Consider the following 144,179-nt stretch of genomic DNA (forward strand, 5'->3'; position numbering starts at 1 on the left):
CCTGAATCATGGAGCATTCGTAAACTCTCGAAAGTCTTTTGCACTTCGTACTGAATGGCTCGCAAAGCCAAACAGTTAAAAGCATCACATGGAGTTTTTGCTTCTCTAATAGCATCATCAGGAAAAACTTTACCTGTAGCAACTGTGGGGAAAGTACAGAAGTTTTATGAAGATGATATAAGTAGCAAGATCATGCCTAATGTAAAAGATACGGTCAGAGTGTATGATATTGATGGGAAAAAAAGAAAGGAGCAAAAAAGATTATTGCTCAATGACATTAAGAACTTGCATGTTCTATTCAAGGAACAGTTTCCTGAACATCCGATCGGATTAACAAAATTTGCAGAACTAAGACCAAAATGGTGTGTGCTAGCAGGATCCGCCGGTACGCACATTGTGTGCGTGTGCACGATTCACGAGAATTTCAAAGCAATGATTGATGCAGTTAATTTGGGAAAACTGTCAAACAATACCCTCAAAGATTATAAGGATTGTCTAAATTAGTTAAAACGTTCTATGCAGAAATCCCAAATCACAGTGTTATTTGAATGAGTGTAAATCATGCCCAAAAATTACAAAGTTTTCAGATTATATCGAGGAACTTTTATATGAGCACAACATTCATCAAGTTATTTTCAGCACGTAGCAATCTACGGACAGATGCATTTTAATAAAAGAGTGTCTGTCTTCATAAGATTTTACTGATGCTTTATGCTCTAAACTGCGTCAATTAATACCTCACCACTTCATCTCTAAAGAGCAAACAAAATTTATTTCTGAAATGAAAAATAACATTTCAAACAATGAGGTTTTAGTCCAATTAGATTTCGCTGAGAACTATGCTTTTGTAGCTGAAAACGCTGCACAAGCATTTCATTTCAATAATGATCAAAGCACAATTTTTCCGGCTGTTGTTTATTATAAGTCTGGTCATGAAATAAAACATTTCAGTACGTTAACAATGTCCGACTGTACCACTCATGATGCTACTGCGGTGTATATAATGCAACAAAAACTAATTCCTGAAATCCGCAAAGTTTGTTCTGAATTGAAAAAGGTAAACTATGTTAGTGATGGTGCTAAACAACATTTTAAAAATCGTTTCCAAATGTGTAATTTAATGCACCACAAGAAAGATTTTGGCGTATATGCTGACTGGCATTTCTTTGCAACAGCTCACGGAAAGGGTAGTTGTAATGGAGTTGGAGCGATCGTAAAAAGAGAAGCTGCAAGAGCTAGTTTACAAGCTTCAGTCAATGAAGCTATCTTAAATGTTGAAGCTCTATTTTCATGGGCTACTAGTAAGCGAAACTTTGACATACAATTTTTCTTGTATACTAAAGATGATCATAAACGAGCCCACCAATTTCTTTCAAAAAGATTTAATGATTGTCCACGTGTAACACAAATTCAAATGGGACATGCATTTATCCCACAATCAAATGAAACATTAACTGTCAAGCGATACTAAACGCTTCGAAACCATTGAGTGAAGTGTGCTATGAACTCAATGCCACTCATTCATCACCACTGAAAATACCGCGAACAAGAAGTCAAAAGTTATAAAGCTGTAAAAATGATTATTAGCATCAAAACATCGATGGCGAATTTTTTGGACATGGATTAGGTTTTTACCTCAAAGGAGGGAAAGTTGAGGAACATGTGTGCCATTTTGAATCCGCCATTTTGAATTTTGAAAATCCAATGGCAAATTTGTAATCAGACTTCTTAAGAACCCCCAAACTATTTCCTTTAAGTGATGTAAGTGATCTGTAATCGTTCTTTGCCGCAAAGAAAGATAGTTGAGGTTCCTCGTCCGCCATATTAGTTCCGCCATTTTAAATTTCAAAACTCCAATGGCAAATTTGTTATCAGAGATCCCCAAAACCCCAGGACCCTAACCTTCAAGTGACCTGAAATTGTTATGGTACTGTTATATGGGTTTTATGTTCACCATATTGGATCCGCCATTTCGAATTTCGTATTTTCGATGATAGATTCGTAATCAGCGGACCCAAAAACAGTCTAATATATACATTGGGGATATATTCCCTTATTTTTGAAACCTTTGTCAATGTTTTTTCCTAAATTAATCATAAAAAGTGAACTTTGTAGGCGCCATATTTGATCCGCCATATTGAATTTCTCAAAACGCCACTTTTCTTTTGAAAGCCTTTTAACAGACGAACATTTTGAGACCTTATACGTCTACATCGGTCAAATCAATTTTTGTGTAGGTAGGGTGATCGGTTTGATATGAAATGTCCTATATATATATATATACAGGGTGTCAATTAAGTCCCGGGACGGCTGAATATTTTCTCATGTAAGGTATTTTTGAAAAAGGTCAAGGTCATTTCTGAAGTAATTTTCAACGAGGAATTCAACGGTGACCTTCAATTTGACCTTGAGCTTGACCTTCAAGGTCATTTCAAGATTAGGTTAGGTTTTTTAAATAGAAACCCCCTTTTTTGACACCGGCAATCGAAAAAGCGGGAAATTTTACGTTTAGATATGTACTAAGTCATAGGTAGTGTTTGATCTTGAGGGTCACTCTAAGGTCATTTAAACTCGAGCAAGGTCTGGATATCTTTTGGAATAGATGGTTTTCAGTTTTTTTTTTAACGACCAAAACTAATAACTTTAACAAGGCGTATTTAGTAGTGACTTAGAGCATGGCATTGAAGATGACCTTCAAGGTTGTTTCAAGGTCAACTTTTTTTATTTGCTTTTAGCATTACCCAGGAATAACGACGTGGACGTAGTAAAATCTATTCCCTTTGGGGTGCTTAATTAGCGTGAGTCTCCTTGCGTCTCACGTCCGGGGTGCTTGATTAGCGTGAGTCCCCTTGCCTCTCACGTCCGGGGTGCTTAATTAGCGTGAGTCCCCTTGCCTCTCACGTCCGGGGTGCTTGATTAGCGTGTTTTTTTTCAAGATTCGAAGTTTAGCGCAGATGTTCAAACTGCAAACCTTGAGCTTCTTGACAAAAAGCTATGCGGCTGTAAAAATGAGATACAGCATTACGAATCATCACTCTATCAATTAAAGCGGCCTCTTGCATAATCCGATTCCGCAGTTCATCTAAGTTTTGTGGTTGAGTGGCGTATACTTTACTCTTTAAGTAACCCCAAAGAAAATAAACAAGAGGCGTCAGATCAGGGGATCTAGCAGGCTACTCAATTTCATCTCTTCTTCCAATCCACTTATGAGGAAACTGAGTATCTAAATACGCTCGAACGTTCCTACTGTAATGAGCGGCTGCTCCGTCCTGCTGAAAACATGTATCATCATAATTATTACCTGCTATTTCTCTTATTCTTGGCATAATTTGATTTCTGAGCAGCTGTTCATACATACCGGCATTGAGATTACCATCAATAAAAAAAGGGCCTATAAGTGTATCATTTAAGATGCCAGCCCAAACATTTAGCTTTTGTGGATATTGTGTGTGACTGTCCAACATCCAAGCAGGATTTGTTTCGGACCAGTATCTGCAATTGTGTCTATTCACTTCACCTTTTAAAGTGAAAGTAGCTTCATCTGAAAAAACTATATTGTACAAAAAAAGAGGATCTTCATCGATTCTGTTCATCATCGTTTCGCTAAATTCGATCCGACGATCAGGATTATCTTCATTAAGCTCCTGTACCAAATGAATCTTGTAAGGATGAAAATGTATGCTTTTCAAAACTTTACGTACTGTTTCATGAGAAGCGTCATGCTCATTACCGGCTCTACGTAGACTAAGATGCGGGTTTTCAACAAATGCTTGAGCAATTTCAATCTGTTTCTCCTCAGATGCTACAGATTTTGGCCGACCATTTCTCTCAAGGTCCTTGACAGTCCCATTATCCATAAAGCGCCGTACAGTCCTTTCGACTGTAGATTTTGAGACAGGACTTAACCCGTCTCCATTACGAAAAGTGCGATTAAATAGCACCCAAACTTTATTATAAGATCGCACTCGATCTCCCCAACCACGCATCATTAATAGAGATACCCTCTCTTGTTCCGAAAGTTTAGCATACGCCATAATGTTTAATGTCGTGTGTAAATCGTAAATCGTAGTTGAATGGTGGTAGATGACAATACACCAACAGTTATCGTACATACAAATACGTGTTATGACGAGTAAACTCGCCACTGTGCATACGGTGACAACTTCGTTTGGACGAGTTAACTCGGGATTTTGCCCAGGTTGTTTAACATAATGCTAACTCATTTTTTTATTGATTGGGAGCGTTTACGTCGTAAAGTAAAAGTTATTTGATTTAATTCTTATTTTTCTTTACAAATATTTCTTTTTATAGAAGTCGTTTGTCATTCTAAATGATAGGTTTCATTTTATTATTTGCGGATGAATCTCTGTCGCCATTTTTCTATCTTATACGAATTTACGAATCAAAACTAAATTTACGTAAATACATACATACGATTTACGTATTACCTTAATCTCAAGAAAACATTATGGCGTATGCTAAACTTTCGGAACAAGAGAGGGTATCTCTATTAGTGATACGTGGTTGGGGAGATCGAGTGCGATCTTATAATAAAGTTCGGGTGCTATTTAATCGCACTTTTCGTAATGGAGACGGGTTAAGTCCTGTCTCAAAATCTACAGTCGAAAGGACTGTACGGCGCTTTATGGATAATGGGACTGTCAAGGATTTTGAGAGAAGTGGTCGGCCAAAATCTGTAGCATCTGAGGAGAAACAGATTGAAATTGCTCAAGCATTTGTTGAAAACCCGCATCTTAGTCTACGTAGAGCCGGTAATAAGCATAACGCTTCTCATGAAACAGTACGTAAAGTTTTGAAAAGCATACATTTTCATCCTTACAAGATTCATTTGGTACAGGAGCTTAATGAAGATGATCCTGATCGTCGGATCAAATTTAGCGAAACGATGATGAACAGAATCGATGAAGATCCTCTTTTTTTGTACAATATAGTTTTTTCAGATGAAGCTACTTTCACTTTAAAAGGTGAAGTGAATAGACACAATTGCAGATACTGGTCCGAAACAAATCCTGCTTGGATGTTGGACAGTCACACACAATATCCACAAAAGCTAAATGTTTGGGCTGGCATCTTAAATGATACACTTATAGGCCCTTTTTTTATTGATGGTAATCTCAATGCCGGTATGTATGAACAGCTGCTCAGAAATCAAATTATGCCAAGAATAAGAGAAATAGCAGGTAATAATTATGATGATACATGTTTTCAGCAGGACGGAGCAGCCGCTCATTACAGTAGGGACGTTCGAGCGTATTTAGATACTCAGTTTCCTCATAAGTGGATTGGAAGAAGAGATGAAATTGAGTAGCCTGCTAGATCCCCTGATCTGACGCCTCTTGTTTATTTTCTTTGGGGTTACTTAAAGAGTAAAGTATACGCCACTCAACCACAAAACTTAGATGAACTGCGGAATCGGATTATGCAAGAGGCCGCTTTAATTGATAGAGTGATGATTCGTAATGCTGTATCTCATTTTTACAGCCGCATAGCTTTTTGTCAAGAAGCTCAAGGTTTGCAGTTTGAACATCTGCGCTAAACTTCAAATCTTGAAAAAAAACACGCTAATCAAGCACCCCGGACGTGAGAGGCAAGGGGACTCACGCTAATCAAGCACCCCGGACGTGAGAGGCGAGGGGACTCACGCTAATTAAGCACCCCGGACGTGAGAGGCAAGGGGACTCACGCTAATCAAGCACCCCGGACGTGAGACGCAAGGAGACTCACGCTAATTAAGCACCCCAAAGGGAATAGATTTTACTACGTCCACGTCGTTATTCCTGGGTAATGCTAAAAGCAAATAAAAAAAGTTGACCTTGAAACAACCTTGAACGTCATCTTCAATGCCATGCTCTAGGTCACTACTAAATACGCCTTGTTAAAGTTATTAGTTTTGGTCGTTAAAAAAAAAACTGAAAACCATCTATTCCAAAAAATATCCAGACCTTGCTCGAGTTTAAATAACCTTAGAGTGACCCTCAAGATTAAACACTACCTATGACTTAGTACATATCTAAACGTAAAATTTCTCGCTCTTTCGATTGCCGGTGTCAAAAAAGGGGGTTTCTATTTAAGAAACCTAATCTAACCTTGAAATAACCTTGAACCTTCAAGCTCAAGGTCAAATTGAAGGTCACCGTTGAATTCCTCGTTGAAAATTTCTTCAAAAATGACCTTGACTTTTTTCAAAAATACCTTACATAAGAAAATATTCAGCCGTCCCGGGACTTAATTGACACCCTGTATATACAACGTGTGTCAAAAGTTCCGGGACGGCTGGATAATTTGAAAAATACGCATCACAGAGGAAAATGACCTTGACAAAAGTTGTAGGATTTTTCTCGGGCAATCCGATGGTGACCTTAGATTTGGCCTTGCCCGTGACCTTCAAGGTCATTTCAAGGTTAAATCAAATTTTTTAAATAGAAATCCCTATTTTTGATTTCAAAATCTAATAGCTGGTGTCAAGAGCTTTTCAAAACACTATAATTAAGTTATTTTTTATTAAGTACTTTTCGAGTTATGAGGCTTGAAAGTTACAGCATTTTGACATAAAATACAAAATATCTTGTAAAACATTCAATTTTCGGAAATCTTACCTTAATACTTTTATGCACAAAATAATGAGACGAATCAATTGGTATAAAGAAAACACATTGGTTTTTTAAAAAAGTATGCAGTTGCATGTTGCAAATTACAGATTTTTTCTTGAAAGCAACTATGTGTTTTCTTTATACCAATTGATTTGTCTCATTATTTTATGCATAAAAGTATTAAGGTAAGATTTCAAAAAATTGAATGTTTTACAAGATATTTTGTATTTTATGTCAAAATGCTGTAACTTTCAAGCCTCATAACTCAAAAAGTACTTAATAAAAAATAACTTCATTATAGTGTTTTGAAAAGCTCTTGACACCAGCTATTAGATTTTGAAATTAAAATCATGGGTTTCTATTTAAAAAATTCAATTTGACCTTCAAATGACCTTGAAGGTCACGGGCAAGGCCAAATCTAAGGTCACCATCGGATTGCCCGAGAAAAATCCTACAACTTTTGTTGAGGTCATTTTCTTCTGTGATGCGTATTTTTCAAATTATCCAGCCGTCTCGGAACTTTTGACACACGCTGTATAAGAACCAAAATTTTCAATCGACCATAACCGACGGTAACAATTAAAAAGTGAACAACGTGTTATGATATTAGGCATTATATATTATTGATGTGTACAGAGTCGACCGCAAGACGTAAACGCGAGTGAGTAAACGCAAAACTTTGAAACAGACGGAAAAAGTGTGTTAAAATTTTTCGATAAATTTTGAACGGTCGAGAATTTATATAATTTAACTTTACTTTTATTTTTATTTTTATTTTTATTTTATTTATATATTTATTCTTTTTATTTTTGCAGAAGATTTGGAACAAAAAGTCGCTGCACAGCAGCAACAATTAAAGCAATTGATCTCCAATCAACAGCAGCTGCAGTATCAATTGTTATACTTGCAGTAGCAGCAGCAGCAATATTAAAATGGAAAAATATTTGAAGGACAACAAAATGAAAAAGGTATTTGTCTATTTGTACTAAAAATGTTTAAATTAGATTCATTGAAATTAATTTTTCTGTTCTATAATAATAATTTGAACAATAATTTATTGTGTAATAATAATCGGCAATATTTATTTAGCACTTTTCGGCAATACAATTTAGCACTTTTTAATTACTTATGTTTATTTTTCAGATACAAACAAAGAACAAGGCGAGATAATCACTGACCAGGGTGATCGAGGTGGCCAGGATAGCCGAAATGGCCGAGGGAGCCGAGGAGGCCGTGGTGGCCGTGGCGGCCGAGGGGGTCGAGGGGGTCAAGGGGGCCGTGGTGGCCGAGGTGGCCGAGGAAGCCGAGGGGGCCGAGGAAGCCGAGGTGGCCAAAAAAATATTGTGTATAAAAATATTGTGTATAAAAACTGTACGTTTTATTAAAAAATAAAAAATTATTTTTGCAAATTATGATTTTATTTATACAAAAACTTTCAAATTTTAGAAGCGCTTCCACCCAAGATTAAACTAATATCCCTATCATTTTTTCCCTACAAACCTTACAACTATTATTTGAAACATTTTTTTATTTAACGTGGTGTTTCTGAGGTGTCATTTAAAATGAGACACCTTGTATTTCTCATTACTTTTGATAGCATTACAGGCATAATAAATACAAAATATATTTTTCCCTTTCTATAAATACAAAATATATTTTGTATTCATAGAAAATTATAAAGTAAGTAATTTTCTCAACTCGCCAATATACGCGCAACGCGCAAAAGTACAAGTACAGTGAGTATACGAAGTACAGTAAGTATATAGATACAAAGATACAGTGTCAACTACTGTAAATTATTTTAACCTGTAAATAACAGGTGTAAAAAAGTGGTACAATAGGGCTCCAAACGACGATCCACTTAAAAAAAAATCGAACGCGCCATAAGTGGAACCTCAAAGGTGGTACGGAAGACCACTACTTATTAATAATACTAATAAAATTACTAATCTTACATTTATTTGATTGCATTTTTAATATGTTACTGTGTTCCTCCACTAATCTCCACAGTACATGTATATGTAGTTACTGCAGTAATTCTTGCTAATATGCAGTAGTTTAAAATAAATAATTAAAAGCTTTGCAGGTGTGTAATCTTTCATGTTGACAAATGTAAAATAGCAAGCATGGCTAAACGAGTAAGGCAAATGGCAAGAATATTAAAAATCTCGTGTTTAAAAACTGTGATTTTGTAACTTTTTTCCTTTTTCGATATTTGTTTTAAGTAAATTATTAGATAATGTTTTTAGCTAAAAAAAATTATTTTATCTTTATTAAAAATATTCGCATATATTAAATTAGCACTTTGTTGCAACATTGTAAAATAACTTTTCATTTTTCTATTGACAATAGCAGATCTGTATTATTTTTAAAATTGTTAGTTTAACATATGTGAATATTATTAATAAATAGAAAATATTATTTTTTTGGGCAAAAAAATATGTGATAATTTACTATGTTAGAAACAAATGCGGAAAAAAGAAAAGAAAGTTGCACGAAGCAGGTCTCGAACAGGTGATCTCTAATATTCCAGCCACTCGCTTCAGAATTTCTTTTCTAAATCAGAAACGCTTGCTTTTAACATGCAAGTAGCATGCATTTATCGTCTGTTGTGTCGGCTCGGTCACCGAGCCTCGGTAGAAGGGAGACGTTCGCTCTTTTCCATTAGTTGAACGGCCGAACTCACACGGATACATGACATAGCGCTTCTGTGAGGTTGTGTGAGGCAGCGGAACCAGGACCGCGGTGGGAAATGTCGCATCACTGCCGCTTGCATTATTTCAATTCAGTTCAGTGCAGTGTGAACTCAGTGCAGCAATAAAGAACAAACCTAATATTACAATATCGCTGTATATTACTGCGATATTGTAATATTGCTGTAATATTGCTGCAATATTACATGCTGTGTGGGATATTATAGACATTCAATATTTGTATATCCGTTTTTGTATATCTTATGTCTACACGTTTTTGGAGCTACTACGAATATCCATTACGTATGTACATAGGATGACTATAGATATTTAATATTTGTATGTCCGTTTTCGTATATTGTATGTAGGTGCGTTTTTGGATTTTTTACGTATTTCCATATGTGTATGTACATAAGGCATATTACGGATGCCCACTATTTGTATATTCGATTTTGTATATCCTATGTATATACGTTTCTGGAAGTACTGCACATATCAAATGCGTATGTATATTAGATGTGCTATGGACATCCAATATGCGTATATTCATTTTTGTATATCTTACGTATATAAGTTTTTGAAACTTTTACGTATATTCATATGTGTATGTACATAAGATGTACTATGGACATCTAATTCACGTATATACGTTTCTGGACTATGTACTATGTATATACACAAGATTCAATAGACGTACTTTCAAGTACGGATGTCCTATATATAATAACATTTAGGGGATCTTCTGTGCTGACTGGAGTGTTTTCCGAAAAAGTGGATGGATCGAGGTGGCCCAATCAGTTGGCCGCCACAGTCGCTAGATCTTAATGTTCTCGACTTTTTTATATGGGGATTAATAATTTGGTTAAGCATCGGCGTGATGGTACAGAAAATGAAGTACATGGAGAAATTCTCACGACTTTCAATACTATTACGTCGGAAATGACGCAATATTATACGAAGGACAAAATTGTGCATTGTGAAGAACAAGGAAGCCACTTCGAACAGTTTCTGCATTAATTATGAGAGTAAATTAGGTCTACAGAAGAAATTACTTTTAAAAAAACGCACCATGCTATCTACCGCAAGGTAGTGTGGAAATAATAGCGCTACATTTCCTTTACACAAAATAATTTTATTAAAATTAATAAAAGAAACTTATAAAGAGAAAGAAAATAAAAAGACGCGAAAAAATTATCGATCGATTTTGATAGAAAGACGGAACAAATTCTTTAGCATCGTTCTAATATCAATAATAGAAGTCTACAGGAATATCAGTGATCAATTTGCTTTGTCAGTGCAATATCATTTATTTATTACATGTTGCATACAAGGAATTGATTCACGACGTAATATATGTGTCAGTTTTCCAAAATTCAATCTCCACTTATTCCAATCATTCATTGCAAAAAATATAAGCACAAAATTGTTTATATATTTGTTAAAAAAAATGGATGTAAAGTTATTAAAGAATATAATCTTTCCAAAGTTTGACAGATCTGTACATCGTATTGTATACGGTATATACAGTGTATACGGTATATACAATACCATATACATGCGTATACACACTTATATGAACGTGATAAATACCTACTAATTTACCTACTAATTTAGAACCATTAATTTAGAACATATTTGAAATATTATATCCAGATATTTGTACATGACGATTATTGGTCAATAATTCAAACCTATATTTGTATCGATTAAGTTATTTATTGTATAAAGCTATTACTGATTTGTATAAAGCTATTACTAATTTTTTATTCTATTCTACACTGAGAAAAAAATATACTAAAAAAAAGAAAATTTCCTTAATTTTAGTAAATCGTTAGTTTGCATACAACTGTGAACGCATTTTTTTTAAATAAGAAAATACATGTGCGGCTCACCGCCACACCGCTGCACTGAAGCGGCCTAGTACGCCGCGGCGCCGCTACGCGCCGCAGGGCCTCTGCCGAGTTATGAGCCTGCAGATACACCACCAGGTTGCGCAGGCGGTGTAAGGCTTTCTCGCGATCGAGGATCGATCAAAGCAGTATAAAAGAGCTTCGTCGCAAGCTTTTACTCACTCACTCGCTTCAAGGCGAGCTCTCTGCTAGGGCCCTTGACTTGAGTCTTAACTCTGTAATAGCAGAGCGTAACCAGAGGCAAATTTATCTCGCCGTTTTTCTCACAGTGCCTAGGAAGGCACGTAAAAGAAAAACAGAGTCCCAGCTTCGGCCGCACACTTCATCCAAGTGGCCCGCTGACTCACCAGCACCGCCGTCATCTCCACAGACTCTACAGTGGAAATTAATTCCCTTAGAGTTCTGTGTCCGGCTGACTCGGCCACCAAGGGATACTCTTGCTACTGAGGACATACGAATTCGGAGGCCTCTCTCTCCTCGGTACACAGAGCACTCTGTCGTACCAAGAGCCGATACGGTCACTTCACCAAGCACACCAGAGACTCGCTCCGTCGCTATACAGACCTCGCCGCCTAGGGCATGCTCAGAGAGCAGTTGTCAGAGGGCAGACCACTTTTCAAACGGAGTTCCTCCAACACCCGGGAAAGGATTGCAACGAGTATCTTCTTTCGAACCGTCCTATTTAGGACCCGTTCAATATACCAAGACGCGGCCGGTAATTTCTTACCGCACCCGTCAATTTTTCTTTTAATTTCTCGGTCTTACATTTTTACCAAGAAAGCGCCTCTGGCGCAATAAAATACTCAAACATAATTTGTAATTTATACACCTTTTCTGACGAAGAAAATAAATTATATATTTTCTAACAAATTGGTTCTCTCAATCTCTCACCAGATCGAACACATCCTTAAGGCATTACGCCCATAACATGTATTTATTTGAAGAACATAATTCCATTATAAAGGAAATTATTTATTAATTATAACAAGTATTTTGTATAATACAATCAATGATTATTGAAATATAATTTTTATTTTTTATTAATTAGTAATTTTCTAATCATATTTATTTATTTCAAGAAAATGCTTTTTTTATTAAGTAAAAAATCATTAATTGTAAAAATTATTTTGTACATTATAGTCAATATTTATTGAAATATAAATCTTACTTTTTATAAATTAGTGATTTTATAATAATATTGATGAAATTGTCTATCCCCACACTTTGGGCTCCCTACCAGTCAAGGCTTCCTCACTGTACCTAGATAATCTTAACATTGTCTCCTTCCTCGGGCCAAGCAGATTCAATCCCATTTCTGAAAACTTGTAGGCATCGAAAAACCAAGGAGCCGACCGGGTTTTGAACTCGGGATCCCTCGTACCACAACTTAGCACTTAGCTACCTGCTCCACGACAGCTCCACTGCTCTTCTATTCTTTCCGACCGCCTACCAAATATCTAAACAAGCCTTACTAGACTTTATACTCCTACATACAATATAGTTATTATGTACTAACTTATACCTTTTATTTTTTACTACTTACTGATTTTGAACATAAAAATGAAAAAATGTTAACTTAAATTTTGAACAGAAAAAGTAGTTCTATCTCTTAATAATTATTGTTTTTGATTTATTTGATTTGATATTGCTTTAATTGATTTATTTTCCTAAATCTATCAAAGATTTACAAGTATTTCAATCACAAGTAATAATGACTAACCGCTTATCGAGCTACTTTTTCTACTGAATGCAGTCATTAAAATTCTTGCGAAACAATATACAGAAAAACATTTAAACGAAAGAAAAGCAACTAGTAAAAAAATGCGTTTTAAAAATTTAAAAACTTATTTGTTCCAAATAAAATATTTTTTCTCTTGTTATTGAATATATTAACTTTATTCCAGCATATGTTTTCTCAAATGTAATAAATTGTACTAAGAAAATATTTTTTTTTATAAGTGCACTATTCATTATTTTTAAAAGTTTAAAAACATGAATTTAAACAAATATTTATTAAAACACAGTTTTTAAAACTAAAAAATTTGGATTCAGTATTTTAAAAATTCATTTACTACATTTCAACAACTATTGCACTGTAATATACTAAACCTGAATTTGATTTAAGTAAATTTTTCAACAAGAAATTATTTTCTAATTTTAATACATTATTTACTATAGTCTAATTGAGAAGTTTTATATTATAAACATTATTTATTTAAATTAATACATCTAATTTTAGTAAATATATTTACTAAAATTAAGAAAATTTTTTTTTTAGTGTATACTATATAAATATTTCTATTAATTTATATCAGTCGACAAATTCTAAAGTAATTAATTTTATTTGCTAACCTTGAGAAATTTATTTTTAAGAAAAAATTTTATAGTGCGACATGAACTAGCCTCGGAATCACGCCAGATCCGAGGGAGTACGCCCAATGAAAGTTGGTAGCCCGCGGTACTCCACGATCTTCAGGAGTTAGGTAACTTACGCGGTATCGGCAGTAAATGCTCGATTCGGTAACAGCGGTAACAGAGGTAACCCGACGAAATCGGTAACCGGAAATGGGCGCCAGGTGCGTGTAATCGCACCGCGGTATCGGTAACTTCAATAATTCTTTTGATATGTCCGGCCGCTCCCCGCTCAGTTTATGGCAGAGGGGCGCAGTTCTTTTATTTTACGTCAAAAATCTGGAGTGAGAGGCGAACACAAGGACAACTCAATAATTAGTATTGAACAATAATGTATATTTGATAATTCAGTGACAAGGTTAAAGATGAGTAGATCTGATTAGGCCTGAGCCGGTACGGCGCAGATAGTTCTAATACGGCGATAGCAAGGCAGTTCGCCCGCAAAATCGGTAACATAGAATAAATTTCGGTGAGTGTACGAAACTTCGAGACGCGATCATGAAAAACGGTAGCTGACTCGACGATACTCGGCGAAATAGAGATTACATATATTGACAACACGACAGGGCCGATGAAGGCCACAGTTTGAACGAACGGTAAGTTAACGGCCAGACAGGCTATGTCGCGGAGCGGCTATTTTCGCGGATTTTCCTCGTTTCTCGCGGAGACGCTAAAGTGGCAGTAACAGCCGTCTCGCGGAGAACGTTTCCGCGCAAAATCCGTCCGCAGACATCGAATCGCGATAATTTTCAGTATTGAGGTAACGCAAAAAAAAACGGTAGTAAAAGACGGTATCATAAAAATGATATCAAACAAACGGTACCCAAAAGAAGAGACGGTAACGGAAAGACGATACAGCAATTCGGTAACGAAACGGAACGGTAACGGAAACGGTAACGAACGAGAGAGAGAGACTGTTGGTGATTAATCCGCGCAAGATAGAGAGACTTTGACGCGATATCCGGAGCCGGCTGGATATGCAGTAACTGAGCGCCCAAGAATGCGCTCACGGTAACGAATTCGCGGGTTAGTCGTGTAAGAGACATTATACACAGATTTTTGGACTCACGCTACCAGCCATAACCGGACGGAACTCTACGGCTACCCGGGAAGTGGCTTACAGTAGTTCGAGGTCCTTGGCGACGTCGGGCTGAGTTCTGGAGCTGGTCCTCACACTTTTGCGGCACACCGAACAGTGTTCCTCAAAATTTTGGGCTGCAGATCCTTCGCGTCCCGCGCCGATTTTCCGTGCATCTTCCCGATTTCTTTGAGAGGGGTTTCCAAGAACCGCCCATGATACTCTCGGAGCGCCCCGGCTTCCTCTTGGTTCTGAGAACTTGCTGGTCCGCCGGTCGGTAACCGATCGGTAAGAACTGTTATCCGCGGACAGGGCTGGTTAGGCTGGCCGGGTCGTACTCCAGTCCCTCCGGTGGTATCTTAAGGATTCTCGGCGCTTTCTGCAGCAGGGCGAGATCCTCCGATGCGTGCCTTATTTGTTCTCTGGCGTTGCAGCTGGAAGCAAGATTACATTAGAAACGGGTTACTGTTATCTCATCGACAATTATTTTATCGACAATCGTTTCACTGACATGATTTCATCGACACGCGTTTTGCCGACAATATTTACTCACCGACACGTTTAGATCACCGACAATCATTTCATCGACAATTATTTCACCGATCATATTTATTTCTCATATTTATTTTTTTGTACAAAAAATAAAGATGCAAATAATATTGTAAACCATAAGTTGTATTCACAATTTCACTTTATTAATATTATTAATAACAAATTATAATAACAAATAAATGTATAACATATATTATGTAAGTTAATAGTACTGTAATCGTTACCTCCATTTATTTTTACTACATAAATTAGTATGTATAAATAATACTGCTCTTTATTAATGATTAACATCAGAAATTATAACAATATAGCATTTTATGTTATTAATACGCACTTAATGCATAACACAAATTATTACAAAAAAATTACATTAATATTACTTTAATAACAATATAAACAATATGACTTACTTTGTTATTACATAATTAATACACAACATAAATTATTACATAAATTAACTTAATATAATTTTAATGACAACGTAAACATAATTGAATTATTACATATGCAAGTTATGTGCTAATGCCTTCACAAAATTTATTTCTGTATATGTTTGACGATTTTCTAAGATCCTTTGTATTCTTTCCTCTTTGACTCTATCTTTTCTTCTCTTTTTTGCTGGTGGTTCACCATGTAATTTCCGCTTAAGTGTATTTTCTACTATAACTTGTTCTTTCTGTATGTCATTTATAATTTTAAATAATGAAACGTTATAGCGATTAACTATGCACTGTCAACGTCGATGCCATGATTCCATAGAGTTTTGGGTTCGCTGAAAACCGTTCAATTCGTTGTCATGCACTGACCACATATCGGGTGGAAAAAGTGGCTGCTGAATCACTAGTCTTCCATTAGTTCTATGTTTAATACTACTATTAACATAATATTTATCGAACCAAGTAAATATAGGTTTAGCTTCAGGGGGAAATAAAGTTTTTAAATTATTGAACGTATTCGGAATTTCTGTAGGTTGTAAGAATGCAAGACATGGAATACTTCGTATTAGTTCACTAAATGATTCATCTGTTCCATATTTATTTACCAATCCATTCTTTTGTATTTTCCTATATAGTTTGACACAGGTGAAAGAAACACCCTTTTATTGTAGTAGATGGGAAAATGGATTTGATTGCATTTATCACTGCAATTTCGAAATCTACGAGTATAAATTCAGAGCATAAAGTTATGTCCAATGTAGCAGCTAAAATTGAAATTTCGTCCAATAACAATTTATAGAACAATTTAAAATTAGTTATAGGCTCCAAAATTAACAATAATTAGGGATGAGAGGCGAAAAGAGCCGTTGCAAGGTGTTCGTGCATAAAATCAAATTATATTATAGATATAAAATCCATTCAAAATCAAACGTTTCTGCCTATGTTAGGCCTTCTTCAGTGACATTTACCATAAATTACAAAATAAATACAATGTCTTGATAGTCGGAACATTAAAAATTAAATAAATAAACGCTACGAGCTACGCATTGATTTCTTCCTATTAATTAGAATCCAATGTGAAGATATAATTGGAACTGTAAAAATTATTGCCCGTGTAAATTAACATATGGTATTCTTTTATAAATTGTACAATGGTAACATAAAAACTGATACATACTTCTAATGGAAGAGCCAGAGATAGATTTTGTCCCATGATTCGCCTTCAACACTCATAATAAATATTACGTTAAAACTTAAAAACTGAAGTGTCAAAATCATAGGAATAAATGTGTCAACTTAGTCAAATGGTTGAAAAGGTAATGAGAACGGCAAATTATCCGCACAGAATTGTGTGGAAACCCAAGGTGATGAAGTAAGGAGGGAGTTCAGATATTACCAAAAACAGAGAAAGATAGAGGAGAGGGGGGGGGGGGAGGAAAAAGAGGAAGGGAAAAAAGAAAGGAAAGGGGGGGGCAATAACCAAAGAGAGTAGGAGAGAGAGGAACAGAAATCAAATTGATGGGAATAAATTTAGTACTTGTAAATATGAACTAGGTAAAGATTCAGTGTCGCTCTGTCTGTTTAACCCCTCCTTCTGTCTTTTAATGTAGAGCATTTCTGAAGTGAGCCTTTTTGAATATGACGGTTCTTCATCTAATATGCGGACATTCTTCCAATCAAAATCATGGGTGGATTCTAATCTATGACGGGAAATGACAGAGGGAGAGCCACTTTTTTTGTTAATATCCGTTCTATGTTCCTTAATTCTTGTGATCAACTTTCTTTTTGTCTGACCTACGTAAGAAGCCTCACAATCCAAACAAGAGATCTTATAGATCACATCACAATGGGACAACAAATCTAAATTATCTTTCCCCGTTTTGATGAATTTTTTTAGGTTTTTAGGAATTGAAAAGGCCAAATTAAATTCCTTGTTTCTAACAATCGAGGTAAAATCATTAGCTACAGAATCTACAAAAGGTATCGTAAAGAAAGTTTTACCGGATTTAATCATAACTCGGGCTGACAGATAGAGCGACACTGAATCTTTACCTAGTTCATATTTACAAGTACTAAATTTATTCCCATCAATTTGATTTCTGTTCCTCTCTCTTCTACTCTCTTTGGTTATTGCCCCCCCCTTTCCTCTCTTTTTTCCCTTCCTCTTTTCCCTCCCCCCCCTCTCCTCTATCTTTCTCTGTTTTTGGTAATATCTGAACTCCCTCCTTACTTCATCACCTTGGGTTTCCACACAACTCTGTGCGGATAATTTGCCGTTCTCATTACCTTTTCAACCATTTGACTAAGTTGACACATTTATTCCTATGATTTTGACACTTCGGTTTTTAAGTTTTAACGTAATATTTATTATGAGTGTTGAAGGCGAATCATGGGACAAAATCTATCTCTGGCTCTTCCATTAGAAGTATGTATCAGTTTTTATGTTACCATTGTACAATTTATAAAAGAATACCATATGTTAATTTACACGGGCAATAATTTTTACAGTTCCAATTATATCTTCACATTGGATTCTAATTAATAGGAAGAAATCAATGCGTAGCTCGTAGCGTTTATTTATTTAATTTTTAATGTTCCGACTATCAAGACATTGTATTTATTTTGTAATTTATGGTAAATGTCACTGAAGAAGGCCTAACATAGGCAGAAACGTTTGATTTTGAATGGATTTTATATCTATAATATAATTTGATTTTATGCACGAACACCTTGCAACGGCTCTTTTCGCCTCTCATCCCTAATTATTGACAATTTATAGATTTCCTGTCTTTTAGATGACAATAAAGCATAAATTAAAGGCATAGATAAATTTTCCTTATCAATATGACCATGTATTGTGTATAATTGTTTAAAGAAATTAGGAACCATTTTAAAAGTTCCATCCATGAACCATGTCTTTATTTTTGCTAGAGTTTTAATATTGTCGTCTGTAGTTAATAATATTTTATTCTCTGCTTCTTTTTTTATTATTCTAACAAATGGTTTTCCATCTAAGGTTTTATACAGATCATCAGATAAATTAATTTCGTCTATACTTTGAGGCTCTTTAGGCTTATTAATCCTTCGTTTACGTAGGATTTGTTGCTTCAAGGCATTGAAAGCAAGATATGGCTGAATGGATTTTTGTGTTTCTACGATTACATTTCTAACTATTTTACATGGTTTTTTGTTTGTAAGTTTAGCTAACTCTTTTACTTTATTACTAACTTCTATTACTTGAGATCGCGATGCTTCCGGAGCATGATTGTGTTTTGAAATGTCGTGAGAACAAATAATGTGCACTCCATCAACAAGCTTTGTATTCGCTGTTCTTCTACAGTTACAACTATTACCTTTTTTGCCCTTTTTTTCGCACACTCAGTAGTATAAAGTATCCCTGTTTTTGGATTTATTATATACAAAGCCATTGTGCAAATTTTTGGTTTCCCGCGAATAGATGAAATAATTTGTACGTCTTGTTCCGCAGCATTATGACTCGGTCCAGAATTCATAGCGTTCAATATGTACGTACACGTCTGTACTATAGAATAAGGTGAATAATGATCGTCGTAGAAGTCGACATCATAAATGTAAATATTGTCGGTGAAACTCTCTCGGTGTCGATGAAAACATTGTCGATGAAAACATTGTCGCTTGTCGGTGAGTAAATATTGTCGGCGAAACGCGTGTCGGTGAAATAATTGTCGATGAAATGATTGTCGATGATCTAAACGTGTCGGTGAGTAAATATTGTCGGCAAAACGCGTGTCGATGAAATCGTGTCGGTGAAACGATTGTCGATGAGATAACAGTAACCCTTAGAAACGGGTTCAGATGGCGGGATCGACGTGATACTGGACCTTTTTTTCATCGGGGTCACTAGCATGTAACACCCGTTGATGATCCCCCGGCGTCCGGTCTTCCTGACGATGCGGACGTCTTCGTCCGGAAGCACAATACACGCGATACTGTCCATTCGGATTCTCGCCTTACAAACTAATTTAACGGTATCGACAAATAAAACATAAAACGGAAATGAAATATGAAATAATACAAGCTAAAGGGATGGAGTCTCGCGAATTGTTCTCTCAAAGCGAGGAGCAACTCCAGAACTCTTTGCTCCCTTGGCCGGGCTGTTGCCCTTGTAACGGCGCTCCAAAAACGTCACGTCACAATAGCTAAGAGAGTATTTCTTATATTAGTGTTAGATTAAAAAAATATTTATTATTAAAATTTCTGTCTATCAAGTTGTAATTATTAAACAGATATTAAATAAATTTTTCTATCACTATAAAAGTTGAAAATAAAAAAGTTTTCTAAAAAAGATAAAACTTCAAAATAATAATTATTAACATTATTATTAGTTTAAAATATGGCTTAAACAATAACATCTACACGGAGAAAATTTTATATCAAAAATTACTATGTACGGCAGTAACCACGGACCATAAAGTCGCGGACCAAAAATTTTTACTATATTTCACGTATGAAAAACATAGTAAAAATTTTTATAATTTCTTTATGGTCCGTGGCTACTGCCGTACATAGTAATTTTTCATATAAAATTTTCTCCGTGTATGTGTTACTTTTTGAATTTGTTTTCTCTTTTTTCATTAACAATTTTGCTTGTTTTACCTTATATTCTCTTTACATTTATCATTTATAATTTATTTAATTTTAATCTTTCACACATATCAAATGCTTATAAATGCCTAACCCTTAAAATTACGCAGTTTTGAATCATTATGCACAAATATCTGAATACAAAGTACGCATGGCCTTAATATATTATAAATTGATATAACTTTATGCAAGGTATTAATAACGCTATATATATTTAAAGCATTAATAATGCAATACATTCTTGATTTAAGATTTTTGTTTCAAATATAATTTTGAATTAATTAATAAACTTTTTAACCATGTAATAAGCTATTTGAATTAGCTCTAGATTAATTAGTTAACTGTCATTATCTGCGAGTATCTAAATATAATATGTTTAACTCTCGCAAATGCCTAGCCGGAATTATAGGGACTAAGGCCCTGTGCACAATAGAGAAAATATTAGGAATAGGAATAAATATTAAATATTATGAAAAAGAATTTGGAATTATTTTACTTCAAACATAGGAACGAAATGTATTAGTTATTCCTAATTCTCAATTTTTAATTCATGTTACGTTAATACATCCAATTTTCTTGTTCTGAAATGAAATAATTCTCATTTTCTATTCCTAATATCTAATACTTGTTCCTATTCCTAATATTTTCTCTATTTTGCGCAGGGCCTAATAATGCTGGATATTTTAAGAAGTAGCTTGCGCTGCATTTAGACGAACAGCGCGTGCGCGTAATCTTCTGAGAATTGCTAACCTTTTTTTATTTCTAGCGGCATTTACCCTTGCTTCGTGCGCAGCAGCGTTGGCATTGGCTGCTGCACGATTTGTATTTGTAAGGTCTTGCCGAGCATTTTGTAACTGGTTCAAAAGTTCGTCAACTCGTCTCTTAGCCGCTTCCAGCAATTCCTCTTTTTCTCGTAGCGATTGTTGCGCACCACTCGCAGCTGCCTGTGCGTTTGCCGCATTTGATTTGGCCGTATGCACTGCATTCGTCAATGTCTTCAACTGCATTTTCAAAAAAGCATGAATGCTTTAAGCTGCAGGATTGACACTTTAAATTCGAAAAAAGTTAATACTTTTTATAGACCTAGAAATTAAGAATACAATAGACCCTCGATTTTACAGACTAATAGATGGGAATAGTGATGTGAAAAACATTGTCCGAATTCTTTAATATAATTGGTGGCTATTGTATTATCGTATTATAGTGCTAAAATACCATGCCAATTAATTGTATAGCACGCCGTTTTATTTTTTAATAGCAAACATTTTAAGTATAAAACTAAAAATAAATTTTTCTTTTAAAATAAATAAAGAAATTATTTGGAAACATTATTATTATGTAGAGACACAAAAAAATTATTTAAAATCATATCGAATGTAAATATTTTCCTAAAAGCAAAGATAAAAGTTTTAGGGCATTATTATTATATGCTAATATAAATATAATTCATTTCTATTATGTCTTGACAAAATATTTTAATTTTTTAAATAAAAACTCTCATTTTTTATTGCATATTCTTATAGCTGACCTCAAGAGCTTTTCAAAACACTATAATAAAATATTTTTTTATTAAATACTTTTAGAGTAATTTTATACTTTTAAAAAAATTGTCGTATATATTAAACCTTTCAAAAAAACCTGTCATAGATATTAAAACCTTTAAAAAAAAATTTGTATATAGTAAAATTTTTAAAAAAGCTATTATATAAACTTTCTACAAAAAAATATGATATCAGGAAATGACACTAAGTGGGACTAAAGAACTATGAAAAAAGTTGTACACTATTTCTATAAAACTCTTCTATAAAACTCTTGTACATAAAGCTGTCGTATATATAATTAACTATATTATATACTATATATATTATAAAAAAATAAATACATAAATAAGAAAACAAAAAATTAAAATTAAAAAATTTTTTTTAAATATTTAAAAAATAAAAATATTTAATTAAAAAATGAAATAATATAAAAAATTTAATCAAAATAAAAAGATATTTATTAAAAAACGCAAAAAACTTGGCGCTGCTACACCACAAAGTATTATAAAGCAATGAAATTAACATGTAGTTTATTGTAGCAGCGCCAAGTTTTTTGCGTTTTTTAATAAATATCTTTTTATTTTGATTAAATTTTTTATATTATTTCATTTTTTAATTAAATATTTTTATTTTTTAAATATTTAGAAAAAATTTTTTAATTTTAATTTTTTGTTTTCTTATTTATGTATTTATTTTTTTATAATATATATAGTATATAATATAGTTAATTATATATACGACAGCTTTATGTACAAGAGTTTTATAGAAGAATTTTATAGAAATAGTGTACAACTTTTTTCATAGTTCTTTAGTCCCACTTGGTGCCATTTCCTGATATCATATTTTTTTGTAGAAGGTATATATAATAGCTTTTTTAAAAATTTTACTATATACAAGTTTTTTTTTAAAGGTTTTAATATCTATGACAGGTTTTTTTGAAAGGTTTAATATATACGACAATTTTTTTAAAAAATAAAACAATATGGTTTTGTTTTAGTTGTGACAAGAGCGTGTACTTGGCGCCTTTTTTTTACCATTTTTTAAAAAAGGTAATTTTTTGATAGATATTATTTCTTTTTTTGTAATATATATACGACAGCTTTTTTTGATTTAATATATAGGTACGACAATTTTTTGAAAGGTAAAACAATACTGTTTTGTTTTGATTCTGATAAAATTGACTGAAAATTATAAATGTTGAAACTAATTTAGGATCTGTCAAAAAAGCACAAGTTTCAGAAATTTTGTATAATTTGTCAAAAATAAATAAAATTAAATACCAAAGTTTAATATTTCTCATCTACGTATCCTAAATTAATTCCAACAATATTTATAATTTCCAGTCAATTTTAATCATTCAAGAAAGCACACGTTTCAAGATTTTAGTATGATTTATTTAAAATAAATAAAATTAAATGTCAAAGTTTAATATTTCTGTTCTATGTATCCTAAATTAGTTCCAACAATATTTATAATTTTCAGTCAATTTTATTTTGTGTATTACAAGATTTCTTGTCGAGTTTGTTTATAATCGAGTTTGTTTATAATTTTTGTTTTTTATTTTCTATGGACATAAAATTGACTGGAAATCATAAATATTAGAACTAATTTAGGATAACTACAAAAAGTATCTTATGCTATATTTTTTTATATATAAAATAAATTTTATATATAAAATATAAAATTGACTGGAAATTATAAATATTGTTGGAACTAATTTAAAATACATAGAACAGAAATATTAAACTTTGAGATATTTAATTTTATTTATTTTAGACAAATCATACACTAAAGTCTCGAATGGTGTGCTTTTTTGACAGAATGTATTGTAAAATTAATTTATACAATCATACCAATCATCACTACGTTTTATAAGACCATTGTTTAGAAACTTTAGTGTATGATTTGTCTAAAATAAATAAAATTAAATATCAAAGCTTAATATTTCTGTTTTATGTATCCTAAATTATTTCCAACAATATTTATAATTTCTGGTCAATTTTAATTTTGTGTATTACAAGATTTCTTGTCGAGTTTATGTTTATAATTTTTGTTTCCAATTTTCTATGGATATAAAATTGACTGGAAATTATAAATATTGGAACTAATTTAGGATAATCACAAAAAGTGACTTATGCTATATTTTTTTATATATAAAATTGACTAGAAATTATAAATGTAAGGAAATCAACCCACTTCATTAAGTATTACCGACCAAACGTTTCTAGTTATATGATATCACGCTAACGGCGCATGTAAAAACGTCGCGTATTAGAACTTCTTTATTTTTAGTCAGTCTGTGTTATGGTCTCGTGCAATAAAGGTGAAAGCATAGTTAGTGTGATCTTTTCTTTCCTGTCGAATAAAACCCAACAGGTTATGGGCCCAGGAAAGAAAGAAAAAAAAAAGAGAGACCTATAAGCAAAACTTTGTTTAAAAAAAAAAATTTGTCGTCATTGTGAAACTATCATGCATCCAGCCAGCAGCCACCACGTGGAAAAACTAACGGAAGGAAACTACGAATCCTGGCGATTGCAGATGAAGAGCATCCTAATTTTTAATGATTTATGGGGATACGTCGATGGCAATATAGTGAGACCCACTGATGAAAACGGACAGACACAGTGGAAGATAAAGGACGAAAAGGCTCTTGCACTTATCATACTAAGTGTCTCGAAAAATGAGTTAGGACATATTCGGCGTATGACGACATCGAAAGCAGCATGGGATGAATTGGTTCGAGTACACAGCTCTCAAGGTCCCGTAAAGAAAGCGATTTTGTACCGGCAGTTGTACAATTCAAAGAAGGATGAAAAACAAACAATGATGCAATACATCAATGATTTCCAAAACAAGGTAAATCTACTGGAAGATACGGGCATCGAAATTCCAGAGGAATTAAAGACAATTATGCTGCTCAACGGACTACCAGACACGTTTGAAAATTTTTGCATCGCCATTGAGTCGAGAGATCAAATTCCTGGAATTGATTTCATCAAGGGAAAATTAATCGAAGAAGAAGCAAGAAGGGGGAGCGGAGACGACAAACATGGCGGCAACAGCACGAACGCGCTAGTATCACGAGGTACGTGCGAGAACACTACTCGCAAATATAAAGGAGGAAGACCATCTATCAAAAATTACCATGGCAACAAGAATACTAGAGAAGGAAAGCCTACTCCTCAAAGATTTGATGGAAAGTGTTTTTATTGTGACAAATTTGGACATCGAGCGGTGGACTGTCGAAAGAAGAGGAAGGATGGCGGGAAGGCGAACCAAGTAAAGGAAGGAGAAAGCGAGACCACAGTGGCGCTATCTGCACTCACCTCATCAACCAGCACCACGGACCTAAAGGACGGAGTGTTACTTGAAAAAGGTGAAGCACGTGTTCAGCCATATTTATATGGGCCACTGGTACTGCCATCTCTTAGTATTTCACAATACTTTGCTTGAATAATACATAATAGAATGATAATTAAATAAATCTAAAAAAATATTTAATCAAAAAATTAACAAAAATAAACAAAATTTAATAAAATATGAATTATAGATATTTATAACACATTTAATAAATATACATAAATAAGTATACAAAAATAAACATAATTTACTGTCCTGCAAATAATATTAATTTATTAAAATATTGTCTTTTGTTTACATTATTATCAGTTTGTTTTGCAATATAAAAGTACCGTGTTTTTACGTATTTTATTATAACACTTTTAATTAAATTAATTCTATGACATATTAAGAAGTTTTGATCATTTGAATGTGTTAATAATTCTTTAAATATATTTATCATATTTAAATTTGAAAGTACAGTTTGTGTAATACAGTGAACGGAATATTTCGAATTTGAAGTTATATTATTTTCTTTTATGGTAAATCTGATAGCCTTTTCCGTTTCAAGGCATATTTTTATTACACTACTTGAAGGATATGTTAAACCACCACGATCATCAAATAGATAGCAGCACTAATGGCTCATATAAATATGGCTGAAGGTGGTTTAGAAGTCAAATCCCCCCCGCACCAGTGCTTCACTCCCCGCGTCCATAATATCCCATAATGCTCCGTCCTTCAAGTCCGTGACCAGCACTAACGAATGGTATCTCGACAGTGGTGCCACTGCTCATATGTGTGGTATACATAATTGTTTTGACAGTGTAAGTGAAATTCCTGCGCGTGATATTCGTACTGCGAGAAAAGAAACGGTAAAAGCTATAGGCACGGGAACAATTACATTAAATATTGAAATTGGCGGAAAATTAAAGACACTTAAGTTACTCGATGTATTATACGTACCCGATTTACAAGGAAATTTATTATCAGTTTCGGCTATAACAAATAAAGGTTTCAGAATTGAATTCAATACTAATAGCGCAAATGTTCTTAACGAAAAAGATTCGATTATATTAGAAGCGTTAAAAAGAGATAAAATGTATGTCGTGAGGGTTATCCAACCGTATGAAGCAAGAATCGCGAATGATCTAAAAGCAAACATCTGGCACAGGCGTTACGGGCATCTAAATTATAAAGATTTGAAATTGTTACGTGATAAAGATGCAGTCACAGGTTTAGATCTACCTAATAAATTTGATCCAATGTACTGTAAACAATGCGATAATGCGAAGGTACATTGCTTGCCATTTCCACAATCGAGCTCACGTGCGAAAAATATATTAGAGTTAGTTCATTCTGATATTTGTGGTCTTTTGCAAACTCATTCTCTTGGTGGTGCAAAGTATTTTGCAACGTTTATAAATGATAAAACAAGACATACAGATATTGCTTTCTTAAAATCTAGAAGTAAAATACTATCTGAATTTATAAAATATAAAATAAAAGTAGAAAGAGAAACGGGTAGAAAAATAATAAAATTACGAACTGATAATGCAAAAGAATATACTTCGCATAATTTTTCGCAATATTTAGAGAAGGAAGGAATAAACAGACAGTTATCTACCAAATATACTCCACAACAGAATGGAGTCGCAGAACGTGCAAATAGAACACTAGTGGAAATGGCAAGGACAATGTTACTAGAATCGAACTTACCAAAATCACTTTGGGCAGAAGCAGTGAACACTGCAGCGTTCTTAAGAAACCGGTGTCCCACAAAAATATTAGGCGGGGTAACACCCGAAGAACTGTGGTTAGGTAGGAAACCAGACATAAAATTTTTGCGAATTTTCGGCTCAGATGCTATAGTGTTAAATAAGGGTCCAGGTAAAAAATTAGATGCAAAAGGCATTGAAGCAATAGTAGTTGGTTACTCAAAAGAATCAAAAGCGTACAGACTTTGGAAGAAAGGCACGAAAACTGTTTTTAAAAGTAGAGATCTCAGAATAAACGAGGAAAACAATATTAAAGAAAAAGAATTCGCTAATATTCCACTTCAATTAAAAAAAAACACGAGTAATAAAAATTTAGAAAATAAGGATTTAGATAATAACAAAGTATTGGAAGAAATGCCTTTTGCAGATAATGAAAGGATAGAAACGGATTCGGAAGATGATGTACCGACTAACTTATTACCAGAACCGTTAACTGTAAGAACTCGTGGGCGCGGGAGACCCAAAATAATTCGCACGGGAAAACCAGGACGTCCCCAAAAAAGAGTACCATGAAGCTAGGATTGTTATGAGTCTATCCACTGAAAGTCCGACTTCATTAGAAGAAATAATGAATAGTAAAGAAAAAGAAAAATGGTTAAATGCAATGAATGATGAAATAAAATCTCTAAATGAATGCAAAACTTGGATTTTAGTCGATGAGACCCCTAACATGCATGTGATATCCTGTAAGTGGATATTTAATATAAAGCGACACCAAAATAGTGAAATTGATAAGTACAAGGTGAGATTAGTAGCTCGCGGTTTTGAGCAACGCAATGGAATTGATTATAGTGAAATCTATTCACCTGTTGCCAGAATGGAAACGATCAGATTAATACTCGCGTTAAGTGTAGAGGAAGACCTACACGTACACCAGATGGACGTAGTAACTGCCTATATTCAAGGTGATTTATCCGATGAACTTTATATGATACAACCTCCAATGTTTCAGGAAAAATCAGAAAATCAGAAAGTATGTAAACTTTTGCGCCCAATTTATGGTTTAAAACAATCCGGGCGTGAGTGGCATCGCAAACTACGTCGCAAATTGGACGAAATTGGCTTACAGAGTTCAGAATCAGAACCTTGTGTTTTTCATGGAGAACTAGATAGTGTAAAGGTAATCATTATAGTATATGTCGATGACCTACTAATATTCTCGAAGTCATTGGATACCATTACAAGAATAAAAACCGAATTGAATCAAAGTTTTAAAATAAAAAATCTGGGACCCGCAAATGAAATTTTAGGATTAAAAATTGAGAGAAATCTTTTTAATAATACAGTTAAAATTTCACAAGAAAGGTATGTGAGAGAAATCTTAGAGAGATTCTTTATGCTGAACTGTAAGGCAAGTTCGACACCCTTATCTCCTGGATTTAAACTCACATGCGGAAATAAAGAAATGTCAGATGATGAATTAGCACGCGTACCGTATCGTGAATTAGTGGGTAGCCTAATCTATTTAGCTAATACTTCTAGGCCAGACATAGCTTTCGCAGCTGGAACATTAAGTAGATTCAACGCAAATCCAAAAAAAGAACACTGGCAAGCTGCTAAACATGTATTACGTTACTCAAAACAAACTCAAAATTTCGGCATAGTTTTTTGTAAAACCAACGAAGATCTCAAAGCATTTGTAGATGCCGATTGGGCTGGCGACATTGATAGTCGAAGATCGCACTCGGAAAATACATTAATCCTTGCGGGAGGACCGATTATGTGGTTCTCAAAGCGTCAAAAATCAGTAGCTTTGTCTACCATGGAGGCAGAATATATGGCCTTATCCGACGTCACGAAAGAAATAGTATATATTAGAAAGCTAATTGAAGAAATAGGTTTTCCATTTTATGTAAAGAAAGCTACACCTATATTTTGTGACAACCAAAGTGCAATAGCCCTATGTAAAGAAAACATGACAAACCAAAGGAGCAAACACATCGACATCAGGTTCCATTTTTCCAGAGAAGCACAAGAACGAAAATTAATTAATACTCAATATGTTCCTACAGAGGAAAATGTTGCCGATGTGTTTACTAAACCTTTAACAAAGGATAAGCATATGAAATGTGTACAAATGTTAAAGTTAAATTATTCAGCAGTATGTACCAACTTATGTATTAGTTAGAACATTAAGTATATTTTTATAATCCGTACCCGAATTATTATATGTAACCATTTATTACTCATTTTTTTATTGAGTGTGTTGATAAGGGGAGTGTAAGGAAATCAACCCACTTCATTAAGTATTACCGACCAAACGTTTCTAGTTATATGATATCACGCTAACGGCGCATGTAAAAACGTCGCGTATTAGAATTTCTTTATTTTTAGTCAGTCTGTGTTATGGTCTCGTGCAATAAAGGTGAAAGCATAGTTAGTGTGATCTTTCCTTTCCCGTCGAATAAAACCCAACAATAAATATTGTTGGAACTAATTTAGGATACGTAGAATTGAAATATTAAACTTTGAGACATTTAATTTTATTTATTTTAGACAGATCATACACTAAAGCTTTTTGACAGAATGTATGGTAAAATTAAAACACAATACTTATAACCTATAAACATATACACTTATTTTACTTAATACATTTATGTTGAATTTGATCACTCGCACTACACTGCACTACACTACTCTGATGAACACGAATAAAAAACTGGTGAACATTAAGCAGCCTTGAGTGTGCACCAGTGCAATGTAGTGCGAGTGGCCGAATTCAATATTATTCTTTTGACACATCTTCTGTAAGGTTATTTGGTATGCGCGGCTATTTCCTATAGCGCCACCAACACAAACCCAACTACTAACATTACTATAGCCATCTAGTGTGAAAAATGTTGACTGTACATCTTAGAAATTGAGATAATATTTTTGACATTTTGACTTTGGACTTTTATATATTTATTTATAAAGCACGTAGAGCAAAAACAAGCATACTTTTATTATATATTTTGAGTATGCGCTATTGATTGAGACCATTATCAACTCGATCGGCCCAGGCATTATTGAGTTCCGATAATCTCGGCTCTCTGGGCTCTTCGGGCTCGCGTAAAGATACACGTTCCGTCTTGCGCTGCGCGTGAACTTGGCGCGAGACACTACCATGTCTCTTGATCTTAATTTGACATATTTTGATATAAAATCTAAAATATCTTATAAAATGTTTAGTTTTTGCTAATTTTATCATAATACTTTTATGTACAGAATAATGAGACAAATCAATTGGTGTAAAAAAACGCATTATTATTTTTAAAAAAAAGTATTATGTAATTTACTTATTTATAACAATTATACGTTTTTATTATACCACTTGATTCGTCTGATTATACTGAGCAACTTTTGTTTGAATCATTTTTGTCTTAAATTTGAAGATTTTGAGATATTATAGTGGATTAATTGATTAAAATGACAAAAATTTCTTATTTTGATTAAAATAAATTATTATAAACAATATAGCGGCCTTGTAATGAATAAAAAACAACGTAAAGATATACAATAAAAACAAGCATACTTTAATAATATAATTCGAATATGCCCTATCGATAGAGTCTATTTTTAAATCAATCGGCTCAGGCGTTATTGATGTCTGATTATTGTGGCTCGTCTTAGTTTTTGATCTCGTGTAAAGAGACACAGTCGGTCTTGCACTGCATTGCGCGTTACGCGTAAAGTTGGCGCAAAACATCTTCATTAGTATGTCAATAGATGTCGCAGAGCTTTTTCCAATTTTTAGAATCAAGATTTAACTAAAATAGTATATATAATAGTGTATATGCTGCAAGCTGCTCGAGATAATTTTTATTATATCTGTTGTGTGTCGTAACACAACGTGTCGCTATAAGGTTAATTAAGTTAAATACCAAAATAAAAATACTAAGAAAGAATTATTTAGCAAATAAAGAATAACGATGAGGCTGCAGAGAAACAACCTCGGATTCAAGGTGACACGAATCAGCAATCCGAGAAATATCAACAATAACATATCAATAATATTACAAAACTCTTGATTGCCGATTCGTATAAATACAGTCGCGCGCAAGCAGCGACGGATTCAGTTTACGATACGCGAATACACCGACTCGTTTCCCCGTGTCCGTACACGGCTCACGGAAATCTAACACCGTCCTGGCGGTTTGTGAGTGATTAAATAAATTGTTCGAGACAAGGTTTGCGTCCAGTTATTCCACACCTCTAAGCAGTGCGTCCTGTTCCCCAAGCGGATCTCGAACTTACGGTTGCGATCGGAAAGACTCGCAACATAAATTTGGTGGCAGCGGTGGGATCCGCAATTACCGAAGTTCATTCTGGACACCCGATGATCGGATATCGGCAGTGGTAACAGAGGGACCACTGAGAGAATCTATCACCTGGAGCTACAAAAGTGAGGTGAGAAGGCAGTGTGGAAAATCGCCTGGATTCACAAGGCGACGACAGTCCGGGCAACAAAGCGGCGGAAAGGTGCCTGGCGGAGCAACGACCAAGCTGAGTCAGCGTAACCCGAGAGGACGACGACAGGCAAGGATCGCGACCTACCTCAACAACGGATCAGCTAACCAGCAGCGTGCATCATGCGAGCGAGCGGCCTAATGTAAGTCAATAATAAGAAATAATATTAGGAAAAGCGAATGTCCGGGAAACGAGAGAAATTAGGCTTCCAATTTTGGTTGAACGACAACCGAAATCATAGTGAGGCGTTAGATAGTTCCGCGAACGGAGAGGAAAAGCGCGTAATCATAGAATCCCAACCAAACCAATCTCGGTTGATCCGCAACCAAGATCAACGAGCGTTGAGCGTAAGCGAACAACGTAGTAAGACGACAGGAAAGAAAACTGGAAATAAGAAGCAAAGTACCGGAGACGCGAACACAGATACCATTTCGAAAAAACCAACCGTTGAGCGCAATCGTACATTGCTAGGGCTCGACAGTGCTTTGAAAGCTACTCGCGAGGACAAAAAACCGCGACAAAGTAGGCATCTGCCAAGTAGAACTCCGAGTCACGTATCGGAATACAGTGAGTTCGCACTCACATCTTATGATAGTTGCGTTTTCGACCCAGACGAGTTCCGCACTGAAGTAAAAATGAATAATGATCAAGAATTACCGAAGACTACCGAGTCAGAAATCGACCGGGATATTGAGTTACTAAGAAAGGAAATGACGCAAAACGCAGGGGCAAAAACTGAAGACGCGACGCGAAACTCAGAGCTAACAGATACAATGATGGACTTTGTGCGCGAAATAAGACAACAGTTGACCGAAATGCAAGAGCAATTCCACGAACAAATAGAAAACGTACGGGGGCAACAGCAAGAGTGGCAGCAACGGCTCTTAGCTATACCGGGCCAACGAGAATTGAATGTACCACTGACTACTAGGCGCGTAACTGATAACGCGGATGTAGCATACGGACGGGGTATGTCGGATATACGAAATAGGCCGATAGCCATGCATGGGTATATGCAACTAAAAGAAGCGCGAAGCTTAATCCCAGAGATTGACGGAACGTCACAGGCTAAAATACAAGAGTTCCTCAGCGCGAGTACTTACGCGGTGGAAAGTATAGACCCTTTGGAAGAATTACAGTTGCTGAAGGCGATACTGTGTACTAAGTTAAAGGGAAAGGTCTTGCTCGATTTTCAAACAAGAGATATTCAAACGTTCGTGCAATTAAAACGAGAAATAGAAGCAGGATATACAACTCATAAGAGTATAACGCACTTGCAAATTGAATTTAACACGCTAAAGCAGAAGCATGGAGAGAACGCCCAAGCTTTCGGTACACGAGCAGATCAGCTCGCGATGAAACTTTACGAAGCGATGATCGATGGAAAAAGTCTCACGGTCATGGAGAAAAATACAATAAAGACCACTATACAAAACTTAGCGCTACAAAACTACCAAATCGGACTAAACGAAAGCATTAAAACTATAGTACGCGCACGCAATTACAAAACGCTACAAGAGGCGATTGCGATAGCGACGGCTGAAGAAAAATTGCAAAGTCCGTATTCCGAAAATAGGAATTATAACAAATTCAGTAATAATAACGGCGCAAGAGAAAAGATACTAAAATGTATCAAATGCGGCAAATTGGGTCATGAAGGGCGTGATTGCAGAATAGGACGCTTTCATAATTATAATAACCGGTATCAATTACCGAGAGCTAGCGGCCAGAAGGTCAACATGATGAACATGTTTTGTAAACATTGCAAAAGATCGGGGCACAATCAAGATACCTGTTGGTCATTGCATGGAAGGCCAGACAAGGACGACGCCCGAACGAGGAAAAACGCCAAGCAAGGCGAAGGAGAAGAGGCAAACATAAAAACAGCACGACCCGCAAAAACATTGCAGATAGCATCAGTAGGCGAATATGCACAGGCCGAACTTAATCTAGATTTAATAGCAGTACCTATGCAAGAAATTCGAGCAGCACGGGCAGTTATGCTCGTAGATACAGGAGCTGCAATAACTTTAATTAAATTGAAAACCTTAAAAGAAGAAACTTTAGTTTACGATGAAAAGATAATGATAATAGGCGCTACTGGACAGAAGGCCGAAACGTTGGGCACGATAATGGCTCACGTACTATTGAAAGGGCAAGTTATTACGCATAAAATGCATGTGGTGAAGGACAATTTTCCGATAAGTCATGAAGGAATATTAGGAGTTGATTTCCTTAAAAAGCACGTGATGAAATGGGACTACCCCACTAAGCGACTAACGATAGGGGACACCAAATTTAAACTATTTCCGTGCCGACCAGTCACATTGAAGTCACGAAGTGAGACCATAATATCCGCCACTACAAATAAAAATATGACAGGAATAGTGCATGCATTGGAAATGCAGCCGGGAATTATCATAGGAGGTTGCGTGACGACAGCTCAAGATTACGGTTGTGTCATAAGCGTAATCAACACTACCGATAAGCCGGTAGACATACAGACTCCACACGTAGAGTTAACACTGTTAGAAGCGGAAACAGGAATTCAAGTATTTAATACTGAAGTTAACAAGGCAACAGATAAGCCAATGTCTCGTTTGGAGAAAATAAGAGACGCATTAAGAATTGAACATTTGAACAAGGAAGAGCAAAAGGCAATAACAAAGATTTGTGAAGAGTACAGCGATATCTTTCATATAGAGGGAGAACCGCTGACTCATACCGTGGCGATGAAACACGAGATCGCGACGCGGCCGGGGACGGCGCCCGCCAACACGCGACCGTACCGGTTGCCGGAAAAGCATAAAAAAAAGGTAAAAGCTAAACGGTATTACGATAAACGGGCTAATCAAGTCATCTTCCAGGAAGGTGATAAAGTGTTATTATATGATGAAACGTTACGACGAGGACGTTCAAAGAAATTAGAAACGTTATGGTGCGGGCCATACGTAATAGTAAAAAGGAATTCGGAAGTAAACTACACTATTAAAAAGGGGAGGAAAGAGATGACGGTGCATGCGAACCGTTTAAAATTATTGGTCAACGTTTGAAAAAATTACAAGTGTAAACTCGTATGTTAAGAATGAGACTATATTTGTAACGTTGAAATTGCCACTTGTAACATATCCAAAATACAGGTTAATAAAAGCCATACCTTTACCTGTCCCTGACCAACGCGGGATATTTGTATTTACCGAGATTAACCAACAATTGTTTGCTGTAAATTTAGAATTATCCGTATATCTAGCGATAAGCGAAGAAAACTTAGAAAAATGTATTGAGATAGACAAGAAATATATATGTAAATCGGATAGTCCGATATATAATATTAACCCTCGAGCGTTATGTGAAGTACAATTGTATGTAGGTTTGACAAAAAGGGCAATTTGCGGAAATAAGTATGTAAGTTTTAACCAAACTATTTGGATAGCATTAACGAAGGAAAATTCTTGGTTATATTCGACTAACAGCGAACAAGACGTAATGATTACTTGTTTAAACCATAAGGAAATACAGACCAAAATCACACGAACAGGTAGAATAACTCTATTAAATAATTGTAAAATAATTGCGAAGGACATGACCCTGAACACAGGAACAATAATAGAAGGCCCGAACATTCAGGCATATATACCACGTTTTAATCTAACGGGAAAAATAGAAGGTATAACTAATGGTGAAACGAGCATGGAAATCAAACCGTTAAAATTGAAAAAGATGATACAAAATTCAAGGGAATTAATAGATTTGGGAGAAAAAATAAGAGAAGTAGACGACGAGTTAACAGAGGGAAAAATTATTCAACCCTTGACTTTGTATCCTGTGGTCACAAGTTCGCTTGCCATCGTGATTATTGTATTAGCACTAGGCATAGGAGCAATACTATTATTACGAAAAAGAAAGACTACTGCGGAATAATAGGTAGACGGTAGGACAAGAACTAACTGTAAAACTATACACTCGCACCGCCTACTCCGCACGGAAACTCCGTACCTACATTTCCTTCCATTCGCGGGGGAGGGATGTTGTGTGTCGTAACACAACGTGTCGCTATAAGGTTAATTAAGTTAAATACCAAAATAAAAATACTAAGAAAGAATTATTTAGCAAATAAAGAATAACGATGAGGCTGCAGAGAAACAACCTCGGATTCAAGGTGACACGAATCAGCAATCCGAGAAATATCAACAATAACATATCAATAATATTACAAAACTCTTGATTGCCGATTCGTATAAATACAGTCGCGCGCAAGCAGCGACGGATTCAGTTTACGATACGCGAATACACCGACTCGTTTCCCCGTGTCCGTACACGGCTCACGGAAATCTAACACCGTCCTGGCGGTTTGTGAGTGATTAAATAAATTGTTCGAGGCAAGGTTTGCGTCCAGTTATTCCACACCTCTAAGCAGTACGTCCCGTTCCCCAAGCGGATCTCGAACTTACGGTTGCGATCGGAAAGACTCGCAACATATCTCTTAGCGCTTCATTATTTTCTTTTTTTAACTCTTCTTCTCGTTTATATTTAAAAAGAATTCTACATTCTTTAAATTATTTTTCTCATTTCTAATTTATTAAGATATAGTTTTTTAAGGATATAGTTTTTCCGTTTAATTCCTTGTTTTTCTCGTTTGATTTATCGTTTTACTCGTTCAATTTACCATTTTCTTGTTCAATTTATCGTTCTCTCGTTTAATTTTTGTTCTTAATTAATTTTCTCATAAAACTATTGTTTTGTTAGCTAAGTTGTGTTGAGAGAGTCATCTCCACACTCTGCTAGTGAGATACGCAAACGTTCGCCTGCAATCAAACATCCTAATTTTTGTCTTTTATAAAAGTTTTTATAAATTTAAAATTATGACAAATTTTAAAACAAACGAGGATTTATTTACCCTTTTACGAGAAAATAATTTAGATATTTCCGATTATAAAAATGTAACGCATTTAATAACGGATAATCTAAAAATACATTTATCTCGAACTGCATTTGAAGAATTGCAGTATAAAGTATTCAACTTTATGAAACATTTAAAATTGAAATGGTTGCATAGTAATCGTGATAGTACAAAATTTATGAGAACTAATAAGGCGTGAATAAGAAATTTGAGATCCCAGATAGTAAATTAAATTTGATTTCTAATTCATCTCATGTACTTCCAAGTACTTCTAAATCTTTTGGAGAGTTAGGCGAAAGACAAAAACGTAGAAGAACTCAGGAAATACAAAATAATCCAGAAATTATTGATTTTGTCGTGGAAAAGCAATTAAAATCAGACGATGCAAAATTTATATATAATTTTATTCAAGAACATCCAGAACATGTGAAACAGGTGAAACAATTCTGTGAAGAAATAAAAAATAAAACTATACAAATTGATAAAACGACTGCACTAGCAACATTTGTCTCTGCAAAATTAACTCGATAACAAAATTTGGATTTATTGTATGGCCTAGTTATTTCCAAATTCAGAAAGCAAAAAAAGAGTGTCTTTCTGAATTGATTGAAATTTCTGATGATGGAGTAAAAGTATCTTTGTGGAGTTTTTTAAATCACACTGCTCTCAGATTTATGAAATTATTAAATTTTAATTCAAATTCCAAAAATTTAATAATGATATCTAAATGGGGCTGTGATGAAGCATCTGACCAAGCTCGTTATAAAATAAATTTTAGTAATCCATTGAAAAATGATTTTAGTATATTTATAAGTAGTCTTGTGCCAATAAAAATTTATAATAATGAAAATAAGGAAGTATTATGACAAAACAATTATTCTTCTTCTACCCGTTTTTACAGTCCAATCCAATTTAAACTTGTTAAAGAAGAAAGAAATGAAGTCAAATCTTGCATAGAAGACATTCAAAATCAGATATCTTTATTGACACCATCTATTTTGGATTAGGGTACTTTTATCACTCATAAACTATTGCTAACTATGGTTGATAACAAGATATGTAATATTTTAATAAATACGAGATCATCTATGAAATGTTATATATGTAACGCTTCTCCCAAACAGATGAATGATATCAATTCAGCAAAAACTAGAACAGCAAAAATAGAGCATTATTCTTTCGGATTGTCATCTTTACACTGCTGGATCAGATGCTTCGAATGTTTATTGCATATTTCATATAGACTAGATATCAAATGTTGGGCAATTAAAAATAAAAATAATAAAGAAAAATTTGATGAAAGAAAAAAAGATATACAATCTGCTTTTAGAATACAAATGGGTCTTTTAGTGGATATTGTGAAGCAAGGAAAAGGTACCTCCAACGATGACAACACAGCAAGAAAATTCTTTAGTAATCCACAACTATCAGCAGAAATCACAGGCTTAGATAAAAATTTGATAACTAGATTTTCAATTCTTTTGCAGGCAATTGCTAGTGGAAAAAAATTAATATATTCAAATTCACAGATTTCGCTTTTTAAACTACAGAGTTATATGTGTCTTGTGACGTGACACTTTTGGAGCGCCATCACAAGGGCGATAGCCCGGCCGAGGGAGCAAAGAGTTCTGGGGTTGCTCCTCGCTTTTGAGAAAGCAATCCGCGAGACTCCGCCATTCATCTTACGTTATCTTGTACTTTGTTCCGTTTTGTATTTCATTTGTTGTTACCGTTAGATGTAGTTTGAGTTTTATAAGGTAAGACCCCGAGCGGATGGCATTGCGTGCATTGTGTCTCAGGGCGAAGATTCCAGCATTACCAAGAAGACCGAACGCCGAGGGATCACCCGCGGGTGTCACATGCCTGTGACCCTGCCAAAGAAAAGATCACGTATCGCGCCCCCGTCGATCCCGCCATCTGAACCCGTTTCTAATAAAATCTTGCTTCCAGCTGCGACGCCGGAGAGCGAAATAAGGCAAGATCTATAGAGAGAAGGTTACCTCATGCGCAAAGAGAGACGAGGGGCAAGAGGGGCTAATGCTGTGCGGGGCGAGCGGCAAGAGGGGCAAATGCTGAGCAGGGCGAGCGGCAAGAGGGGCAAATGCTGAGCGGGGCGAGCGGCAAGAAGGGCAATGATGATCTCATCGTCAAACAGTAGCTGTCTCTCTCGCACGCTTTAGTGTTTTCTCTCTCGCTCCTTTAATATAGAAATGCTTTGAGTTTTTATCGAAAAAATACTTTTATTTTGTAAAATATTGATAGCACTGGAAATTGCGTAATAAAAATTGAAAAGTAAATTAGAAAGGCGCTATAAATTACATATATTGCAAATTATAGTGCTAGATATTTAACGTTTATAATGTTAAATATCGCTGCAACAAATGCATTTGTAATACAAATTGCTTTGTACTCGTATTTAGACTGTAATATCAATGAAAATAAAATATAATTTGGGGATATACACAAAAAACATCATTTGTAAAGTAGTAAAATAAAAGAAAAAATAGTACATATTTAAAAATTATTTTAAAAATAATATTTACTGTTTATATGCATTATTTACAAAAGAAATACTATAAAGAAATTTATTTTTTATATTTAATTGTGAAAACCTCAAAAATTGTCAAGAAATTGTAACTGAAATTCATGAATGTAAGTACAATTCTAGGATAATATAAAAAGCATCATACACAAATTTATTATGATACAAACTTAAATAATAAAATTGTAATATATGTTTCAACATTGCAAATGTGAATATTTATATGATAAAATTTACAAAGTGTTAACAATTTTTAAATATTTGCTAATAAAATATTATTGAAATGTTTCTGTTGAAATCTTAAAATAATTCTTTAAAACAAATATGATGGAGTATATATTAGGGATTATTAAATATGCGGCAACATTGTGATTATAAAATTTTATAAGTATCTATAATAAAAATTAAGTATAATAAGTATATAAGTATAATAATAAAATTTTTATAAGTATCTATAATAATAAAAATACATATATGTTGTATTAATCTGTTAATATAAAAAAATTATTAATTAATTTAACGCAAATAAATTTCTTTATATTAACAGATTAATACAACATATATGTATTTTTATTATTATAGATACTTATAAAAATTTTATTATTATACTTATATATTTATTATATTTATTATACTTAATTTTTATTATAGATACTTATAAAATTTTATAATCACAATGTTGCCGCATATTTAATGATCCCTAATATATACCCCATCATATTTGTTTTAAAGAATTATTTTGAAACCGTGTGAGCTTTCGGCGGACGCGGATTAGCTCGCCGGAATCCAGGTTCGGTCGGTTGGGGGTATGTCAAATAAACCAAATGCTCGTTTATAACAAAATAATGAAACAGCGTTTATTGAGAAAGATGTTGATTCGATTTGCCTCGAATGATCTGCTACAATGCTCGTGCATACATGCGAAGCGTGTGCAAGATGAATTTGAAATAGCATACAAATTAGCCAAATATCGGTGAAGTAATTAACAAGTGATAGCGAAATAGTTCTTTAAAGCGGCGTGAAATGAATACAGAGTAGCGTGAAGATAAATGCGGAGTATCGTTACTGGTAAAATAATTATTTGAGCAACGGTGGAATAATTATTTTAAAGCGGCGCAAAATAAAAGCGAAAGCAACGTGAAAATAAATGCAAGATATCGGCAAAGGCGAAATAATTATTTAAGCAATGGTGAAATAATTATTTTAAAGCGGCGCAAAATAGAAGCAAAAGCAACGTGAAAATAAATGCAAGATATCGGCAAAGGCGAAATAATTATTTAAGCAATGGTGAAATAATTATTTTAAAGCGGCGCAAAATAGAAGCGAAAGCAACGTGAAAATAAATGCAAGATATCGGCAAAATGAAATAATTATTCGAGCGGCGGTGAAATAATTATTTAAGGCGGCGTAAAATAAATGCGAAGTATACGTGAAAATCAATGCGAAGTATCGTAATAATGAAATAATTATTTGAGGCGACGGTGGAATAATTATTTAGTATGACGTGAGGCGTCCTGGTGCGGTCGGCGAGAGCGCAAGCGCGGGCGATCGTGTCGCAACGGTTGGTACAAGACGGAGCGCTTGTCGGTAAGTGCGTTCGTAGTATCGCGAGTCTGTTCGATCGTAGATCGATGCGGACTATTCGGCGGCGCGGATTGGTCGACGCGGTGTTGCTTGCCGGACGGATTACAATTATGAAATCCCGGCGAATAAACGCGGTATGCGGACTTAGGCTGCCGATTACGTTCGGCGGGAGTACGAGGATGCTCGTACGAAGACGGAATTTAGAATAGCGACCTGGCTAGGTATGCGGAAATGCCCGCAATACAGAGTTCGGTGGCCTAGAGGAACCAAGTACGCTTGGCGGGTATACGAATATATTCGTATCCTGGAATCAAAGAATACCGAGGACAATCGGCGGTACACGAGGATACTCGTGTGCTGGCACAGGTATAGAGTCCGAGTATGCTCGGTCGGGACTACGAGGACGCTCGTAGCAGGGTTGTTCGCTGTCGATCAGCGAACGGAGTCTGGTGAGAAGACGTTCAGCCGGGCCTCTTTTATACCCGGCTGGCGGCCGAATGATTTCGAATCGGCAAGCATCGGCGGTTTCGGCGGCGAGTCCCCCACAAAACGGAATTTCGGAACGGTCGGGTGTGGGGGATTTTCGGCGGTTGACCGCCGCTGTTTTTGATAGGAAATTTATCGGCGCGCGATGCGCCCTTGGTGGGCTACGGACGATGGACGGTCCGTAGCCGTAACGATGCAGCGGGCTGCATCGTTACAATTTTAAGATTTCAACAGAAACATTTCAATAATATTTTATTAGCAAATATTTGAAAATTGTTAACACTTTGTAAATTTTATCATATAAATATTCACATTTGCAATGTTGAAACATATATTACAATTTCATTATTTAAGTTTGTATCATAATAAATTTGTGTATGATGCTTTTTATATTATCCTAGAATTGTACTTACATTCATGAATTTCAGTTACAATTTCTTGACAATTTTTGAGGTTTTCACAATTAAATATAAAAAATAAATTTTTTTATAGTATTTCTTTTGTAAATAATGCATATAAAGTACAGTATACAGCATATACAGTAAATATTATTTTTTAAATAATTTTTAAATATGTACTATTTTTTCTTTTATTTTACTACTTTACAAATGATGTTTTTTGTGTATATCCCCAAATTATATTTTATTTTCATTAATATTACAGTCTAAATACGAGTACAAAGCAATTTGTATTACAAATGCATCTGTTGCAGCGATATTTAACATTATAAACGTTAAATATCTAGCGCTATAATTTGCAATATATGTAATTTATAGCGCCTTTCTAATTTACTTTTCAATTTTTATTACGCAATTTCCAGTGCTATCAATATTTTACAAAATAAAAGTATTTTTTCGATAAAAACTCAAAGCATTTCTATATTAAAGGAGCGAGAGAGAAAACACTAAAGCGTGCGAGAGAGACAGCTACTGTTTGACGATGAGATCATCATGCTCTCCCCTTCCTTCGTCGCCCCTCGCCAACAAGCTGTTTCTAGCTCCCCCCTTACTTCGTCACCCTCGCGGACAAGCTGTTTCTAACTCCCTCCTTACTTCGTCGCCCTTCGCCTATAAGCTGTTCTAGCTCCCCCCTTACTTCATCGTCCCTCGCCCACAACCGGTTTGCCTGAGGTAACCTTCTCTTTATAGATCTTGGAAATAAAGAACGTATCAGAGGACCTTGCCCTGCTGCAGAAGGTGCCGAGAGTCCTGGGGATACTGCCGGAAGGACTGGTATAAGGTCCGGCCAGCCTAACCAGCCCTACCCGAAAATACCAGCTCCTACCGATCGGATACCGACCGGCGGACCAAAAAGTTCCAAGAATCAAGAGGAAACAGGGGCGCTCCGAGAGAACCAGAGAGGGCGGTTCTTAAGCCTTGTGTCCACGATGCTAGAACTCAATCCGAGATCTCAGTCCGAGTCCTCGAACAATAATCAAGAGACACGGCAGTGTCTCGCGCCAAGTTCACGCGCAGCGCAAGACCGACCGTGTCTCTTTACGCGAGACCGAAAGTTGAGACGAGCCGAGATTATCGGATCTCAGTAATGCCTGAGCCGATCGATTTAAAAATAGGCTCAATCGATAGCGCATACCCAAAATATATAATAAAAGTATGCTTGTTTTTGCTCTATATGCTGTATAAATAAAGATATTAAAGTCTAAAGTCGAAATGTCATGAAAACTGAAAATTATTTCAGTCGTCTGGGATGTACTTTATAAATTCTTGCCGATAGATGGCTAGTATCTCAGATGTACACATATCGGCATGTATCGCCGGCAACGCATGCGCAAGTCATGTACATGCGAAGTGCGGAGCTCACATGTACAATGTGACTTGCGCATATATGCGGTAATCCTTCCATTCCTGCTGCTGCTGCTGTTTGTGTATCAAATCTGACCACACAGCGGTATACGTGTGTGAAGTAAAATATATGTAATACTCCTACATTGCTGATTGTGCTTGAGAGTTTCGAAAAATATTACGGTGCGGATGATATTTGTTTCTCACTCTAGAGCAGACTCTGTGCGTTGTGCGCAAGCGTTGTACCTATACATATATCCCGTACGCAGGCTACAGACGTCGCGCACGTGCAGAACGGCCAAATCGTGGTAATATAATGTAATATCTGCTAGTTTCTATTTTTCATTGTCCTTATTGTCAGTATAAATTGTGAACATGTTAAAAATAATTATATGTAGTATATTGTTTTTAAATACCCTAACAGCACACGATATCCTGCGTATCATCCCATTTTCATACTCATTCTACTGTGATTATCCTGAGTTAAATACTGAGATCAATCCTATAATATCTTTTGCAGTATTATTCGGTTTTCTTTCGCACACGTATAATCTCAGGTTTGACTCAAACGTACGGAAGTGATACGTACGCACTTCTTTTGCACACGTATAATCTCAGGTTTGACTCAAACGTACGGAAGTGATACGTAAGCACTTCTATCGCGCGCGTATAATCTCAGGTTTGACTAACCTGCGCCATTTACATACGTAATTCCTTTTCCCACTTGCCCGGCATCAAGTGACACCACGCAACACCACGTATCCGAGGTTTTACTGATATCGAAGGTAATCCTTTTTTCCTTTAAGTTTTATTTCACAAAATAGTGAATAAAGTGTAAGAGCTAGATAGTGTTTGTATATAATTTTTGTAATATTTTTGTTATTTTTTATGTACTTGTTAAATTATTTTGCTTAAAATATTTTAAGGTTATGTTCGTAAACTTGCATTATAATTGCCTCTCACATCTTTGGTTCTTGGTTAAATATACAATACATTTTCTTAATTATTTTTTAAACAATGTCTTAAAAAGATGATTTAACATAAAACTGTTTTCAGTTCGCAGTATCGTTCCTTTGAAGTTCTCTAGCTTAGGCTTCTAGAACTTTATTTTATATTGCAAGTTTTATGTAAATATTTTTACGCTTACGGTCGTAATTTTGAAATAAAAATATCAATTAATAAGAAATTAACTGATTAATTAACCTAATCTAAATTATCCTATACAATATATGAACGCGCGCGCGTTTCAGCGCTTGGCTGTGTAAATGTGTGCATGTATATGTGATCTACTGCAACATTCCCATTTTTATCCTATCTTGATACTGTCTTTAAACTATAGACCTTCCTGCGAAATTCTATGGAAGATGGTACCGCGGACATACGATGATTCCTAGAACGTACTACGTACATCGCAGTACATTTGAGAATGTTCTGAGAATATTACAATTATACTTTTGCGATATTCTCAGATTGTTCTCAGTATCTACATGTGCTGTTAGGGTAACTAATCAAATGAATAATACGTACTAACATATTTAATTAATTATCTAACTCATGTACTCAATGTATTTGAATATCGTTTTTGAATGCCACTTATAAATTGCAAATTTAATTTAACTATGTAATACGAGTTTGTAATTCTATTTATAACAACTATAATTAAATTATTTATTAAACTGAAAGAGATGATAATAGGTCAGGGCCTAATAGAGACTAAATGAAATAGATAATTATAAACGTTGTAATATATACAGGGTGTCCCATTTAACTTGAGACAACTAAATATTTCGAAAAATAAGCATTGTACGAAAAAATGTCCCAAATAAACTTTTAATATTATCAAGGGGGACGTCTGCCTGTGTAAAAATTAACCTGCCGCCATCGCCCCTTGGAGGTGGGGCGGGTGGCAACTTTGAAATTTCAAATGGGAACCCCTATTTTTTATTGCAGATTCGAATTCCTTGGAAAAAAATACGTAAGTTTTGTCCGAGACATTTTTTCGAATCGTGATAGATGGCGCTGTAATCAGTGAAAATTAGTTTTTGCCATTTTCTCTCACTATCGGGGTGCTTTATTTCGGTGAGTCCCCTCGCCTCTCACTATTCAATTGCAATAAATGCTCGAAATGATGACTTTCTATTTCGATGCATTTATTAACTCGAGCTTGGAATGCTTGTACACATGTAGAAAGTGTATCTGGCGTTATTTGTGCGCAAGCATATCTAATACGTTCCACCATGTTTTCTCGAGTATTTGGTATTTTTGTATACTCTTTTTCTTTAAGGTAACATAAAATTATTTCAACTTTTAAAATTATTTCAACTTTCTTCTCAAAAGATAAATAATCCATTATTTATTTGCTGAAATAAAGAACGCGTCCGTAAAAAAACAAGTAGCTAGCGTACCAAAACTATGAGGCATCTACATATGTAGTAAATTTCTGAAATACTGAAAATACTGAAAAGGAGAAACAAAATAAATGAAAGAAATTAAGTCAGAACAATTCTTCAATAACTGGATTCTTTAAATTTCAAGTCAAGTAAATTTCAGTAATACGTACGCTAGCTACTTGTTTTTTTACGGACGCGTTCTTTATGTCAGCAAATAAATAATGGATTATTTATCTTTAGAGAAGAAAGTTGAAATAATTTTAAAATAATTTTGAAAGTTGAAATAATTTTATGTTACCTTAAAGAAAAAGTGTATACAAAAATACCAAATACTCGAGAAAACATGGTGGAACGTATTAGATATGCTTGCGCACAAATAACGCCAGATACACTTTCTACATGTGTACAAGCATTCCAAGCTCGAGTTAATAAATGCATCAAAATGGAAAGTCATCATTTCGAGCATTTATTGTAATTGAATAGTGAGAGGCGAGGGGACTCACCGAAATAAAGCACCCCGATGGTGAGAGAAAATGGCAAAAACTAATTTTCACTGATTACAGCGCCATCTATCACGATTCGAAAAAATGTCTCGGACAAAACTTACGTATTTTTTTCCAAGGAATCCGAATCTGTAATAAAAAATGGAGGTTCCTATTTGAAATTTCAAAGTTGCCACCCGCCCCACCCCCAAGGGGCGGTGGGGGCGGGTTAATTTTTATACAGCCAGACGTCCCCCTTGATAATATTAAAAGTTTATTTGGGACATTTTTTACAATGCTTATTTTTCGAAATATTTAGTTGTCTCAAGTTAAATGGGACACCCTGCATAGAGAAGAAAATGGTTGGATTGAAGCTGATGATGCTTCAATTAGAAAAACACTATGGCCTAGAAACAATATGATACTTATAGAATTTTGTATTTTTGTAACTTAATTAATTAAAGAGGACCGTCGTATGCTGTATACTGAAAGTACGACTGGGGTGATAATGGGCCGTCTTTAGCAAAATCTAACTGATATTTCATTATTTTAGCTTTAAAAAACACTGTCGTATATATATCATTAAAAAAAAAATATCTATCAATTACCTTTTTTTAAAAAAAAGGTAAAATAAAGGTGCCAAGTACACGCTCTTGTCACAATCAAAACAAATTACTAAAAAAAAAGAAATAATATCTCAAAAAATAACCTTTTCAAAAAAAAAAGGTAAAGAAAAAGGCGCCAAGTACACGCTCTTGTCACAACCAAAACAAAACAGTATTGTTTTACATTTAAAAAAAATTGCCGTATATATTAAACCTATCAAAAAACCAGTCGTATATATTACCCTTTCAAAAAAAGCTGTCGTACATATTAAAACCTTTCAACAAGTAATGCTGTTGTGTATATTAAAACTATAAAAAAATATGATATCAGGAAATGACGCCAAGTGGGATTAAAGAACTATGAAAAAAGTTGTACACTATTTCTATAAAACTTTTGTACATAAAGCTGTCGTATATATTAAAAAAAAAATCTAAAAAAATGCTGTCGTACATATATTATTATATTGCATACTATATTTCACCATATTTTACATATACTATACTATATATATTATATATATTATTACATATACTATACGATATATATTATTTATAATATTACATATACTATATATATTATAAAAAATTAAACTCATAAATAAAAAAAATTAAAAAAATATAAAAAAAAAAAAAATATTTTACCAAAAAAAATTTTTAAATATTAAAAAAATTTAATTAAAATAAAAAAATATTTATTAAAAAACGCAAAAAAACTTGGCGTTGCTACACCTCAAAATATTATAAAGCAAAAAAATTAGTAATAATATAACAATTGACGATTAATTGACATAATATAATAAGTTGACATCATGTAAGTTAACATGTAGTTTACTGTAGCAACGCCAAGTTTTTTTGCGTTTTTTAATAAATATTTTTTTATTTTAATTAAATTTTTTTAATATTTAAAAATTTTTTTTGCTAAAATATTTTTATTTTTTAAATATTTTTTTTATTTTTTTTATTTATGAGTTTCATTTTTTATAATATATATAGTATATGTAATATTATAAATAATATATATCGTATAGTATATGTAATAATATATATAATATATATAGTATAGTATATGTAAAATATGGTGAAATATAGTATGCAATATAATAATATATGTACGACAGCATTTTTTTAGATTTTTTTTTTAATATATACGACAGCTTTATGTACAAAAGTTTTATAGAAATAGTGTACAACTTTTTTCATAGTTCTTTAATCCCACTTGGCGTCATTTCCTGATATCATATTTTTTTATAGTTTTAATATACACAACAGCATTACTTGTTGAAAGGTTTTAATATGTACGACAGCTTTTTTTGAAAGGGTAATATATACGACTGGTTTTTTGATAGGTTTAATATATACGGCAATTTTTTTTAAATGTAAAACAATACTGTTTTGTTTTGGTTGTGACAAGAGCGTGTACTTGGCGCCTTTTTCTTTACCTTTTTTTTTTGAAAAGGTTATTTTTTGAGATATTATTTCTTTTTTTTTAGTAATTTGTTTTGATTGTGACAAGAGCGTGTACTTGGCACCTTTATTTTATATTTATACTTGGTTGAATATAGTTAGCGTTGTAATCGAGTTACGATTCTTTATGATGATTTTCTGATCTATGTTATAGAAAACTCATATCTTCAAACAACCACCAAGTTGGTTTATAGATATCATCAAGTGATGCACCGCTTGAATTCGAATGTTTTATTTTATTTAGATGGTTTAGATATTGTGATCTTAAATTATTAATTTTTTTTTTTGCAATTTTAGTTGTTAGTGGTTGTCCTGTTAATTCTTTGTACTGATTACAGATTATCTGTAAAGCTTGATCTCGTTTCATACGATTATAATAATTAACATTTTTTATAACATATAAACAAGGATGTTGTTGATATAACATTAATAAAATTTTAACATTTTCCTTATTATATCCATTTTTTATTATAAAAGAAGTTTTTACTGAAAATCAATTTTATATATTATTATACTTTTCTTGAAAAATAATATGTATATATAGGTTATAATATATTTTTAATGTCTAATTTAATCTGCATTAAAACTAATAATAACTACTTATGTAAATCTTATTAATTATTAATTTTATTAATTTATTTTATTTAAGAATTATATTTCTCTTATTTTTTTAATTCTATAATTACTTACTAAAATATTATTTATATTGTTCACAGTATCTCGTATCACTATAAGTATCTTATATTTTGTCTTGACAGATAGTAAAAGAAACTAGTAAAATCTAATAACTCGCAATAACTCGTACCAAAAAATGGGACGCAATGCATTTTTTCGTTTGAGCTTCTTATTCGAGTTTTGCATCCAAATTCAGTGTGTACATGATCCGAGTTCTAGTAACTTTCCCTCAGTCCGAGATCTTGGACCGAGTTCTAGTATCGTGGACACAAGGCTTTAGAAGCCTCTCTCGAAGAAATCGGGAAGATGCGCGGAAAATCGGTGCGGGACGCGAAGGACCTGTAGCCCGAAATTCTGTGAAGCACTGTTTGGTGTCCCACGAAAGTGCGAGGACCAGCTCCGAAACTCACCCAGATGACGCTGAAGACATCGACCACTGTAAGCCGCCTCTCGGGTAGCCGTAGAGTTCCGTCCGGTTATGGCTGGTAGCGTGAGTCCAAGTATCTCTGTATAGTGTCTCTTACACGACTAACCCGCGAATTCGTTACCGTGAGCGCATTTTTGGCGCGCTCAGTTACCGCATATCCAGCCGGCTCCGGATATCGCGTCGAAGTCTCTCTATCTTGCGCGAGCTAATCACCGACAGTCTCTCTCATTCCGTTACCGTTTCCGTTTCGCTTCGTTACCGTTTTGCTACCGTTTTTCCGATACCGTCTTTCGGTTACCGTTTTTCGCGCTACCTACCTATGTAAAGTATCGTCTCGTATCGAGTAACTTCAATAATTCTTTGAATATGTCCGGCTGCTCCCCGCTCAGTATATGGCAGAGGGGCGCAGTTCTTTTACGGTATGTTGAGAATCCGGAGTGAGAGGCGAACGCAAAGATAACTCAGTAATTCATATGTAACAATGATATGTATTTCACAATTGGTCCCGCAGCGCGGGTATCGTAAAGTTCGTCGTCTTAGTAACGTTGTAGTTATTTAATGTCTGCAGACGGATTTTGCGCGGAAACATTCTCCGTGAGACTGCAGTTACCGTCGTTATAGCGTCTTTGCGAGAAACGAAAAGATCCGCGAAAATAACCGCTCCGCGACATAGCCTTCCGTGCCGTTAGATTCCCGTTCGTTCAAAGCCTGTTTATTTGGCCTTCACCGGTCTCGTCCTGTTGTCGTTATACGTGATATCTATCTTGCTAAGTATCATTGGATCAGCTACCGTATCTCGCGATCGCGTTTTCGAAGCCCATACAGTTACCGAATTTTATTCTATGATACCGATTTTGCGGGCAAATTGCCTCACTACCGCCGTATCAAACTATCGCCGCCGTATCGGCTCATGCCGAATTATATCTGCTTATTTTTAACCCTTGTCGAACCAATTGTGAAATACATATCATTGTTACATATGAATTACTGAGTTATCTTTGCGTTCGCCTTTCACTCCGGATTCTCAACATACCGTAAAAGAACTGCGCCCCTCTGCCATATACTGAGCGGGGAGCAGCCGGACATATTCAAAGAATTATTGAAGTTACCGTTACCGCAGTGCGATGACACGCACCTGGCGCCCATTTCCGGTTACCGATTTTGTCGGGTTACCTCTGTTACCGCTGTTACCGAATCGTGCATTTATTGCCGATATCACATGAGTTACCTAGCTCCCGAAATACGTGGAGTACCGCGAGTTACCGAATCAAGCATTTATTGTCGATACCGCAAGTTACCGAGTCGTGCATTTACCGCCGACGCTGCGTAAGTTACTTACTCCCGAAGAACGTGGAGTACCGCGGGCTACTGACTTTCATTGGGCGTAATCGGATCTGGCGTGATTCCGAGGCTAGTTCACGTCGCAGTCTTTATACCCGTGGTATTACATGCCAACTTCTGTTCATAAACTTCTTCTTCATGGAGGAGATATAATTGAACATGCGATAGTACCAATTGGTCAGCTATCTAAAGATGTTCAAGAAGCAAATCATAAATGTTTTAAAAAATATAGAGAATATAATTCTCAGAAAATGTCACGGAAATGCAACAATACATGTTGCGACATTAAATATTAGTTGCGATAAAAACACGCGTGGGCCCACGAAAAAGGTTTCGCCGACCTCAGTCGGCATGCGACAAAGGTTTCGCCGACCTCAGTCGGCATGCGACAAAGGCTTCGCCGACCTAAGACAACAAACAACCAACATGTCCGGCGTTGTCCGATAAACGCGTCACATAAGATTATGACCATTTAGATTGGTTACTTAAAGCCACGGTGTAAAAATATAAGGTGATTTCACGACCATTGTATTCTATCAAAAAATCTGTGATCAAGATGTCATAGTTAATATAGTTATAAGGCATGTCACACAAGATGTCACGTTGGTGCAAAATCCCAAGTAAAAAAGAATAGAAGATATGGATAGATGTGGATAGAAAAGGATAGATGATGAATCTCTAAAGCACATCTACATATAATTATAGTCTTAAATAATACAAATTTTTTAAAATAAAACTTTTAACATTGTGTATAAAAATATATATTACTGACAAAATATTTTTTAATTTTTTTATAACAAATTATTCTTAGTTAAATTTGCAGAAAAAATAATTAATAATGTATTCCAGTCTTTATAGAAAATTAAGTTTCTTTAAGAAAATGAATATTTATAATTAAGTTCCGCAGGACAATAAAATTTTAATAAAATTTATATTGTCACGTCCCGGCGCGGTGGCGGTAACACGTAATGTTCTCACCTTTACGCGAGACTCAATCGGTAAGATTCACGAACCAATGAAAAGTAAAAGATCAGAAAAGAACGTGAAACACAAATGTCGTGTTTAATATAAAAAATCGTCACCAAAATCCCTTTCTAATGGATAGCGAATTTGAATGAGAGATCGTAAGGGAAGCAGTATCGCATTGATATTTTGTTGCTCCTTACGCGAACAGCGTGTATGAACGATAATTAGGACCGTATTCTAATGAATAATAAATTCAAATAATAAATCGTAAAGGAAAGCAGTATCGCATTGATATTTTGTTGCGACTCTGCAAAACAACGTGTATAGTAATAATTAGGACCATATTTTAATGAATAGTTAATTTAAATAAAGACGAATAATGAATCCGAGTAAGACCACAAGAAAATGAATATGATAATAATACAGCAACATAGTAAGAAATAGTAATCAACCATTGTGACTGACGTGTAATTATTTAAGTTTTATTATCACGCATTTGAAATGAAAGAATCGCTTAATACTACCATTAGAATGCATCAAATGTATTTTGACCAAAAATTTAAGAGAGTAACATTGGGTCTTGCTGATCATAAAAACTTTCTCCGTTTTCAGCGAGATTTTGCATATAATTAAGGTACCTGTCTTCGCATTCGTGACACTCGGAAATCGGTTGAATCAACGCGAGGTAGCGATGGCAAATAATGCAATGTAATCTTGGGCGGCGACGCCCGACGGATGCGTAATGCCTATCATTTAAAACTACGAATAAACTTTTATATTCAATCGGCTCACTAGCGATGCATTCGTTGCAAAGACGCTCTTTTGCCGTAGGATTCACGAAGCTGGTTTCACGAACGCAACTAGCTAAGGAGTACCTATAAAGATATTCCAATCGAGGCGACCGACAAGCGTAACGTTTCCCCACACACATATCAATTATTTAAGGTTCGATTAATCAGACGGTTGATTTAATAAGTTGGTTATAACTAACATACGTATTCCCGGCCCTCCGCCAAGTAGCACACTGGTAGGATCGGGAAGATTAACAACACTTCGTCCTTCTCGAGTTAATTGATTTGTTAGGCTTATAAAATGATTGAGACACGCGAGACAGTGACGGACTGGAAAAGGTTGAGATACGTTCTGGCCACAAACACGACACTTTGCTAATGGAACTATAGAACCGATATTCAAATGATGTCCAAGGACGTGTTCGAAATCATTGCGCGTTGGTTCTGATAAATCGTGATAACAATTGAGGCACAATATCGTGCCAGTATTTCTATTCAAGCACGCGTTATCCAAGATACAGTACACGAAACGACAATTACAATTTGAGTCTGGACGCGAAGATGTTACTTCGGTATCTGGCATTTTCTTTTGCTCCGATTTTAACTTTAAACCTTCCCATGCAAATGAATTTGGAACGGACTCACCGGTGTCGACTTGTATGGTACCTGAAGCCAGTGATAACTCAATCTAATTGTAAGGAGCCCGATCGGTTCCAGGATCGATCTTCCAATAGCAAGCTGATAATCGTGTAGAGATGAATCTTCAGATGCGTCATTGTTGCTGGTTATCTTGCGGTCGAGGAATCACTGCACTAGAGTTATTTCGCGACACGTCTTTACCTTTTATTGTTCGTTGGAATTTAAGGATCGCACGCTAAATTGGAATAATGTTTAAGGATTTGAAATTAAAGATAAAATTCTCAAAGCAACCAAATAAATGTAATTATAAATGAAAATAAGAGTACATTGGTTAATAAATGAAATTATACTCAAATGAACTTATAAAATAAGAATTCTTACAAACATATAAGCACTTATGTTCTAGAAATGGAACGCGCAGTTCGCGGATTAAGTACTTGAACGTATAAAATTGATAACCCGAACTTAAATTAACCGTATTGATCTAGGACGAAACTAGAACTAGAATTAGAATTAGACCGAGACTGAGTCAGAATTGAAATTGCGAATGCGAAAACTAACAACTTGACCGAAACTGACTCTCTGACTGAATATTGACGGCTTACTGAAAAATTGAATACTGACTGACTCGGCGGCCTCGCAGGGCCCGTATTTATACTCCTCTGGATCTTCAAAGACAAAGGTTTGTCCTATGCAATAGGACCGCACATGGATGTAATCTCGCTTTTGAATATCGAATGTTCGAGGCATGGTTTATATAAAACTGCAGGCGATACTCGAACCTAAGTTTTGAGAGTGGTATGGTTAACATAAAACCGTAGGTGATATCCGGACCTAAGTTTTGAGAGTGACGACAGATAATTTACAGTCGTACGCTTTGAAACGCAACAAGGGGTTTACGTTACGCGAAAGGTTTCGTGTTGCGCCTTTCTGGCGACATGTGTCGGGCGCTATTGATACAGCGAGCGATAATTCCAAGAGGTGATAAACTAGAAAGTTTAAAACAAAAATTTACGAGTGGAAATCTACTCGCTAAAATATGGGGACGTTACAATATATATATTTAAAGTCCCTCAACACGTAGCCACCTAGCGGTTCAATGTGGAACAATGACAGGAAAATCACAAAAATTTGTTGCCGTGAAATTACCTTATATTCTTACACCGTGCTTAAAGCATATTTTTTTTTATTGGTTCCCTTCTACTACCGCAAGATGCTATATAAGCAGCGAGATTAATTCACGAACTTCAGATCTGTATAATATCGCGACTTTGTAACAAGCCGAGATACATACGAGGCCGAATCCTCTGAAACCTACAGTATTATTTGTACGAAATATATAACATAATAACAAATAAACATAGATACGAAACTAATACATTGAGTGAAATTCTTTGTATAAAGATTACGATACGACAATACAGATATTTTTAATAATTTATTAATTGCATCTGACCCAATTATCTCATCATCACGGAAATTTATCGAGAATAAAATAAAAGAACTTTTCGAGGATGTTAAGAATCTTTTAGAGTTCAATGATAATAACACAGAGGGAAATGAATAAAAGAATAGTTTTATTGTGATATGTGTCCCAAAAATGTGAGAGGCAAGGGGACTCACATTAAACAAACACCCCAAAGAGATCAGATCTCTGTCACGTCCTCGTCGTTGATTCTGGGTAACGCTAAGAGCAGAGACAGGTGAAAGTTAAATTTAAATTAAATAGAAACGCTAACACAAGATTTAAAAATATAAAATAACATTAAAATAAAAAAATGTATATTTTTTAAATAAAATATCTTGTTTATTTTTATAAAATTTGATGTGTTCAGTATACCACTTCCAATAATATAAAAATAAATAGAACATATTTATGAAATATATATAGAATTTATAGAAAAAATTTTTATTTGGTTTAATATATTTTTGCGGAACACCTTGTATATCTACAAATAGCATTAAAATATGCACTTATCTATCTTTTATGCATTATCTTATTTATTTATACAAAATTTTTAATTATTCTATTAAAATATAAAAATGCACAAGGCAATGTCTGGCTTTTGACCGCATCGCCCCACTGTGCGCCGGCTAGACCGCCGATGCTTGCCGATCCTAAGTCAGTCGGCCGGCAGCCGGGTATAAAAGAGGCCTGGCTGTACGCCTTGACACCAGATCCTGTTCGCTGCTCGCCAGCGAACATCCAATCCTCTGCGAGGAAGCTCGTAGTCCGCCGAGAGCACTCGGAATCTATGCTCACCAGCTCCACGAGCACGAGCATACTGGTGCACCGACCGAGCATACTCGGCTCCAATAACCGCTTCCGCACGATACGGGAATACTCGTGTCCCGCCGAGCATACTCGGCTCTAGAAACCGTTTCCGCGCGATACGAGAATACTCGTATGCCGTCGAGCATACTCGGCTCTCGAAATCGTCTCCGCACGATACGAGAATACTTGTATTCTACCGAGCATACTCGGCCCTCAGGAACCGTCTCCGAATCATACGAGTGTCCTCGTATACCACCAAGAATACTTGACTGCGATTCTTGCATACGAGCGTTTTCGTATACCACCGAGAATACTCGACTCCGATTCTTGCATATGAGCGTCCTCGTATACCACCGAGAACACTCGGCTCCGAATTCAGATCACCGCAGGTCACAGGCAATACGCGTGTCCTCGCTCCCGTCTTTCCATTCAAACGCCGTTCCTCCATCCGGCAGGCAACCGCGACAACCAATCCGCGCATCCGAGTGATCGATCAGTCCGATCGATTACCGAACCACTCGCGTCTACGAACACACTCGCCGTCTAGCGCTCTAGTCGCAACTGCGACGCACGCACTTGCGCCGACGCTTCCGCGTCACCGTACGTCAGACATTTCGCGCCGCATTACACCGCCGTAAAATACACAGTTATACACATCATTCACACGTATTCACACTGTACATACATCCATAATAATTTATTGAATAAACTAAGTTGTCTTTCATTACACATAAACAGCGAGTTTTCTTGACATGCCCCTAACTGACCGAACTCCTGATCCCGGCGAACTATTCCGCGCACCAATAAATGTACCGTTTCAAAGCTTTACGCGCAGGAGTAAATATAATTGAAGATGTTGAAAATAATAATACACCGTTAAAAGATGCGTTTAAAAACCGTTTCGTCGAATCACGTGAGAATCTGAAAAGAAAAGCCGAAGAAAAAATAGTCTCTTTGATGAAGGAATCAAATTATAAATTCGACGTAAAAAGACACACATCTCAGTTTCCTTTTAACGTGCTTAGCACACACATTGCCAACTCATCGTTGTCATCGTCGTGCAAACGGGGTTGTGGTAAGAAAAGGAAAAAGTTATTTAAAAAAAACCACCGTACGGCGAGCAAGTAAAAAAAAAATCGGTAAAGAAAAAATCACTTTGGACGGTGAAAAAAAAGCGCAAGTTTGTGAAACGTTGTAAGATCGGAAGAAAAAATCGTACTATATTCGACATATTTTCCTAACTACTTGAAAAATAACCGTGAGCAGTGATTACTCGCGATAATCATGGCCTTTCTCTACACGCATTCCAGCAAATGTTTAAAGAGCAAGCTTGATCTTTTTTCATTACCGCCCACGCAGACCAGTATCGAAAACTCGCAATGGATCCAATACAAGCCTGTATCCACGCTCGCGGACGATACCCCCGTAAAATTTGTCGTGCCGGGTCATGGGGAAAAATATTTAGACCTTGCTCATACTATGATGTGCGTACGCGTAGACGTGAGCACGATAGGTATCAATGGAAATGGCGCTACACCCGAAAAAAAACGTAAAGTTGGCGTCGTAAATCATTTACTACACTCCATGTTCAATCAGATGGATGTATACTTTAATCAAAAACTCGTGTCGCCTCCGAATAATGCATACGCATATTGCGCCTACATCGAGTCTTTATTAAATTACTCTTCGCGCGCGGAAACTACCCATCTTACCGCGTGTCTGTGGGATACGGATACACCGGGAAATATGGAAAGCTTGATAAAAGCGGTACCAGGCAATAGCGGGCTCGTAAGGCGATCTGCTTATCTCCGTGACGGAAAAATGTTAGATCTCATGGGACATTTTCATTGCGACATCTTTAATCAAGACAAATTTTTAATCAACGGTGTAGAAATGTGAATAAGACTCGTTTGTTCAAAAAATTCTTTCTGTTTCATGGAACCCGACGCCAGTTTTAAAATTACGCATTCGCGACGCTACGCTGCTCGTAAGAAGAGTAAAAATAAGCTCCGGTATGTTACTCGCACACGCGAGAATGTTAAGTAAAACCACCGCTAAATATCCGCTCACAAGAGTCGAGGTTAAAACATTTACAATTCATAGCGGGGTCACGAGAGAATCGATAGATAACGTAATACTCGGACAATTACCAAAACGCGTAATAGTGGGGTTTGTAGATAATGTGGCGTCCAACGGACATAAAAAATTTAACCTCTTTAACTTTCAACATTGTTTCAGTTTTGAGCGATATGAGTGAACCGTATTAACGTAGGATGGACGCGCTCCGAATTTGATGCGCGAAGGAAAGTGGCAGTTTATGCCAGTGCCGAATCAAAGTTATTACACTTGAATATAACACATTAACAAATTTATTGATTAATTCACTTCACAAGTTATAAACAATAAAGATGAGATCGTTGAAGGAATTTTCAAAACATTCCTTTTCTCCTTTTAATACTGATACGAACAAGATACAATGTATATAAAAGTCGATCTCGCTTGTTATTCACAATCACTAAGTCGAGTCGAAAATCCAAAAGAACCTTCTATAAATATTATTCGTCACATGCAGAGAGTGCCTTCGCAATTGTTTTTTGACCTTGTTTGATCTGAAGGACACCGCTCTCGTGAACGCAAAGTGTACTCTGACACGAGTATTGCATTTTCAAATATTCTTACATGCGATCGAATAATCGGCGTGTAAGAGATGACATTAATTTAACTCACTGACACGTGAATTAAATCTGAAATATGAGTCGCTACTGTTCGTTCACCGACATGTGAAACTAGAACTGATTAAAAGTCGTTACTGTGCGTAATACACTTCAGAGTCTAACAATAGATTACACTTTAACTGAGGGCTCGCTTTATCGATTATTTCGCCGAAATGTTTGCAGCAACTAAATCTCGATAGTACAGCACTCTGTACAATACGGCACTCGTGGTACTTCTAATTCGTGTCGAATGCTCCGACTTAATTAAAATATAACCCGCTAATTGATTATTACGCTCAACTTTTATCGACTTTCTCTTTGGAGAGATTCTGTACGACTGCCGACTCGTATGCTGCCGAGAAATCCAAAGGAATTTTGTTTACGATTCGCGACTTTTCACGTGTATTATGCGTGATTGACGAAAACAATCACGCCAAATATGCTTGCCGGGAAGTGCTGCCTCTCCGGCTTCACGCGGATTATTATTGATTCCAACTGTATCCGCGGATTATAATTCGATTATCGACCGCTGTCACGAAATCGATTGAATCCGCAACAAACATTATGAAATAAATTTCTTTTCTCTCTATCAAGATGGGATGCAAATCTCTAGCAGACCGTTACAATTTCGTTTCTCGGAAGAACCGTTCTATGTTGAAGCTTACCAAACTCTTTTTTCGGGTACGGGTATACATTTTCTAAACGAAGAAAACGCCATTAGTAGAGATGATTACGCTCGCGGATACACGATTTTTGCCTTTGATTTTACACCCGATCTTTTCGCCAATGGCGTCGAACATTAGAATCTCGTGAAACACAGGAGTTTGCGTGTGGAAGTAGGATTCGAGAAAGCCCTCACCAAGACTATCAACGCAATTGTTTATACGAAATTTGATAATGTGATAGAAATTGACTTTTCGCGACGTCTGCCTAGCTGGCCCCTCCACTTAACCAAAATTTTATGAAAAAATTATATAATAATGCGCTATTTATGCGCTTTCCAAATCCACAAGAAAAAAATTTTACGCTTATTTCGTTTAGCCAAAAAAAAATTTTTTTTGTGGGGGGGCTGAGTAGACTGCCAGTAAGCCCCCCCCCCCCCAAGGGTTAATAACAACCTATTCCAAAAATGAATTGTACATGATTTATGCGCTATTTATGCGCTTTTATATTAGAGTAATTTTGATTTTTGCGCTGCAGCCCTTAAGGGACTTCCCTCTTGGAGCAAACAGTAATATTTGCTTCCAAGTGCTTTAAAATTAAAAAATAATTATTTAATAATTATTTAACTAAGGAAAATATATCTTTGACTTATGCGCTATTATTTCCAAGTAATATCGACTTTTGCCCTGCAATCCTTAAGGGACTTCTCTCTTGACGACAGAGGCAATCCCCATAAAATGTCTCTAAAATCGAAAGGATCGTTATAACAATTATGTACGATTAATCTGCGATTTATGCGCTTTTACAACAACGCAGTTTCGATTTTTGCGCTGCAATCCTTAAAGGACTTCTCTTTTGACATCAGAGACGCAATCGTCATAAAATGTCTCTAAAATGAAAAGGATCGTTAGAACAATTATGTGCGATTAATCTACGATTTATGCGCTTTTATAGCCAATCAGTTTCGATTTTTGCGCTTCAACTCATAAGCAACTTTATTTTTAAGATATACGGAGACATCCTCGCCTAATTAATCCAAAATTGTAGAATTTGATAAATTAAATATATACAATATATTTGATAATCTTTTATTATGAGAAAATGATACAATATTTATATTTGTATTGAATTTTAATAAGCATTCTGTAACAATCTTTTACATTCTTTAACATTTTTAGAACAGTTTTTATGTTTAATAATAAAAAAATGTAATATATTTTATTTATAAAAATATTTATACTTCTTCTGTTACAGTATTCTATATTTGTATATGTGTGTATGTTTATGTATGTTTATGTATGATTGGATCGTTATAACAATTATGTATGATTAATATTATCAATATATAAATTTTACTAACAAATTTTTCAATCAATAATAGGTTAGAATGAGAACTGATGGTACGTTTCAGACCAAATCTCACAACTAACTGATGTGTGTATGCGTTGCTTCATCGTTGTCTTAGCTGTTTCGTAAGATCAAACGGTTTGATATTCTTTTGTTCGCGTACGAAACAGCTAAGACAACGATGAAGCAACGCATACACACATCAGTTAGTTGTGAGATTTGGTCTGAAACGTACCATCAGTTCTCATTCTAACCTATTATTCAGTGAAAAATTTGTTAGTAAAATTTATATATTGATAATATTAATCATACATAATTGTTATAACGATCCAAACATACATAAACATACATAAACATACACACATATACAAATATAGAGTACTGTAACAGAAGAAGTATAAATATTTTTATAAATAAAATATATTACTTTTTTTTATTATTAAACATAAAAACTGTTCTAAAAATGTTAAAGAATGTAAAAGATTGTTACAGAATGCTTATTAAAATTCAATACAAATATAAATATTGTATCATTTTCTCATAATAAAAGATTATCAAATATATTGTATATATTTAATTTATCAAATTCTACAATTTTGGATTAATTAGGCGAGGATGTCTCCGTATATCTTAAAAATAAAGTTGCTTATGAGTTGAAGCGCAAAAATCGAAACTGATTGGCTATAAAAGCGCATAAATCGTAGATTAATCGCACATAATTGTTCTAACGATCCTTTTCATTTTAGAGACATTTTATGACGATTGCGTCTCTGATGTCAAAAGAGAAGTCCCTTAAGGATTGCAGCGCAAAAATCGAAACTGCGTTGTTGTAAAAGCGCATAAATCGCAGATTAATCGTACATAATTGTTATAACGATCCTTTCGATTTTAGAGACATTTTATGGGGATTGCCTCTGTCGTCAAGAGAGAAGTCCCTTAAGGATTGCAGGGCAAAAGTCGATATTACTTGGAAATAATAGCGCATAAGTCAAAGATATATTTTCCTTAGTTAAATAATTATTAAATAATTATTTTTTAATTTTAAAGCACTTGGAAGCAAATATTACTGTTTGCTCCAAGAGGGAAGTCCCTTAAGGGCTGCAGCGCAAAAATCAAAATTACTCTAATATAAAAGCGCATAAATAGCGCATAAATCATGTACAATTCATTTTTGGAATAGGTTGTTATTAACCCTTGGGGGGGGGGGGCTTACTGGCAGTCTACTCAGCCCCCCCACAAAAAAAATTTTTTTTTGGCTAAACGAAATAAGCGTAAAATTTTTTTCTTGTGGATTTGGAAAGCGCATAAATAGCGCATTATTATATAATTTTTTCATAAAATTTTGGTTAAGTGGAGGGGCCAGCTAGGCAGACGTCGCGAAAAGTCAATTTCTATCACATTATCAAATTTCGTATAAACAATTGCGTTGATAGTCTTGGTGAGGGCTTTCTCGAATCCTACTTCCACACGCAAACTCCTGTGTTTCACGAGATTCTAATGTTCGACGCCATTGGCGAAAAGATCGGGTGTAAAATCAAAGGCAAAAATCGTGTATCCGCGAGCGTAATCATCTCTACTAATGGCGTTTTCTTCGTTTAGAAAATGTATACCCGTACCCGAAAAAAGAGTTTGGTAAGCTTCAACATAGAACGGTTCTTCCGAGAAACGAAATTGTAACGGTCTGCTAGAGATTTGCATCCCATCTTGATAGAGAGAAAAGAAATTTATTTCATAATGTTTGTTGCGGATTCAATCGATTTCGTGACAGCGGTCGATAATCGAATTATAATCCGCGGATACAGTTGGAATCAATAATAATCCGCGTGAAGCCGGAGAGGCAGCACTTCCCGGCAAGCATATTTGGCGTGATTGTTTTCGTCAATCACGCATAATACACGTGAAAAGTCGCGAATCGTAAACAAAATTCCTTTGGATTTCTCGGCAGCATACGAGTCGGCAGTCGTACAGAATCTCTCCAAAGAGAAAGTCGATAAAAGTTGAGCGTAATAATCAATTAGCGGGTTATATTTTAATTAAGTCGGAGCATTCGACACGAATTAGAAGTACCACGAGTGCCGTATTGTACAGAGTGCTGTACTATCGAGATTTAGTTGCTGCAAACATTTCGGCGAAATAATCGATAAAGCGAGCCCTCAGTTAAAGTGTAATCTATTGTTAGACTCTGAAGTGTATTACGCACAGTAACGACTTTTAATCAGTTCTAGTTTCACATGTCGGTGAACGAACAGTAGCGACTCATATTTCAGATTTAATTCACGTGTCAGTGAGTTAAATTAATGTCATCTCTTACACGCCGATTATTCGATCGCATGTAAGAATATTTGAAAATGCAATACTCGTGTCAGAGTACACTTTGCGTTCACGAGAGCGGTGTCCTTCAGATCAAACAAGGTCAAAAAACAATTGCGAAGGCACTCTCTGCATGTGACGAATAATATTTATAGAAGGTTCTTTTGGATTTTCGACTCGACTTAGTGATTGTGAATAACAAGCGAGATCGACTTTTATATACATTGTATCTTGTTCGTATCAGTATTAAAAGGAGAAAAGGAATGTTTTGAAAATTCCTTCAACGATCTCATCTTTATTGTTTATAACTTGTGAAGTGAATTAATCAATAAATTTGTTAATGTGTTATATTCAAGTGTAATAACTTTGATTCGGCACTGGCATAAACTGCCACTTTCCTTCGCGCATCAAATTCGGAGCGCGTCCATCCTACGTTAATACGGTTCACTCATATCGCTCAAAACTGAAACAATGTTGAAAGTTAAAGAGGTTAAATTTTTTATGTCCGTTGAACGCCACATTATCTACAAACCCCACTATTACGCGTTTTGGTAATTGTCCGAGTATTACGTTATCTATCGATTCTCTCGTGACCCCGCTATGAATTGTAAATGTTTTAACCTCGACTCTTGTGAGCGGATACTTAGCGGTGGTTTTACTTAACATTCTCGCGTGTGCGAGTAACATACCGGAGCTTATTTTTACTCTAAAAAATTAGCAAATATTACTGTTTGCTCCAAGAGGGAAGTCCCTTAAGGGCTGCAGCGCAAAAATCAAAATTACTCTAATATAAAAGCGCATAAATAGCGCATAAATCATGTACAATTTATTTTTGGAATAGGTTGTTATTAACCCGTGGGGGGGCTTACTGGCAGCCTACTCAGCCCCCCCACATAAAAAATTTTTTTTTGGCTAAACGAAATAAGCGTAAAATTTTTTTCTTGTGGATTTGGAAAGCGCATAAATAGCGCATTATTATATAATTTTTTCATAAAATTTTGGTTAAGTGGAGGTGCCAGTTAGGCAGACGTTTTTTCGCGTCAAGTCATAGTCGATTTTGCCGGTTAATCCCTTCATTTCTAGCATTTTTACCCTGTTTTCTCTTATTTCCCCCTCTCTTCTATCTTATCTATCTGTGAAAAAAAGCCGATGTTGCGTAGCGAGAGAAAAATTAAGTCAGTAGCACGTTAGACTTTGCTTCGTTCGCACTTGAAGAATCCAACTCCTCAAGTTTTTTACATCATGGATATAATCATCAAAATGCAAGGTTTTCGCGACGTATACGAAAAGTTTCTACCAAAAGAAGTTGCCGTTGTCGCGATTAATAATTCAATAGTTAATCATTGGATTATGTCACCAACGCATCCGTTCGATGAACTGCCAGAAAAATCAAAACGAGAGAACGTCTGGCTGTCGCATAACTATTACGGAATCGAATGGTTCGACAGAGAAGCCAACCTGAAATACTTTATGCTACATCTGCGCGAATTCTCAAGATACGTTCGTCACATCTATACCAGAGGTAGCGAAAAAGCGTGCTACCTTCAGAATCTTCTCTCCAGAAACATATAATCTGGAGGATATTTCTCCTTCATTCAGTGAACTTCCAGAAGAAGAAGAAATTTGTAGCTACCATAGAATTCGAAAATCCGTCAATTATCGCTGCGCACTACGTAATGCGTACAAATTAAAGCGCTGGATATTGATGACAAAATCTCGCGTTGACAGCGGGTATTTTCAATCTTCTTGAGAGAATTGTGAATCAAACAGCCAGGAATCCGAGGTCGTGACTAACGCCGAAATTTATTTACACAAAGGAGAAAATAATTTCAACAGATTTAATCTCTTATGGATGGATGAAGGCGAGAAGCAAAGCAGACAATCCCTGGTAGAAAAAAAGAAGAACGTTAAAATATCGAATCGAAGATGACGACGACGAACAACTTAGGTAACGCTGCAGTTACTCGCTCAATTATATCCGCCAGCAAGCTAACAAAAAAGGTAATATCAGACTTTGTTACAGTAACAATACCACGTATTCGAGCAACTCGAGAAAATAAACTCGATCGAAATTTTACAAGCGCTGAAACATATCAACGTCAACCATGTCGGTGTCTATGCAGCAGACAAACTCCCGAGGGTGTGAACGAGGTCGACGGCCATAGTCGCTAATACAGACGAGCATGATCGCCCCGGTAAACATTAGATCGCCTTTTACATCGACGAACATATCTGTGGAAGATATTTCGACAGCTACGGAATGCCGCCACACACAGATCAACGATTTCTCGTACAACTTCGACGGAACTCCAACACATATCGTTGGAACACCAAACAACTACAAGGATTCTTTTCGCAAACATGCGGTCAATATTGCTGCATGTTTCTTTATTATCTGTCTCTTGGTTACAACCTTGAGCAATTTCTTCGACTTTTCTCTGATGATTATAATCAAAACGATATATTAATTGTGCGTTTATATCGCAAAATTTTTTCCCGTAAAAAGAATAAGCGAGCAAAACAATATACTATTCATTGTAATGTTCAATTACTTACTTGTACTTTTAAAAATTGTTGCAAATAAACATATTTTTGTATTCTAATCCCAATGTTCGATTCCCCACATAGCAAAATTTCATCCTACGAATGTCCGTGAGATGTAATGTAAAGGATTTTCAGATATCCCTGGGATGTCTGTACAAAGCCGTAGAATATCCATAGGGCATCCGTGGGATATCCGAATGTCCGCTTTTCAGATATCCGTAGGACATCCAAAAATAAATCCCTAGGATATCCCTGGGATATCCTACATATGATTAAATTAGATCCCAACAATGTTTCCTGGATATCTTTTTTTATCCAGATAAAATGCAGATAAAATCATTGAATATAGGATGGTGTTCATAATCCGATCTTGTATTCGAAATCATTTTAAAACCTCATTCAATCAACAAAATGGTTGCGCAACATTATTTCATTAGTTGAATGAAATCATAAGACGATTCTAAATATAAAATCGAACTATAAATACCATCCAGAAAAATATCTATTTTAAATATTTATTTAAAATGTCTTTAAAAAATATATTTTTTAAAAAGATTTAAACAGAAATTGTTTAGTTTTAAGTTAAGGAAGCAATAAAACAGTAATCTTAATAAGTAACGTCTCTCTCTTTCTTTCTCAAAAAGTTTTATATTAATTATTATTTATATTTTAAAAAATTACGACAATCTCGCTTTAATGACACCACTATCAAGATATTGTTTTATTACTACTTTTTATTACTCCTTTAAAACTAAACAATTTTTGAAACATTTTTTCAAAATACATATTTTGTTCAAATATTTGTGGCGGCTCACCGCCACACCGCTGCACTGACGCGGTATAATACACCGCGGCGCCGCTACGCGCCGCAGGCCTTCTACCAGTTACAAGCTTGCGGACCCACCGCCAGGTTGCGCAGGCGGTGAAGAGCCTTCTCGCGATCAAGCTTCGATCGACGAGATATAAAAGAGCTGCTCCGCAGATCTTTACTCACTCACTCGCTTCAAGGCGAGCTCTCTCCAGGGCCCTTGAACTGAGTCGTACTCTGCCTCGGCAGAGGCTAACCAGAGACACATAGTCTCGCAGTTTTCCTCACGCTGCCTCGCAAGGCGCGTAAAACGAAAACAGAATCCCAGCATAGGCCGCACATTTCAACCAAGCGGCCCGCGAATACTCCACTTTCGCCGTCACCTCCTCAGTCTCTAGTGTGGAAATTAATCCCACTAGAGTTCTGCGTCCGGTTGACTCGACCACCAAGGGACACGCTCACACAAGGCGACATCCGAATTCGGAGACCTCTCTCTCCTCGGTACACGGAGCAATTCGCAATTCCGAGAGCCGAGACGGTTGCCACCACCAGCACATCAGAGACTCGATCCATCGCAGTACAGACTTCACCGCTCAGAGCCTGCTCAGAGAGCAGTTGTCAGACGGAAGACCACTTCCCGAACGGAGTTCCACCGACGCCGGGAAAGGGGCTGCAACGAGCTAACTCAATTGAACCGTCCTTTTTAGGACCCGTTCAACACACTAAGACGCGGCCGGTAATTCCTTACCGCGCCCGTCAATTTTTCTTTTGATTCTCGGCCTTACACTCTTGCCGAGAAAGCGCCTCTGGCGCACTTAAGCAAATCAAACAAAACTTGTACTTTACTCTACTTCTCTGACGAGGAAAAATAAATTATATTTTCCTAAGAAATTGGTCTCACTAATTCAACCAAGTCGAACACAATCCTTTAGGCAATACGCCTATAAACTGGTGACCCCGACGACTGGTTAAAGCAAATGAGCCAATCAGAGAAGGCCGGCGATATGCCAGGCGCCGACGCAGCACAAATCGGCAGAGTATCGGTGCGAGTACCACCTTTTTGGCCGGAGGAACCAGAATTATGGTTCGCCCAATTAGAGAGCCAGTTCCTGCTGAGCGCCGTCACGTCGGATTCAACCAAATACGCATACGCAATCTCGCAAATCGAAACCAAATACATCAAGGAAATCAAAGACGTGATAACGAATCCTCCGACATGCGGGAAATACGAAGCCGTAAAAAGGGCACTCATCCAAAGGCTGAGCGACTCACAGGAACACCGCATCCGCCAATTATTAGAGCGAGAGGAACTAGGCGACCGAAAGCCATCGCAGTTCCTGCGCCATCTAAGGACGCTCGCGGGCAATGCCGTGCCTGATCAACTCCTGCGCACGCTATGGCTGGGGCGTTTACCGGCCCAAATGCAGATTATACTAGCGACGCGAGCTGACGATCTTCTCGAGGACGTGGCGGAACAGGCCGACCGCGTCTACGAAGTCACATGCCGAACAGTCGCAGTATTGGACAAGCCTAAGGAGACGAAATCGAAACCTACCGGCTCGCTCGAGGACCAGATACAGGCATTGGTCAAGCAAGTCGCCGCACTCAACACGCGATTGGGCCGGCAGGAGCACCGCCACAAACAGCAGCGCCACAGATCGCGCAGCCGCAGCCGGACTAAATCAAATTCGGAAGAAGACAGCGAGTTTTGCTTTTTCCATCGGCGATTCGGCAGCAAGGCAAGAAAGTGTACAGAGCCATGTACATACAAGGAGAAGAAGAAGGACAAAACGGAAAACTAGACGGTCCGGAATCAATGGCGGCAGACGGCCCGGACCCGAAACCTTGCCGCCTTGTAATAACCGAGCGACAAACAAAAGTTCGGTACCTCATCGACACGGGATCAGACATAAGTGTCTACCCGCGCTCGATGGTACGCGGACGGATGTCCGGAGCAACGCAAGCCCTGTTTGCAGCCAACGGAACTGTTCACACCTACGGGTGGATCGCGCTTCAGCTCAACATCGGATTGAGGCGCGCCTTCCAATGGAAATTCATCGTAGCAGACGTCACACAGCCAATCATCGGCTCCGATTTCCTCGGGCACTTCCATCTCCTGCCGGATGTAAGGAGAGGCAAACTTTTGGACGCTACGACGGGATTGGCCACAAACAGCCTGCAGAGCAGAACCGGACAAACATCAATTAAGACGTTACTCCAGGAAACAGCTTTTCACGCCTTATTGGCTGAATTTCCACAGCTCACTAGACCAACCGGCAAGACGGAATCCGCGCCGCACTCAACGATGCATTACATCGAAACAACACCGGGACCACCGGAAGCATGCAGGCCGAGGAGACTGGCGCCGGAGAAACTAAAAGAAGCAAAACAACAGTTCGATCTTTTACTGCAAGAAGGAGTAATCGCGCCGTCCAAGAGCGCATGGGCCTCACCATTGCATATGGCACCGAAGAAAGGTGGCACGTGGCGACCATGCGGCGATTACAGGAAGCTCAACAACCGAACGGTGCCGGACAGATACCCGATTCCGCACATCGAGGATTTTACACAGGCTCTTCACGGGAAAACAATTTTCTCTACACTGGATCTGGTTAGAGCTTACAACCAGATTCCAGTAAACGCTGAAGACGTGCCAAAAACGGCAATCACCACACCGTTCGGTCTGTTCGAATTTCTCAAAATGCCTTTCGGTTTGAGAAACGCAGCGCAAACGTTCCAGAGATTCATAAATGAGGTGATACGCGGACTCGATTTCTGCTACGCCTACATCGACGATATCCTGGTAGCATCTCACAACGTAGACGAACATAAAACACATTTAACAGCGTTGTTCCAGAGACTCAGCAAGTACGGAATTCAACTAAACCCAGCAAAATGCGTGTTCGGAAAAGAAACCGTAGCATTTTTGGGCTACCAAGTCTCAGCAGAAGGGACGCAACCACTACCGGAAAAAGTCGAGGCCATTCGGAAATTTCCAAAACCGATCACCGTCAAGCAGCTGCGGCAGTTTCTCGGAACCTTAAATTTTTACAGGAGATTCATTCCGGGAGCGGCCATAGACCAAGCAATTTTGAATGACGCGCTAAAAGGGAACAGACCCGGGAAAACACCAATCGAATGGAGCGCAGAACGAGAGGCAGCGTTTGAAACGTGCAGAGAAAGCCTTGCACGGGCAACGCTCTTGGCACATCCGGACCCGAAAGCAGAACTCTCCTTAACAACCGACGCCTCAGATTTCGCAATCGGAGCAGTAATCCACCAACATGGAAAACTCGGACAGCAACCGGTGGCGTTCCTCAGCAAAAAGCTGACCACCGCGCAGCAAAAATACAGTCCATACGACCGAGAGCTCTTGGCGATATACGCAGCAATTAAACATTTCCGGCACTGGTTAGAAGGAAGGGAGTTCATCATTTACACGGATCACAAACCGCTCGTGTATGCATTTCGAAAAGATCCTTTGCAGAGCTCACCGCGGCAGACACGGCACTTGGAGCTGATCGGGCAGTATTCAACCGACATCAGACACGTGGCGGGAAAGGATAACATCGTAGCAGACACACTATTGAGGACGCAGGCTGTCCAGCAAGCAGTAAATTTTGCAGAGCTCGCAAAGTCTCAAAAAGACGACGCCGAAATACAGGCATTACTCCATGGGAATACGAAGTTGCAGTTTAAAGAAACCGTAATTCCCGGCACGGATATCAAGCTGATTTGTGATACATCGACGGGCATCCCACGACCATACGTCACGCAACAATTCCGAAAGCAAATCTTTAAGCATTTGCACGGACTTGCGCACACAGGGATAAAAACCACCGTCAAACTAATCACGCAGCGCTTCGTGTGGACCGGAATAAAAAAGGATTGCCGCAGATGGGCGCAGGCTTGCGTTCCCTGCCAGAAATCAAAGGTCCACCGACACACCGTTTCACCAACAGGAAATTACTTGGGGCCTACCAGCAGGTTCCAGCATATACATATGGACATCGTCGGACCTTTACCTCCATCTCGAGGGAAGAAATACTGCCTCACAATCATTGACAGGTTCACACGATGGCCAGAGGCATACCCGATGTCCGACATCACCGCAGAAACGATGGCTCGCCTCTTATTCGAAAACTGGATTGCGCGTTTCGGAGCACCGGCACGAATCACCACGGACCAGGGACGGCAGTTTGAGTCGGAACTATTTAAGCAGTTGGCCAGACTGACCGGATCGCAACACATCCGAACTACCGCGTATCACCCGGCAGCCAATGGCATGGTAGAGAGACTACACCGGCAACTCAAAGCGGCTATCAAAAGCCACGAAACAGAAGCATGGACGCAAATTCTTCCAGTCATTTTATTAGGCATCCGCGCCGCAGTAAAAGAGGACATCGGAGCCACACCAGCAGAATTAGTTTTCGGAGAGACCATTCGGATTCCCGGACAATTTTTGGACCAAACCAGTAACGAGCAGCCAACGGACGAGTTTGTCCGTCATTTAAAGGAAAAAATGAACAAACTCCGTCCACACTTACGACGCCATGGCCACCGCAGCACCTTCGTACACAAGGACCTGGCCACATCGGAAAAAGTTTTCGTCAGACACGATTGCCCGACCAGAGCGTTACAGCAACCATACGACGGACCATTTAACGTTTTAAGCAGAAACGACAAAGTCTACAGGCTATTGGTCAACGGCAAGCCAATCAACGTCTCGATCGACCGATTGAAACCGGCTTACACATTGGACAACGATGAGCAGCCGATCGAACCAACACCAGCCGACCAACCAAAGCCCTCCGCAACCAACAAGACGAGGAGCGGCAGAACTTCTAAACCAACCGTGCGTTTCCAGGCTTAAAAACTGCCAAGGGGGTCCTGTGGCGGCTCACCGCCACACCGCTGCACTGACGCGGTATAATACACCGCGGCGCCGCTACGCGCCGCAGGCCTTCTACCAGTTACAAGCTTGCGGACCCACCGCCAGGTTGCGCAGGCGGTGAAGAGCCTTCTCGCGATCAAGCTTCGATCGACGAGATATAAAAGAGCTGCTTCGCAGATCTTTACTCACTCACTCGCTTCAAGGCGAGCTCTCTCCAGGGCCCTTGAACTGAGTCGTACTCTGCCTCGGCAGAGGCTAACCAGAGACACATAGTCTCGCAGTTTTCCTCACGCTGCCTCGCAAGGCGCGTAAAACGAAAACAGAATCCCAGCATAGGCCGCACATTTCAACCAAGCGGCCCGCGAATACTCCACTTTCGCCGTCACCTCCTCAGTCTCTAGTGTGGAAATTAATCCCACTAGAGTTCTGCGTCCGGTTGACTCGACCACCAAGGGACACGCTCACACAAGGCGACATCCGAATTCGGAGACCTCTCTCTCCTCGGTACACGGAGCAATCCGCAATTCCGAGAGCCGAGACGGTTGCCACCACCAGCACATCAGAGACTCGATCCATCGCAGTACAGACTTCACCGCTCAGAGCCTGCTCAGAGAGCAGTTGTCAGACGGAAGACCACTTCCCGAACGGAGTTCCACCGACGCCGGGAAAGGGGCTGCAACGAGCTAACTCAATTGAACCGTCCTTTTTAGGACCCGTTCAACACACTAAGACGCGGCCGGTAATTCCTTACCGCGCCCGTCAATTTTTCTTTTGATTCTCGGCCTTACACTCTTGCCGAGAAAGCGCCTCTGGCGCACTTAAGCAAATCAAACAAAACTTGTACTTTACTCTACTTCTCTGACGAGGAAAAATAAATTATATTTTCCTAAGAAATTGGTCTCACTAATTCAACCAAGTCGAACACAATCCTTTAGGCAATACGCCTATAATTTTATATAGACATTTGACATGTAAGTACCTTTATGAGCATAAAGGAAAGATTATTAGCAAAATTTTTAAAAATAAAAGCTTCTATTATATTACATTATTTTAAGAAATAGACACATTTCAAAAAAGTAAAGTACGTATAAGTAATATAAATAATAGTACATTTAAAGCACATTTTATTATAAAAAATGTAATTTTTTTAAAATTTTTTATTTACTATATTATGTAAAAATAGTCATAATAAAAATAAAATTTATATACAGCGTGTGTCAAAAGTTTCGGGACGGCTGGATAATTTGAAAAATACGCATTACAGAAGAAAATGACCTCGACAAAACTTGTAGGATTTTTTTCGGGCAATCCAATGGTGACCTTAGATTTGGCCTTGCCCGTGACCTTCAAGGTCATTTTAAGGTCAAATTGAATTTCTTAAATAGAAACCTCTATTTTTGATTCCAAAATCTAATAGCTGGTGTCAAGAGCTTTTCAAAACATTATAATGAAGTTATTTTTTATTAAGTACTTTCGAGTTATGAGGCTTGAAAGTTACAGCATTTTGACATAAAATACAAAATATCTTGTAAAGCATTCAATTTTCGGAAATCTTACCTTAATACTTTTATGCACAAAATAATGAGACGAATCAATTGGTATAAAGAAAACACATAGTTGCTTTCAAGAAAAAATATGTAATTTGCAACATGCAACTGCATACTTTTTTTTAAAACCAATGTGTTTTCTTTATACCAATTGATTTGTCTCATTATTTTGTGCATAAAAGTATTAAGGTAAGATTTCCGAAAATTGAATGTTTTACAAGATATTTTGTATTTTATGTCAAAATGCTGTAACTTTCAAGCCTCATAACTCGAAAAGTATTTAATGAAAAATAACTTCATTGTAGTGTTTTGAAAAGCTCTTGACACCAGCTATTAGATTTTGGAATCAAAAATAGGTGTTTCTATTTAAAAAATTCAATTTGACCTTAAAATGACTTTGAAGGTCACGGGCAAGGCCAAATCTAAGGTCACCATCGGATTGCCCGAGAAAAATCCTACAACTTTTGTTGAGGTTATTTTTCTCTGTGATGCGTATTTTTCAAATTATCCAGCCGTTCCGGAACTTTTGACACACGCTGTATATAAAAACAAAAACTAAAGATACGTCTTGTACATTTCAAAATTGCACTAGTCACAGTGTTAGATATAAATTAATAAACTTAATATTTCTAAATATTATAACTTAATATGAATAATATTACATATATAATATTTTATACATAAAATTGCTAATATTATGTATGAATTATTCACATGAACAAAATATAAAAAAAAATATTGAATATTTTATTGTGCAGCATTCAGTTTTTTTATTTTTTTAGTTGCATGACGAAGCCATGATTTAATTGGTTCCGAAATTTCGTGCTCGGTAGCTTGCGGGTATTTTAATTGAACTGCACCTACAAATACGTATAAACATTTATATAACATAAATATAAACATATACCTCTCTTAATATATTTTTAATTTTTTTAAACCAGATGTTTAATGAATTAGATGGAAAGTTAATCTAATTTTTATAATTTAATAACTAAATCTAATATATGTATTATATGTATATGCATTATGTATAGGTTTATTAGTGTAAATATCTATGTGTTTATGTGTTTGTATGTGTGGTTATATATGGTATATACAAGGTGATTCAAAATAACCTGATGTCCTTGCAATGCCATATTCTTGAGCGAATTCTGAGATTTTTCCTTTTACAAAATTTTGTCCGAAGCTTAGTTTTCGAGTTATAATTGAAAATAGGTAGCAACTTACGAGTCCGATACAACGGGCAGGCAGGGACGCGCAATGTATAATGAGACTGTCAAGTGTTTACTGTCGTCTCATGACACATTGCACCGTCCCTGCCTGTCCGTTGTATCGGACTCGTAAGTAGCAAATTATTTTCAATTATAACTCGAAAACTAAGCTTCGGACAAAATTTTGTAAAAGGAAAAATCGTCTCAGAATTCGCTCAAGAATATGACATTGCAAGGACATCAGGTTATTTTGAATCACCTTGTATATAAGCTTATGTATTGAATATATTATAATTATACTTCTGATATACATTTTATATTTCAAGATTTTATATACCTTATAGTTTAAAAGTATCATAGTAATTTAATAGAATGTAATAGTATGTAGAATATATCGCAGTATATTAAAATTATTGAAAAAGAGTAAACTTTACGGAATTTTATATTTCAATTCATTGTCAGTCAAGTCGGGTCAAGAAGGTAGAGTCAAGGTGAATATATGTTGAATAGATTGATTCATTCACTGTTTTCGTTTCATATATTATTTTCCCGTAGTCACTACAAACGAAACTTCAAAGTGAAATATGCGCTAATAACTAACTTGCATGTGACAACGCGCTGCGCACGAAATGCAGTGATTATCTATAAGGGTGTAATGTGGAAGAGATGCTTTAGCAACAATTTTAGTTAACTTTTCTTTCTCAAATATGTGATAACATGTCATTTTTATATTTATTTAATGACTATTGCGCAATACAAGTGCGGTATAAACGATGCGTCATGCAGCGCGACGCATACAGTGTGATACTGATGACTCATTTTTAAAAGATGCGATTTCGGAACATAATAAAATCATATATAGTTGAATTCAGCGTAAAAAATGCTACAACTTTTGTCATTACAAAAATTTTGAAATTCAAAAAAATAATAACAAGAGGTAGGGATAAATTTAAAAAAATTATATTTTTTGAAAATTTAACTACACAATTATAAAGCCCATTACAAACCATACAACTTCTATTCGAAACATTTTTTTATATCTCCTACGGTTTTGGCGATATTTACACACAAAGAAAAAACCCGTTTTTTTCAAAGGGATGTTTCACCCCTTAAATTTAAGTTATGGCCACTATAAAAAAAATACGTGTCTTTTCAAATTGTATGTTTTACAACATATTTCAAGGAGAATCAAATCAAAAAGGAGAGGGGGGACACTTGTGAACGTTCCTTTGTTAGAGAAATTATACTGCATGAACAACTAGCAACGGCTCTTTCTGCCTTTTATTTATAATTTTTATATGTTAAAAACCATAATATTTTGTAATTAACATTTTTTCAATATCTCTTATAGTTTCAAAAATATTAGCAAAAATATGAAAAATCGGATTTTCTTTGAAGGATGTTTCCATCCCTAAAATTGTTTTTTAGCCAAAACAAAAACTAGCTTTTTAATTAGTTTTATATGTATTATATTTCTGCAAAGTTTCAGATTTTTTAGAATTTTCAGGTTGCCGAACGTTCCTTAGTAAGTACTGTATTGATATTAAACATTTTATATTATTTCAGTCTTTTCTAATCTTTAATACGTATTTCTTGTAAATTAATTTTTATAAGTATTGTTTGCAACTGTTTTTTATTTGTTTTTTTATTAATTTTGTAAACTTTTTATTTAATTTTTTATTTAATTAAATTTTTTATTTATTAATGCGTATTATATACATAATAGCAACACGTGCAACAGTCGAAAATATTTTTTTGTAAAAAAGTATTAAATTAAAAATTTTTATAGTTAATTTTTACAATTGTGTTTTTATTTATTTTTTAGTTTTTTAATGATGTACATATAGTCATTAATGTTTAAAGTATTAATATGTATAGAGTTAATATTTAATTGTATTGATTTTATTATGTCTTTTAATATACCTGATCTTGTGATTGTTGAGCTGCATGGATTGCAGCGTTGACATTAACCTGTGCTTGTTGCAAAGAAAACGTTTCTTCCTGCACTACCGATCGTGCTTCTTTCACTTTTTCACGCAACTGTTCAACGATTGCTTTTTTGCTCGATAAAGCCGCTTCGGCGGCTTTTGCAGCCTGAGCTGCCTTCTTTGCCAATTGAGTCTTCACCTATTACAATACATACACAATGGTATATTGTCGAATAAAATACCAATTTTAACATACATTATGTGTAACAATGCAAATTGTTCGTTGCCATTAATTCCACGTGATTTTGTGCAGTGAACATAATTACATAATATCATCTGCATAGACATAAATCTAACAAATATTTAAATCAAATAAGATCAGGAAATTTTCTTAACACTTCTCTGAACAAACTTTTTCGAGTTTAAGGAGTTTAAAGTAAATTAAGTATTTATGCATGTTTTTTAATAAAATATATTAATTAACTAAATAATATATTTATTTTAAAAAATATAAAAAGGCCCAAATGATTGGGAGGGCCCCAACTGCCTACAAATCGATAGCCTACAGTGTCGATAGCCAATGTACGTTTATCCACAATTTTTTTATACACAAAAATTTTTGCCTACAGTTCGATAGCCTACAAACTTTATTGCGCACAAATATAAAATTGAGGGGAGGGTCCCATTTGCCTACAAATTGATTGCCTACAGTACCGATTGCCGACATCCCATTTGTCCACATTTTGTTTGCACACAAAAATGATTGCCTACAGATCGGTTACCTACAAACTATATTATTATTTAACATACATATGCAATAATACGATATACATATGACTCAAGGAATGATCATTGTAAAAATATGACTTATTTTTATCGCAAGATTGCATACATAAAACAAAATAAAAATGAATTACCTTCCCGAGGTCAATAAAGCTTGTGCCTCTCTAATATGTTTGTCGCGAATTATATTCTGTCGAACTCGTGTTCTCCTGACACTACGTCCTTCTGTTAGTCGCGCAATGTTTATTTCTTGATTAAATCTGTTAATTAAATCTCGGTAATTAAATCTCTTAGATTGTCTGTAAAAAAAGTAAATATATTGTAAAAAAATATTTTATACAAGTATTGTACAAAAGCCATAGCAATACTTACTAAGAAAATTCCAAATGTTGGGATTAACTCTATCCAGTTTCCGAAAAATTGCAAAATGGAAACTTTCAACAAAGTTATTCGCCCGTATAGGAGTATTGAGACCTTATCTTTCAAAGGAAGCCAAGTACGCCTCAAATATACCGTAAATTGTAACACGGCGGGATAGTTCGCCGACATCATATCGGCTTCTTCTTGGATTATTTGCAATCCTTCTTTGAATACTTCTATTGGAGCTAATGGTAAGGCCAAGAACCTTCCTTAGGGCTGTTGCTAATTCCAAAGCTTTCCACCGTTTTAATACGGCCTACACAAAAAATAATATTGAATATAATCTAGTAAGCGAGTTGGAAAAAGCCTCCAAGATTACTAAATACTTTGTTTTCGCTATTATAAAAATTCTATATGCACCTGGTTGAAATGAAACCAGCAGCCAGTTAGTCGCAATTCCGGGAAAATCTGTCTTGCAATTGCCATCGCCGCGCGTTCATAGTCACCCATTACTAACTGCACTTCTTGCAACGCATTAGGTCGCAGCTCCTTTATTTTTCGTCAAATTGCGCTATACACCCCCGTTGTGCGTTTCTCGCACAACACAAAGAGAACAGCTATACCCTAAAATAAATAGATATGTCATTTTATTGATAAGTAAGGAAATTGATAGTTGTTAAGTTAGATTTCCACGATGGAATATTTACATAAAAATTTTATTTTATAAGAGCCGGTTATTCCAACTTCTTGGTGGGTTAATCCGTCAGTTATTTATTAATAAATATCAATAATTTTTACTTGATAGTTGGAGTATCGAGTAAAATTACCGCTATTATTATTACCAAGGGATAATTTTATTCGGTATTCATATCACCGAGTAAGGATTACTGATATTTATTAAAATGTAACTGACTGATAACCTACCAAGAAATTGGAAAAAAAGCTCTAACACAGAAATAAGAAATATCAGAAACAGTAATTTATGTGAAATTATTCGTAAAATACATAATGATGTATATACAGGGTGTCCCGCGTAACTTGTCCCACCGGGAACTGGGAGGTAGATGGGATTGAAATAAATATAAAAGTCCTTTACCGTTTTACGATATTTGCAATAATAAACGAGATATTACTTTTTACATTTGGACTAATCAGAGCGCGTTGAGAGAAGCGCTCCAGCCGCTCGAGGTCTAGCCCGGCTCGGCACGGTGTGGCGAGATGTGAGTCGGGCGCCGAGCCACGGCGCGTTTCCCCTCTTGCCTCTCAAACGCGCCTCCAGCAGCCAATGTATGATAGACTAGGCCGGGCTAGACCTCGAGCGGCTTGAGCGCTTCTCTCGACACGCTCTCATTAGTCCAAATGTAAAAATTAATATCTCGTTTATTATTGCGAATATCGTAAAACGGTAAAGGACTTTTATATTTATTTGAATCCCATCTACCTCCCAGTTCCCGGTGGGACAAGTTACGCGGGACACCCTGTATATACATCATTATGTATTTTACGAATAATTTCACATAAATTACTGTTTCTGATATTTCTTATTTCTGTGTTAGAGCTTTTTTTCCAATTTCTTGGTAGGTTATCAGTCAGTTACATTTTAATAAATATCAGTAATCCTTACTCGGTGATATAAATACCGAATAAAATTATCCCTTGGTAATAATAATAGCGGTAATTTTACTCGATACTCCAACCATCAAGTAAGAATTACTGATATTTATTAATAAATAACTGACGGGTTAACCCACCAAGAAGTTGGAATAACCGGCTCTTATAAAATAAAATTTTTATGAAAATATTCCATCGTGGAAATCTAACTTAACAGCTGTCAATTTCCTTACTTATCAATAAAATGACATATCTATTTATTTTGAGGTATAGCTGTTCTCTTTGTGTTGTGCGAGAAACGCACAACGGGGGTGTATAGCGCAATTTGACGAAAAATAAAGGAGCTGCGACCTAATGCGTTGCAAGAAGTGCAGTTAGTAATGGGTGACTATGAACGCGCGGCGATGGCAATTGCAAGACAGATTTTCCCGGAATCGCGACTAACTGGCTGCTGGTTTCATTTCAACCAGGTGCATATAGAATTTTTATAATAGCGAAAACGAAGTATTTAGTAATCTTGGAGGCTTTTTCCAACTCGCTTACTAGATTATATTCAATATTATTTTTTGTGTAGGCCGTATTAAGACGGTGGAAAGCTTTGGAATTAGCAACAGCCCTAAGGAAGGTTCTTGGCCTTACCATTAGCTCCAATAGAAGTATTCAAAGAAGGATTGCAAATAATCCAAGAAGAAGCCGATATGATGTCGGCGAACTATCCCGCCGTGTTACAATTTACGGTATATTTGAGGCGTACTTGGCTTCCTTTGAAAGATAAGGTCTCAGTACTCCTATACGGGCGAATAACTTTGTTGAAAGTTTCCATTTTGCAATTTTTCGGAAACTGGATGGAGTTAATCCCAACATTTGGAATTTTCTTAGTAAGTATTGCTATGGCTTTTGTACAATACTTGTATAAAATATTTTTTTACAATATATTTACTTTTTTTACAGACAATCTAAGAGATTTAATTACCAAGATTTAATTAACAGATTTAATCAAGAAATAAACATTGCGCGACTAACAGAAGGACGTAGTGTCAGGAGAACACGAGTTCGACAGAATATAATTCACGACAAACATATTAGAGAGGCACAAGCTTTATTGACCTCGGGAAGGTAATTCATTTTTATTTTGTTTTATGTATGCAATCTTGCGATAAAAATAAGTCATATTTTTACAATGATCATTCCTTGAGTCATATGTATATTGTATTATCGCATATGTATGTTAAATAATAATATAGCTTGTAAGTAACCGATCTGTAGGCAATCATTTTTGTGTGCAAACGAAATGTGGACAAATGGGATGTCGGCAATCGGTACTGTAGGCAATCAATTTGTAGGCAAATGGGATCCTCCCCTCAATTTTATATTTGTGCGCAATAGAGTTTGTAGGCTATCGAACTGTAGGTAAACATTTTTGTGTACTAACGTATATTTATCTCTCAATTTTATATGTGTGCGCAATAGAGCCATTAGGCTACACTGTAAAAAATTACTGACTGAAAATTCAGACAAAAGTGTTTGAAGTTTTCTTACAGTCACATTGTCTGAATTTTCAGACAGAATATTGTCTTAATTTCTAGCCACAGTTGTCTGAATTTCTGGCCACAGTTGTCTGAATTTATAGCCACAGTTGTCTAAATTTTTGGCCATGGTTGTCTGAATTTCTGGACACAGTTGTCTGAATTTTTGATCACAGTTGTCTAAATTTATAGCCACAGTTGTCTAAATTTTTGGCCATGGTTGTCTGAATTTCTGGACACAGTTGTCTGAATTTCTAGCCACAGTTGTCTGAATTTCTGGACACAGTTGTCTGAATTTCTAGCCACAGTTGTCTGAATTTCTAGCCACAGTTGTCTGAATTTCTAGCCACAATTGTCTGAATATTTTTGATCTCAATGTCTGAATATTCAGACAATTTTGTCATAATTTTTAACCAGTTGTCTGAATATTTTTAATTTTAATATCTGAACATTTAAACACTTTTGTCTGAATTTCTAACAAGTTGTATAAATATTTCTTCATCTCGTCTATATATTCAGTTATTTTTGTCTTAATTTCTAGTTAACAGTCTAAATATATCTGTTTTAAATGTCTAAATATTTGGACATTTAAATTTGAATTTCTATCCACCTGTTATTGGGTCTGTCTTTTTATTGCTAAACTAGTGCAGCCAGTTCAGCAATAAGAAACAGATTTAATGACAGGTGGACAAAAATTCAAATTTAAGTGTCCGAATATTTAAACATTTAAAACAGATATATTTAGACTATTAACTAGAAATCAAGACAAAAATAACTAAATATATAGACGAGATAAAGAAATATTTATACAACTGGTTAGAAATTCAGACAAAAGTGTTTAAATGTTCAGATATTAAAATTAAAAATATTCAGATTTAATGACAGGTGGATAAAAATTCAAATTTAAGTGTCCGAATATTTGAACATTTAAAAACAGATATATTTAGATTACTAACTAGATCTATAATCTTTAGATAAATGCTAAGTTACAGCTGCCTAAATTTTGCTTATTTTTTTAAGAAAAATTAAGTGTTCCTTTAATTTTTGTAAATAGTATATATATTTAGATTTGAAACATATATATTAATAACACAGTGTATTTACAGTAGAGCCCATATATATATTAATAACATATATATTAATAACACAGTAATTACAGTAGAGCCCATCTGGAACGCCGCGATTCATAAACCTGGAGCGCATTGGATAATTTAACAGCTTTATTATTAATTCCATTGTTTTTCTTGGTGGATTCCATTGCTTTACTCCCTTTCTGAGGGTTTATGCCAAGGAAACATCTGAAACACAAATATCACACATGCCTATGTCATTCAAGATACATAAACACTAATACAGTGAAATATTTATTCACTGAGAAAAATGGTTTTATTATATTAACAAAATTCTTTTGGTTAACCGTATTTTAGTCAAACGAAACAAAATTTACACTACTACTGCGCCCTCGCTACTCGCGGCGTGAATCGCGCGCATTAGATCTTTCGCGAAGCAATAGCGCAGAGCAGTCAGAACAGTCTCAATTGAGCTCGCTAAAGTTTTATGTCGCGTCGTAGATCCATTACGGAATATTAGTTAGGCTGATGGCAGAGAACGAGAAGTAAATAATTTAAAGTGATTATAAATGATATTAAGTGATTACAAGTGATATTAAATAATTTAAAGTGATTTAAATAGGATGGAATTTAACTGAATTTTCTGATAATTCCAACAACAAATTTGTTTCGTCCATTTTTGAACAAACGTACCAGTAGAATCAATCAGAATTTCTTATAATACAATAAAATTTTTTCCAGTGTTGGTTTTCTAAATTACTGCACATACCTCTGCATAAACTGCAAGGTGGCATCAATGGATTTAGGATAGCGGAATCCAAAAACATAATAGCATAGGAAGACCGTTAGGAATCCCTCCAAAATATTTGCCACTTTGATTTGAAATTCTTCTCGAATCACAACATCACACTTAGCGGCATAATCAAATAAGGATTGACCTGCAAGAGGAATGCAGGAGGAATGCAGAGGAATGCAGAGGAATGCAGAACAATTAATAAAAGTGGACAAAATTATGTATGTAAAAACACTATCACTCTTTACCTCTTATAATCATGATACAGCCCATGCAGTGTTCTTGGGCAGCCTCCAAGACCTCGTTTTCAGAGCACATCTTCTGCAAAATACAAAGTAACTATCAAAAAATGTTTTTCAATATATTAATCATGCTCAAAAATTATTTTAAGTAAAGTTGCTAAATAAAATTTTAAGAGTTCATGTACATTCAATAGAACAAACAGATCAGTGGACTTCTCTTTCATGTACATTACGAGAAGAGGAACTACTGCTTTTGCACTTGGTTCATTGGAACGCTCAGTTTGTGCTGCAGTATTCATTTCTTCTAACAAATTCTGCATTTGCATATACTGAGAGCCTTTTGATGGTTTTTTTTCCTCATCAGCGCAGTACGAGGCCATGAATTCTGCAAAGAAATTGGCGCCTTCAAGTGCCTTAAACCATACTGAATGTACATTTTTTCCAAGGAGCAGCGAAGCATGCTCATAAACAAATAAGGTAGTGAGCATAACTGGCCATGAAGTAAAAAGATCAGTCCACTGTTCCTTGGTCTTCGTTCTATTAATGGAGTGTCTCTGTAAAGCGTAAGTATCACGGAGTAGAGTCTTGACTTGCTCTGCCATTTCATCAATGATGTAATGCTCCATAATAGCCTTCTTCTTCTCTTCTTGATTAACAGGATTCTCTATTTCAGGCTCCCACATGCCTTGCGCACACCCATACTCATCAAAGAGCATGGGAGGATCGTCAACAGTAGCATCATCTCTCACAAGTTTTTTTCTATTGGCTGCTGCCTGTTTTTTTTTGTCCTTCTCAGTGTTATCCTTCTTGTAATTAATCATGTTATATACTGATTTGACAAAAGCATTAAAATTGTCTCCAGCAACATTTCCTCCCATGCACACTTGAAAGGCGTATTCATTCACCTTGTCACGAATAGAGCAGCAATATCGTCGAATAATCCCAGTGTCGAATTGCTTATTATTATAGCAGTGTGTTGCCAATAATTTACAAACAGCCAACTTTGATTTAGCTAGCTGCTTGATCTTCTTTGCTTTATCATCACATTTGAGGGCATCATTGATCATGGTGGCAAGCCTTGTGATAGGAGGCTGGACTCTCTGAGACATATCTAGATTGAGTTCTGAACAGTTAAAAGTAAATGCAGTGATAAGCAAGGAAATACATAATTGGGGATATCTAGATACATGATCATTTGCATACGTACTACGTAAGAGAGAGCTGAAAAAAGAAAGTAATACTTTAAATCTCACCTAAAGTTGTTTGCTGATGGTCGATTTCTTGACTATTTGGGGTACTAACCACTGTTGAAGACTGACTGTTGATCACAGTTGAAGGACCAGCATCAATTCTGGTTTTCTCAGGCCACTCACTTCCCAGTGGGAGTACCATCACACATAAGTACGTGCCTACTGGTGTATTGTTTGCCATGTCCAGCAGCACATCATCGTCATCAATTTCAGCCCCATCTGTGTCATCGTAAATCTGAGGCGTGATGAACACATGATACAATTTGTACAATTAATTTCTTTTGACAATGCATAAGTTAAAAATTACTATAACTAACACTCACAGATGTCAATTCAGGAACTTCCTCCAAAAGCAGTTTAAGTATAGCTTTTTCTTTTAATTCAAACACATTGTTAGCTGAGATAGTGAATCGCTGTGTTCTATCTTTGGTCACTAACTTGAAAATGGGCATACTATTAAAATGAAGAATGAAAATAGATAGGATGGGTTCTAAATCCTCTTCTATTAATAAGCAATATTTATCTATCTAAATACCAGTTCTTGCGGAAAGCACTTTAATATGGTTAGATTAGATTAGGTGGTATATATATTCAGATGATATAAATTACCTGATATTTGTGAAATTTATTGATGAAGCCCTTTGTAACTCGTAAATTCTTCGTTCACTTTCACTCACGTCACATCATCGGCAAGAAAACAAATTGCTACACGTTCAGCGTTTCACGAAAACATCAACTAGTCCATGGAAAAACAAAAAACTAATAATATAGCTGTCAATGTGTGAGAAGTAAAGCCAATGTCACTATCACTTTATTTCCGTATTGTACCTACAAGAGAACTGATTAAAATATACGAATCGCGTTAAATATAAAATATGAAGAAATGAATTATGAAAATATTTACATATTCCACTGCATGCACGTAACATCATAATATTACAACTCACAGCTTTGTGCATACGAAGCCATGTTTTATCCTCACAAATATTTTTAAATTTATAGTATATACATGGAGAGGGTAGTAACTCAGAAGTTTGTTTAATGAAATACATTCATATCCTGTAGGTGTACTCAACTCATATGCTCTTATATGTGGTCGGAATTTTGTTTCTACAGTTTCAACTACAAAGTATATGTTTTGTTTAGTATCACAAAGTATAATTCTTATTTGACCCATGATCACATTTTGTTGGTAGCTATCTTGCCGTACAGCCACAACATTCCCTTTTTTATATAACGTTCCTTTCACAGTTGCTGTTACACATTCCTGCATACCAGCTTCAAGATGTGCTCTTAATACTGCATATTGCAAACTCTCTGAGTACATGTGCGCAAGGAAGTCTGTCATTTCAGATGTATTAACAACATTCCTCAGGCCACATCCTGATCTACAGAGACACTGCAGAAATTCGTGCTTTGTGCTGAGCGTGTAGGTTATATTCTTGAAATTACGACATGATCTCAAGGCACGCTTGAAAAATGTATGTTTGCTCTCAAATCTCATCGTCCATACTTTTATAAGTGGTCCATAAATAGTAATAAGTTCTGGATAGTGTGACATGTAGTGATGCTTAGGACGGAGTGGTACATCAGGGAAAAGTTCCCTTCTCGTTATGAGATAGTTTTGAATTAATGTCTGCAAATATGGCAAATGTGAGACATGTAAAACTGGTGCACACACAATTTCAACGATCTCTGTCAACAGAAGTAGGCATTGCCACACTTCGTTGTCCTTATCTTCTATATGATTAATTATTATCAAAGGAAACAATCTCAGAAATGTCCAGATCTGCCATGCGCCACCCCTTACTTTTTCAGCATTTGATTTCAAGTGGAGTGGTTTATCCCTTCGATCTTCACTTGAGTACGGGAAGTTGTCAATCAATTCATTTAACTCACTGAGTGTAAACCAACCATGATTAATCAAGTAGTTAATAAAAAGTGCTACATCATATGTGATTACACCTTCCATCAAATCATGTCCTAAGCAAGGTGGGAGACCAGCATTACATACATGGTAGTATAGCAGATCATTGAAGACAGAATTGAATTTAATACCATGGTAGGGGGTAATTTCCTTCGTTTCAGCATTAACTTTTACTTTTGTTAAACAGTTTCTGTACGAATCAACCGTCCTCCTTTCAAAAGTTTTGCATTCACCATCTTCATCAAAAAATGCATATCTGTTCAAATCACAGTATCGGCAGAAGTAAATTGATCTACTAAAGTTGTCGACAAACCCGCCTAATGTGTGACTTCCTAAGTTGTCTCCTGTAATAAAGACAAGTGAACCCTTGACAGTGTCATGGCCAGGAACATTTATCCCAACACTCTCAATTATTTTTAAATCCTCCACTATTTCACCATATACAGCTTGATGATCAAAATTTTTCTTTTTGCACAATGCCACAAGGTAGATGGAATTCTTTTGAAATCGAACATAATCAGGAAGGTTTCCAATGGCAAGATACACACCTACAAGTTCGTGATGGCCCTTTGCAGGCCCAATAGGTGTCACAACTTCAAAGCCATCTTGATATAGTATTAGACGCAATCCATTTGGATTCTCTTTGAAAAATTTACTAGTTCTGAAAGCACTACCATCTGTAAAGTCTTTGAACAGACCATCCTCATATTGTACAGGTGCACTAATATTGAAATCCAGAGACTTATCATGAAATAATGCCTTTAAAGTCTCTGAAATAGGCACAAAATGGAAGAATTCACCTTTTGATAGGGGCTTCTTCTTAGGCCACACAAAATGAAAATGTGACTTGTAAAACTCTTTTCGCGAGTAAATAGTTTGCAGTTCTTTAAATTTAGTAGAGCATGAATTGTCTGAAAAAACATCTTTTAGAATTTTATTCACCTGTGAGAAAGATATGCCTTCCTTTTGCAAATGCTTTTTTAAACTCCTCTTAACCCTTTCCTGCTCATGTACAGTTAGAGTCTTCAGCTCCTCAACAATATATTGAATTGTACTTTCCGGAATAAAGTATTCACATTCAAGTTTGAGATAGAAGATAGCCAAAGCGTTAATGAATGAATCGCGATTATCATAATCTTCATCATTATCATCCTCATCGCTAGTATTTTTGGTTATTGTTAAATCTTCATCTTTCTCTCTATAATCTATGTTTTCAGAATTTACTTCTAACCCATCGTCAATGTTCATGTCAACTGTAGTTGGAATTAAAATCTGACATTTATGATATTTAGTCAAATGTCCTGAAAATGAATTTACTCTATCATACTTCTTGTTGCAAGTATTATAAGGGCAAGTTACTTCTAATCCATTAATCATATGCTTTTTAAGATGATTAACTAAAACTTTGTAACTGTCAACTTGTTTCCTGCATATTTCTACAGTGCACACAAATCTTGCTTCATTGTTGGACACACAGGTGATATTTTTGTCTTTTAATCTGCTTACGTAGATTTTGTGTGATCGTATAAGGTGAGAGCGGAGGCTAGTCTCAGTTGAAAATCCTGATTTGCAATTATGATATCCGCAACGGTAGATAGAAGTGAGATGACGATGACATTTCCGATGCCTCAGGTGACTTTTGAGATTCTGAGCTTCGTAATTACAAAAGTAACACTTAAACATGGCTCCACCAAAAAGTAATTTAAATTTGAATTAAATAATAATTTGCTTTGACCAAAAAGTATACCAAAAAGTAATTTAAATTTGAATTAAATAATAATTTGCTTTGACACATGAAACATCAAAATCAACACGTTGCTATCAAAATTTAAAAAAAAAGCAGAGAAATCGCAGAGAACATCCACACATCGGGTTATAAAACCACAGCATGTCTGAAATTTTAGACATTGGTGTCTGAAAAATTAGACAACATATTTTTTCAAATATGTTGTCTAAGTTTTCGGACACCAATTCTAAATATTTCGGACAGACGCGCCACTATTCTGAACTTTCAGAGAAACTACTCTGATAATTAAGACAAATTGTCTGAAATTACTTTCAGGCACCCAAATCTGAAAATTCAGACAGAAAATGTGTCTGAATTTTTAGGCAATTTTTTACAGTGTATCGAACTGTAGGCAAAAATTTTTGTGTGCTATGTGACTTGTGCGCAATAATGTCATGTGTGCTAACGTACATTCGTTTCTCAATTTAATATTCGTGCGCAATAGAGCTTGTAGGCTATCGAACTGCAGGCAAAAATTTTTGTGTGCTATGTGACTTGTGCGCAATAATGTCATGTGTGCTAACGTACATTCGTTTCTCAATTTAATATTCGTGCGCAATAGAGCTTGTAGGCTATCGAACTGTAGGCAAAAATTTTTGTGTATGAAAAAATTGTGGATAAACGTACGTTGGCTATCGACACTGTAGGCTATCGATTTGTAGGCAGTTGGGGCCCTCCCAAATGATTGAACAATCAAATTAACAATAACGAGAAGCGTAAAGATCCAAAATGCCAGATTTTAGTGCAATAAATCATGTATTGAAACAGCTTATACGAAACAACAAACATTCTGTCTGTCATCAGGCCTTCTTCAATGCACAATAACAAATAAAATATAAGCCGCACGCAATCATTAATCATGTAAAATAAAACATTAAGAAAATATTTTTTGGTTTGCACGAGTAAATTAATAAGATATAAAATTAAACTGATAAAGTTGAAAATTTAATACTGCAATAAATAAAATAAAAAACTAATAAACTAATGAAAAACTAATAAAAAATTAATATATTTGTTTTCTAAACGTATGTTATTATGATAATTATACAGGATGACAACAATAATGGAAAAGTAATAATGTCTAAAATAAATTGTTATTACTTTGCAACATAAATGGACAAAACAAAGTGATTTTTATTACATGTATTATGAAAGAATTATATTATATTATATTATAATTAAATAATTAAAATAAACATTATAAAAAATGCTACAAAACAGTCTGTCTAAGTGCTCAGTGATAAATATTTTCGAAGTGTTGCCCATCGGAATCAGTACAGAAACTCAAATGTTTTGAAAACTATTAAATGGACTTTCTAACATCAATGGAGAAATACCCTGAAGACATTTTTGAATATTCTTTTAACTTATCAGTACTTTTTCGGTAGACAATACTTTGCAAATATAAATTATTGAACGTCCAGACAAATTTGTAGCATTTATGTTTATTTTATTACTTAATTTTTATATACTTTTTTAATGTGACATGTAATAAAATTGCCGGGTTTCCTCTCCAAAACGCAACATTTAATTTATATCATTGGCATTGGCTCTCGATCCCAATTATCATTATATTTTATAAATTTATATTATTCTATCTATCCGTTGCAAAGTAATAGCAATTTACTTTAAATATTTTTCTAACGGTCACTTAGTATGAATATGAATATAATGAAATAGTTTTTTTTTAAATTAAATAATTATCAAATATAAAATAAAAAAATTTTCCATTTTATGATTAATTATAAAAATTTCACTAATAAAACATAATAATAAAAGAAAAGAATTAGCTGCACATAATAAAAATTATCAAAGAACACATTGCAAACCCATGGAAGGTTGACAAGAAAGTTCTTTTCCAGTCACAATCAGTCGATAAATCAATACTGAATTCTGCAAATGAAAGAATAATTTTGCCACAAATGCTAATAACCTATCTATAACACAAAATAAAATCAACGGTATAAATCTATTTTATAATAGAAAATAAGAAACGTGACCAACATTTACTCAGCATAGACATCAAAACTATAACGGTGGAGGGAATGCGAATTATGCGTTATGCTATAGACCAGGCCTCGGAATTATTTCATCTTTTCAGCCGATTCTCGTGGTATACGCCTCCTTTCCTCTCTTCACCGCGCGCGCGGCAGCCGCTAGGACCAGCGCTGCCGAGCGTTAGAAGCGGCGCTATCCGATAAATGTTGGGTTCTCCCTTGATCATTAAAAGTTAAAAAAATTTATTAAAAATATTTTTTTTATTTTTAAATTTATTATGTGAAAATATTTCAATAGATTTCCACGTCACCCATGAGGTACTATTGCTATTGAGGAAAAAAATATTTTTAATAAATTTTTTTAACATTAATCGGATAGCGCCGCTCCTAACGCTCGGCGGCGCTGATCTTAGCGGCTGCCGCGCGCGCGGTGAAGAGAGGAAAGGAGGCGTATACCACGAGAATCGGCTGAAAAGATGAAATAATTCCGAGGCCTGCTATAGACAGAAATTAATGCGTGTGAATGATAGATTGTTATAATAGATTCACTGAAAATGATCTGAAGCCAGACTGAAACGTTTGTCAAATTCTAATTAATAAAATAAATTGTAATCAACACGAACATCCTGTTGTGACTCTAAGCCCTTTTCTCATTAATTGACTTATTAATCGTTTAAACCTTTTATAATTTATAAATCCTTGTTTCTTGATAAAAATAAGTTTTATTAAAAAAATTACCATAAAAATCTTCAATGTTAGATTTTGTCTAAGCTGCATAAATTTTATGAATACTAAATGCTTTGCAGAAAGCTTTTTACTGGTAACAATATAATAAATGAAAGTATGCAAAAGCCAAAAATTATTATTATGAATATTATAACAAAGTAAAGGAAAGAACAGATTCATTTCACTAAATGTGTCACGTTTTTATGTCCGTCAATTTTTATGTTCGATTTGTAAGAAATCAAGATATGACCAACATCGCTTTTTTATTATGTTCAAGATGTGTTCCAATAACTTTTAAAAATATTTTATTATACATAATATATAGTTGTAACAAGTTGTACGATAAGAAAACTTTTTGATTTAGTAATAATAAAATTAATAATTGTAAAACAATACTGTATAAGCATTAAAAATCATATTTACCTCAGAGGTAAACTGTTAAGTCACATGAACATAATTTTTCAGGAAAAAAATCTAAAAAAATTTTTGTTTTTGATATTCTCTCAGTAAAATACTTATAATGTTTTGCAGATTTTTTTGTATTCACAAATATAATATCAAACTTCAATATATTTCAAAAAATAAAGTTGTGTGATTACAAAATATGATTTTAATGTGAGTTAATACTGTTTACATAGTGAGTGTGACTTAATTTTATACAGTCAAAATCTTTATTGAAATGAAAATATTTATTAAAAATATTTGCCATTGAGTAAAGATTGAAGTATAGAATCTTGTAATAACAATAACTCAATTTTCGAAAAAATGTGACTTGTTTATCTCTGTAAAATGTAACACAGTTAATCTCTGAGGTGCTCATATATTTTATCACCCTAAAATTAGCCATATTATCCCTTTGTAGTTTTGTTGTTAATATTAAAATATCGGAATAAAAATTTTTTTAAATACTACCAACATTAATATAAAATCCCATAATTGTTAAATTGTTGAATTATTACTCATGTAAATATAGAATATTTTTTCTTTAAACTTGCAAATTTTCTCCTTTTTTTATAAAAGCAACACACTAGTTTTTATATATTAAAAATACATTTTTTAAATAATAATTATGACAAATTTTAAATTTTATTACCTTTTGTAGACTTTGAAATATAATATACATGGGATTAGCACATTTCTTGATATTTGGGTAAAGGCACATTAAAAATGTTCTTACAGACTCTATGTGTCAAACTAAATAGCAAAAAGTAAGTGTGCCAACAAAGAGTTAATAATAGTCATAATTTTATTATACTCTTATTTAATAACACAACAATTATATAGACGATTAAATACAATATATTATAATTATATAAGATAAACCTAAAAAATGTATTTTATAAAAAATTATGTTATTATTTGCAAGCAGATATATGTATATACGGATATATGTATTACGGATATATTTGCAAGTAGATATATAGTTAGTAGTTAGTTCTCTCGTTTTAGGTACTCAGACCTGTAGTCTATTATAGTACCAATTACTATAAGTTATAACCTGTAATTAACCTATAAGTACCTATAAGTAATTAACATGTAAGTAACTTGTAATAACCTATAAGTTATAATAACCTATAATGGATAGTTTATTATAAATATAAAGCACATTCAAAAAATATATAAAAATCTAAAACATTTATACGAACACACATGAGAATAAAAAATAAAATTTGTAATTTTTATTGTGAAAAAGTAAAATATAACATGTCCAAGGCTAAAGATTTTTTTATTCTTTATGAATAAAGATACCTTTTCGCGCTGACGCTTGACGCTCAATTTCAGCCTTAAAAGACATCACATGACTAAAAATGACCAACCGTTACAAGAGCTTTTGGTCACATGATGTCTTCTAATACTGAAATTGAGTATTGAGCGTCAGCATGAAAAGATATCTTAATAGTGTGCAAACGCACAGACACGCACACACTGTGTTTATTTATTTTGGGTGAAGAATAAAATACAATAAAAAAAGTGTAAAAAGAATTAATAGATAAATTATCAGGAATATTTAAATTTTGTTTTCTTTCAGTTTTTGATATTTTACTACAGATTGGATTTCTAGTAACATGTTTATATTTCTTTAACAGGTAATATATATAATGTAATTAAGTACTTGACGTGCTGCTTGCTGACCAGCGACATTCTGCGCTTCAGAGGCAGCTTTTGCTTCTTGCGCCGCCTTTTGTGCAATGTTATTCACTTTTTCATTCTCTTGCGTGTTTGGTAAAATATGACAATTTCCATTTCCGGCATGGCGAATATCTCTTTGATTCTATAATTGTTTTAGAAAAACGATGTTATTATTAATCATTATGTCATTTATATTTAATAATTAATAAAATTTTAATAATAAGCTTTTGTACAAAAATATTTATTATAATTTTATACTTAAATGTTAAGTCTTAATACACTTGCTAACCGCGATTGAAGATATTTTTCTATTTAAAAATAATTTACCTTAACAACTTGATATACAAAAATCTTTAGTTTATTAAAAAACAAACATATATTTCTAAACATAAACTACAGTATAACATATATTTTGTTTCAAAAATCTCAAAATATTTTTGTCAAACCAATTTTTCAACTTTGTTTGTATTTGTGCTAATAATAAAGCGTAATATGCGTATGATTGGCAAAGTGTTAATTTTATGTCATCTTATTATAATTATATCTTTATAAAATACATAAAGGTATATTTGTTTATATATTTTTCTAAATTTAATAAATATTTTCAACAATTAAACGACAGACAGTTAACTAAATTAATTATAAAAACATAATTCACAATAAAAGTAGACTACTATAAGTCACATCTCTTGCTAAGCATAAGTTATAATTCATGTGAGAACACATACACTAAGCTGAAAATCAAAAACTGCAACAACAAAATGTAGCAAGCGCATTTATCACCTTCACATTTAAAAAACAGAAAATAAAATTTGTACAAATAAAATCAGTTTATATACTTTGAATATCAATAGTTCTATTATTTAATGTATTTTATGTAATCAATTTATATTGAATATAATATTATTAATAAAACTGGAAAATGTCGTTTTACCAGAAAAACCAGAATTCTTTGAACCTAATCAAAAATAAATTAATACTTACTACATTGATCGGAATTTTATGAATCCGTCCATAATAGGATTCCACAAATATCAACATGACTGTAAAACAACGTTTTGGTTAGAAGTGTCCATTATTTAACATTCAATAATTACAACAATATAATTAATTATATGACTCATACTTACTAATATAAAAAATATAGAAAATGTTCATTCTGGTAAATCAATTTAGATGTGTATGTTATTCTTATCTGTAAAATATCATTAGACATTAGCAAAATCGAAAAACCATAATAAATTCGACGCTACGATTTGACAGCAGAAACAAATGAACAATTAGTGCTTTCTTCATTTAATAAGATTACGTGAAGTTATGTATTATTCCAAAGCTCAATTCAAGTGGTTTCTCGACAACAGACACAAGTCATTCTATCTTTGTTCGATATCCAATGAGCAACAGAGAGAATAATATTTTTGTGTCCTTGCTGATAATAAGACATCTAGGGAAACATAAAGGAAAAAAGGAATCATGCCAATCGGAAACGTTTCTGACTACATACACATGTGTATAACTCCACTTTTCAGCTGTGTATACTTGTGTCGAATTATGTCGTTGTAGGAAAGCATTGTGTCGAAAGCATTGGTGGCTTTTTATCACTTGTATCCCTTGCTGGAAAGCAGCCTTTTGAGCTGTGTATATTTGTGTCGAGTTGTGTCGTTGTAAGAAGACATCGTGTTGAACACTGTGTACTTTGTGTCGCCTCTGTCCCTTGCTGGAAAACCACTTTAGAGACCTTGGCTCGTATTTAAATATGCTTATAACGATGGGGCACTTGGCCCGTATTCAGAATATGTTTATAATGACGTTAGCGCGCTAACATGTTCTGAATACGGGCTTTTTTTCATACACATATAATATAAAACAGCGCTCGGAATTAGTTGCACATTTCGGGCCGATTTCCGAGACGACGTCTCCTGTTCCCCCACTACTGCCCGGCCGCTGACGGCCGAGCCGCCGATAGCTCTGGCTCAGGAGCGTTTTATATTAGAAATAGGCTGGATTGTTTAGGCATCTTTCAGGAAATCATAACATTTTCTTCACTACATAAATAATGTTTATTTTTATTAATACATAATATATATGGGGCATTCTTTCTCAACTTTACACCCATGCTGCCCATTTTCTATTTAATCTAAAAATTTTTAAAAAAATCTTAAAATTTACAGAAAAATGTAAGCTTTCCAATGGCGCGTGGCAAAATTATCAAATTCAATTGGATCATACTTAAAATTTCAGAAAACCGAAAAAAAATAAAAACGGTAATTATTCAAGTGTAGCGATTATTCATTCGACGTTTTTCTCTTCCAATTAACACTTTCGAGTACTCTGTTTATCTGTGCACTGTCACATAAGTCTAAACTAAAATGGCGAATCTAATATAGCCGCCAAAAATTTAAGAAATTAACGGATTTTTGTAAAACTTAATACCAAAGAGTTTTTCTGTATGCTGAATACAAATCTCAAATCGGATTTTGAAAATTTAAAATGGCGGATCTAATACGACCACCAAAAATATTGAAAAATTTAAGAAGTTAACGGATTTTTATAAAACTTGGTATCAGGAGTATATTTGGGATGCAGATTTTAAAATTTCATCATTAAATTCGTATTTATCGACCTATTTGGTCTAAAGATTATCGAAAAACTATTAAAATTTATAACAAAATTCAAGTCCTCCATGGGCGCGTGGCAAAATTATCAAATTCAATTGGATCATTATTTTTTTTCTGAGCCTAGTCAAAAAAGTTTCATAAAATAAGATCGTGAAATCCATTTTGTACACATTCGAGAGAGTTTCTCTACCGCGATATTATCGCCATTCATTACAACATTTTAACGTTAAAAAACGTTTTATTGTGATTCCGTAAATTTCTAAACGCTTTAATATTTGGATTTGTATATCCGATTCCCATGGTTCTGGGCTTTTTTGTGTTTTGAGCGTTTCTCTGAGGTTTTCTTCGAACAGTTCTTTTCAGAGCTACTTTTAACCGTTCTTTTAAGACTGCTCTCAGAACAATACTACAGAAAATTCTATTATCTGTACTATTTTTGATCGTGAATCTTAGAAATTGATTTTGAATATGTCCAGTATACACGGTGATAGATGTTGCAATCCCTACAATGTGGAAGGTCACAAAGGGAAAGATCTTCGACGCATTTCGAGTGTTATCAAACGATTATTCTCAAAATTTCCAGATAATGCTAAAATTTGTGCAGCATGTAGGAAAATGAAATATCCTCGCATGAATGAAGATACGCACGTCTCATCGAGTCTTGATAAAACGTTTGATAATTGTACTCATGATACTGAACAGAATATTTCTGTATCTTCCGGTGCATCTTCATTATCTTTCAGTGGAATTGAATGCAACATAAAATCACAAAGAGAGATTGAGTTGGAAGATATGTTGAGTGGATTAAAAGAAAAATTTTCCACTCTTGAAATTAATGATCCTTAGAGATTGACGATTTTGACTGTAATACCAGATGCATGGAGTCTAAGTCAAATTTCTCGGGAATTGAACTGTTCTAGGTATTTTGCAAAAAAAGCTAGAGAATTGAAAGCATCTAAGGGCGTTTTAGCAGAAACAACTGCTAAGAATGGTAAACCATTGCCGGAAAGTACTGTTACACGAATTAAAGATTTTTACAATAGTGACGAAAATAGCAGAATCATGCCAGGTATGAAAGATATGGTTTCAGTAAAAAATGACGAGGGCAGAGATTTGATTCAGAAACGTCTTCTCCTTTCAGACTTAAGAGGTCTTTATGATATTTATAGTAAATGCCATCCTGACTGTCATGTTAGTTTTAGTAAATTTGCCCAACTCCGACCAAAACATTGTATACTTGCTGGTGCGAATGATACGCATTCGGTCTGTGTCTGTACGATACATCAAAATTGCAAATTGATGATTGACTCTGTCAATTTAAATAATCTTACTAAAGATTCCAATGTGATTTTACACGATTATAAAAATTGCTTACGCCAAATCGTGTGCAAAAATGAATGAAAACTGATGAAAATTGTTATATTGGTAAATGCAGTAAATGTCCTGGTATTATTGAACTAAAAAAACATTTGAAAGAACTCTTAGATGAGAAAGGTACATCACATACAGTTCAGTGTCTGGACAACAACTGACAGATCAACTCTTCAGACGCAAATTCTTCCGTCGTCGGAATTTGTCGATGAATTTTGTGACAAATTTATCATTCTAAAACCTCATTCTTTCATTGCAAAAGAACAATCTCGATTCTATCAGGAAAGAAAAGAGAATTTAAAAAAAGGTGAAGTTCTTGCAGTATTAGATTTTTCTCAGAATTACAAGTATGTTGTGCAAGATGCATCGCAGGTGTTCCATTTTAATAATTCACAATGTACTGTCTTTCCTGTCGTGTGTTAATATAAAAAGGAGTTAGAACTTGAATACAAAAGTTTTATTTTTTTGTCGGATAGTACACTTCATGACGCAGCTGCTGTATATACTGTACAAAAGATGCTGATTCCTGAATTGAAAATAATAATTCCTGAGCTAAGAAGAGTAATCTACTTTAGCGATGGGGCAAAACAGCATTTTAAAAATAAATATCAGATGATGAATCTAATGCATCACGAAGAGGATTTTGGTGTTGCAGCGGAATAGAACTATCATGCCACTGCACATGGTAAAGGTGCTTCAGACGGTGTAGGTGCTGTGTTCAAAAGGGAAGCTATGCGAGCTAGCCTCCTTAGTAAACCGAACGATGCCATTCTTTCATTCGAGAAACTTGTTGACTAGGCTCAAAAAAATTCTAAAAGTATTAGTATACTGTCATAATGACAAAGAGCATCAAAAGACAAAAAAATTTTTAAAAAAACGATTTGATGTAGCTACACCAGTTCCAGAGATTCTGAGAAATCACTGTTTCGTCCCAATCAATAAAGAAATGGTGATTAAGAGATATTCCAATGCTGGTAATAGTTCGACTTTTTCATATCAAGATTTCAAAAAGTAGGGGGTAAGAGCTCAGGCGACATCAGAATCAGAGGTATCTCTAGTATCAAGTTTTATAAAAATCTGTCAATTTCCTAAATTTTCAATATTTTTGGTCTTCATATTAGATCTGACATTTTCAGTTTTCGAAATCCGACTTAAGATTTGTATTTAGCTGGCCGTAAAACTCTCTGCTTAAATTTTATAAAACTCCCTTACTTTAAAAAATTTTTCAAATTCTTAGTTGCCATATTAGATCCGCCATTTTGAATTTTCGAAATGCGACTTCAGATTCGTTATTAGCAACCCGAAAAAGTCCCTGATACCAAGTATTAGAAAAATTTGTTAATTTCTAAAAATTTTCAAAATGTTCGGTGGCCATATTGGATCCGCCATTTTGTATTTTTAAAAGATAACTTTAGACTCGTATACAGTAACCCGAAAAACCCCTTGATACCAAGTTTTATAAAAATCAGTTAATTTCTTAAAGTTTTTAAATTTTCGGCGGCCATATTGGATCCACAATTTTAGTTTAGACTCATGTGACAGTGCACAGATAAACAGAGTACTTGAAAGTGTTAATTGGAAGAGAAAAACGTCGAATGAATAATCGCTACACTTGAATAATTACCGTTTTTATTTTTTTTTTTTGGTTTTCTGAAATTTTATGTATGATCCAATTGAATTTGATAATTTTGCTACGCGCCATTGGAAAGCTTACATTTTTCTGTAAATTTTAAGATTTTTTCAAAAATTTTTAGATTAAATAGAAAATGGGCAGCATGGGTGTAAAGTTGAGAAAGAATGCCCCATATATATATAACGTTTTATATTTCGTCATGTATAATTATACATATTTTTACACAATTATGTAAAATATTGTATAATTTTATTAAATGCTACATGATTATATATGAGAAATTTTTTACCGGAAAAAGCTGTCATATATAAATAAACCTTTCAAAAAAGCTGTCGTATATATTATTTCACAATCTAAACAAAACAGTATTCACGACCAAAACAAAAGTGTTGTTTTATCTTCCAAAGAAACCTGTTGTATATATTAAAACCATTCAAAAAAATCGTCGCATATATTTAAACCTTCCAAAAGTTGTATATGTATATTATAGGCGTATGGCCTAAGGATCGTGTTCGACTTGGTTGAAAGATTGAGACCAATTTCTTAGAAAAATATGATTTATTTTTCTTCGTCAGAGAAGTAGAGTAAAGTACAAGTTTTGTGTTTGATTTGATTAAGTGCGCCAGAGGCGCTTTCTCGGCAAGAGTGTAAGGCCGAGAATCAAAAGAAAAATTGACGGGCGCGGTAAGAAATTACCGGCCGCGTCTTAGTGTGTTGAACGGGTCCTAAAAAGGACGGTTCAACTGAGTTAGCTCGTTGCAGCCCCTTTCCCGGCGTTGGTGGAACTCCGTTCGGGAAGTGGTCTTCCGTCTGACAACTGCTCTCTGAGCAGGCTCTGAGCGGTGAAGTCTGTACTGCGATGGATCGAGTCTCTGATGTGCTGGTGGTGGCAACCGTCTCGGCTCTCGGAATTACGGATTGCTCCGTGTACCGAGGAGAGAGAGGTCTCCGAATTCGGATGTCGCCTTGAGTGAGCGTGTCCCTTGGTGGTCGAGTCAACCGGACGCAGAACTCTAGTGGGATTAATTTCCACACTAGAGACTGAGGAGGTGACGGCGAAAGTGGAGTATCCGCGGGCCGCTCGGTTGAAATGCGCGGCCGATGCTGGGACTCTGTTTTCTTTTTACGCGCCTTGCGAGGCAGCGTGAGAAAAACTGCGAGACTATGTGTCTCTGTTAGATTCTGCCGAGGCAGAGTACGACTCAGTTCAAGGGCCCTTGAGAGAGCTCGCCTTGAAGCGAGTGAGTGAGGAAAGATCTGCGGAGCAGCTCTTTTATATCTCGTCGATCGAAGCTTGATCGCGAGAAGGTTCTTCACCGCCTGCGCAACCTGGCGGTGGGTCCGCAAGCTTGTAACTGGTAGAAGGCCTGCGGCGCGTAGCGGCGCCGCGATGTATTATACCGCGTCAGTGCAGCGGTGTGGCGGTGAGCCGCCACAGGACCCCCTTGGCAGTTTTTAAGCCTGGAAACGCACGGTTGGTTTAGAAGTTCTGCCGCTCCTCGTCTTGTTGGTTGCGGAGGGCTTTGGTTGGTCGGCTGGTGTTGGTTCGATTGGTTGCTCATCGTCGTCCAACGTGTAAGCCGGTTTCAATCGGTCAATCGAGACGTTGATTGGCTTGCCGTTGACCAATAGCCTGTAGACTTTGTCGTTTCTGCTTAAAACGTTAAATGGTCCGTCGTACGGTTGCTGTAACGCTCTGGTCGGGCAATCGTGTCTGATGAAAACTTTTTCCGATGTGGCCAGGTCCTTGTGTACGAAGGTGCTGCGGTGGCCATGGCGTCGCAGGTGTGGACGGAGTTTGCTCATTTTTTCTTGTAAATGACGGACAAACTCGTCCGTTGGCTGCTCGTTACTGGTTTGGTCCAAAAATTGTCCGGGAATCCGAATAGTCTCTCCGAAAACTAATTCTGCTGGTGTGGCTCCGATGTCCTCTTTTACTGCGGCGCGGATGCCTAATAAAATGACTGGAAGAATTTGCGTCCATGCTTCTGTTTCGTGGCTTTTGATAGCCGCTTTGAGTTGCCGGTGTAGTCTCTCTACCATGCCATTGGCTGCCGGGTGATATGCGGTAGTTCGGATGTGTTGCGATCCGGTCAGTCTGGCCAACTGCTTAAATAGTTCCGACTCAAACTGCCGTCCCTGGTCCGTGGTGATTCGTGCCGGCGCTCCGAAACGCGCAATCCAGTTTTCAAATAAGAGGCGAGCCATCGTTTCTGCGGTGATGTCGGATATCGGGTATGCCTCTGGCCATCGTGTGAATCTGTCAATGATTGTGAGGCAGTATTTCTTCCCTCGAGATGGAGGCAAAGGTCCGACGATGTCCATATGTATATGCTGGAACCTGCTGGTAGGCCCCAAGTAATTTCCTGTTGGTGAAACGGTGTGTCGGTGGACCTTTGATTTCTGGCAGGGAATGCAAGCCTGCGCCCATCTGCGGCAATCCTTTTTTATTCCGGTCCACACGAAGCGCTGCGTGATTAATTTGACGGTGGTTTTTATCCCGGTGTGCGCGAGTCCGTGCAAATGCTTAAAGATTTGCTTTCGGAATTGTTGCGTGACGTATGGTCGTGGGATGCCCGTCGATGTATCACAAATCAGTTTGATATCTGTGCCGGGAATTACGGTTTCTTTAAGCTGCAACTTCGTATTCCCTTTGAGTAATGCTTGTATTTCGGCGTCGTCTTTTTGAGATTTTGCGAGCTCTGCAAAGTTTACTGCTTGCTGGACAGCCTGCGTCCTCGATAGTGTGTCTGCTACGATGTTATCCTTTCCCGCCACGTGTCTGATGTCGGTTGAATACTGCCCGATCAGTTCCAAGTGCCGTGTCTGCCGCGGTGAGCTCTGCAAAGGATCTTTTCGGAATGCGTACACGAGCGGTTTGTGATCCGTGTAAATGATGAACTCCCTTCCTTCTAACCAGTGCCGGAAATGTTTAATTGCTGCGTATATCGCCAAGAGCTCTCGGTCGTACGGACTGTACTTTTGTTGCGCGGTGGTCAGCTTTTTGCTGAGGAACGCCACCGGTTGCTGTCCGAGTTTTCCATGTTGGTGGATTACTGCTCCGATTGCGAAATCTGAGGCGTCGGTTGTTAAGGAGAGTTCTGCTTTCGGGTCCGGATGTGCCAAGAGCGTTGCCCGTGCAAGGCTTTCTCTGCACGTTTCAAACGCTGCCTCTCGTTCTGCGCTCCATTCGATTGGTGTTTTCCCGGGTCTGTTCCCTTTTAGCGCGTCATTCAAAATTGCTTGGTCTATGGCCGCACCTGGAATGAATCTCCTGTAAAAATTTAAGGTTCCGAGAAACTGCCGCAGCTGCTTGACGGTGATCGGTTTTGGAAATTTCCGAATGGCCTCGACTTTTTCCGGTAGTGGTTGCGTCCCTTCTGCTGAGACTTGGTAGCCCAAAAATGCTACGGTTTCTTTTCCGAACACGCATTTTGCTGGGTTTAGTTGAATTCCGTATTTGCTGAGTCTCTGGAACAAAGCTGTTAAATGTGCTTTATGTTCGTCAACGTTGTGAGATGCTACCAGGATGTCGTCAATGTAGGCGTAGCAGAAATCGAGTCCGCGTATCACCTCATTTATGAATCTCTGGAACGTTTGCGCTGCGTTTCTCAAACCGAAAGGCATTTTGAGAAATTCGAACAGACCGAACGGTGTGGTGATTGCCGTTTTTGGCACGTCTTCAGCGTTTACTGGAATCTGGTAAGCTCTAACCAGATCCAGTGTAGAGAAAATTGTTTTCCCGTGAAGAGCCTGTGTAAAATCCTCGATGTGCGGAATCGGGTATCTGTCCGGCACCGTTCGGTTGTTGAGCTTCCTGTAATCGCCGCATGGTCGCCACGTGCCACCTTTCTTCGGTGCCATATGCAATGGTGAGGCCCATGCGCTCTTGGACGGCGCGATTACTCCTTCTTGCAGTAAAAGATCGAACTGTTGTTTTGCTTCTTTTAGTTTCTCCGGCGCCAGTCTCCTCGGCCTGCATGCTTCCGGTGGTCCCGGTGTTGTTTCGATGTAATGCATCGTTGAGTGCGGCGCGGATTCCGTCTTTCCGGTTGGTCTAGTGAACTGTGGAAATTCAGCCAATAAGGCGTGAAAAGCTGTTTCCTGCAGTAATGTCTTAATTGATGTTTGTCCGGTTCTGCTCTGCAGGCTGTTTGTGGCCAATCCCGTCGTAGCGTCCAAAAGTTTGCCTCTCCTTACATCCGGCAGGAGATGGAAATGCCCAAGGAAATCGGAGCCGATGATTGGCTGCGTGACGTCAGCTACGATAAATTTCCATTGGAAGGCGCGCCTCAATCCGATGTTGAGCTGAAGCGCGATCCACCCGTAGGTGTGAATGACAGTTCCGTTGGCTGCAAACAGGGCTTGCGTTGCTCCGGACATCCGTCCGCGTACCATCGAGCGCGGGTAGACACTTATGTCTGATCCCGTGTCGATGAGGTACCGAACTTTTGTTTGTCGCTCGGTTATTACAAGGCGGCATGGTTTCGGGTCCGGGCCGTCTGCCGCCATTGATTCCGGACCGTCTAGTTTTCCGTTTTGTCCTTCTTCTTCTCCTTGTATGTACATGGCTCTGTACACTTTCTTGCCTTGCTGCCGAATCGCCGGTGGAAAAAGCAAAACTCGCTGTCTTCTTCCGAATTTGATTTGGTCCGGCTGCGGCTGCGCGATCTGTGGCGCTGTTGTTTGTGGCGGTGCTCCTGCCGGCCCAATCGCGTGTTGAGTGCGGCGACTTGCTTGACCAATGCCTGAATCTGGTCCTCGAGCGAGCCGGTAGGTTTTGATTTCGTCTCCTTGGGCTTGTCCAAAACTGCGACTGTTCGGCATGTGACTTCGTAGACGCGGTCGGCCTGTTCCGCCACGTCCTCGAGAAGATCGTCAGCTCGCGTCGCTAGTATGATCTGCATTTGGGCCGGTAAACGCCCCAGCCATAGCGTGCGCAGGAGTTGATTAGGCACGGCATTGCCCGCGAGCGTCCTTAGATGGCGCAGGAACTGCGATGGCTTTCGGTCGCCTAGTTCCTCTCGCTCTAATAATTGGCGGATGCGGTGTTCCTGTGAGTCGCTCAGCCTTTGAATGAGTGCCCTTTTTACGGCTTCGTACTTCCCGCATGGCGGAGGATTCGTTATCACGTCTTTGATTTCCTTAATGTATTTTGTTTCGATTTGCGAGATTACGTATGCGTACTTGGTTGAATCCGACGTGACGGCGCTCAGCAGGAACTGGCTCTCTAATTGGGCGAACCATAATTCTGGTTCCTCCGGCCAAAAAGGTGGTACTCGCACCGATACTCTGCCGATTTGTGCTGCGTCGGCGCCTGGCATATCGCCGGCCTTCTCTGATTGGCTCATTTGCTTTAACCAGTCGTCGGGGTCACCAGTTTATAGGCGTATGGCCTAAGGATCGTGTTCGACTTGGTTGAAAGATTGAGACCAATTTCTTAGAAAAATATGATTTATTTTTCTTCGTCAGAGAAGTAGAGTAAAGTACAAGTTTTGTGTTTGATTTGATTAAGTGCGCCAGAGGCGCTTTCTCGGCAAGAGTGTAAGGCCGAGAATCAAAAGAAAAATTGACGGGCGCGGTAAGAAATTACCGGCCGCGTCTTAGTGTGTTGAACGGGTCCTAAAAAGGACGGTTCAACTGAGTTAGCTCGTTGCAGCCCCTTTCCCGGCGTTGGTGGAACTCCGTTCGGGAAGTGGTCTTCCGTCTGACAACTGCTCTCTGAGCAGGCTCTGAGCGGTGAAGTCTGTACTGCGATGGATCGAGTCTCTGATGTGCTGGTGGTGGCAACCGTCTCGGCTCTCGGAATTACGGATTGCTCCGTGTACCGAGGAGAGAGAGGTCTCCGAATTCGGATGTCGCCTTGAGTGAGCGTGTCCCTTGGTGGTCGAGTCAACCGGACGCAGAACTCTAGTGGGATTAATTTCCACACTAGAGACTGAGGAGGTGACGGCGAAAGTGGAGTATCCGCGGGCCGCTCGGTTGAAATGCGCGGCCGATGCTGGGACTCTGTTTTCTTTTTACGCGCCTTGCGAGGCAGCGTGAGAAAAACTGCGAGACTATGTGTCTCTGTTAGATTCTGCCGAGGCAGAGTACGACTCAGTTCAAGGGCCCTTGAGAGAGCTCGCCTTGAAGCGAGTGAGTGAGGAAAGATCTGCGGAGCAGCTCTTTTATATCTCGTCGATCGAAGCTTGATCGCGAGAAGGTTCTTCACCGCCTGCGCAACCTGGCGGTGGGTCCGCAAGCTTGTAACTGGTAGAAGGCCTGCGGCGCGTAGCGGCGCCGCGATGTATTATACCGCGTCAGTGCAGCGGTGTGGCGGTGAGCCGCCACATATATAAAAAACCTTTCAAAAAAGCTGTCGTGCATTTTAAATCTTTCAAAAAAAACTGTCGTACATATTAAACCTTTCAAAAAAAGCTGTCGTAAATATTAAAACCTTTAAAAAAAATAATGTGTATATTAAAATTTCAAAAAAGCTAGTATACAGAGTGATTCAGAACAACCCAGGTGTCTTTGCACAGACGTATTCCTGAGTTAATTCTGAGACGATTTTTTCTTTACAAAAATTTTGTACGCAGCTTATTTTTCAAGTTATAAAAGAAAAAAGTTATCAAATCACGGGACGAATACAGAAGATAGGCAGGAGCGGCGCAACTCCATTCAACACGGGTGATTACGGTACGCACGTGGCCATCAAACACACGTGATGAAACACGCCCCTCCCCCACACACACAACTCTCTCTCTCTCTCTCTCTCTCTCTCTCTCTCTCTCTCTCTCTCTCTCTCTCTCTCTCTCTCTCTCTCTCTCTCTCTCTCTCTCTCTCTCTCTCTCTCTCTCTCTCTCTCTCTCTCTCTCTCTCTCTCTCTCTCTCTCTCTCTCTCTCTCTCTCTCTCTCTCTCTCTCTCTCTCTCTCTCTCTCTCTCTCTCTCTCTCTCTCTCTCTCTCTCTCTCTCTCTCTCTCTCTCTCTCTCTCTCTCTCTCTCTCTCTCTCTCTCTCTCTCTCTCTCTCTCTCTCTCTCTCTCTCTCTCTCTCTCTCTCTCTCTCTCTCTCTCTCTCTCTCTCTCTCTCTCTCTCTCTCTCTCTCTCTCTCTCTCTCTCTCTCTCTCTCTCTCTCTCTCTCTCTCTCTCTCTCTCTCTCTCTCTCTCTCTCTCTCTCTCTCTCTCCCTCTCTCTCCTCTCCCTCTCCCTCTCTCTCCCTCTCCCTCTCCCTCCCTCTCTCTCTCTCTCTCTCTCTCTCTCTCGCTCGCTCGCTCACTCACCTTTTACAAATTCGACGTCTTCATTCTGTTTGACGGATGAATAATTTTACCGGGGATAAGCAATAAAAATTTACACAGCACTTGACATGCAACAAATCCATACCGAGATTTATAAGACATACATTTTTTTTTTCGTATCACGTATCAAATTTACTCATGTAAATGAATGATTTATAAATTGATTCATTACTATTAATCACTGCTGAATAATCATATACCGCTTATTTTTATTAAGAAAAAAGTACACACTACATGCAATTACAGTAATCAATACTTTTACAGATTTACACACACTCACACACGAATCTATCGGTTTGTTATTACTACCGATTAATTATTCGGTGACTAAAAATTATTCGAAGGATACGCCTAACGTTTACACAACACACGTAGCTCGATGCGGAGACAGTACTCGATGTAAACAATGAACCAGATTATGTTTTTATTGAAAAGTATTGTTACGCCTGTGCTTTTCGCCGCTGATGCTGTGTGTTACAGCTGACGGACCGATCGATAATATCGATCGGTCACTATAAGTTCAAGCCGTATGGCATTTGTAAATAAACAAGTTGTTGCTAAGAGAATGTAAACAATCGATATTATCGATCGGTCCGTCAGCTGTAACACACAGCATCAGCGGCGAAAAGCACAGGCGTAACAGTATTAAGTCGATAATTGCAGTTGATAAATCATGATGTCTGATATAATAATGCAGAGCATTAATGACCGACAATAAAACGCTTCGAAACTTCTTACTGCTAAGATCCGATTGAATCAACTTAACTTTAGCTTTAAGCGAGACTTACATGTATAAATCTTTATTTTCTTTACTTAAAAAGAAAGATAAACACATTTTTTAAGTCTCACTTAAATCCAAAATAATATTAGTGATTCAAGTGAATAAAATTAGTAGGTAATGTTTAAGTATCTGCCTGTTAATCAAAGATGTGGATTTTTTGTTAACAATTTGCGAACTCAAAAAAGATGTTCATCGTAAATAAAATATTTGATTGCCCTGAAAAAGGCAAATTAAAAGATATTTTAAAAGAATTTAGTTCTTATAATAAATGTTTAAAATGTCCGCCGTTCATTGTGATGCATGCTCTCATGCGTCTCAATAAATTTTCTTGAGTTTTCTCCATAACTTCATCCTCGATTAAAAAAATGGCATGATGAAGTTTATCATTTAATTCTTCGACGTTCTCAGGAAGCTGTCTGTAAATTATTTCTTTGCAGTAGCCCCACAAGAAAAAATCCAACGGATTGAGGTCTGGTGATCTTGCAGGCCAACGAATCGGACCGTATCGACCCATCCAACGTTCGGGAAATTGGTGATTTAAAAAATTTGTGACAATTCTAGCGTTATGTGGGCCAGCACCGTCTTGTTGAAATAGAATTTTATTTCTATTTAATAATGGTATTTCTTCCAAAAAATGTGGCAGATTTTCTGCAAGAAATTCCACATACGATGCGCCATTTAGTCTTTCCGGTAGAATAACTGGGCCCAATATTTTTGTACCCATAATTCCAGCCCAGACGTTCAGTTTCCAACGAACTTGGTTATTTCTGAGTCGTGTCACTCGAGGATTTTCTTCGTCCCACACATGCATATTGTGTGAGTTAAAAACTCCTTTTCGTGTGAACAGCGATTCATTGCTGAATATTACACGAGAAGGAAATTCTTGATCTTCATCTACTCTTCTGAGGAAATCCTCGCAAAATCTCTTCCTCCGAGGATAGTCTTCCTCTCGCAAATGTTGCACGCGAGTGTAATGGTAAGCGTGCAATTTTTCTTCTTTGAGTATTCTTTGGACGGTAGAAAAAGAGAGTTTGTATTCTCGAGCAATGTCTCAAATACTACTTTCTGGTTCTTGCTCAACAGCACGAAGAACTGTTTCCACGGTTTCCAAATTTCTTGCATCACGATGTCTACCAGTGTCTTTTTTCGTCGGTAAGACACTTCCAGTCTCATATAATCTTTGAGCTGCCTGAAGTATAACATTGGGCCTGGGATGTCTTATTCGGTTCGGATACAATTCAGCGTATCTTCTTGCAGCAACGTAATATTGCCCCTGACATTCACCGAGTACCATGAGCATGTCATAATACTCCGCATTTGTATACGCTGCCATTTTCGTCTCCAATCGTCTCCAAGAAATCTTGATTCTCTAATAATCGAGAGATTATTAATTAAACAATTGATCGATGCTCCGTATTTATACGATCTTCGCGGGGGGTCGAGCCCTCACCACGTCCCTCCCGACGAATCGTATCATCTTTGCAATTTTCTCGAAAACTATCAGTTTTACACAAAAAATGCATAGGACATAAATGATGTATTTTTACAAAAACTACAACTTTTATTTGAAACTTTTTTTTGTTACATCAATATTTCTCGAAATAATCTCAAAAAAGTGATATTTTTTCACTTTTTCTGACCTTGTTTTGACCTTGAAAATGACCTAGTCGGCGATTTTCATTATTATATTCGTAATCAGCGCGCCAAACTACATAAAATAGTGGAGTTTCAAAACAATCGGGCGTTTCACCCATTCGGAACTGCATCCAAACCGTGAGTGCAGATAGGCGCGCCTCAGTGTAAGAGAGCGGCGCCTTTTTTGAATTTGGTGTTAAAAACCTGTTGAGGATAGCGCAGCTGAACGCTACTACGATTATCCATCCGGACGAGACAGCATAATTGTAATCGAACTTCACGTAAGTTCGTTTAATTAATCAGTTTTATAATACTTTTATACACAGAATAATAAGACGAATCAACTGATGTAAAAAAATATATACGGGTGTTTCAGACCACCCGTCTGTTGTGTGTCGAAAGACTACAACGAGATATTTTAATTTAGCAACGCTATTGTTTAAAGAATTAGCAAATAAAACTTTCAACTCGAAGCACGTTCTTAGAAAGACGAATAAGGTATTTAAAATTAACAAAGATATTGACCAATGCTATTCTTTAGACAAGTAACAATCGATTATAATTAAACGCTGAGGCGTTAACCGCATGAGGAAACGATCGGCGGATTGCCTCACAAACAAGCGAAGTAGATCAGCATTCACGGAAAGCAGACGTTGCTAACCTTGATACTGATCTGTATAAAAGAAGGTGACTCGATCGTCATCACAGGTTTTTAAGTTTGATCTAAGCACGAGCTGCACGTCGGTATCGCGAACTCCGAGTTTGTATCTTACGCGATCGTAACGACTGTGAGGAAGCCGTTAAATAGAGTGTACGCGAGTGCTAAGTGAATAAAGATATTTTATTTCTCATTGAACATCGTTCAATAATCATCTCCCTTGGATCAACCCCCTTGGCCCTACACGACGGATCTCGAATCCTGCGTTGGCCCGCGACGAGATCTTTGAGTCACGGGCACGGCGTAACACGTCCCACTTTTTTAAAACGTAGAGATGTGCTTATACGAAAAAATGGCTCAGACGAAATTTGCATGATTTCAAGGGATCTATCTGAGGGTTACCTTGACTTTGACCTCGCAGTTGACTTTCAAGGTCATTTGAAGATCAGAGTAATTTTTTTAAATGAAAACCCCTATTTTTGATTCCAAAATCTAATAGCTGGTGTCAAGAGCTTTTCAAAACATTATAATGAAGTTATTTTTCATTAAGTACTTTTCGAGTTATGAGGTTTGTAAATTACAGTATTTTGACATAAAATACAAAATATCTTGTAAAACATTCAATTTTTGGGAATCTTACCTTAATACTTTTATGCATAAAATAATGAGACGAATCAATTGGTATAAAGAAAACACATAGTTGCTTTGAAACCGTGTGAGCTTCGGCGGACGCGGATTAGCTCGCCGGAATCCAGGTTCGGTCGGTTGGGGGTATGTCAAATAAACCAAATACTCGTTTATCAGAAAAATAATGAAACAGTGTTTATTGAGAAAGATGTTGATACGATTTGCCTCGAATGATCTGCTACAATGCTCGTGCATACATGTGAAGCGTGTGCAAGATGAATTTAAAATAGCATACAAATTAGCCAAATATCGGTGAAGTAATTAACAAGTGATAGCGAAATAGTTCTTTAAAGCGGCGTGAAATGAATACAGAGTAGCGTGAAGATAAATGCGGAGTATCGTTACTGGTAAAATAATTATTTGAGCAACGGTGGAATAATTATTTTAAAGCGGCGCAAAATATAAGTGAAAGCAACGTGAAAATAAATGCAAGATATCGGCAAAGGCGAAATAATTATTTAAGCAATGGTGAAATAATTATTTTAAAGCGGCGCAAAATAAAAGCGAAAGCAACGTGAAAATAAATGCAAGATATCGGCAAAATGAAATAATTATTCGAGCGGCGGCGAAATAATTATTTAAGGCGGCGTAAAATAAATGCGAAGTATACGTGAAAATCAATGCGAAGTATCGTAATAATGAAATAATTATTTGAGGCGACGGTGGAATAATTATTTAGTCTGACGTGAGGCGTCCTGGTGCGGTCGGCGAGAGCGCAAGCGCGGGCGATCGTGTCGCAACGGTTGGTACAAGACGGAGCGCTCGTCGGTGAGTGCGTTCGTAGTATCGCGAGTCTGTTCGATCGTAGATCGATGCGGACTATTCGGCGGCGCGGATTGGTCGACGCGGTGTTGCTTGCCGGACGGATTACAGTTATGAAATCCCGGCGAATAAACGCGGTATGCGGACTTAGGCTGCCGATTACGTTCGGCGGGAGTACGAGGATGCTCGTACGAAGACGGAATTTAGAACAGCGACCTGGCTAGGTATGCGGAAATGCCCGCAATACAGAGTTCGGTGGCCTAGAGGAACCAAGTACGCTTGGCGGGTATACGAATATATTCGTATCCTGGAATCAAAGAATACCGAGGACGCTCGGCGGTACACGAGGATACTCGTGTGCTGGCACAGGTATAGAGTCCGAGTATGCTCGGTCGGGACTACGAGGACGCTCGTAGCAGGGTTGTTCGCTGTCGATCAGCGAACGGAGTCTGGTGAGAAGACGTTCAGCCGGGCCTCTTTTATACCCGGCTGGCGGCCGAATGATTTCGAATCGGCAAGCATCGGCGGTTTCGGCGGCGAGTCCCCCACAATACGGAATTTCGGAACGGTCGGGTGTGGGGGATTTTCGGCGGTTGACCGCCGCTGTTTTTGATAGGAAATTTATCGGCGCGCGATGCGCCCTTGGTGGGCTACGGACGATGGACGGTCCGTAGCCGTAACGATGCAGCGGGCTGCATCGTTACATCAACCCCCTTCTTGGGGAGCCGGAAGCCTGCGGAGGCAGCTGACGGCTGGTGAGGAGTCGCCCCTCCCTGGAGAACAGGAGTTTGTATCTCCTTCCGTCGGTGGTCCGGAGCTTGTACCGTCTCGACTTCATCACCGAGAAGTACGGTATAGCGGCGAAAGCTCGTGGGGCGTACTCCACCATGATGGGTGGTGGAGACGCAGGATCCCATCTCGGCGGTGGCGGCGGTGCAGCGGAGGCCGGTGGTGGCCATATGACGGCGGTTGCTGGCGTCGTTGTCGCGGCGGCTGGTGTTGGCCGGGATGCGGCGGCTGCGGGTGCGGCAAGGGCCGTTGGCGGCCGAGTTCCAACGACCGTCTGAACGGCCATTGGCGGCCGAGGTCCAATGACCGACGTCGTCGGCATTGGGCCGCTCCAGGGTCGTATCCTTACGGCCCTGGTCGGCTTGGTCCGTGCGGTGGTCGGCGCGGTGACCGCGGATCTTCGCTCCGGTAGCGGCGTGTGCGTGGCATTGCACACGTCGCCCGGAGACTTCTGCTTTCTTCCTCGCGGCACCGGTGGTGGTGGTGTCGCCAAAAATATCGCCTTTCGGCGATTTTCAGCGTCGGAACGCTGTATTAACGTCCCCACTCGGGGGACGGTGCGGAACGGCTGCGACGTCATCGCGGCCTGTCGAGGCTCCTCGGTCAAGAGGGCCTCGATTGCGCTCAAGATGTTCTTAGTGCTCATCTTGAACAAGTGATCTGGCTTCCTGGAATCGGCCTTTATATAGTCCGATTCCCCGGAATTGCGGACTTTATCTTTAACTGGGGGGGTCTCATCCCCGTTTCCCGGTTTTAAGTCTTGCGCGTGGATGCGCCTTAGCCATCGCCCCCTCTTATCACGCAAATCATATATGACGGGGGTGATGATCCGGCCTACTTTGTAGGGGCCGGTGTACTTCGGCGCGAGTTTGGCGTTTACGCCGGCGGCCTTGTTCGACAGGGGGTGCTCGCGGCGCCAAACTGTCTCGCCGATCTTATAGCGTTTTCGAATAAACGGGGTTTGAACGATCTAGGATTGATCAATCACTATTTTACTATAAATGCAAGTCTTTCATTGGTGGAGAGGTTGCAATGACGTCATTAACCAATCTTGGGTCGTTCAAATCCTGTATAATCGAAAACGCTATTAGGCCGCCAATCGCGATGCCGCAGATTATAATACGGTTCCTGCCGTTGGAAGGCTCGTGCGAGGTTTCCTGTCATTAGTTCCCGGGCCTCGTCTAGATGGCGCCGCCAGGTGGTAGTCGGAATCGGCGCGTTCGGGTGCGTTCGGTCTTCCGGATTCGGCGGTGCTAACTCGCGCCCGTAATTTGCGAAGGCGGGTGTAAATCCGGTGGCGTCGTGCGCCGCGCTATTGTACGCATATTGTAGCGCGAGAATGTGGCGGTCCCACAGGCGATGATCGCGCTCGACAAACTGCGCTATCATGGTTTTGACCGTTCGATTGGTCCGCTCCACGGGGTTGCACTGCGGCGTGTATATCGGCGTTGTGCGATGCGTTATGCCAAAAGATTTTAATAGGCTAATGAATTGGCGCGATATGAACTGTTTCCCGTTGTCGGATATGACCATTTCGGGGCAGCCGTGCCGATATATTATGCGTTCGGCAACGGTTTTGCTAATGGTTTCCCCGGTAGCTCGGCGCAAGGGCTGCAATTCGACCCACTTCGTGAATCGATCTTGCAGTACGAAGAGCCACGAATGCCCGTTTGTAGATCGCGGCAGAGGCCCCACTAGGTCGATCGTGACCTGTTGCCACGGGGCCGTGACATTGTGCGCATGAGCGCGGCTGGCGGGTTTGCCCTGATAGGGTTTGTACGCGAGACATTTTTCGCAGCCCCGAACATAGCGGGCGATGTCTCGGAACATGTCGGGCCAGTAATAACGGCGGGTGACGCGGTGGATTGTTTTCGCGACGCCTAAATGCCCGGCGGTCGGTTCGTCGTGGAATCGCTGGATCGTTCTCTCTCGCTCGGAGCGAGGGAGACAGCGCTTCCACTGTTCGTCTTCCGTGTGGTCGCGGAACTCTAGATCGTGACGTATATGCCGGTAGAGTTTACCCTCGCGTATGGCGTAGTCGGGGTAATTTTTCGGCTCTTTCCTAATCTTTTTTATCAACCCGCGGTACCAGGCGCAGGCGGCTGGCTGAACGGCGCAGACCTCGGGTTCGCGAGAGAGCGCGTCGGCAACTTTATTCAACGCTCCGCGACGGTACTGGATATCGAAATGATATTGCTGGAGCTCGAAGAGCCAGCGCCCCAATTGGCCGGTGGGGGTTTCGAGGTTTTTGAGCCAACGCAGTGACTAATGGTCCGTGATCACCGTGAAAGAGTACCCCTCTAGGTAGTCTCTCATACGGCGGATTCCCCAGACGACCGCGAGGCATTCTAGCTCGGTAGCACTATAGTTTTTCTCGGCGGCGTTTAGTGTGCGGCTCGCGTACGCGATTACGCGTTCGCCCTCGGCGAAGTTTTGTGTCAAAACGGCGCCGAGGCCGTAGTTGCTTGCGTCGGTTTGTAAGCTAAACGGTAACCGAAAGTCGGGACAGGCGAGTACGGGTGCTGTTATTAGTGCCCTCTTGAGGGCGTTGAAGGCGTTTTCCTCCTCCGATCCCCATTGCCAGCGCGCGTTCTTACGGGTTAGCCGCGTGAGCGGCGCGGAGAGGGTGGAAAAGTTTTCCACAAAACGGCGGTACCATGACGCCATGCCGAGAAATTGGCGGACCTTCCGGATGGTAGTAGGAGCGGGCCATTGAGCGACTGCGCTTATTTTAGCGGGGTCGGTGTGGATGCCGTCCCGTGTTATTATATGGCCGAGGTAGGCTAGCTCGCTTCGGCAGAAGTGGCACTTTTCCGGGTTGAGGCGTAATTTGGCCTCTCTGAGTCGCCGAAACACTTCGGCTAAGTGTCGTAAGTGTTCGGAGAAAGTGGCACTGACGATTATTACATCGTCTAGATATACAAACACATTCGGTTCTAACGCGGGGCCTAGCACGGTATCGAGGAGGCGCTGGAAGGTAGCGGGCGCGGAATGCAGCCCGAAGGGCATGACGCGGAATTGCATTAGCCCTCTCCCCGGAATGGTGAACGCGGTAATAGGTCGGCTCTCGACGGTTAGTGGCACTTGCCAATACCCGCTTTTTAAGTCGAGCGTGGATAGGTACTTTGCTCCCCGTAATTTATCCAATGTGGCTGTTATGTGCGGGAGGGGGTAGGCGTCGCGTTCGGTTACGGCGTTGACTTTTCTAAAGTCTATGCAAAACCGGGGTTTGCCGTCCTTTTTTTTTACTATCACCACAGGCGAGCTCCACGCGCTCTGTGATGGTTCGATTACCCCCTCTCGCTCCATTTCATCAACCGCCTCGTCGATGATACTTTGCATGGCCGGGTTACGGGGGCGGTACCTCTGCTTAATCGGTCGGGTGTCCGTTAATCGCAGGTGATGTTCGATTCGGTCGGTAGGCCCGGCGATGCCCTGAAATAGCGCGAGTTCCCGCTCTAGGAAGTCGCGTAATTGTTGCGTTTCTTCTCCGGTGCGCGGTGTTAGGCCGTCGGATATCGCGCCGATGTTACCGGAGAGCGCGAATTTTGGCAATGGCGGTGGCGGTAGCGTTATCCCCAGATAGGCCCACAGATCTACCCCTATCAACATCTCGGTCCCCAACGCCGGAAGTACTTGGAAGTCGTGAGAGAAGCTCTCTCCTCCCATCTGGATCGTGAGTCGAAAACTCTCGGTGATCGGAGCGGATCCGCCGTCAGCTACCGTGACGTGCTCGCGTATGGCGCGAGGGCGATAGCCCTTTCCTAAAACGTATTCGGCGATTGTTCGGTTAATAAAAGACCGGTCGGAGCCCGAGTCGAGAAGGGCGGTAATTACCTTTCCGCAGCACGTGATTTCAACGTGTGGACGCGGCCGAAAGATAATTTCTAGTAGGGCCGGTCGGCGGCCGCCGTCGCCCCGGCCCGCGTGGCGTTTCCCGCCGGCGGATGACAATCGCGAGAGTATACGCCGTCCTTCCCGCACTGCGAGCAGAACTTGCGAGGCGGCTGCTTGCAATTGAGCCGAGTATGGCCCCGTTGCTTGCAACGCCAGCAACATTCCTCTCGCTTATACTCGGTGGTAGCCATGCTCCGGGCTTCGGCGGGCTTCCGGTCGCGCTGCCGGCGTTGCGCGATGAGCTCCTCGTATTCCGCGGCTCGATCGGATAGCTCGTTGAAATTGATCGCGTCGTGTGGACGAATATATAAACGGTATTCTGGATCCATATTTTCAATTAAGAGATCGAGCGTCTCTGCTTCGGAATACCCCCCCGCGCGGCGCGCGAGGGTGAGTACGGCGGTCGAGAATTTCGCGAAATCTTCGTCGGGTAGCTGGCGGCGGTTCGTGGCTTCCCTACGAAGGCGGGCCTGGTAGCGTCGCGGAAGATAGTGGCCGCGAAATTCGGCCACAAAATCGGCCCATGTTGCCCACGCGTGGCGTCGGTTCCGGTACCACAATAGTGGTTCGCCTTTTAGGATCTCGGGTAGGCCGAGGAGGAGGTGGTCTCCGGAGTATCGGTAGATTCTTCGGAGCTCCTCAATTCGCTCGAGAAAGGCGATTGGTTCTTTGCCATTGAAATGGCACCCCCATTTCCGGATTTGATCCATTGCTTTTGCAGGATCGAACGGGCTGGTAATGGGGGTCGGGGGGTTCGGTGCCGAGTAATAGCTGGCCCGGTCGTCGTCGTCGCTCGGACTTGCGCGGCCCGAGTTACCCGGAAGTCGCAATAGCGGAACGTTCAGAGTCGCGCGGACCTCAGTTTCTGCTGGCTCATCGGTCGGAGGGATGATATCCCCCGGATGTGCGCGAACGTATTCACGTAACCGTCGGCGGAGATCGTCCAAGTTGCCGTCGCATTCGAGCTCGCGGCTCTGTAATAATCGCGCCACTTCGGAACGCGGTAATCGTTGTATCCACGAAGTCATTGTAAGCAGATCTCTTTGACGTACCCCTTTATCTGGTCCCTGTTCGGGCGCCATGAAACCGTGTGAGCTTCGGCGGACGCGGATTAGCTCGCCGGAATCCAGGTTCGGTCGGTTGGGGGTATGTCAAATAAACCAAATACTCGTTTATCAGAAAAATAATGAAACAGTGTTTATTGAGAAAGATGTTGATACGATTTGCCTCGAATGATCTGCTACAATGCTCGTGCATACATGTGAAGCGTGTGCAAGATGAATTTAAAATAGCATACAAATTAGCCAAATATCGGTGAAGTAATTAACAAGTGATAGCGAAATAGTTCTTTAAAGCGGCGTGAAATGAATACAGAGTAGCGTGAAGATAAATGCGGAGTATCGTTACTGGTAAAATAATTATTTGAGCAACGGTGGAATAATTATTTTAAAGCGGCGCAAAATATAAGTGAAAGCAACGTGAAAATAAATGCAAGATATCGGCAAAGGCGAAATAATTATTTAAGCAATGGTGAAATAATTATTTTAAAGCGGCGCAAAATAAAAGCGAAAGCAACGTGAAAATAAATGCAAGATATCGGCAAAATGAAATAATTATTCGAGCGGCGGCGAAATAATTATTTAAGGCGGCGTAAAATAAATGCGAAGTATACGTGAAAATCAATGCGAAGTATCGTAATAATGAAATAATTATTTGAGGCGACGGTGGAATAATTATTTAGTCTGACGTGAGGCGTCCTGGTGCGGTCGGCGAGAGCGCAAGCGCGGGCGATCGTGTCGCAACGGTTGGTACAAGACGGAGCGCTCGTCGGTGAGTGCGTTCGTAGTATCGCGAGTCTGTTCGATCGTAGATCGATGCGGACTATTCGGCGGCGCGGATTGGTCGACGCGGTGTTGCTTGCCGGACGGATTACAGTTATGAAATCCCGGCGAATAAACGCGGTATGCGGACTTAGGCTGCCGATTACGTTCGGCGGGAGTACGAGGATGCTCGTACGAAGACGGAATTTAGAACAGCGACCTGGCTAGGTATGCGGAAATGCCCGCAATACAGAGTTCGGTGGCCTAGAGGAACCAAGTACGCTTGGCGGGTATACGAATATATTCGTATCCTGGAATCAAAGAATACCGAGGACGCTCGGCGGTACACGAGGATACTCGTGTGCTGGCACAGGTATAGAGTCCGAGTATGCTCGGTCGGGACTACGAGGACGCTCGTAGCAGGGTTGTTCGCTGTCGATCAGCGAACGGAGTCTGGTGAGAAGACGTTCAGCCGGGCCTCTTTTATACCCGGCTGGCGGCCGAATGATTTCGAATCGGCAAGCATCGGCGGTTTCGGCGGCGAGTCCCCCACAATACGGAATTTCGGAACGGTCGGGTGTGGGGGATTTTCGGCGGTTGACCGCCGCTGTTTTTGATAGGAAATTTATCGGCGCGCGATGCGCCCTTGGTGGGCTACGGACGATGGACGGTCCGTAGCCGTAACGATGCAGCGGGCTGCATCGTTACAGCTTTCAAGAAAAAATATGTAGTTTGCAACATGCAACTGCATACTTTTTTTTTAAATCAATGTGTTTTCTTTATACCAATTGATTCGTCTCATTATTTTATGCATAAAAGTATTAAGGTAAAATTCCCAAAAATTGAATGTTTTACAAGATATTTTGTATTTTATGTCAAAATACTGTAATTTACAAGCCTCATAACTCGAAAAGTACTTAATGAAAAATAACTTTATTATAGTGTTTTGAAAAGCTCTTGACACCAGCTATTAGATTTTGAAATAAAAAATAAGGGTTTTTATTTTAAAAAATTACTCTGACCTTCAAATAACCTTGAAAATCAACTGCGAGGTCAAAGTCAAGGTCATCCTCAGATAGATCCCTCGAAATCATGCAAATTTCATCTGAGCCATTTTTTTGTACAAGCACATCCCTACGTTTTTAAAGGGTGGGACGGGTGGTCTAAAACACCCGGTATAGTTGTTTTTAGGAAAAAGTATGCAGCTGCATGTTGTAAATTACACATTTCTTCTTGGAAACAACTGTCTTTTTTTTTACGTCTGTTGATTCGTGTCACTATTCTGTGCATAAAAGTATTAAGGTAAGATTACCGAAAACTGAATGTTTTTAGATATTTTGTATTTTATGTAAAAATATTAATTTTTTTGTATAAAAAGATATAAAACATCTCGTAAACCATTCAATTTTTGATTATACTACTCTTATAACTTTTTACGTTACAAAATGTTATATAGAATCTATAGACATAAAAAGATTAGGATAATTGCAATTTAAAAAACGTAATAAATTGAAATAAATTTATGAATTTACTCCAAATTTGCAAAATGTCTTTATTTAGGAGAAGTTCGTTTAATTCATTTTATGTTCCCCTCGAAATCATACAACTTTCGTCTGAAATATTTGTTTTTAAAACCTCATGGTTTCCAGATACGTATAAAAAAATGAGATACTTTGTATATGCAATATAACATTAAATATTCTGAATATTGGCATAATTAAAAAGTTGTAAATATGATATGAAAAATGATATGATAAAATAAAGATAGAAATTACATATATGTACATTATAATATAGTTATTAGTTTGATTCAATCAATATTCAACATGTGAATTTATTAACTTTTTTTTTTGAAAGAAAAGTAATAAAAAATTTTAAATGCCTTTCACAAATCATCAAAATAATTTAATCAAAATAATTATTTTGTTTCGAGAATTCTATGTATAATTAAAAGACGCGCATTTTATATACATAATAACAGCAACCGTGCGATTCCTATATATGCAGTAATATATAGGTATTTACTGCGCGGACAGAAAAATCTCGCTGCCGCGCATTGACATGCATTATGTTATAGGAGAATAGCGCGCGAAAACTAGTCAACCGTTACACCGTGTTATAACGTGTTGACCAAAAATTGTGTAGTGTTTTTACAGTATTTACTGTATTACTGTTTTGTTTAGTGGAAAGTACATTTCGTTAGAGTACATAATGGGACGCAAGTACAATGAAAAATACTTGCCTCTCGGTGCTCGCAGACTTTCCACGAAGAGAGGATGGTATCAAAGGTTAGTACGTCTAGTTATAAAAAACATACACACATATAAAAACATACACACAGATTATATATTTATTGCGAACATACGTGTATATAATAAATAGATATAAATATACAGAGAAAGATGAGAAAGAGAGATATAAAAAGAAAGATAAAATTAATCCATCGTTTTTCACATTGCCAGTGTTGTTGTTTTGTTGCATAATGCAAAGGAGAAGATATACAGATTCCCGCTCACTCCTTTTTCTCTCTCACTGTCTTTCTTTCTCTTTATCTTTCTTTCTCATCTTTCTCTGTATATTTAGTTATATCTATTCATTACGTGCACGTATGCTCGTAATAAATGTGTAATCCGCGTGTGTTTCTTTTTATTTAATCATCTCTCTTTGTTAATTACTTATTTTATTACGTACAAACATAATCGTTAAATAATTACTATCTCTGAAAGGTAAGAATACAGTCCTTTGTTTATTAATTTAAAAAAATTGATTATATATACACTACCGCTCAAAAGTATTTGTCTCTTACATTTTCACGAAAAATTATTTATTTTTACTTATTATTTTGGAGCTAAATAATTTTTTCACTTTTATTTCTTTAAGAAAAGAACTCATAAGAGAAACTCTGTTCAGAGAAACTTTAAAAAAAGTTTTGCAAAAAAATAAAGAATAATAACTTCTATAAAAAAGCAAAAAAATTTGGTGGGCAAAACTTTTTAACGGTAGTGTATATATTATGTACGGTAGTTAGTGCCAGAGACGATCAATTCGTGTGCTGGTTGCATATTTTGCACCAAATGCGGTTTGCATGAGCGCTTTGGTTTATTAATTATAGCTATGTCAAAACATGATGTATTGTGCTAGTATATTGTATTATATAAAATAATTTTTAGTTATAGCTATGTAAGATATTATGTAAGGTTGTAAACAAAGGACTGCACTTATTTTTCAGAGCGGGTTTTACTTTTCAAAAAAATTATTAAAAAAGATGTACTAAATGTATTCAACGTATAATTATTTTAAAAAATATAATAAATGTATATATTATTTTTGTGTAAGATTTTGCAAAATCATCTATTTATTTTTCTTTGTAGAAGACAGTTGTGGAAGGAGATAGGGGCCCAAAAGATAAGTGGCTCCATGAACACAAAGCTTACAAAGGATACTAGCACCGAATCCATTGATTTTCATAAATCAGTGGGATTATTACCCAATATGATGGATTCGGAAAGTAGTACCCAAGTAATGCTGTGCATGGAGCCAACATCAAATAAAGGTACGTATGTTGACACAATTGCGACGATAACAATACTCTTGTTATTGATAATGAAGCCCTTCTAGACCCTTATGGTGTGCAAGAAAACTTGCCTGAAGGCCGTCGCATTGTCGATATTGCTTTTATGTGGAATGAAATCCACAGAATATTTAATAATCATGCGCGAGAAATAGAGTGCCAATTTAAAGATTGGAAACTCATAAATTTTCGTCGCCGTGGGTTAATGAATCGCAGTTGTTTTTCCAATGCCAAATGTGTCATTATAAAGACAGCATCTGGTCAGAACCCACAAAACCGGAAATATTGGACATTAACACAGCTGTTGCAGCAGCAACTATTACAACAGGAATTGGTTATGTCCAGCTGAATGAGCTGTGTGCAACCATAAATGTTCCTTGCATGTCCGAATCAACGTACATCACATTCAGAGACAATATAGTCGATGATTTTCAAAAAACAGCTATGGAAAATATGAAAATGGCTGGTGAAATTGAAAAACAACTTGCTCTCGAAAGAAACGATATTATAAACGGTATTCCGTACATAACTGTAGTAGCAGATGGTAGTTGGATGAAGAGAACATACGGCAATGCTTATAACTCTCTTTCTGGTATTGGAGCCATAATTGGTTACTATACCAAAAAAGTTCTCTTTGTTGGTGTTTGCAATAAATTTTGCGCAATATGTGATATGGCAGAGCGAAAAAGTTTCAAACCAAGAATTCACAAATGCTATAAAAATTTTGATCGCAATGCAAGTTCCACAAGAATGGAAAGCGATGCCATCGCAGAAGGTTTTAAATGTAGCCTCGAAATGCATGGTTTGATTTACAAAACGGTTATTGCCGATGGTGACAGTAGCATATATCAGAATTATCATTCGTGATAATAAACCATATTGTGAACAGATGGTAACTGTAAAAAAAATAGAATGCAGCAATTATTTGCTTCGCAATTTGTGTAAAAAGCTGAAAGCTGTGACAGAGACGACTCAGCCAAAAGCGCAAAAACAACGTGGCTTTGTAGCGTTGCGAAATGTTATAAAAAATAATATTTTGAATATTCGAAAAGAGGTAGAAGAAGCAGCAAAGCTACGAAGAAAAGAGCAACAAACACCTCAACATCATAAGGCTATAGAATTACAACAAGATATATTGAACATTCCTAGCCATATTTTTGGCGAACATAAGCGATGCGAATCACGCGGTCGTATATGCACAGAAAATGGTAAAACGACAACAAATTATGTACCACATCTGAAATCATACGGCCTGTATGAAAAAATAGAAAAAGCGATCTCATATTTAAGCTGTTATTCTGACAGCTTGTTACTGAATTTTACAAATAATCCTGCAGAATCGTTCAACTCAATAATCTGCAAAGAAATTGGTGGAAAACGCATTAATTTTGGCAAACGAGGCTCTTATAATACTAGAATTGCGGGAGCAGTTGTGCAATATAATACGCAACAAGTTCTTACGCAATTGTATAAAAGCATGGATAAGATTGTTCCGCCTATTGTCGAGAATCTTGAAAAACAATGAGAGTCAGGAACAGATCGATATTACGGTCCGCAATCGCAAAAACTGGATCTTCCATCCCATGTATTCGAACAACTTCGACAAAATCATTTAGAAAAGTTGTTAGAAAATGCGAAAAACTGGCAAAAAATCGAACTCGATACAAGAAATCAAAGTGAATCAGAATTCTGGTTATCATTGAGACGGGAAATGTTGACGGCATCCAATTTTGGAACCGTATGTCGCATGAGATCGACAACGTCTTGTGCAGCAACGGTAAAAGCCATTTTATATTCTCCATACATTGATAACGCAGCCATAAAATATGGTCGTGATAATGAAGAAGTAGCAAAAAAAGAACTGGCTTTACAATTAAATAAAGAAGTAAAACCTTGCGGATTATTCATCGATACTGAAAATCCATGTTTGGGTGCTTCCCCAGACGGGCTTATTGATGGAAATGGTCTAGTGGAAATCAAATGTCCTCTGTCGGCTGAAAATTTAACAGTTGAAAAAGCCATTGAGACATTGTCTTCTTTAAAAGCTATTTTTGATAAAAAAAATCCGCAAAAAATAAATCAGAATCATCGATATTATTATCAAATTCAAGGTCAATTAAATATAACACAGCGAGAATATTGTATTTTTGCTGTCTGGACTCCAAAAAGTATGAAAATATTGCGCATTGATGTAGACAATATTTTTTGGAAAAATCAAATGCTACCTTTCTTGACACGCTTCTATAACGAATGCATGCTTCCAGAAATCTTGGATAGTCGTCATAATAGACATATGCCTATAAGAAATCCAAGATATATTATAGAAGCTAAAGAAGAAACAGCCAAAAAAATACTTAGTCGAACAAGTAGACGAAAAGTAGCAGAAAACGAAAATGGCATGGAAGAGAGAAAACGATTGAAACCTAACGTTTCGCCAATGGAGGCAGCAATAATTGATCCTGTTGTTCTTGCTCTGCATGAAAAGCAAGATGATGACTGCATAATCGTAAGTTATTCAAGTAACAAACGAAATATAACTGAAGATGATATGGTAAGACATAAAAAACTTTTAGATGATACGTTTATTTCTTTCTCTTCGATAAAAAAGAATGTCTTACCTATAACAAGTCAATTGAATGACGAATCGTTGGATCAATTTTTGCGCATTATAAGAGAAACTTCTTGTTTCGAAACACAAAGTGTACTATATTTACAATACCCCCATATAATTGAAGCTAGTCATAGTGACAAAAGCTTACAAATAATTGGAGGAAATTGTAGTAATCACTGGAGATGTATTTTCTTTGACGGCACCAAACTTCGCGTGTACGATAGTCTACCTGGCTGTACATACGATAAATTGGTAGCTAAAGAGAAAAATTATATACATCTTCGTTATCCGAAAGTAAACTCAAGTTTTGACATAAGTTTTGAAAAGGTTCAAACACAACCTGATGAAATCAGTTGTGGAATTTATGCTGCAGCTTTCGCTACGACTATAGTCTTAGGAGGCAATCCTTGCGAGAAAAAATACTCCAAAGATGTAAAATACATGAGAGAGCATTTTTGTAAAATTATAGAAAGCAATAAACTGCTGCCTTTTCTAAAATAATTCATATATTATTCGATAATCTATTCTAATACAAGATTATCGATTACAAAAAAGATGCCTCAATATCACTAAATTATAATGGGAGAGACGAAAGAAATATATGGTTGCGTTCTCACGAGAATGGGCGATGGAGAAACCCATTCTATATTTTTATTATTCAGTATATTTAAAAAAAATTATTATATTCTGTCGTTGTTTTTCACATATAATGATTATGTATATATATTATACAACTTATATATATATTATTATATATTATTATTATTATATTATGTGACGTGACGCTTTTCGAGCGCCGTCACAAGGGTGATGGCCCGGCCGAGGGAGCAAAGAGTCCTGGTGTTGCTCCTCGCGTGGAGAGAGCAACCCGCGAGACTCCACAATTTGTACGCGTTGTTTGTATTGTCATTCCCGTTTTATGTCATTAATATCGTTTTTAAATTGTAAGGCGAGACCCCGTGCGGGCGGCGTTGCGTGTTTTGTGCCTCAGGGCGAAGATGCAGCATCGCCAGGAAGACCGGACGCCGAGGGATCATCGACGGGTGTCACGCGTCAGTGACCCCACGGCATAAGGTCAGGTACCGCGATCCCGTCGCCTCCGCCATCCAAGCCCTATCTAACTCCGCTTTGGTTTCAGCCACAGAGTCTAAGAAACGCAGAAACACGCAGCAGCGGACCCCGGCTGCAGACGGCTCCGGGGACCCCGAAGATGCTGCACCCGGAAGAACCGGAGTATGGCCCGGCCAGCCTAACCAGTCTCTTCCGGGAACATCGACTCATCGACACGTTAACGGCCGAAAGATTTGAGGAAACCACAGAGAGCGGAGGGGGGCGCTCTGGATGAACTGTGGGCGGTTCTCAGGGGCCCCCCTTTTCGGAAAATCGGCAGGATGCGCAGGAAGGCGACGCGGACTTGGAGAGGACCTACGTGCAGAGCCGAGAAGAGCCACTGTTCGGTGTGCCGCAAGTGCGTGAAGACGACACCCGGGACTCAGCCCGACGACACCGAAGACGCCGAAGACGTCCACTCGTTGTAAGCCGCCTCTCGGGTAGCCGTAGAGTTCCGTCCGGTTATGGCTGGTAGCGTGAGTTATGTCTGTATTTTGTGTCTCTCACACAATTAACCATAGTTCTGATACCGTGAGCGCTCAATTACGCTCAATTACCGCATGTCCAGCCGGCTCCGGATAGCGCGTAAAAAGTCTCTCCGACTTGCGGGAATTAAGTGCCGACAGTCTCTTCTCGTTACCGTTTCGTTTGTCGTTCGTCTTGTTACCGTACCGTTCTACCGTTACCGTTCTTTCGAAGATACCGATTGCTACCGTCGTTCCGTTACCGTTTCTTTTGAAAGTACCGATTATTACCGTCTTTTGGTCGCGTTAGCACCGTACCGGGGGTGAATGTTCGCGGGCGGATTTTGATTCGGGAACGTTCTCCGCGAGACTGCTGTTACCGCAAAGTTAGCGTCTCGGCGAGAAGCGTGAGAGCCCGCGAAAAATAGCCGACCCGCGACATATCCTTTCTGGCCGTTAGGCTACCGTCGTTTAAAGTCTATTTATTTGGCCTTCACCGGCCGTATCGGATGATCAAAATATAAGTCCTTCGTTGGCTGTATATAGTCGGATCAGCGGCGAATTATCGTAATCACGTTCCCGAGATTTGATGTAGGCATCGAACTCGATTCTCGTTACCGAATTTATAGGGCGAAGGGCCCTACCATCGTATCAACCTATTTCCGCCGTATCGGCTCCGGCCGAATAGTTTAAGCATCTTTACCCTTGTAAACTAAATCACTGAAATACATCATTGTTAACTGTTAATTATTGAGTTATCCTTGCGTTAGCCTCTCACTCCAGATATCTAACGTTAAGTAAAAGAACTGCGCCCCTCTGCCATATACTGAGCGGGGAGCGGCCGAGCAATTTTGTGAACTGTTAAAGTTACCGATACCGCGGTGCGATTATTCGCACCTGGCGCCCATTTCCGGTTACCGATATCGCGTGAGTTACCTTGCTCCCGAATTTTGTGGAGTACCGCGAGTTACCGAATCGTGCAGTTATTGCCGATTTCGCGAGTTACCTTGCTCCCGACGAGCGTGGAGTACCGCGAGTTACCGAATCGTGCAGTTATTGCCGATTTCGCGAGTTACCTTGCTCCCGACGAGCGTGGAGTACCGCGAGTTACCGAATCGAGCATCTGCTTCCGATACCGTCAGTTACCGAATCGAGCATCTATTGCCGATACCGCAAGCTACCGATTTCCATTGGGCGTGCTCCCTCGGATCTGGCGTGATTCCGAGGCCAGTTCACGTCGCAATTATTATATATATATTATTTTAACATTGCTTACATTGACTTGTATCTTTTCATATATCTGTCAAGAGAAATAATTTCTTTTTTAGCCACACACACACAAAACACATTTGTATTGTGTATTGGTGTGTGTGTGCGCGCGCGCGCGCGCGTGTGTGTGTGTGTGTGTGTGTGTGTGGCTAAAAAGAAATTATTCCTTTTGACAGATATATGAAAAGATACATGTCAATGTAAGCAATGTTGAAATTATTTAAACTATGCAATAAAGACAGACATATATTTATGTTTTTGATGTTATTATCAGCAATACGGTAGATAAGCTTCAATAAGCTACGCGTACGAGAGCTGTAATAGAGTTGTAAAAATATGTGATCTGCCTTCACGTATTGAACACAATTTTGAAACTGTTCTGACAAGGTCTATTAGTTGCCCCCCCCCCCCCCCTAACGCAAATCGTAAAAACATTTATATATTCGGATCGTACATCGTTTGTACATGAATGTACTATGATTTTTATCGTTTGTACATTCTTCGTTAATTTTAAAAAAAAATTACAAAGTTTTCATAACAGTGCTAATGATAGTTAGCCCCCCCTATGTCGCAATTACATCACGTATACTATAATTTATGAATTTATCGTGCTTAATCGTTTGTACGTCGTTTGTACATTATTAATAATCGGTTAAATTCATATTCCAATATTTTGTTTTTGTTTAAAACGCAAAATAAATAATTTTTATTTGAATATGGCGGGTACGGAGCACGGAGCGGATGCGCATGCGTTTTAGTAACTTCCTGCTAGAAAATGGCAGATAAATCTTCAAAGTGCATTTACATTAATGTCAATTTTACCAACATCAAGACTGAAATATGATAGTCAACTGCTGAAATAAAAAAAATCACTGAAGTATTTCATATAAATGCTGAGGGCCATGGCGCTTATAGAAACGTTAGCAGTAAAATTTAAGCGGTAAACAAATTGGCTAATCAATCTTACCCCAGCTAGCAAACTCACGTAATAATAACGTGATTATGAAGTGATTTTGATGACAATGACGTCAAGTGACATAATTGGTACGTTATTTTGACGTCACCTACAGTACCAAAAGTTGACGTCGTCGATATGACGTCATCTAAATGTTACATTGACGACATATATATGACTAAATTATTATTATAATATGATGTCAATATAACATTTAAATGACGTCCTATGAACGATCTTATTATTGTGTTAAACCTTTATATATTATTTATTGTTTTTTAAAATAATATAATATATTTAATGTAAGTACACTATTTATAGGTAAGTATATAAAAGTATCTACCTATAATTGATAAATTGTTCCTCTTTTATATAATTAATTTGTTTATGATTATATGTATATAATGACATATATAATAATTAAATAATGATATATGACTGCAGTTTATTGTAATAATCTAAAGCTTTTATTATTATTATTATTATTAGACACTGAATAATTTTTATTATTATTGTAGTTATATATAAATTTTTATTTTAATAAAATTTTTAAGTTTGAATCGCAATCTACAGCATTTCGTTTCTTAACATAATAAAATCATTTTTTTACATTTTTTTATTTTTTATTTAAAAAATTAATGAAATAACTATATTATTTACGTCGATATATTATATATATATATATATATATATATATATATATATATATATATATATATATGTTTGTAAAAGGGCAGATTTCGGGACTAAAACATTAGTATTATGGCAGTTTTCAAGACTTCTGGCAGCTTTCAGGTCAGTCCTGAAAATGATAGCCATAAAATAATAGTTATCGGGACAGTCCCGTAATCTGCCTATATATGAATATATTGTCTATATATTAATTATATAAACAAAAGTAATATTGATTAATACTCAAGCAATATAATAATTCAGTAAAAATTATGTTTTACTAAATTAAATATTATAATAATTAAAAAATTGTGTTATATATTATTTTATATATTACTAGACACTTTTCCAGACTGCGTTGATCAATTAAAACAAAGATTTGTATATCATTTCAATTTGTATATTAAAACAAAGATTTGTATATCAAGCTTGGTTGCATTTAGTACATAAAGTATACTCATACTGCTTCAATTATTTAACAGACGTAGAGCTAATCGTAAATCGAGACGTAAATCGAGTGAGTTCTTATTGAAGATTTTCAATCTCATACAGGCATTAAGATAAGAAAAGACTCAGTGTTCGGACATGTCCTAATGTTCGGACAGTCAGTGAAATATTAATAATTTCTACAATATAAACAATAAAAATAAATCTGTCCGAACACTGGGTCTTTTACCTTAATAAAAATACGTCGATATATTTTTTGTTTTAAATGATTATTATAATCAGCTCTGCAAAAGGTAATAAAAGTTATAATTCTATTGCAGAAATTGAAAAAAATTTATTTATTTAATACTTAGTTACAAATAGATTATTTGCTTAAGAAACATATATTGCAAAATATCTGATAAATTTTAAAGAATTTTATTTGTATACAAATTTATTAACTAAAGAAGAAAATGAGAATATTAATGTTGACAGTGATAATAATGATGAAAATACTGAAAATTCTAACGCTGAATTTAATGTCAAAAATGAGGAAAAAAACAGATAACACTTACTTTCAAAGTGACATATCACAGGAAAATATAACACATACATGCTATCTTTTATCATCAACATTTTTGGCATACATTATAAAATTAAGAAATTTTTCAACTAATAAATTTACAAAAAATTATGCTTGAAGACAGAAACACATATTTTCATCATTATATTCATGTATGCTTACTGTATGTTGATTATTATTACTTTTATTTTGTTTATCATTCTTTTCTTCAATATAATTTGTTATATCACTATCGGAACTTGGATAACAATGACTATTATCCTTTTTATATTCTTTCTAGATCGGTAATATTACAGTCAACATAGTAAATTATCAGTACTAATATTATCACAATTAAAATTTGCTAATTGAGTTAATTAAATAAAATTTTTTTATTACATTTTGTTGTGTAGAAAACAAATTAAAAATATTATATATTCTTAAAAATAATTTACTTAAGTTTAAAATTTAATTAAGATTTAATTCATTAATTCTGTGAGATCTTACATATAGTGATAAAAAATAATTTTTAAAATATTTATTCAAATTTTTTCAATATCTTTAATATTTTATTCAAAAACATTGTTTTAATTTTTTTTTAAATTTATAATTATGAATATATAAAGAAACTCCATGTTTTACATTTTTAATATTTGTCATTTCTTATAATATCAGAATTTCTCTCAATATCACTGCTGCTGTTATCTTTTTATATGTGCATTTGATATTATCAAGAAGTAATAACCTAAATATTTTGTTTATCTACAAAATAATAATTCTTAAAAAAACTATTTTTAAACTTATTTTCGTTATCAATATCATCCATAAACTAAAATTATTCTTGGTCATTTTTTAACTCTTATTCCTTTTCAACTTTTATTTGTACGCTTATTTTTATTTGCATTGTCCTCTTTACCAATAGAATTTTTTGTGATATTATAAATTAGATCAAAGGTTTGACCGCGAATATAACTGGAATCTTATTATAATAGATTTATATATAGAATCTTATAATAAACTTATAATAGACTTATAATAGAATCTTATAATTATAATAGACTTATATCAATAGAGTTAATTTTTCCATCAAAAATAGGTACATCACATAAAATTGTATCATTATTATCATTTTTAGCATATGTATTATTTCTATTAGCAATCTTGTCAGTGCAAGATGTATCACAAATGCAGGTTAATTCCTGTCTATAACTAAATAATTGCTTGTAACACAGCACTTTCTTACATCTGGAGAATCATTAAATGTAACATCAGTTATTATATTATTATTTTGCTCATTATATATACTCTCCTTTATGATAGCAAAATTTAACATGGCATATTCATCATTATTCTCTATATGACTTGGATTCTCCGCATTATCAGTTTTCGACATTGTTCGTTGAATAATTGTTATCTCAAAGTATATTTTTTTCAGCAATATTGTTTATCATCGTACATAGAGCTGTAAAAAAATTATTAGATAATTATGAAAAATAAACATTATTATATAATACTAAAAAAAAGTTCAAGATCTAAAAACTTATTCTCAATTTTGAAATAGAGTAAATATGTAACATTGCATCGAGTATATTATTAAAACATATATTTATTTGTGCATACTTTACCTTCATTACTATTGTTGTTCATTATATTATAAGAATTATGTATTAAATTTGTTTATTCATCATCAGTATTATTTTTTTCTTCAGTATCACATCTATTTAACTTGTTTTAATCATTGCAGGATTGCTATTTAAACACATCTTAGACACTATTACCTATTAAACTTTTCACCTCTGCTATCTTTTTCAAATATATTAAATAATATCTCATAATTATTATTATTATTCATATGTATATTACCTTCTGCAATATATCAACATAAAAAAATATATAACATCGTTAATGTATGTCATAAATCATGTAACTATTTATTCATCCATAATTTTTTGATGTGCTCAATATACCTAGAAGTATGCTTAACTGTATAGCCAGCTGACATAATTTTAATTGCAAATCTACATCACAATACTACATATACAAAAAATTTTGTTTATTACTATAATATTTTACCCAAATAAATATTCTTTAATTTTACTTGAGATACGGTATTTAATTTGCTGCAACATCCAAAAGACATTTTTTGTCATCTGAAAATTAATAAACATTGTAAAATCTTACATACAGTTTATTATTAACCTTCCGTTAGTCGCAATAGATATATGTTGAAATTATTTTTGTGTTTATTTATTTTAAGTCACAGTAACATTTTTTTAATCCATTCTAATACTTGTCAATTTGTTCTCCATGTACTATTTCTTTATGCACTTTAGACTATAGTCTATTAACCCAAGTGCAAATGAAAGAAAAATTGTTTCAAGAAGCAGTGGAAAATTATAGAAAAATTATATCTGTGAGAAGCATTGCGATCATTCATAGATAAAAAATATTGCGACTAACAAAGGGTTTAATATTGCTTACGTAAAAATTACGTAAAAAGCTAAAATCTTCTTTCAAAATAAATAAAAGAATTAAAGAATTATTTGGGATGTAAAAATCAAATGTTCAAAGAAAATCTTTGCCTTCTTATATTTTTATATAAAAATAAGACTCGCACAAACCGGATTATTTCCTGGTATAAATGACAAGGTTAGATGTACATAAATATATTGTACATATATATAAATATTTAACGGACACATAATATCGATTATATATAAAAGTGTGTTAATGATGTAAATATGTATATTAATAATGTCAATAAATATATACACAAACATTGAAATTAAAAAGGTGTCACCAAAGTATACAATAAAAATAGTGCCGAAAAGCTTTGTGATTTTAATTGTTTAATCGATAGCTCTTCAATATTATTTACTTATTGCTACGAACTATTAGACGGCCTCCTCGTTTGGCACAAATGTTTTTCACATAAAATTTACCATTACCATACAACAATAGTGCAAACATCTTTATATTAATATAATATTGCACAATATCACAATTTGCGCACTATTGCCGCAAGATTGAAGTAAACAGAAATTCGTTTCCAAGGTAGATGACATCAAGAGTTCGAAGTCCTTTTCCAAAAGTAAAACGTTCACCGTTTTCACCGAACAGAAAGAATCTCTAATTCTTATGGAAAATTAGAGGTTAACGGACACGTTTCTTGCCACGTGTCAGTGCGTTAAGATTGGTTTATAATAGCCGTCACCATTAACTTAGGCCGGTGCCGTAAAAGTTGAAAGATAGGAAACCCGCACTACCGTTTATAATCAAATTATAAACGATCAAATTATAAACGATAGTACGGGTTTCCTATCTTTCAACTTTTACGACACCAGTCTAAGTTAATGGTTACAGCTATTATAAATCAACTTTTACCCGCATCCTATATAAACAACAGGCTTAAGGCTGGTATTACATTTACGAGATAAAAAGACATAAGATTGCAGCATTATACATATCCACAGATATAAGCTATGCACATGAGTATATATTTATGTTTGCATCAAATTGAACGCATTGAAGAAATTTAACTAATTAGAACAAAAGAGTCGAAAAATTATTTTCATTATCTTCATACGTATACATATTACCTTCTACATTAAATTTCCATTTTCAATCTCAATATACAACGCATAGTCTGATATGAACTTTATTCACTCTATACGCAGCAAGTACGCGTGCATTTGTACTTTATCCGTAAATAATATAATTATATATATGATTCAGCTATATAGCGTACACTTTAATTGATAATGTTGATGTGAATCGAAATCAAAATTGTTATTTTCCTTCAATATTTGCAACAATATAATTTGCAAAACAAATATATGTGCGCTGAAATGGATCTGACAAAAGTATCAAATTATAACAGCATAAAAATCGCTCGTACTTCATAAATAATCATTTTAATGCTAATTGCGTAAATTTTGTAAATTACAATATATTCTCGAAATAGCGCGCAATGTCTCTTTTATATAGATTAAATTACTGTCAAAAGTAACGTGAGTGAAGGTAATTATTCAATCAAGCAACAACGCGTAGATATCTTTGCGCACAATGTTTTCTCCCGACAGCACACGCACATACTTAAAATAACATGTTAATGCAAGTTCCCGCGTGACACGGTCAAAGCAGTGAATTTGACGAAGATAGAGATAACCTTGTTAAAGTATGTCAGAGCTTAAATAATAACTATATACATAAATATATACATATATATATTTGTATTATGAAGAAAAGGTCAATATATATATATATACACATATATATTGTACGTATGCTATTGAGTATTTTAATAAGAGAACATAAAAAAACAGTATTTTTTTTAAATTATTTCATAAAATATTTATATAAAAATTAAAAAATAGATTTAAAAAAAATAATTTTTATTCTGAGTTTCTGATGTAACTAATTCCAATATATGTGATTAGGATTTAACATCAAATTAAATTTTAAATATTGACCTTTTTACTTTAACGATATAAATAACATGTGTAATAACGTGTGTAATAACAAAAAAATAAATTTTAGTTTGCCAGAATACATTGTTATTTTATTTTTAAAAAAAGAAAATGGCAAATTGTTAAATAAAAAGATATTTTGATGAAAGGACACTATAGATCACTTTAGCACTTTTGTAAAATTATCCTTAAAAACTTTTCTTTTGACAGTTAATAACCGTAAAATGAATGTATAATTTATAACACAAGTGTGCTAAAGGAATCTATAAGTAGTGTTATTTTCAAAATATTTTTTTACTTAAACATGGCACGCAACAATTCTAACGTGTCACTTTGCTGATGTCACAATCCAACATCGCAAATTGCATAATCAGCAGCGGCGAGTACTCAGAAGTCTAAATCATCTTTCCGTATATTCTTATATCAATTTGGATTTAATATGATTTAATATGTCAATAGCATGGAAATATATTCTTATTATTCCAAGCATTAATATTATTAGAATAAAATAAAAATATTTAATATCATGCTTTCTAGCACCATAAAAATCGCTCGTATTTCGTTAATAATCATTTTGATGCCGATTACGTAAATTTTGATTACAATGTATTCTCGAAATAGCGCACATCTCTTTCACACAGCTAGACACTCAAAAATAACGTGAATGAATGTAGTTATTTAATCACGCAACAACATGTAGATACTTGTGAGCGCATGTTCTCTTTTTGCAACTTACTTGAAAGAACGTGTTCATACAAGTCATGCGCGAGACCATAGCGATGAATTTGACGGAAATCTGGATAACCTCATTACAGTGTGTCAGAACCCGGCAAAGCCGCTGTATCGAGATTCTACTGTAAAATTATTTTTTAACAACATTGCTTGCTATCGCGTTCCACTTTTCATTTTAAAGCTATGGACATAAAAAAATAGAAAAAAAAAAATAAATAAAAACGAAAAAAATTCATACAATTTCGCTTATAATAATGTTACGTATTGTTGTCCTCTTTGTTATTGACCCTAAATTGGTATACGTAAGGGCTTATTCAGGCAAATTCGAAACAGAATGCTTGTCCGCAGAAAAATCTATCACAATTTTCAACACATCAAAAACAAAAAAAAATTATAACCTGTACTGATAATAATGTATTATGGGTCCAGCATATATAATGCATATATCAATGCGTTAAGTCCGTATCAATCTGCGTATAGAAAAATTGTGCTTGAATTTTCTGCAAATAGGCATTCCGCTTCAAATGTGTCTTGTGTCTGAATAAGCCTTTACGTATATCAATTTAGAGCCAATAACAAGGAGGACAATTATACGTAATATTACTATCAACGAGGTCGCGGGCCGCGCGCGCGTGTGTGTGTGTGTGACTTTTTTTCGTTTTTTATATTCGTAGCTTTATAATAAAAAATACAATGTGATAGTAAGCAATACTGTTAAAAAAAAAAAAAAAATAATGTACAGTGGAACCTCGAAATAGCGCACTGAGCGAAGCTCTGACATACTTTAACAAGGTTATCTCTATCTTCGTCAAATTCACTGCTTTGACCGTGTCACGCGGGAACTTGCATTAACATGTTATTTTAAGTATGTGCGTGTGCTGTCGGGAGAAAACATTGTGCGCAAAGATATCTACGCGTTGTTGCTTGATTGAATAATTACCTTCATTCACGTTACTTTTGACAGTAATTTAATCTATATAAAAGAGACATTGCGCGCTATTTCGAGAATATATTGTAATTTACAAAATTTACGCAATTAGCATTAAAATGATTATTTATGAAGTACGAGCGATTTTTATGCTGTTATAATTTGATACTTTTGTCAGATCCATTTCAGCGCACATATATTTGTTTTGCAAATTATGTTGTTGCAAATATTGAAGGAAAATAACAATTTTGATTTCGATTCACATCAACATTATCAATTAAAGTGTACGCTATATAGCTGAATCATATATATAATTATATTATTTACGGATAAAGTACAAATGCACGCGTACTTGCTGCGTATAGAGTGAATAAAGTTCATATCAGACTATGCGTTGTATATTGAGATTGAAAATGGAAATTTAATGTAGAAGGTAATATGTATACGTATGAAGATAATGAAAATAATTTTTCGACTCTTTTGTTCTAATTAGTTAAATTTCTTCAATGCGTTCAATTTGATGCAAACATAAATATATACTCATGTGCATAGCTTATATCTGTGGATATGTATACCCGAGTAGAAATCTGTCATGGAATACCAGATGTCTGAATAGTATCTATTCAGAAAGTGTCGTGGCATTCCCTAATAAGTAATGTTAGCCGGGCTCTAAGGAGGACTCTAAGCAGTTTTCCTTTGTTCGAGATAGGGTTTTCCCTAAATGTATCAAGACTGGAAGTCTAGTCAGTGGTTGGTCGGAAAATGATCCGAAATGCCTTGACTAAAAATACTGATGGGAAACTGACAGGGCACTAGGCCCCTTTCAGTGTTTTCAGTCAAGGCATTTCGGGCCATTTTCCGACCAACCACTGACTAGATTTCCAGTCTTGATACACTTAGGGAAAACCCTATCTCGAACTAAATGACGCTAAGTGAATAAGATTATGCATATTGCGTAGCTATTCATACATTCATTACATTTTACACAATTACATATATTTTGTACGTATTATATTTTATACAATTATATTTTATGCATATTTTATAACATTAATTATATTTTATAGAACATTGATTATATATATATTTTTTTAATTTTCACAATTATTTTATACAATTTTTTATAAATGAAGAAGTGGCATAACGTATGATTTTTTTTCCCCCGTTACGCTGCTAACAAGGACATCCAAACGTACCATTTTTGATTTAATTTTATGTAATCCACACGTTATTTTTTTGGATCTTTCTTCATTATCTACAATTTCCCATTGTTTTAATTTTTTAGAAGAAAAAGGATAAGCATACATGGAACTTTTGATCTTCATCAATCTTCCCACAATTATAATATCATTTATTTCTTTCATTGATGGAATGTACATATCTGTAATTTTAACTACTTTATCATTATGAAGCAATATTGTATTGTTAGGTTCTTTAGTAGAGAGGACAACATTTTTCCATTTTAACTTTTTTACTAAAACATCCCCAGATGACAAGATTCGTCCAAATTTTTCGATAGTAATAGTTGGTGGTGGATTTTTTTTAACCGAATCAATCGACCACAATTCACTGTACCTATGACACAGTTGTGCTAATGGATGTTTACCACTGCGAATTTTTTGTTTGATTTTTTTAATAGCATTTTCAAACGGAAATGCAGTGATCTCACTTAATGAGCAACTTAAATTTTTTGCATCGTCAGCCAAGTGAATGAGATTGTGCATATTCAAAATTTGTGAAGCTGATCCATAAAAATTACGAGCAGTTAATACAAAAATTCGCAAGTATGTTTTAGCTTTCGCATTATATTTTAAAGCCAATTCTTTACTGCAAAGAATTCTGCACGCAGCATGAAATAAAAGAAAATGCCGGTATAATAATTTAGGCAGAATACCTTTTAAAATAACAGGGCCACTATATAATAGAAAAAATCGAAATTCTGTTGCCTTCCATTTCAAAATATCCACTAGCGATCTTGTAGTTCGTTGAAATTCCACTGGTATTTGAGATTGAAGGGCAAGCAATCGCCGAGAAATTTCGAGTCTACCTTGCACGCCTAATTTTACGTTGGAATTACTTTGAATCCAATAATCTAATAATAATTTTTTCATTACACCCAAGCAACAAAGATGCATGAAATCTAGCACAAAATGAAAAATCATATCAATTGTTGGTATAGTAATTAAAGGTGTTTTACAAATGTGATGTTCCGGATTTTCTTCGAGTCGAAATGATAAATCTGTTCTTTCTGCACAGTCAATTTCCGGATAAATCATTGTCTTATTTGAACATTTCGTTTCATGAAGAGCAACTCGTTTTCCACGAACAACGCATCGTTCGCAAGCATAATATCCTCCATGTCCTTTTATGCCCTTAATAAACGAACGAGCTGGCCTGTCACAGACAAAACACATGACGTTGATTTTAAAAATTTGATTTTCTAAAACTATGTTATTCGTTTGTAATTCATTAATCTCTTCGATAAATTTTTGTAAATATAACTTCAAATCATTTGGTTTCTTATCACCTGCATAGATTGCTACAGGGAATGGCTCATATAAATCTGGCTCAAATTGAACTTTGCACATGATTGGCCATAACTGAAGAGCGCTTGATTTATATGGCGATGTTCCATCGATACCAAATATAAGATTTAACGTATTATTTGCATGAAGTTTTACATTAATACATTTACGAAGTCCTTCGGCTATACTAAAATAAACAAATTCTGCTGTAGTTTGGCCACGACTTAATGGGAATTGTTCTATGTTAAATCGGACAGAGTTTGTTCTCAGAAAAGTTTTAGCTGATATAGGCAGAGTAGGAAGCAAACGATTTCTTAATATTTTTAATAAAGCATCCAAAACGATATGCGGGATGTTATTTTGAATGGCCCATGCTCGTAATTCCATTATTTCCTTTACTTCTACGTCATCTTCGATTTCATCGTCACTTGTAGTTTCGTCGTTTATTTCGTCTTCTTTTTCCGATTCTAAATAAAATTCTTGTTCATTATGAACTTCTATTTCGACATTATTTTTTTCAATCATTTCGTCTTCTTCACGTTGTTGCTCTATTTCCATTTCGTCTTCATTACTTATGTCTGCGTCATCTTGTTGTTCTATTTCCATTTCTATTCTGTTTTCTTCTTCATCTTCTACTTCTTCTTGACAATCCGTATTTTGAATATTATCCTCTGTGAAAGATTAAAATAATAAAAAAAAGTATTAAAATGCTCTTTATTGACATTTATGGAGAGATTTAACATTTTTTCCACAATAAAAGATCGTATTTTTTTAATAATTTTTAATCACAGTTTTATCGAGATCCCTTTATATATATAACACTATAAATAATAAATATATTAACATCATTACTTACTTTCTTGAATTTTATATAAAGCACGTTTGCGTCTCATTCGCATTTTTGCCGTATACTTTATTCTATCCATTTTTATGATAGACTATGAAACAAAAAAGTAAAAAGTAATAAGTAGTAGATAGTACGTAGAAGTAAAAAAAAATAAATAACACGAACACAATTATAATATAATTAAACCTTGATGTTAATTTACTATTTTCTAGATTTGCAATGCAAAAGTTTCAGTCCTTTATAAACGACAAAAAATAATAATTTCAGATTACGTTCACGGATGTTAAATACAGTTTCACACTGCACTTGAAGTTAATCGTATCTCTTAATACACTCTGAATATGTATAAATATTTAGCGCCTTCAACATCCGTGAATGTAACCAAAAATTATTATTTTTTTTTATAAAGTGAATCAGTGAAAATGTTACTATAATGGAAACAATAAAATAGGATTTCACTAAGATTCACTGAGTATTTCACCAATATTCAGTAGAAACACTTATTTTTTGTTTTTTATCATAAAACTTACTGTGATTATGGTCAATGAAAATAAAATTTCGCTATAAAATCAGTACTTTATCTATTGGTAATGCTGATTTTGTATTTACTGCGATACCATATTGTATAAACGCCTCTATGTAGAGGGACAAATTAGGCAGAATGGTTATTGACTTTGATAGATGTTTTTAGAAAAGTTTAAATAAAGAGGATTGAAGATCACAGATTGAAGACGGCGCAATCGTTCGTTAGCTTTCGAAGTAAGTAGTGTACTGAGAACTAAATATTCCGGGTGCTGATCGAAGCGAGCGTGTTTTACCGAAGTGTGTCTAATACAAGGCGTGTGTCTAATACGAGGTAAGTAGTTTTAATATCAAACGATTATTTTTTTTCCTCTTGTACTACATAACATCCAGCAATTATTATAGTCATAATCGATTACCAATTTTACAACAGAAGACGATTAATAATCGATTGCAATTATTTTCTATTTTTTTTTGTATGCTGGTAATTGACTATGATAACGAAAGCATGTTAACCTTAAAATCAATTGACATATAAAATACATGTTTTATCTCATGTGTAAAAGTTTTCGTGAAGGTAAAAGAAATTTTGACTGAAAATAATGGCAACTCGAAAACATCACAGCCAACATCATCCATACGCTACACCCTCTAAACGTTCTAAAGTAAGTTGTGAAATTCTAATATAAATAATATTTAATATTCATTTCATTAAGTTTTGACTTAAATGTGTTATTAAAGCTGATGGATACTGAACGCCATTATCAAATTATCGAGTTCCACGAAGAAAATTGTCTCCAAAAAATTGTGGATGTTGTACCAACTAGTTGGATTACATACGACATAAAATCATGTAGGCTCGTTTCACCATTTCCGGAGAACTTGAAAATGAAAAAAGATCGTGATTTCTTACACCATCTTGTGCGAACAAAATCCAATCCTCTGCAGAGTTGGAGAAAATGGCCAATTATTATACGAGGCGATTCAAGTAAAAAACATTACACATTAACTAACAAAAAATTTTATAATTTATTTTTTTCAACATTTTAACAATAAAAAATTATTGATAATTATAATAATTAAAAAAAATAATACGTACAACAATTTAGGTAATAAGTGTTGCAAAATTATATTTTTAACATATGTTGCATAATAGGAAACATAATTAAAAAAAAAATTAATAAAAAGTAAAAATAACTAAAATAATAAGTAAAATAATTTGCTATTATATTTTCAGATAACTACACTGATGCATTAGACAAAATTAAAAAATTAAAAACTAAAAAATACGCTTATACAACAGATTGCGAGAAACATGCTGAAGAAAAAGCATTAAAAACATTTAATGCAATAAAGAAAAAAAATTTTAAAGACAACGAAAAATTGGGAAAAAAACTATTGTCCCAAGTTCCCCAGCTGGACGATGAAGAGGACGATTTAGAGTTGAATGAAACTAACAGTTAGTTATAAGAAAAAAAATATTCGTCCACAAATTTTATGTTCTATAAATGTCCATTATTTTTGCAGGTTTAAAAGATTCAAGTAAAGATAGCAGCGAAAGCGATTCCGAAAATTTCCAAAGAACTACTACTTTTCCTGAGGCAGTAATAGAAAACAAAAAATCATCTACAAAATCAAAAGAAGATAATCTGTCATCATTATCAAAAAATGATGATATTTCTGACAATGAATTGTATATTGCTGAATCACCGAGTTGTAATTATAATGCAATTATTCTATTATTTTGCTACAATATTAATTTTTTTTATATTAATTTTAGTTATACTATTTTTATTTATAGTCCATCAATCAAAAACCCAAAAACCCACTGATAACTTATCTGCTCCAGATACTTCAAAAAAAATTTTGAATGGTACGTATAAAATGAAATATACTTGTAATTACTCTCTTGTAATCACTTTATTTAAATAATATTTATTTTTAAGGCATTAACGATATAATATCAATGCAAAGAAAATTAACTCTGCAAATCACATCGATGGCAAATGAAATAAGAGACGTAAAAGAGATATTACGCGTTAGAAATATCAATCAAGATGATGATTGTATAATAACCTTTACTGATTTCATGGAGAAATACGAGTTAAACATGCCTTTTAGTGCTTTAGAAGACTTTCAAGAATTTGATAATCGTCTCAAAATTGAAAAAAATTTTCAGTTGGAATTCGTGAGCATTAATATCATAAAAATTAAAGAAACTATTAGATAACTATTTTTTATTAACACAAATTTAGTCTTTGAGTGAAAATGTATTTTATTCATATTTCAGAAGCGATCCATCTATGTAACAATAGATAGGGATAATAGTGTGTCAAAAATGTTGACAAGTATTTTGAGAAAACTTGTCAAAAGAGTAGTTATGTGCCAGTATACGTGCCTTAAGCAACAGGGCACTAAACTAATATTTAAAGATACAGTGACTTGCCGTTGTATCATCGGTAATATAATTAATTTGTTCCGATTCTGACAAAAAATCTTTCTAAATTATTAATTGTAGACGACTGTGCTTAATAATTATTGTTATTAAATGCAATGTATTATTTCAGATATTGTATTTAAAACATATAACAAGGATCAAGAAAATCCAGTAGTGACAGAAAAATCTTTCTTTACTTGTCTAGGTAACGTAATCTCTAATGCGAAGGATTGGGAAGGCCAACGTACTGCAAGAAAGCAGAGTAAAGAATAAAAGAAAATGTTATTTTTATTTATTGTGTTAAAAATTAATTTTGAATTTATAAGTTTAATTTTAAGAATAAAAGATTTTATAAGTGTTACATTTAAGAAAACTTAAAAAATGAAATAAAACTCTAAATAAAATAAATATTTTAATATTTAAAAAAGTTGAAGTTGTTTTGTATTTACTGTACCAAAATTTAAAGAAATGTTTCTATATATCCAAAAACTGATTTAAAAAAAACTGCCCAGAGCCAGTCCAGAACTGACCAGAACTGATTAGTAAAACTGCCCAGTTTTCGAAGAGGCCAGTCGTAACTTTTATGGCTGGAACCACGCCTGCTTTCCTTATCAGTGCCTGTCCAGACATCAGGAAAAACTATCAAAAATCCTACCAGTTCCTAATCATGATTTCTACTCGGGTAATGCTGCAATCTTATGTCTTTTTATCTCGTAAATGTAATACCAGCCTTAAGCCTGTTGTTTATATAGGATGCGGGTAAAAGTTGATTTATAATAGCTGTAACCATTAACTTAGACTGGTGTCGTAAAAGTTGAAAGATAGGAAACCCGTACTATCGTTTATAATTTGATCGTTTATAATTTGATTATAAACGGTAGTGCGGGTTTCCTATCTTTCAACTTTTACGGCACCGGCCTAAGTTAATGGTGACGGCTATTATAAACCAATCTTAACGCACTGACACGTGGCAAGAAACGTGTCCGTTAACCTCTAATTTTCCATAAGAATTAGAGATTCTTTCTGTTCGGTGAAAACGGTGAACGTTTTACTTTTGGAAAAGGACTTCGAACTCTTGATGTCATCTACCTTGGAAACGAATTTCTGTTTACTTCAATCTTGCGGCAATAGTGCGCAAATTGTGATATTGTGCAATATTATATTAATATAAAGATGTTTGCACTATTGTTGTATGGTAATGGTAAATTTTATGTGAAAAACATTTGTGCCAAACGAGGAGGCCGTCTAATAGTTCGTAGCAATAAGTAAATAATATTGAAGAGCTATCGATTAAACAATTAAAATCACAAAGCTTTTCGGCACTATTTTTATTGTATACTTTGGTGACACCTTTTTAATTTCAATGTTTGTGTATATATTTATTGACATTATTAATATACATATTTACATCATTAACACACTTTTATATATAATCGATATTATGTGTCCGTTAAATATTTATATATATGTACAATATATTTATGTACATCTAACCTTGTCATTTATACCAGGAAATAATCCGGTTTGTGCGAGTCTTATTTTTATATAAAAATATAAGAAGGCAAAGATTTTCTTTGAACATTTGATTTTTACATCCCAAATAATTCTTTAATTCTTTTATTTATTTTGAAAGAAGATTTTAGCTTTTTACGTAATTTTTACGTAAGCAATATTAAACCCTTTGTTAGTCGCAATATTTTTTATCTATGAATGATCGCAATGCTTCTCACAGATATAATTTTTCTATAATTTTCCACTGCTTCTTGAAACAATTTTTCTTTCATTTGCACTTGGGTTAATAGACTATAGTCTAAAGTGCATAAAGAAATAGTACATGGAGAACAAATTGACAAGTATTAGAATGGATTAAAAAAATGTTACTGTGACTTAAAATAAATAAACACAAAAATAATTTCAACATATATCTATTGCGACTAACGGAAGGTTAATAATAAACTGTATGTAAGATTTTACAATGTTTATTAATTTTCAGATGACAAAAAATGTCTTTTGGATGTTGCAGCAAATTAAATACCGTATCTCAAGTAAAATTAAAGAATATTTATTTGGGTAAAATATTATAGTAATAAACAAAATTTTTTGTATATGTAGTATTGTGATGTAGATTTGCAATTAAAATTATGTCAGCTGGCTATACAGTTAAGCATACTTCTAGGTATATTGAGCACATCAAAAAATTATGGATGAATAAATAGTTACATGATTTATGACATACATTAACGATGTTATATATTTTTTTATGTTGATATATTGCAGAAGGTAATATACATATGAATAATAATAATAATTATGAGATATTATTTAATATATTTGAAAAAGATAGCAGAGGTGAAAAGTTTAATAGGTAATAGTGTCTAAGATGTGTTTAAATAGCAATCCTGCAATGATTAAAACAAGTTAAATAGATGTGATACTGAAGAAAAAAATAATACTGATGATGAATAAACAAATTTAATACATAATTCTTATAATATAATGAACAACAATAGTAATGAAGGTAAAGTATGCACAAATAAATATATGTTTTAATAATATACTCGATGCAATGTTACATATTTACTCTATTTCAAAATTGAGAATAAGTTTTTAGATCTTGAACTTTTTTTTAGTATTATATAATAATGTTTATTTTTCATAATTATCTAATAATTTTTTTACAGCTCTATGTACGATGATAAACAATATTGCTGAAAAAAATATACTTTGAGATAACAATTATTCAACGAACAATGTCGAAAACTGATAATGCGGAGAATCCAAGTCATATAGAGAATAATGATGAATATGCCATGTTAAATTTTGCTATCATAAAGGAGAGTATATATAATGAGCAAAATAATAATATAATAACTGATGTTACATTTAATGATTCTCCAGATGTAAGAAAGTGCTGTGTTACAAGCAATTATTTAGTTATAGACAGGAATTAACCTGCATTTGTGATACATCTTGCACTGACAAGATTGCTAATAGAAATAATACATATGCTAAAAATGATAATAATGATACAATTTTATGTGATGTACCTATTTTTGATGGAAAAATTAACTCTATTGATATAAGTCTATTATAATTATAAGATTCTATTATAAGTCTATTATAAGTTTATTATAAGATTCTATATATAAATCTATTATAATAAGATTCCAGTTATATTCGCGGTCAAACCTTTGATCTAATTTATAATATCACAAAAAATTCTATTGGTAAAGAGGACAATGCAAATAAAAATAAGCGTACAAATAAAAGTTGAAAAGGAATAAGAGTTAAAAAATGACCAAGAATAATTTTAGTTTATGGATGATATTGATAACGAAAATAAGTTTAAAAATAGTTTTTTTAAGAATTATTATTTTGTAGATAAACAAAATATTTAGGTTATTACTTCTTGATAATATCAAATGCACATATAAAAAGATAACAGCAGCAGTGATATTGAGAGAAATTCTGATATTATAAGAAATGACAAATATTAAAAATGTAAAACATGGAGTTTCTTTATATATTCATAATTATAAATTTAAAAAAAAATTAAAACAATGTTTTTGAATAAAATATTAAAGATATTGAAAAAATTTGAATAAATATTTTAAAAATTATTTTTTATCACTATATGTAAGATCTCACAGAATTAATGAATTAAATCTTAATTAAATTTTAAACTTAAGTAAATTATTTTTAAGAATATATAATATTTTTAATTTGTTTTCTACACAACAAAATGTAATAAAAAAATTTTATTTAATTAACTCAATTAGCAAATTTTAATTGTGATAATATTAGTACTGATAATTTACTATGTTGACTGTAATATTACCGATCTAGAAAGAATATAAAAAGGATAATAGTCATTGTTATCCAAGTTCCGATAGTGATATAACAAATTATAACATTGAAGAAAAGAATGATAAACAAAATAAAAGTAATAATAATCAACATACAGTAAGCATACATGAATATAATGATGAAAATATGTACGTTTCTGTCTTCAAGCATAATTTTTTGTAAATTTATTAGTTGAAAAATTTCTTAATTTTATAATGTATGCCAAATAGCTTGGATGTTGATGATGTTAAAAGATAGCATGTATGTGTTATATTTTCCTGTGATATGTCACTTTGAAAGTAAGTGTTATCTGTTTTTTTCCTCATTTTTGACATTAAATTCAGCGTTAGAATTTTCAGTATTTTCATCATTATTATCACTGTCAACATTAATATTCTCATTTTCTTCTTTAGTTAATAAATTTGTATACAAATAAAATTCTTTAAAATTTATCAGATATTTTGCAATATATGTTTCTTAAGCAAATAATCTATTTGTAACTAAGTATTAAATAAATAAATTTTTTTCAATTTCTGCAATAGAATTATAACTTTTATTACCTTTTGCAGAGCTGATTATAATAATCATTTAAAACAAAAAATATATCGACGTATTTTTATTAAGGTAAAAGACCCAGTGTTCGGACAGATTTATTTTTATTGTTTATATTGTAGAAATTATTAATATTTCACTGACTGTCCGAACATTAGGACATGTCCGAACACTGAGTCTTTTCTTATCTTAATGCCTGTATGAGATTGAAAATCTTCAATAAGAACTCACTCGATTTACGTCTCGATTTACGATTAGCTCTACGTCTGTTAAATAATTGAAGCAGTATGAGTATACTTTATGTACTAAATGCAACCAAGCTTGATATACAAACCTTTGTTTTAATTGATCAACACAGTTTTTCATTTTTTATGTAAATTATCATCATATAATAGCTGTTACTCTATGACAATAATTAATACATTTCTGGGTGTATTTCCTGGCAATTTTTAGGATTTTTGAACTTATGGTGTTTTTCAAGACTATTAATATAGGCAGTTCTCAGGACTAATGGAATACATTGTGTCCTGAAAACTGCTTATATATATATCAATAACCCTTTTGGATTAATGGTGTTTTTCAAGACCTTTCATATAGTCCCGAAAACTGCCTATATACATATCAAAAGTCTTGAAAAATACCATTCAATCCAAAAGTCCTGAAAAGTGCGATAAAATATATCAATAAGTATATTTTCGATACTATCAGCAATATCAAAAAAATTCAAGTTGGATATGTATTATTAAAGAAAGTACTACAAAATACGAAGAAAAAAACATAAGGTTTGA

The 144,179-nt window shown here is 36.0% G+C and overlaps 4 protein-coding genes, 1 long non-coding RNA gene and 1 pseudogene across 7 annotated transcripts; 1 reads left to right on the forward strand and 5 right to left on the reverse strand.

Annotated features, from left to right (window-relative positions):
* Positions 1-13,884: 13,884 nt before the first annotated feature.
* LOC136999336 (uncharacterized) lies at positions 13,885-19,998 on the reverse strand (annotated as a pseudogene).
* Positions 19,999-20,211: 213 nt separating this feature from the next.
* LOC136999241 (cingulin-like) lies at positions 20,212-93,292 on the reverse strand. The gene is made up of 5 exons (XM_067352820.1): positions 92,090-93,292; positions 91,944-92,002; positions 90,943-91,101; positions 74,754-74,957; positions 20,212-21,317 (listed from the first exon to the last, which is right to left on the reverse strand). Exons 1-5 carry the CDS (start codon positions 92,115-92,117, stop codon positions 21,000-21,002), a joined length of 768 nt encoding a protein of 255 aa, XP_067208921.1. The 5' UTR covers positions 92,118-93,292; the 3' UTR covers positions 20,212-20,999.
* On the reverse strand, positions 79,800-87,599 carry LOC136999405 (uncharacterized). 3 transcript variants are annotated; one of them, XM_067353379.1, is made up of 2 exons: positions 81,150-87,599; positions 79,800-80,336 (listed from the first exon to the last, which is right to left on the reverse strand). In XM_067353379.1, the coding sequence occupies exon 1, from the start codon at positions 86,001-86,003 to the stop codon at positions 83,337-83,339; it is 2,667 nt and encodes an 888-aa protein (XP_067209480.1). In that variant the 5' UTR covers positions 86,004-87,599; the 3' UTR covers positions 79,800-80,336; positions 81,150-83,336. The 3 variants fall into 3 exon arrangements, with proteins under 3 accessions (XP_067209480.1, XP_067209479.1, XP_067209481.1); XM_067353378.1 differs by having other exon boundaries at positions 80,878-87,599; XM_067353380.1 differs by having other exon boundaries at positions 81,150-83,341.
* A 7,815-nt stretch (positions 93,293-101,107) lies between the features above and the next one.
* Positions 101,108-101,932, reverse strand: LOC136999337 (uncharacterized). Its single transcript, XM_067353047.1, has one exon. It carries the CDS (start codon positions 101,930-101,932, stop codon positions 101,108-101,110), a length of 825 nt encoding a protein of 274 aa, XP_067209148.1.
* Positions 101,933-133,636: 31,704 nt separating this feature from the next.
* LOC136999261 (uncharacterized) lies at positions 133,637-136,161 on the reverse strand. Its single transcript, XR_010889610.1, has 2 exons — positions 136,044-136,161; positions 133,637-135,858 (listed from the first exon to the last, which is right to left on the reverse strand). It is a non-coding gene; the product is annotated as an uncharacterized lncRNA (long non-coding RNA).
* Positions 136,162-137,099: 938 nt separating this feature from the next.
* Positions 137,100-139,401, forward strand: LOC105677942 (uncharacterized). The gene is made up of 8 exons (XM_067352831.1): positions 137,100-137,221; positions 137,298-137,544; positions 137,794-138,015; positions 138,084-138,272; positions 138,358-138,429; positions 138,503-138,744; positions 138,847-139,015; positions 139,124-139,401. The coding sequence occupies exons 1-8, from the start codon at positions 137,159-137,161 to the stop codon at positions 139,264-139,266; spliced, it is 1,347 nt and encodes a 448-aa protein (XP_067208932.1). The 5' UTR covers positions 137,100-137,158; the 3' UTR covers positions 139,267-139,401.
* The last annotated feature ends 4,778 nt before the right edge of the window (positions 139,402-144,179 follow it).

The sequence above is a fragment of the Linepithema humile genome, chromosome 4 (assembly GCF_040581485.1).
Source record: "Linepithema humile isolate Giens D197 chromosome 4, Lhum_UNIL_v1.0, whole genome shotgun sequence".
In the NCBI taxonomy this organism is placed as follows: domain Eukaryota; kingdom Metazoa; phylum Arthropoda; class Insecta; order Hymenoptera; family Formicidae; genus Linepithema; species Linepithema humile.

Coding starts and splice junctions, on each gene's coding strand:
- LOC136999405 (XM_067353379.1), bottom strand. CDS start 86,003: ATGTTTAAGTGTTACTTTTGTAATTACGAAGCTCAGAATCTCAAAAGT.
- LOC136999241 (XM_067352820.1), bottom strand. CDS start 92,117: ATGAACATTTTCTATATTTTTTATATTA. Junction 74,958..90,942: donor GTCAGCAAGCAGCACGTCAA/GTACTTAATTAC, acceptor GTATTGTAATAG/GTGAAGACTCAATTGGCAAA. Junction 21,318..74,753: donor CTCAACAATCACAAGATCAG/GTATATTAAAAG, acceptor TTGAAAATGCAG/TTGAAGACATTGACGAATGC.
- LOC136999337 (XM_067353047.1), bottom strand. CDS start 101,932: ATGAGCCAATCAGAGAAGGCCGGCGATATGCCAGGCGCCGACGCAGCA.
- LOC105677942 (XM_067352831.1), top strand. CDS start 137,159: ATGGCAACTCGAAAACATCACAGCCAACATCATCCATACGCTACACCC. Junction 138,016..138,083: donor AGAGTTGAATGAAACTAACA/GTTAGTTATAAG, acceptor TTATTTTTGCAG/GTTTAAAAGATTCAAGTAAA. Junction 138,273..138,357: donor TATTGCTGAATCACCGAGTT/GTAATTATAATG, acceptor TTTTATTTATAG/TCCATCAATCAAAAACCCAA.